Consider the following 102,500-nt stretch of genomic DNA (forward strand, 5'->3'; position numbering starts at 1 on the left):
TTGACAACAAACACTGACTTGATGAACATTTCAAACCCTAGTAAGCTCATGGTGTAGACGTGAATGAAACACGCCGGACCTCTTCACTGTTCAGTCTGTCTGTCTGTCTGTAGTTTCTGTCTGTATCTCTCAGCGCGCAGCTCCTCGAAGCAGAACTCTGTGACTCCGCTGTAGAGCAGTTCTTTACAGTACATGCTCTGTTCACGAGTCTTTCCCTCCGCCGCCTGCTGCGTGTGCTGCGACAGCATCTTCAGAGGCGTCTCCTGCGCTCTACACGGCTTACGGGCCGACAGCACAGAGTTCACAGCTGGGTTGATTTTACAAGGTGTTCTGTCAGAGGAATAGAGAAATGAAAACATTGTGAGTGTACACTAGCGAATGCATTACAGGTTCAGTGTGAGTTACATCAAACGCTGGGATTTGTTACTCATTTTGGTTAAAAAGAAAACACAAACCAGCAGACCGTTTAAAAGTAGTTGTTCAATTTCAAAAGGAAAGAGATCAAATAATTGAATCACTGAGATGATGAGCACACATCTGATGAAACTCACACAGCGGGCGGCTGGTGGTCTTCCTCTACAAATGGCTGGAAGGTGGGGAGGGGAGGTGGAACGGCCACGCTGAGGCCCGATCTCGACTTCAGGGGCAACTGAAATAAAACCCACAGCAGTTTTACCTTTCATCCTACAGTACAGATTACATCATCATGTAGGTTTTCATTGACTGGCCTATAAAACTGACACTCTCTCTCACTTAAGCAGTTAACACACACCTTCACATTGGTCCATTTTTCAGGTTTCTGTTCGTTCTCTTTGGCTCTGGCTGTAGGTGGTGCCGTCCAGATTTCTAATCGTGGTTCCTGTGGTTCAGTTTCAGGATTTTTGTTCTCATCAAATATCTCCAGACGACTGTTCTGTTTTGGGCCCAGCGGCTGTTTGAAGTGCAGTCCACGTGCATCTGTCCCAACAACATCACACAAACAAGACTTCATTTAACAAAGAAAGCCTGTGATATGAATGCTTCTTGCTTTCATTCATGTTATAGAGGCCAAGATATGTTTCAATGCATCAACACATGTTTAATCTGTGAAAGGGGGTTTGATCTCTTGAATTTGAAGATTTATATGAATTGAAAACATTTGAAGTTACTCACAGCTGACAGATGCGCTCGCTCTGTTGATGGGAACAACTGCTTTTTTCTTTCCTTTGGCTTTTAATTCAGCCAGTGAGGATCTCTGAGGCTCTTCAGATCCTTCATCACCATCATCATCGTCGTCGTCGTGGTCTTTCTTCTGGTCAGTCATGGATGACATCATCTGTCTGCAAACACGTGCCTGGAGAGCTCTGGAGATCAACACATTTCATTATTCCAAAACACTATCAGCAGGGCCGTTGTTCCTGACGTCAAGAGCACGATTGAGTGGACAGACCTGTGAAACGCGTGGAGTTTCTCTGAAGGTTGTGCGCCACACTTGACACCGTTTTGAAATATGCTGTCAGCCATCTTTAAATTGCCCCTCTTCTCGTTCTCCTCAGACCAAGCGATGTACAGAGCGGCCTGCATGGTACCAATTCCCTGAGCTTGCATGAAGCGGTAGATGTCCATTGGGTCAGAACAGCTCTCTGCCTACAAAAACAGAAACAAAGTCATTTTCACGGCTCTGACGGGACATTCAGGAATATCAGGTTTATGACTTACAAATTCAATCCAGAGTTCAACGTAACGGATGTCATCCTGATATTTCTTGTCGTCTGTGAAGCGTCTCACAGCTCTTTGAAGCAGTACAGATAAATTGCTCTCCTTCCCTCCTTGAGGATACGTCTGTTTCGTCCATTTTATGTATCTATAGAGAAAATGCTCAGATTACAACAAAAACCTTTACAGTAACACCAGACACATCTAATCATGGGTCAAAAAACACAAAGGGTTTAAGCTTAAAAACATTGTAATACTGCTTCTACATTGTTGTTGTTCATAAATAAAATGTAATGTTTTATTTCATTGCATTTTTGTTTTTCAGAGCAAAAAATAAATCTAAAATGGTTTTTTCCCTGATTTACACAAGTCATACTAACATGTCATTTAGTGCAACAATCTTGTCAAGCATATTGACAACAAAAATCTATTGACAATTAATTAAAAGACTAATTACTTTCACCCTAAATGCGAATTGGTTGTAATTTTTTTTAAACATTTGCGATCCACCCATCCTAGATTTTGCCCTTTTGAAAATACGATTTTTCCCCTCATTTAAAGCACAATAAAATGTAACGTGCTCCCTCATTCTTTTATAGATTTTAATCTTCCGATTTTAATCATAGAAGTATGAATAAGTCAGAGAACGCATGTTGTTTGAATTTGTATATAAATATTGTGTTACACTGAATGATAATGTCACATTATTTCAACCACATTTTGACATTTTATTTTGATCATCAAGTGGACAATTAATGTGCTTTCTATGGACATAAATCACTTCTGTACATGTCATTTAATGGGAACATCTCAACATCTTTGAGCCTCATGTGGTAAATGTAGTGTTTTGATTTCATGCTGAATGATGGTGATAAACCTCACCTGACCCAAACATCGAGAGGATCATCGCCCTCATACAGACGCAGCTCAGATTCATAGGATCTGAAACCGAACAGAGAACATGAATGAATGTGTCGGATGATGTCATCGGTGTGTTTTGTTGGGTGTGGAACAGCACTCACTGTTTCTTCTGGTTGAGGGCTGCGTTGTTCCCCTCGTGTTGCTGACACAGAGCCTGATGCAGAGCAGAAATGGTGCGACCGTGTCTGAGGGGCTGAATGTTTTCTTTGCACAATTCCCACTCAGCATCACACTCCGCCATGACTGATGATCCGATCTTTAAACAGAGTCACATGTTTAGCTTTTCTCTGGCCAGAATCTCAGTGAAGCAAGTCAGTCGATTGTGATCAAACATTTGAAAAACTAACTGCATTATAAACAATCTGCTACAAAACACGACACTAAAAGTTGTGAGAATAAAACATTTCAACTTACGTGTTCCAGACGAATGTTGTCCTTATGTGCCTCTCTTTCAATGCCGTGTCTGAATCCCGTAAAAATGAACAATGTTGAGATCTTTATTCAAATGTATCGTAGATCTGATCCTCTTGTCTGTTGATCGTGTTGCTGCCTGAGACATTTGAACATAAACCGGAAGCGCGGCAAAGGATCCCTATTGGATGAGCCGCTCACGTGATCCATCATCAGCGTCTCGGGAGTTCGCAGAAAAAAATCCTTATTGCTTGTAAGAAATTTAACGCACTAATATTTGTACGCCTGTTAAACGTGTCAAGATTAATGAATTTTACGTTTGAATGCTTTATAAATATTTTGTAACAAAATGAGCACGTCACATTTACGCTTGCCTTCCGTGATGCATGCCGGGAAACTGATTTTTTTCCAATGACGTTTCAACCCTTTACAATTGATGTACACCGTTTGTTTTCAATTCATAATTCCGCAGTGCGTTTATTTACGTTTAATTAATACCCTTAATGACATATTATACAGCTTGCATTGATCGATTCAAACTTCGTTTTTTAAAATGCGGGCAAAACGACTACATTTCCCAGAGATCCACTCCTCACCGTGTTTCCTGTATTTTGGTTGTGATCCCTGATTCCAAAGCGCAAAGAGAAAAGTGTGTTTGAAAGGTCAGTGTGTCATGATATGAATGAAACAGTGGATATAAACCGAATGTTACTCTTGTATGATGTCAGGAGATGAGCATTCCATCTTAAAGCGACAAGCGTGTGTGTTTTCTGAGGAACATCAACATGGATAATCGCTGTCACTGCTGTGCATCTAAATTTACTCTCTTCAGGAAAGAGGTTTGCACTTATGAGAAGATATTTTATTGTATTACATTCACCTGGATGTTTGCATCATTATATAATGTGATGATTTGTGCAGGTGGGTTGTAAAAACTGTGGCCATTCTTTTTGCGCTGGGTGTCTGACATACACCACTTCTGTGCCAAAATGTGGAAGCAGTCTCCAGAAAGTCTGCAAACAGTGTTATGGAAACTTAACCAGGTCTGAAAGCCAAACACAGCTTATACATCAGCACAAAAACTCTTCGTATGGTCACAGCTGAATGATTGTTTGGTTCTTCTAGCACTGGGAACCAGAGTGATGCTGGCCGATGGTCTCCACCAGAAAACTACAAAAAGTAAGAACCTGTATCTACGAGATGAGAAGCACACATGTGTGAGTGTATACTGATATAACATGTTGTGATTTACAGACGTGTTGCTGCTCTGGAAGCCAAATCGACTCAACAGAAGCAGCCGTCCAGACCTGGAGGTCCTGTGGGTCTCATCCCAACCAAAGGTCTCTGTAAAGAGGACCAGCTCATCGCACAAAGACTGCAGAAGCTGAAAGAGGAAACCAAGCCTAGTAAAAGTGCCTTTGTTAGCAAACATTGTGTATGTTAATAAAAATGGTGTTAAAATATGTGATGTTTTATTTTTGGTCTTTTGCCTTTATTGCTGTGGTGACAGAATCCATACCATCAGAGAAAGAGCTGGAGTCTCGTCTCACTGCATTGAAAGTCCCGCTACAGCCCGTGGCGTCTGTTAAAGAGATGGAGGAGCGTCTGGCTGCCCTACAGGGACAACCGGCACCTTCTCAAACCCCCCGACCTGTAACTCAACAATCACCTTCACATGAAATATTCCTTCCTATGGTTTGTCCTTCATTTCACTCAAGACGTTGTGGATGTCTGTAGGTTCATCAGCCGCCTGACAGCCGGACACAGACGGAACGGACCAATGATTTACTCGCACAGATGACAGAAGAAGTTGCTATTGACAACCAGCATCAGCCTTCAGAGGGTGAGTCTTCATAACTCCAGCTGCTCGTAATACTCGTTCAGATTTGAAAGAATGATTTTCATAAACGTTGACAGTCAGACGTGTCAGTGGTCTGGCGAAGGTTAAGCCTCACAATGTTCTCCGCTGAACTCAGGAAGCACAGACGAACCCTTAAATGACCTCAATAAACAAGAGGGCTGGAACATCAATGAGAATATGGAGGACACAGAGCTGTCAATCAAACAGCTGGAGGCGGAGAAAAGCAGAATGCTGGATGAAGCTGTAAAGGAACTACAGAAAGACAAAACCAACCAGGAAGAGATGCTTGAGATGGCTAAAAGACTGGCTGTTCTGCAGGGACGAGACCCCGAGCAGGGTACCATATCACCTCTGAACACATTCACATTCATCACATGTGCACGGCTCCGATCGTCTAGGACTTTATCTCCACATTTATAGAAATGATAGTCATTCCAAGTGTAGGAAAGTATTCTACAGTGTCACCTTTAATATTTTGCTTCTGCTCTTTTTGTTCACAATTCTTCAGTTTTTCATAAACTTGATTCGTATGACTTTCTCCGCTGCTGAAACAATCTTCTGCTCGAGTAATAAAAGGAAAATAAGATTATGCTAGAATAATGTGTCCGTGTTTCACAATCCAGTGGAATCAAACCCTACATCATTTTCCACTGAACATCGGCTTTCATACGACATCATGTGACTTAATAACTTTGTCTTTCCAGAGTTGGCATTTTGCAGGATTGATAACATGAAATATGATCTAATGTTTGTGTGTGTATTTGCAGTCCATCTGTCAGATGTCCAGCAGGTGGACAGTGGTGAAGAGAGCGAGGAGGACGCCATCAACAGGGTCCTGAAAAGAGTATGTGGACTGAAAACATCATACAGACACTTGAGACAAACACTGCATTCATGTTTCCTCTTTTTTTTGATGGGTTGAAATACATACGGTTTGTTTTGAAAGTGTGAAAAGATTGCTTTTAGTCTTATGGATTTGACTGCAGAATAACGACAGCGCGTCCATTTTGATCGGGTGTAATTCTCCCACTGACCACACGAGGCTGCTGTCTGTCTGCCTGTGTCTCTACAGCATGTGTGTGCTTTGTGTGTCACATGTTCAGCTGTCAGAAGAAGCGGCTCTAGACGAGGCCTGCGGTTACAACATCCCACCCGAATTGAGCGGCCCGACAAACACAGAAGAGAAGACACGCAGCAGAAAAGCGGTAACACTTCTGCAGACGTGCAGAACACGCATGTGTCTGACTGCAGAGCTTCAGCCGTGTGTCTGATGTTTACTCTTATCTGTTGAAGAGTTCAGAGCGCTCGTCTCAACCCAAACCACACGCTGCCGTCTCACGCCCTCAGCTGTTCAATGATGAAGACGAGGAGGATGAGGAGTTGCCGTGGTGCAGCATCTGTAACCATGACGCCAGCGTCCGATGTCACACGTGTGATGGAGATCTGTACTGCAGCCGCTGCTTCAGGTACGTCTTTATTCTCTTATTGTAACTTAAGTCATGCTTTCACTGATGTCATTGAGTCATTTGACAGTTTTTGGTTATTTTGTGTATTATGTTTATTTAATGCTTTACTTTAGTTGAGTTGTTGGCCTTATTGATTGGAAACAGTTGATCACTGCAAGTCCTCCAAATGTTTATCATACCAAAGGATTGCAATTTTTTTCATTGTACCACAGGGAAGGTCATGACAAATATGAGAGAAAAGATCATCACACATCTACATACACTGCACCTAAGAAGGCCAAGAGGAAAACATGATTCTCTACGATGGTATTACATATAAATGAAACCCTACTACTATTTAAAACTCCATCTCTAATAGCAAAGTGAAATGACCACGTTACCCTCTGTAGTTTAAAGAGAAATCAGTGTCCAACACAAAGTGCTCTTTATGATTTAGTGATAATGAATAAAAGTGTATTTTGAACAGAAATGTGTCATAATACAGTTAGTGAATGTTTAGTTTGGACTCTCAGTGGTCTGTCATGATAAACTGCATCATTGTGTTTAAAACTGTAATAAAGTGTTTAACTGAAGTCAGTCATGTGATTCATCATGTGGTGTCTCACCTGAACACACAAGACACGCTGGGACATCACATAAGAAAGAAACATCTCCTTATTATCGCTATTATTTATCCCAGAAATACATGATATTATATAAAAAGCAAATGGAAAATGGAGTTCTCTGAGGAGAAAAAGAGTCAGAAATGTGACAGATGTGTGTGTCATGAGAAGAGATGTTAACAGTGTGTGAGCTCAGATTTGTCTCGACTGCTATCAAAGATCAATATTACTAAAGATCTCAATATCAACTCAAACATTACAGCAAATCCTCTACAAGACATTCATTTTTACAACACGTCCAACTAGACTCAGTTGTGTCTGTGAGCAATTTTAGGAGGAACATCTGAGACTGAGAAATGTCCAGAGCTATGAAAGAGAACATTCTCCTGTGGGATGATTTATCTGATCTTAATCTGATCGATCATAAATGTCAAGAATGGTGATCTTTTTATTGTGTTTATTTGACCTTTGAATATTAAAGTCTTAGTTTCGCTTTTGAAACAAAATCTCATTTGAATTAGATTTTTACAGAAAACAGTTTGTGTTCTCATTGGTTTCTAAGAATGTTTGTGGTTCTTTTTAAGTGGTTGGGTCATGTACGTTATGTTTATATTTCGCCGGTGTTTCTTGCTGTCGTAAATAATTCAATGGACAGAATTGTGTGTATTAGACATTAGGCTTCAGGTTGTCACAGCTCATTTAAAATGTGTTAAAGTGCCATTAATGAGAATTCTTTTCAACCATTTCTTCATGTCATTGTAAACTTGTATGAGTTTCTTTCTTCATCAGAACACAAAAGAAGATATTTTGAAGAATGTTGATAATCAAACAACACTGAACTCCATTGACCTCTGTTGTAGGTGAACATTTCTCTAAATATCATCTTGTGTGTTCCACTCGCGTACAGATTTACAACCACACCCTTTAAGAAATGATTCATTTTGTCAAAGCAATCTTTTGGGGAATATATCAGCCAGTCCACATGAAACTCAAACATCGTTTAAACAGTAAAGAAAACGTCATTCCTCTGGTCATTCAAGCAGCAAGGTTTTGTTTAAACCCACGAAAGGGTCGGCCGGTTCTTATCCGGTGGAAAACATGACTAACTCACGTCTGGTTAACCTGATCTTGTGCTTCACACCTTCAGTAACATGATGATAGTCAACTGAAGCAGTTAATCACTAAACCAGAAGACACAAGTTAACCATCAATGACTGCATATAGTTTCCTTTCCCTCGTACGTTCAGCTTTCTGTTGGTTTCCTGCTGCACGATTTGTTTAGATTATAACATTCATTAGCATGAAATACTTCACTGAATTATTCTCACAAATGTTGTTTTTGAACAAACCACAACCTGAAGAACACCAGAAGAAAGAACCTCTTGATGTATTTTCAGTCTCTGAAAATGTCTGAATCTTGAATTTCGAAAAGTACCTGTTTATTGTTATAACACTTGTCAGAACAAAAACATATAAATAGACAAACGAATGTACATATCACAAAAAAAATGTTTGATGTGTGACGTGACCCTGTGTCTGCCGGGAGAACTATACAAACTGTTCACTCTTACGCTTTCATCACGTGTGCGCTGAGACCCCCACAGACATTACACACAGGGACATTCAGAGGCGGATCTAGAGGCGGGACCAGGGTGGGTGGAGTCTAAGGGAGAGGGCTGAGCAGACTAATTCACATTATCTTCAAAATTCCAGACATTGACTGAATCCTATTTCTTCATAGATCCGGACATCTTGCGCAGTCCCTTCATCCGATAAAGCAGTCCATTGATAAAGTCCTGTGCTCACAATATAAAGACATCTCCATTAGAGGTTCAGAAATGTAATGAAAACATACTGACTTTGATACTGAAAAAACACACATTTGAGATATATTACAAGAATGTAACGATATCTACAGTTCTAACCTTGGATCACTAAACCAGTCTTAAGTAGCACGGGAACACTTTTAGTAAAAGCCAAAAATAAATTGTAAGGGTCAAAATGATACATTTTTCTTTTATGCCAAAAATCATTAGGATTTGAAGTAAAGATCATGTTCCATGAAGATATTTCGTAAATTCCCTACTGTTAATATATAAAACTTTATTTTTGTCAGTAATATGCTATGCTAAGGACTTCATTTGGACAACTTTAAATGTCATTTTCTCAATATTTAGATTTTTTGCACCCTCAGATTCCAGACAATAAATAGTTGTACCTCAGCCAAATATTGTCCATTCCTAACAAAGCAAACATCAATGGAAACCTTATTATTATTATAAATCTAAATTTAGACTTAAGACTGGTTTTGTTATCCAGGGTCATGTGTGATATAATGTCTATAAATGTTTACACATTTGCCTAGTATTTGAAAAAGAAAGAGGTGAAGCGGAGACTTCTGAAAGGGCCATTTATTGTATTTTAAGTATTTATGGGCGAATTTCTACTTGAACCATAATTCTAACTATACTGTATTTTGCTCAGTACATGCCGTTGAGTTTATATACTTTTCACTTTTGTTGTAATGCAGCTTTATAGATGAATGGATTAAAGCAATAAGCCGTGTGAAGCAGTGGGTTACAGTGCATTTTATAACAGATAAATCGTGCCTAAAACCCCCTCAGCTGTTATATAATGCACTGCAATAGTAGCTGAAATTGAGACGTGCAGACAGGCAGAGAGGCCATATATTGATGATGAAAACGTATATTTTCCACAGATGATTATCTATTACATTACGCAAATTTACATTAAAATGATATAATTATTATTTTGTGTGTGTAGCTCAGGGAGGGCGGCGCCCTAAAAGATATTTCTGGGCAAGTTACGTTCATTTAAGACAGGTCACACGTTCATTTTAGTCTGGGACTAGTCTTATACCTTGTCTGTGAAACCGGGCTTAAGTGTTTCTGTTTGTGTACACTGCAGATAATCACCACCATACTCATCATGACACGGGCCTCAGATATAAATAAGGAAGTGAATAAGAAATAAGACTTTGTATCTACAGATAATGTGTTATGTTTATGATGTTGACATGAGCTTTACCTCCTTTGGCTTTCCACATTCTTGCAAAAGCTCCTGTGAAAAGAGTATCATCTGTTAACACCTGCTTATCTCTTGTGGTCAAGATCAAGTATTTTAATTCTTATTCAGGTTTCAAAAGCGATGACTTCTGCATGTGGTGACAGAATGGAGTCTAAATCTTTCTCATTGATTTCTGAAGAAAGCAGAAGATGAACGTACTTGCAGTCTAGATCTCTGCTCCTCATCTGTGAGCTCCAGAAGTTCATCGATGTCGATCTCCAGCTCGGGAATGTCGTCCTCCTGACATCCAGAAGAAAGAAAAGTGTCTGGTTATTGAAGATCTCAATATGAACTCAAACATTTCTCATCAAACCTCTCCAATCTACATTCATTTTACACCTCCGTACTCTTCATTTAGTTCAATTTGTATTTCTTCAACAATAAGCAATTTTAGGAGCAACATCTGGGACTAAGTTGATATTTCAATAAAACAAGCAAGAAATCATTTTCCTCTGTGGAGCTGAAGGACGTTCTCATTATGTGGTACATTATTTGAATATGTCAATAGTTACAGTCACTTTAATCGCAAAAACAAATCGACAAATAATTATGAACATCATTGATGCACTGCTTATGTCATCATCCACTCGTCCAATTAAAAATGAGCACGCTGGAACTCTTATAGGATTAAAAATGTCATGCATGATCCAGCTTCTGATTGTCCTTTAAAAAGATCTGTGAGGTTTAAACTCAAAGGGTGTGAAGCATAGATCTCTGCAGGATGCTTCTAATGATATCCGCTCTTAAAAACATCACATATGAGGCGGATGAGAGAGATCCTCACGAGTGACAGCAGGTTTAAAAGCACACGCTATTGACTTGAAACTCACAGCACACATGAATATTAGAGGAGCTCAGAGATGCTGTGGCAGGAGGGATCGAATGTGATGATGCCATTAACACTGCTGAAGGGTCCTCACGCATCCTGTATCGTCTGCACTTTACAATATGATGTTAAAAAAAGTTCTTAGAAGGTTTGATGAACAGTGCCAGCAGGTGAAGAAAGCATTGCACTCCCAGTCAGAGTAAATCCTGATTTATTTTGCTTTGAGATGATAACATCATGAGAGCTTATCCTGCTCCGTGTGTCATGTTTGAATGAGATTATATGAGATGTCTGAACCACTAATCTGATTTTCTTCCAATGTTTTTCCTGCTGCATCTCTCAGTGTGTTCTCCAGTATAAAGCCCTGTGCGCTGTTGAAGCTCTTTTATCTCCTGAGACAGAAAACACTGCAATGTGAAAAACAAATGAAGGCCACTTCCTACACACATTTACCACACTAATCCTGTTTTATTTCATATAATTGCACGCCTCTTTAGAATGCTTGATTCTGATTGGCCAGTCGCGACATTTGCAGGTCGGTTATTCCCAGAAAACAAGCTCTCATTAATAATAACACACTGTAACTTGTTTTTTTTACTCATTTAATATAAATATGTATTTTGTTAACATATATGACATTATATTATTATATTGACAAATGGTTTAACCTAATTGCTTGCTCGTGACCTTCGAACGTCGTCCTTAAAACCGACAGTAAACGGAAAGATCTGCATTCGTTAAAAATGAGCTTCCAAAATATTTCAAATTCACATTTTATTTCCAGTTTTTTCCTCATGTGGCAAGTAGACGTGTAATAAGCATAAAGTAGACATAATGCCGTCTCCGCTTCCTGTCGGGTCCTGATCACACTGTCTGTGATTATTTCTGCCATAACAACCGGTGGCCTGTACATTATCGCCTGGTTTGAGCAACCGCTGTCATCAAAACTGAGATCCAGAATGCATCAAAAAGTAAAGTTGGAATGTTGTTATTGTAATGAAGGGGAAAGATACTTTTGCTTTATGAAGAATATTTTTGATATGATGTTGGGCTCCAGGATCAGCGAGTTCAGATGTTCATGAATAATTCATGTGTTGATGGAGTGGGAGTGGCTTTTAGTGGCTTCTAAGGGTAACGTCACAGATCCACAGTGAAACACTTCTGCCTGGGCATATAAAATGAATCACCTAAGTGAATATGACAAACTCACAGCCACTCTTAAACTACAGTGACTGCACTTCCAGCTCCTGTTCAAAGCAAGACAGTGTTTCTCAAATGATATTGTGCAATATTGTATACACTATGTCTATATTAAAAAATAATGCAACACATTTAACTGTATATTATCTCAAAGAACAATAAACTTAAGAAGAAAACACAGACACAGATGAATGCAGTGAAACGTTAAATAACTTTTTTTTAAATAGCCTGAAGCTCTAAGAGTGTTTTTAATAAAACAGCATTGAGTGCAAAAAAGAAGAACACTTGAAATATTTGACTCAGAAATAGATCTGAATAACTGAAGGTTTGCTCTTTAAATAGAACGCTTGAATAAACCGTGTATTTAGGACACAACAATCTTCATTTCAAATCCCCATCTATTTAAAACCCCCTGAATTCCTGGAAGAGAAAGATATGAGAGAAAATTGTTTCCGTGAACATAAATCACTTGAGTTATCTCCTCTGTGTCATATCAAACACACTTATGTTATGACTTTCTCTTTCTCTCTCTTGTCTTTGTACGGTCATAATCTGACTAGGGACCTAAAGTGATCTCTGGCACATTTTGATGTTGTGTTGATTTGAAATGTTATCAAACAGGCAACGGCTGACAAGCACACACACAGTTCTGTTGATTTGTTTGGTTGAGATTGGTATCACATGACCTGCCCGTGCCAGCGCATTATAATCAGCACATGTCAGGGAGAATGAGAAAGAATGTGGGAAATAAACACAGCAGATTTCTCCAGAAATGTCATCAACTGTCTCTCTCTCTCTCTCCGTCTCTCTCTCTCTCTCTCTCTCTGTCTCTCTCTCTGTCTCTCTCTCTCTCTCTGTCTCTCTCTCTCTCTCAAGATTCAAGATTCAAGATTCAAAGGAGCTTTATTGGCATGATAAAAGAAAATTTACATTGCCAAAGCACAAGATTAAATATAAACATGCAGAAATACAGATTAAGATCAAAAATAAGATAGAATAAAATTAAAAGTCTATAAGTAAAAATCTATATATATATACATCTCAATATAAACAGAAAAAGAGTTTTAATTAAAGTTCTCAATGAGGGTGACAGTGTCAGTTTGTGTGTGTTGTCCTGTCAGTGTTGTGTTGTGTTGTGTTGTGTTGTGCTGGTTGTTCTTTGGTCGTGGCAGGACTTGACATATCTTGCAGCAGGTTTGAGCTTCTTGACTTTTCTCCCAGTATGTATGAGATCTTGTCCTTTTGTTGAAACTGGTCAAAGTCTTTGTGTAAGTTTGTAAACTGGGGGAAGAATGTTTCTCTGATGTGTGTGTAGTTGGGACAGGAGAGGAGAAAGTGCAGCTCTGTTTCCACTTGATTGTGTGTGCAGTGTGGACACAGTCGCTCTTCTCTCGGTGTCCATGTGTGTCTGTGTCTGCCCGTCTCTACAGTGAGCTGGTGATCACTGAGTCTGTACATGCTCAACACTTTTCTTACTTTAGGGTCTGATACGCTTGTGAGCTATTCTGACACTTTATATTCTCTCTTTAGTGACAGATAGCATTCCACTTTACTTTGCTGAGCTGTTGCTTCTGTCCAGTGTTTGAGATATTTCTCTTTTTGTCTTTTCATCATTTGGTTTAGTCTGGCTGGGGTTTGGGGTTGACTTGGGCATGTTTGGGGTTGTAGAGTTAGTTGTGAGATCAGTTGGATGAAGGGGTTTCTCTCTGGGCTCAGCTCTTGATGACTTAAGGCTTTGTGATGGAGTGTGTCTGTGTCGCTGTTCTTAAGGTGTGTGTAGAATTTTAAAGCTCTTTTTTGTATTTTAATGATTAGAGGATACAGTCCTAATTCTGCTCTGCAGGCGTTGTTTGGAGTTTTTCTCTGTACCCGTAGAATGTTTTTACACATTTCTGTTTGCAGAATCTCTATTGGGTATTTGTCCCATCTGCTGAACTCTTGGTGGGCGAGAGGACCCCAAACCTCACTTCCATACAGCGCGATTGGTTCTATAATTGATTGTGTTATTTTCAGTCAGATTACGGTTGGGATGTCAATTTTGATATTCTTTTTGATTGTGTAAAAGGCTCTTCGTGCCTTGTCTCTCATGTCATTCACAGCCTTGTTTAAGTTTCCGGTGTTACTAATGTTTATAGCGAGATATGTGTAGTTCTTGGTGTGTTCTAGGGGCACGTTGTTTAGTTTGAAACGGTTATGTTGGTTTTGGCTACTGGGCTTTTTTTGGAATATCATGACTCGAGTCTTCTTAAGGTTAACCGATAGGGCCCATGTTTGGCAGAAAGTGTGCAGGGTGTCCAGATGTTGCTGTAGACCCTCTTTTGTGGGTGACAGCAGCACCAGATCGTCTGCAAACAGGAGACATTTCACTTGGGTGTCTTGTAAGGTCGGGCCGGGTGCTGGTGACTGTTCTAGAGCTCCAGCTAGTTCATTCATGTAAATGTTAAATAGTGTAGGACTTAGACTACAGCCCTGTCTCACTCCACGACTCTGGGAGAGAAAGTCTGTGTGCTTGTTGCCAATTTTAACTGCAAATGTGTTATTGGTGTGCATTGATTTGATGATGTCGTAGGTTTTTCCTCCGATGCCGCATTGAATCAACTGAAGAAAAAGTCCCTCATGCCAGATTGAGTCAAAAGCTTTTTTGAAGTCAACAAAGCATGAGTAGAGCTTTCTTTTCTTTTGGTTTGTTTCTTTGTCAATTAAGGTATGAAGAGTGTATATATGATCGGATGTGCAGTATTTGGGTTGGAAACCAATTTGGCATTTTCTCAGGATGTTTTGGTTGTTTAGATATTTGAGAAGTCTTCTGTTAAGAATGTTACAGAGGAGTTTACCTCTATACCTCTGAGTTTACCCAGCAGCCACCACCAGTGTGTCCTTGAGCAAGACACTTTACTCCATGTTGCTCCAGGGGGATTGTCCCTGTAATAAGTGCACTGTAAGTCGCTTTGGATAAAAGCGTCTGCTAAATGACTAAATGTAGAAATGTAAATGATATTAAACAGTTTGAGGATGGCGAGTGTAAGTTTTTGGTCTGCGTGTTTAATCATCTCGTTCAGGATACCGTCGATACCACTTGCTTTTTGGGATTTAAGTTTTGGTATATTTTGGCCCAGTTCAGCGAGTGTAATTGGATAGTCTAAAGGGTTTTGGTAATCTTTAATTGTTGACTCCAGAGTGCATAGTTTGTTGTGTAGGTTTGTTTATCTCTCTCAATCTCTCTCTCTCTCTCTCTCTCTCTCTCTCTCTCTCTCTCTCTCTCTCTCTCTGTCTCTCTCTCTCTCTGTCTCTCTCTCTCTCTCTGTCTCTCTCTCTGTCTCTCTCTCTCTCTCTCTCTCTCTCTCTCTCTCTCTCTCTCTCTCTCTCTCTCTCTCTCTCTCTCTCTCTCTCTCTCTCTCTCTCTGTCTCTCTCTCTCTCTCTCTGTCTCTCTCTCTGTCTCTCTGTCTCTCTCCCTCTCTCTCCCTCTCTCTCTCTCTCTCTCTCTCTCTCTCTCTCTCTCTCTCTCTCTCTCTCTCTCTCTGTCTCTCTCTCTGTCTCTCTCTCTCTCTCTCTCTGTCTCTCTCTCTCTCTCTCTCTCTCTCTCTGTCTCTCTCTGACGGCAGGAGGAGATAAATATCACAGTCACATCATGTGTAATCACACACACTCAGCTCATGCCTCCTGAACCAACCAGAATCCTGTTGTCATGGTTACTCAGGATGCAGCAGAGTGCCTGCACACAGCCTCTATGATGTAACGTAGCAGATGTTGTGATATCCCGAGATGTCCTGACAGAAGAACCCGTCATTGTGTTGAAAACATGACATCAACAGATAATAACTTTGACGTGTTCATAAAATATGACTTTTTTATACATAAATAAAATGTGCTGTGTATTGACAAGAGCCTAAAGGTTTTCTATTTGATTCAAAAACAGAAATTATATGAAAAGGGCTGTCAAGGTTAACACATTAACGCATGCGTTTCATTTTTTTCAGAATAACATGTTAAATTATTTAGCCGTTTAGTTGGTCATTCTTTATCTAGCGTCACATTATATAATCACGCTCTTATTCATGTAAAGGCCTTTAAACCATTTAAGGGCGATTTGAAACAGTCTGGTGTGTAAAGTCACATTTACTCATTTAGCAGACGATTTTATCTAAAGCCACTTACAGAGAGTTCAGGGAGCAATAAAGCGACATGTCATACACGGCTAAATACTTTTCAAGTTCAATTCAATTTCATTTGTACTTGAAAAAACAAATGTCTCCCTCCCTATCTTTTGTATGGTGTATAAACATTTCCTTTTCATTTCCTTTTTTAATGAAATTAACCAATTAAACACAAGTAAAGGTCCTTATGAATTCAGAAAACTGCAAAGTAAAATAATCATTTAGTAATACAAATAATAAAAAAATATATCTGTCCTTTGATTTTATGTCATTGGTGTTATTGGTGACACAAACTATTATTTTGAAAGAGTAAAAATATGCAAGTAAGTAGTGACAAGGTCAACAAAGAATTCTCTCTGTTCAGGCACACAGATGGTGAGTGTCCCTTACTCAATATATAAATTAGAACCTTCATTTAAAATATCAGGTTTTGATGTGTTTTTTTAAAAGCGTCATTGGTGTTGCTTTGGTTTGTGTCAGTATGACGTATTTTTATTGGAAAAAAACATGTATAGATTTTAGTGTGCCTCATCTTGCTAGTTTTGAGGTGACTTGGCCATCTTTTTGGAAAATTTGCATTTGTTGGGAAATTTGTCACTGGTGTTACACCAACACCAGCAAATAATAAGTCAAATAATATAATGAAATAAGGAACAAGACTTGAGTTGCCTATTATTATTAGTAACAATGTGATCATGCCAGTAAATACTAATCATCAAATTTTAGTCATGAAAACTGAATTTGAAAAATACTGGGGAAAAAAATAAAGTCAGTAAGTCACTGTTTTTTGAGAATGACCCAAGAGAGCGTCATCTCTTAAAGGGGCCGTGCTCTTTAACCTGCTGCTGTAACTCCTGTCACTCATGTTGATCAAAGAACAAAAGAAAAGAGCAATTCAATGTGTTTTATAGCCTTAATACTGTATTTCATTAGAAGTTAGCATGAAAGACTGTAAAGTGTTTGAGAACTTCATTCAATTCAGTTAGATGAGAGCTCTCAGTTACACTCTACTACAATGTTGAACCGCTTTTATTAATGTTAAAATAAAGAAAAATAAAATAAATAAATATACATTTATAGAATAAATTATTAGAATGTAAAAGTATATTTTAAAACATTAATGTTACATTCAAAAGTTAATATACATTCAACTGTTTAGAAACATGCAGAGGCTCTGAACGTACATTCAGAGATGATCATACTGTGACAGATGCCGTTCAGAGAGCTTATCTCTTATCTGTGTTGCAGATGGAATATTGTTTTAAACAGAAGCAGACGCTGAGACAGAGTCAGTAAACCTCTCAGACTTTACAGGGACATTTAAAACACTGTTCAGACCTCAACAGCTTTGGCTTCAGTCCAGTAAACTGAATTCAGTCAGCTTTTAAAGGGTTCTAGGTTAAACAATTACAACAATACTAAACATTGTAATGTTTCATAATTCTATTGAGCTATAAACAAAGATCATGTATGAATCTCAAGTCCAGGACGCCAACTTCATCATCTGCACAAAGAATAAATTTAGACGTGACTGTACATCATCAATTAACTGGGTTTATTCATTTGTGTCTGTTTATTTGCTCTATAAGAAAGATCTCTATAATATCTCAGAAATCTGACAAATGAGTTTGAAGGAGCTCCGATTTCTCTCGTCTGCAATCAAAGGTCAATATTATTGAAGATCTCAGTCTCAACTCAAACATATCTCATCACATCCAGATGATTTGACGTCTACAATCTACATTCACCCACGCCTCCAGACTCTTCACGTGTTCACACAATTATACTCTCATTTCATTCCTCGTTTTATTTCTCTCGTGCAGTTTCAGGAGAAACACATTATGAGACCCAACTGAGAACTCCTGATCTATGTAAGAGCAACATCTGAGCATCAATATCATCAACTTCTACACGTGTGTGTATGTGTGCGTCAATGTACAGACATGATGAGAGTGAAGCTGATGTCAGATGTGTCTCACCTCACAGTCGTACAGCAGGTGCAGTTGGCCGTCTATCCATTCCTCGATGTCCAGTCTCCTCTGGAGATCTTTGCGGTTGTATTTGACCGTTAGTTTGCCCAGTTTCCGTTGGGCAGGCTCCACCTCTTTGGTCTGAAACATCACTCTGGACTGAGTGCCCGGTTCCGACGCCATGGCTGGCACAAGCTCGCACGGCCGTCCGTCTCTCTGTCTGTCTGGTTCAGGAAGATGAACACTGAAGTCCTTCAGTCAGCGTCTCTGTTGATGTCTGTCCTTCTCTGGTAGCCCACTTTTCTCTTTATGCTGCTGTGTGTTTCTGACTCATTCTTGTGTTCTTCCTTCAGTCCAACTGTGTCTTCAGCTGCCGTCTTCTCTGTGCGCTCTACTAACACTCTCTCTCTTTCTCTCTCTGCACTCCCTCTCTGCTGTCTTCAGAGAGGTGTAACGAAAGACTCGTGTTACTGCTCTGTGTGTGTGTGTGTGTGTGTGTGTGTGTGTGCGTGCGGGTGTGCCTGTGCGTGAGTGTGTGTGTGAGTGCGTGTGTGAGTGCGTGTGTGTGTTTTCAGGATGAACATAGTTCAACTCAAAACTGATAACACTCTCTGACATCACCTGTACAAAACCCATTCTCTTGAAAAGCACATGTGTGTATTTGTAGATTTACAGTATTAGGGGTCAATGCCTGTAGGGGTTATGGTGACTGCTGCTTCTGTTGGAATTCTTCTTCTTCCCCAATGGCAGTCTCTAGTAAAATTATGAAACTCCACACTGCTAGTGGTTGTCCTCAATAGTCACATGACCAAATATGCGGGCCTTAGCACTCACTGTCTAGCGCCACCAGCAGTTCAAAAATGCACTTCTCAAACGGCTGTGACTTTTCTTCAGGATTTTAAATCTCAGTCGTTTTTACAGCCAGAGGAGGCATAATGTTGTAAAGTATTGAGTGTGTGAATGTTGACCGTTCCAAGCATAGACCACAGTAAAGATTCCAAGATTGAAGACAAGTCGACGTGTTTCGAGAGGTCAAGTGTGTCATCTACATATGAGCCGATCTCTAAAGATCTCAAACTAGACTTAAAATGCTGGAGCATCTTTGTTTGTGTCTATGTGTGTACATGAGGTTTTGGAAGCACAGGAGGCTGTGTAGCTCACTTTGGCCCATCATCTGAGGTAATGGTGCTTTCATCCTCCTGTGCCAGAAGGAAATTGAAAGTGATGGACGCGTCTTACTTCCATCAGCTTCTTTGATCAGCAAGGAGCTCCACGTGTCAGAATCCTCCTCACTCACTGTGATTTATTTCACATGATGACAGTTATGTTACGTTTGTTGAGATGATGCGTTCACCATTATTGCCATCATGATCCTGAGCAGTCGACAGAAATAAACACATCACACAGTCAGTAAAAATGCTTGTTTCCAGGATCTTCTTCATACAGCGTGACGTGAATCCAAATCACATCAATCCACAGCATCTCTGTATATAAAGCTGAAAGTGAGTGTGACTTCTCTAGTGTTAAAGGAGGATCTTATATGATCTATAGACAGCTATGACATCAGGTGATGCAGCAATACTCCTCACATGCACTAGAAGTCAAGCGTGTCTTTTAAAGACGCCGTTATCAGCCCTGTGACAAAACTTGATATGTGGGAAATACATTTCTTGTGCCTGCAGTGCATCCAGTCGTCCTTCCACAGAACGCTGGGGTGAATCCCCACGTCAAACTGCACACGTGGCCACACAGACCACAATCTTCAGCTGTTCTGAAGATCCGATGTCCATCAAACACAATGGCCGCCTCATTTCTCGTTTGTTTTTGCCCGGGCGTATCAGTCAAGTGCAGCGCTGTTGGTTTGCCTGCCGATGTGCCGTCTGTTACAAACTCTAAATTATTCAACAACACGGCAGCTCGCCTTTCACAGCCAACAAATCCATTCAGTCCGGCCAAGAGTGAGAAACACGCCGGCTGATGCTGTAGAGGGGGAGGGGCTGTGGGCGGTTGCCAGGGTGTTGATGTGTGGTTGCTAGGTTGATAAATGGATCACCCTGAATACATAAACAGACAGATATAGATCAAGTGTGTGTGTGCGTGTGCTTGACCAGTTTTGAGAGTGTCTATAGCACTGAATGAATGTTGTTGTCAGTGTTTTATGTTGTGTGTGACTGCTGCCCCTCTGTGGCGCCTGTCAAGACTGACATTATTGTGATGGGTTTGAATAAAAGACATTTTATTTTCTTCTGTAAAATATTTATCTCTCAACACCTCCTCAACATGATTCTATTCCATAAAATGTATGAGTACATCAATGTTTTTTTACTCAAATAATCAATCATCCAAAACACACAAATAATAATAAATAAAATGGAAAGTGCTTCTTGTAAAACAAACGCTGGGAGAAAATGCGCTTCGAAATAAATTCACTGCAGAATTTCAGAAAGCTGGAGTAATAAATGTCAAATTGTTGATATATAGATATATATATATTTTGCTTTGTTTTGGTAATAAGTTGAGGAAATGAAACTGAACATGTCAATGCGGCGAGATACAAGAGCCTCTTTTTGTACTGTGTGGTAAATGATGCTCTTTCACAACACAATGCAAATGTTTCACTCACACGAACCTGTTGAAGTGAAATTGACGCAGTGAGCTCAATAACTCTTTATGTTTTTAAATGAGTAAGTGAACTGTGTTAAGACGACCGACACAACCACAAGACGTCACGCGCCGGTCTGCGGTCAGTCCTGCACGAGACACGTGTGTTCTCTTGTCCGATAGCCGACAGTGAGCAGACAGAAGAAAACAGAACTGTATTCAGATACTGAGATCTTCAAAGCGAAGCACTTGTGAGAGTCAAATAAAATCCGGAAATAACAACATAATTACAATAAATAAAGAAGTAAAAGACAGAGAATTAGTCCGAAATACAGTCTCAGATATAATTGAGCTGAATGAGCAAGAATGCGATGAGTTTGCGGAGGACGTGACTTGCGTCTAGGGTGGACGTCTAGGGGCGTGGCTTGCGCGGTGACGAATTTTACTTCCTGCTCTCTCAGGTATCGGGACACACCTGCGGATTCCTTTAATAAACAGCGAACGACACCATTCACCGAAACTTTCATTAAACTATTTTAACTTTAATCCAACGAGGAATTACAACAGGAAGCTTTATATGACTGATTGACAGGTAAGAAAAGTCACGGTTTTATATTTTACTGTCGAAAAGAAAAAAATAAACGCTGCGTTTTTTCCCTTCGGCGGCCTGTAATGTTTATTCATCGTTAAGTAAGATCAGTTGTCAAGATGTATTCAACCTTAATGTTGTCAAACGTTTTAACCCCATAAGATATGAATTATGTACTTATAATATATAATCAATCATACATTTTATCTCGTGATGTCTAAATATGAAAAGTTTGGTTCCAAAATGAAATAACTCGGTTTTCAAAGGTAATGTTTATTTATTGTGCATTCCAGTTAATATCAATCAAACTGCAGTTGTTTTGTTTAAAAAAAATACAGCTAACTAACACCAAAAAAAACATAATAACTTAAAAAACATGATTTAAAAAAAATCTCATTTTGGAACCAAGCTTTTCTAACATCAACATATGTATTCTACAAATATGAAGTATTTTGGAGTGTTCATAGTTTTCTTTTCTCTTTCAGGTCTTGACTCTATAAGATTTTATTGCAGGATTTGTTCTTTGGAGAATGACTTTGGTTGGGTTTAGGTTCTTCTGGATCGCACTGGTCCTGGTCCTGTCTCTCCACCTGAATCCATCAGAAGCTCAGGGCGATGAAAATAAAGTGTGTCTGGATAAATTCAGCCTGGGAAAAGAGAATTTTGTGTTACAGACGAATGAATCTGTGAATGAAGGAGCCACATTTCTGGGTTCTCCGCCGGTGTCCCGGCCTGAGGACTGTGTGATGGCCTGCTGTAGAGATCCAGACTGTAATCTGGCCCTCATGGAGGAGGCAAAAGAGCCCAAAACCATCAAGGCATGCTTCATCTTCAACTGTCTGTACAAACAGATGAGAGTCTGTCGCTTTGTGAGGAAGACGGGATTCAAAAACTATGTGTCCACCTCCGTTTTTAAAGACTACCTCGAACAGAAGGTTTTAGGTAAGAATACGTCAATCATCTAATAATGGAAATTAAATCATATGTTTGTTGTGAAAGAAACATGTGCTGTAGGTGTATCGTTCTGTATGTGGTGAGTTGATGGCTGTGTTTTGACATCTGTTTTTTAAATGACCTTGAGCAACAGGTGCCAGGTAATGAAAATGATCTTAAAACATGTTCTAGAGAGCCTGTGTGTTTTTACAGTAATAAATGAGGACGGACGGAGAGTTTGAAACTATGTGACTCATGCGGATGAAATATGAATGCGTGTCAAGACCTGCTAAAACCTTCAAAAGTGTCATTGTTTGACATCTTCGCAGGTCGTGTAGTCAGAGAAACACTTTAAAGACCCAATGAAACCGTGCCGTTTATCTTCTGGAGATGCCATTTTAATCATGCCAGATCGATACTTTGGATACTGATGCTATACTCACATAACGTCTTGAATGTGTTTGGTGCTAGACAGGCTTCTTTGTAATGATGCTACAGAAGAACCTATTTTGGTTCCCCACAGAACTCTCAACTTAAAAGAATCACATCTTTCTTTCTTTTTACAGTCTTTTTATAAAGAAGCCTTTGTGAATCTTAAAGGTTCTGTGGATGGTTAAACTTCAACCATACAGCCCGAGAAAGAAGGATTCTATATGTCGAAATGTGAACATTTATGTATGTGGTTTAACTTTAAAGTCAATGTTAAATGTCTGTCCACAGAAACCACAAACACTTTCCATGCAGTCGTCTGTATTTGATGTTAGATTGGACTGAAAAGACTGTGAATGTGTGTGTGTGTGTGTGTGTTAACTGTGCTCCACACAATTTACAGCCCCTCACGTTAGATGAAAGAGTGTAATGAGCAGGTATATGGCACAGAATTGAGAAACACAACAGGGTTTAGGTATTTATCTGACAAAAAACAGAGACTCTGGGTTTCATTTTAAAATCCAAAACTTTGATCCACATCCTGGTTTTATAAAGTCATGCATGAATGTCGACGCTTCAGTAAAATGCTGCCGTCAACATCGTAGAAGCAGAAATCCTGTCGACTATGGCTTTCAGTTCTTCTGCATGAAATGATTTGTCAGTAGATCTCTTCAGCTCATTGTATCAGCTGACCTTCAGAAAACATTCTTGTGCTCTCTGCTTCACTTTATCACTTCATCGCTGTTTGCGGTTATGATTTTATATGACATCAGTGCTGTGTTCATGTTGTTCCAGGTGAAGAGGATAAACCTCCTGTGGCAATCACCGGACAGGACCGAGTCGTCCAACCTCACGAAGATGTGACGCTCAACGGCGTGGAGAGCAGAGATGATAAGAAGATCGTGAAGTACGATTGGACCATTGTGTCTGGAGACCCTTCAGTTGTCATGGCGGTGTGTGATGTTTGGATGATTCTTGGGTCAATGAATTATACCCGCATAGCTTCTTCACTTCCACACGGTGTATTTTAGTTTCTGACTGTTGTCATAATACACTATACACACATGAGCTTCTTATGAACGTCTCCACTAAACTGAAAAGTTCACATTTATGGTGAAGGACCAGCAGACGTCCAGCGCACGTGTGATTGTAGTTTACGTGCAGATCTGGTAATAATGCTGTTCGGCTTTCCTTCTTTCTCTTCTCAGAAATCCCCAAACTTTGTGGACGCGGTGACCATCTCAAATCTTTCTCCTGGCATGTTTAAGTTCCAACTGACCGTGACGGATGACGCCGGGCAGACGGACTCGGCTGAGGTTTCTGTGTTAGTACTGACCCCAGAGCAGTCACTCCGTGAGTACACCTCTTTAATTTCAGCATGCATTCAGACCTCCTACTTTCAGCCTTTCAGGCATTCGCTATGACTACTACGTAAGCCGGAAAGTAACATGGAAGCATAAACCAAACAAAATACAGAGAATGTAACAAAGCCGGTTTTCCTGTGGACTTCATGTATAATTCATTTTTTATGACACATTAGTTTACACATCTGTAAAGTCACCAGACGGGTCGTGAGAGTTCTGGGTCATTGGAATGAAGAGGTTAAATGAGAGCCTGCACTCTTTGTTCCTTTGAGCATTTCTCACCTTTGACCTCAACATACATCAGTTCACATGATCCATTTCATTTAGAGGAATTTCTTTAAGTTTTGTTTTTATACGAGACATTAAAGTAATGCGTGATTAGTAAATGAAGGACACTGGGTGAAATGTTTTCTAAATGCAAGTGCTAAATTGTGCTAACAGGCTTTCAGAGACTTAAAATGACTAGAAAGAAAACAACGATGAACCATTAACTAGGATTTGTCAGTCTTTTCTTAACCCTTTCTTTTAATGGCTGCAATGTTTTCACAATCAAATATTCATTTTCTCTTTATATTTAAAGTAACATGATGTCATAGTTTAATCTTTGAGGCCGGCGTGTGAGTAAAGTGTGATATAAGCAGCCGCGAGTCTTCAGTAGTTCGTGCTTGAGGCAGATTTGTGTCTTCATAGTTTCAGCAGAAACAGGAAGTGGCTGTAAGTTTGTCTTCCGAGTGATTCTGAAACTGGTGTGTCTGGTTTTCAATTTTTACTGAGAATTCCTGTCACTGAGACTTTGTGAAGAGATCTTCAGATGTGACTGGCCAAAGTCTGAATATGTAAATATAATAACCTGTGAGCTCACAATTCAAATAAATAAACAAATGAACCGTTTTAAAACATTTATCATGTTTACAGAAACTTTATTCATGTGACGGATGAATTGAGTTTGTTTTGGTCTTTAGTTCGTCCCCAGCTGTTTTCCAACTCATTTACAATGTTGAAAGTGAAGGAAAACAAATGTCTGAATAATAAATGATGTTTGCGGCTCTCTGTCTGTCATGTGTCAGAGTTCTGGCTAAATCTTTCGCCGCTGGTAATTCACTCAGTTCAGTTATATGTTACTTCAATGTTTTCATTCTGTGTAATACATTTGCTAGTTTTAGTGTCTGAATACAAACAATATAGAATATTGTCTGGTTACATAATAGTGCTGAGTGATATGTGACCTGTCTGAAGGTGCTTTAACTTTGATATTGGTTTAGGAAACAGTGATAATAGAAGTCTGCTGTAGACCTTTCATAAGAATCCATATCTGAACCTTTGCTTGAAAACATTGATTCTTATTGATCAAACAGTAATGTTTATTAATTCATCTGTTTCCTTTGAACAACAAATATATTTCACTCTAAATGCATGAGTTCACCCACATGTGTTGTTTCAGCAGTCAACCGAGGGTGTCGTGTGTGAAAAATGTTCTTGTGTTCAGATCACTGTTTGGTGCCCAAGAAGGAAGGACCGTGCCGAGGCTCTTTCACACGCTGGCACTACAACGCCGCTTCTGAGAAGTGTGAGCAGTTTAAATTTGGAGGCTGCAAACACAACCAAAACAACTACCTGACGCTGGAGGAGTGCAACAACGCTTGTGACAAAGTTTCAGGTATATTAGGAGCTTTTACAAATGAACACCTCATGTTATTACATTTACATTTACATTTAGTCATATAGCAGACGCTTTTATCCAAAAGTTATTATGCAAAAGAGTAATATTTGGTATCCAAGGAGACGTGCAAATAGTATTTCAGTAAAATAATGGTGATGTGCAAGCTGATGATGAAATGCAGAAGTATAAGATGTTGAGCAAAAGAATGGTCAGAAGTCTGGAGGAAAAGAGAAGAGAAGCTAAGCGCTCATTCACTGGTTTTCAGACCTATGCACATTCTCTGCTTGTTTCACACTAAATGTCTTTTTACGTTGGCAGTAAACCGCCTGTCACCATCTGGTAGATTAGGTCCAATCCACAATGACCGTAAGTCCTGATCAGATCATTTTCTTCAAGAATACGTTTGCTTGTTGTAATTGCATGAAGAAGTCATGTGTGTGTGTGGTGTCATCGCAGAGGAACAGTGTGGCGTGACCTGTGGTCCGGAGCATTTTAGCTGTTCTAATAACTGCTGCATCAGCGAATCTCTTGAATGTGACGGAGAATCACAGTGCAGCGATGAGTCGGATGAGGCTCAATGCACAAACTGTGAGAAGAAACACAACTTCACACTTTAACATTACATACATTTTACATTTAGTCATTTAGCAGACGCTTTTATCCAAAGCGACTTACATTTAGAAGAATGAAGTTGCTTGTTTCTTAACACATTTAAAAGTAAATGACTGTTTTCTATTATTAGAGACTCATGCAGTCTGGTCATATAAGCAATGTTTATGTTTGAAGACACATATATAATGCTGTTCTATGACAGAAGACGGTCACACATGAAATGTTTTCTTCTCCTCACCCTCTTCAGTAAAGAAGAAGTTCAACAGATTACTGGATATTCCTGTGGATAAATCTAAAGGTGATTATATTTGGTGTTTGTAATGTGTGGGTTATCATCCCTGTTGTCTTTTCTCTGATGATTTAATGAGGTATTTTCTTACCCCTGAAGTTCACTGCATTGACGCTCCAGTAACAGGAGTCTGCCGGGCCAGTTTGACCCTCTGGTACTACAATCCATACGAGCGGCGCTGTCATCGCTTTAATTATGGTGGTTGTGATGGAAATGGAAATCGCTTTGAAACAGAGGAAACGTGCATGTTGTTTTGCAGCTCAGTGTCGGGTGAGTTTTACTATGTGTGTGTGTGTGATGTTTTAGTGATGTGTGTGTGTGATGTATGTGTGATGTGTCCACAAGGATTTCAGAAGTCTGATCCACCTACTGTACATCGTAACATCAGCCATCATTATTAAACAGTTATCAGATTATTAAACAAACTAACAGATGTTTATTTGAAAATGGAACTATGCAGAAAAGGTTTGTCGGAGGGTTTGTTGTAGTTAGAATCCATGTTCCAATGTTCAAATATTTTTGTGTATTGTAAAATGTTTGGTCACACAAATTAGATGGTCATTAAAGGGGTCTTATGACACGGCTAAAGCTAATGTCATGGTTTGTTTTAGATAAAATGCAATGCGTATACAGGTTGAAAATCACTGTATTTTCCACACACTGTACATGTTTGTATCTCCTCTTTGCTCCGCCTCTCATGGCTCTGAAAACCGATGTGTGCTGTGATTGGTCAGTTCACTAGTGTGTAGTGATTGGTGGAATACTGCAAGCAACAGTCATGTAACACCTTTGACCATATTTGGAACATCAGGTTCCTCTTCAATTGTACTGACAGGTACACCACCTTACTTGAGTATACATTTGGGTGGTCTTAGTCAAATCAGACCACCAACTGATGTAGATTTGTGGGGGTGTGGTTACACCAGGTGTTTCAGACAGATCTGAGGGAGCGTTCGCTTTTACATAGAACGCATCTTCTGTTCCCACACTTTCATTTCTGCAATTTCACGTGTTTAAAACATGCATGAGCAACTAATAACACACCAAAGACACAGAACAACACCTGTTCACGCCATATGACCCCTTTAAAACATAAGGTTGTAAATTTGAGTTGCTCTTTTCTATATTTTCTGTAAAAATCTTTGTGTAATTGCAGAATTTGATGTTTTTGAGAGAAAGGCAGCGTTTGAGAGACTGGAAAACAAAGATGATACAGGTAACACAAAACAAAATCTTAAAGCTCAAATGAGCTCTTCACAAGGGTAAAACTAATTCAAACTAATAATTTCATGTCAACAACACAAGTGTTTTCAAATAACAATGTAAAATGAAATCATGAAACCCATTTCAGTGTAAACTAAACACCAAACCGAATAAAAAACTACTTTTCACACATCACAGCAACCAGAGAATTTTTATTTTTTTGTAATTGATTGGACATTATCTATTTACATTTTTTGATAAAATAATAGCCAATAACAACAGATCTAAGGCTTAGGGCATAGGGAGATGATGTGGCCTAAATGCACTTTTAAACTAGATTCTGGTGATAATGAGGATTAAGCACAACCACTTTCTTCTTCCAATATCAACGTTCACATCTTGAAATGTGTCTCATATTTTTCAATGGCATATCATGTTTACTTTATACTGTAGTTGGACAGATGTAAATGTGTTTTGTCGTCTTGTCTGTACCCAGTTCGCATTGCCATTGCGGTCTTACTGGGCATCGGCATAGCCATCCTGCTCATTGTTCTTGCCTGTTGCCTACTGAAGGGCAAGAAGAAGCGTCGCAACAAACATCAGCAGGTCGCTGTTAACGGCGGACACGTTCACATGTATGAGGATTCTGAGAAACTGGTGTACAACAGCACCACTAAACCCATCTGAATTCAGCTCCGCGTCTGCTGATGTATGATGTGAAAATCCATGTGCATATGCTATCATTTTGTTTGGATTAAGTTGTTTTTAGCAGACAGGCTGGTCACTGTGCAGCACAGTAGTTTCATTTTCTTTCTTCTTGAAAACGACTTTTATAACCAGCTTTTCAGAATACTATGAACTCTTTCTTTGCTTTAGTTTATATATTAGCCTGATGGATTGTGCTCCGGGGTAGGCTATATGTTTTGCAATAGCGAGTATTTTTTATCGTAGTTATCAAAATCAAAAGCGTGACCATGAAAATAACTCAAAGCGTTTGCTTCGGTTAACATGCGTTTGAAGGATGAATTATTTGAGTTTTTGTCTTTTGTAGATGAACAGAATGTGTTTTAGATATAATGCTGCCTGTCAAAGTTCAAGCTTACAGATATGTAAACGGCATTAGACAAATTCTACTTTCTATCTTGCTGATTTTAAACTTTATTCTGTTTTGTTGTGTTTTTGTGAATTGGCGTTTTGAATGCATCAGTAATGCTTATCAGAAATCATTTTGTGTCTGCAATGCAAATTTGTACATAGTTTTTATTTTTGTTCTGAAACGTTCCTGATTGCTTGAGACTACTGATGACTTAATAAACTAAAGTGTACAGATATGTGCAGTGTGCTAATGCTTTAATCTCAGGTAGATGCTTTATGAAGTTGTACTGTATTATAACCCACAGATGGCGCTATTGACTCAAAATAAGAAGTTAAACATCTATTCAAGTTTGTTATCATATAGTCAGACTTTTTGTCTACACCAATGTCCTCCATACAACATTTACATATAACATATATAACCATAAAACTGCAGACACCGGTCAAGTAATCACATGAATAAGATATAACAACAACAAAAAATACACATCTAGAAAAATTATCACGTTTTTTTTAAATTAAATTTATATACAAACGTGCATATACTCATAAACTTCACAACATGATTAAACATAAATGTCTACAAACCACTGATCGGTCCATCACACCAGCGCTGAAAAAGGATCAGGTTAGAAGAACAACGTAATAAGAGCTAAACAGCAGAATTATAGAATAAAAATGGTGACAAACCTTCGTTAAAGTAAAATAGTAAAAAATACTTTAAAAAATAACTGTCGTGGGTGGAACTAGCGCTGTCAACGACAATTTCCTGGCCATAGTCCCCGCCCACTAAATCATTTTGCTCTTTCCTGGCCATAGTCCCCGCCCACTAAATCATTTTGTTCTTTCCGGGCCATAGTCCCCGCCCACTAAATCATTTTGTTCTTTCCGGGCCATAGTCCCCGCCCACTAAATCATTTTGTTCTTTCCTGGCCATAGTCCCCGCCCACTAAATCATTTTGCTCTTTCCGGGCCATAGTCCCCGCCCACTAAATCATTTTGCTCTTTCCGGGCCATAGTCCCCGCCCACTAAATCATTTTGTTCTTTCCGGGCCATAGTCCCCGCCCACTAAATCATTTTGTTCTTTCCGGGCCATAGTCCCCGCCCACTAAATCATTTTGTTCTTTCCTGGCCATAGTCCCCGCCCACTAAATCATTTTGCTCTTTCCGGGCCATAGTCCCCGCCCACTAAATCATTTTGCTCTTTCCGGGCCATAGTCCCCGCCCACTAAATCATTTTGCTCTTTCCGGGCCATAGTCCCCGCCCACTAAATCATTTTGTTCTTTCCGGGCCATAGTCCCCGCCCACTAAATCATTTTGCTCTTTCCGGGCCATAGTCCCCGCCCACTAAATCATTTTGCTCTTTCCTGGCCATAGTCCCCGCCCACTAAATCATTTTGCTCTTGTAAGTTTTTCTCCTCGCGCATGTGATTTCTGTGCGCTCGTGCAGCGGTCTTCAGTCAGTGTGAAGGATTTTTCCTCAGTCGGACTCGCAGATGCTGAAAACAAATGTTTCGACTTTAAACGGCTTAAATTAAGCACAAAGTCCGACACCGGTAAGTGTTTCTGTGTTGATCTTTGTAAAAGCGACCGGACGACTTTTGTGTGTGATTTTGTGTGTTTGATGATGTCCAGACTTACTAAAGTAGCTCAAACAGAATAAAAGTGTTTAACTGTCCGCAAAATGTGCGCAGTTGATGGTGGAGCTTCGCGATTGTTTTAATATTCATGTGTCATTTGTGTCTAAGCAAATATCTTGCGCAAATAACCTTAACTTGTGTTTGTGTAACTAGGATTCGTGTTTTAATGAGGATTGTGAATGTGTCAAATGCAAACAGAGAACACAACTGATTCACTGGTCGATATAAATATCACTGACTGACTGAATTGATCGATTAATATTAATGCTCGATGATCTTAATGTGAGAGAAAATACTGATATGCTGTCAGATTCCACAGAAATGAGTTTTTACTTTAAAAGAGTTTATTCATCAACTGTTTATTTTTTAAAACTGTTTAAGTTAGAGCACTTTGCCAACTTTAAAGAACCGTTTACCTGATTTTCTACTTGACAAAAATAACCACGATGTGGATGTTATGAAGGTTCTGCAATGACGTTCTAAAGACTTTATTGTAGCAAGTGTTGACTTTTGTGTTGAATGTGTGTAGAAATACACTGAAATATGCTCCTGACATGTTCTGGATTCAAGAGTAATTTCTCTCTCATGTGACGTCACTGACCTACTGAAAGTTGTGTGTCTGATAAGTTTGTGTACTCTGTGAAGGGGAATATTTGTCCAAGGCCTCTGAACTTTGATCAGTTTTGGACTTAAACTGCCATTGAACGAATGTGAATGTAGTGAACGAGAGATTTGATGAATATTTGGATCTATCATTGATCACAGATCTCATTCAGCAAACATATACTGTATAAAGTTTATTTAAGAAAATGAGAAGTTGACGCTCTATAAACATGATTGTTTGCAGGGTTCCCACAGTCATGAAAAACCTGAAAATATCAGAGGAACTTTTGACCAAACCTGGAGAAGTCTTGGAGATGTCTGCAGTAAATGTTTAGTGTTGTAACTGTGCTGTATTGTCCAATATTGAATGAGATGCTTCTTTTGTGTGACTTAAAAAATTAAGTTTTGTAAGTGATTTTATTGGGGGCTTGGTTTGAATTTTAATACTTTTGATGAAATGACAAAGGAAAACTCTCATATAAATGTAAAGAGAAGCATTTACAGGGACCATTGAGAGAAGCAGATCTCTCTATCACTTATCATTTGTTGCTGCAGCATAAGTTGCCGATATTTGTGTTTTTGTGAATGTGGTTACGGTCATTCACTCTCATTCGTTCCGTTTCTGAGCAGTTCAAAATGTTTACGCCCTGCTCCGGTGTGAGACACTGTGGATGTGTTTAGACGGGTCACTGCTTTACTTTGCCCTTGTCTGGGTCAGAGGTCATGAGTTTGTGAGGCGGCGTTCACCTCTGCGGTTATTTGTTGAAGTTTAACAACTAAACCTGAACTGAGAGATTTATGGTGAAGAGGAGTGAAACTGAACCTGTTGGGTTGAAGTCTGAGATTTAATGAAATTAATAAAAAGGCGTTTTGAAAACACAGGGTTGGTTGCCATTTTGTCCAGAGTGTGCCAAAAGTATGATGGTACTACAAGATTATTTGGAATAAAATAATAGTTGCATACATAGCAGAATGTGCCGCGCTGGGCGTCTTCAGGAGCAGAATTACAGTGACAGTTCACCCAAAAATAAAACTTCTGTCATGGTTTACTAACCCTTTTGTCTTTTCAAACCTGTATGACTGACTTTCCTCCGCAGAACACAAAATAAGACATTTTGAAAAATGTTGGTAACTGGCCCCCAATCACTTCCATTGGTTTTGTGTCCATACAATAGACTGGGTGTCTGCGGGGTCATAGAAAGTTAGTTGACAAATAAATTTACAGAAAATGAAGACCCTTAAGAAGTATCAAAAAGCCATTTTCTAAGGTATGAAATTGTGACATGTTTTCATATTGGTCCAAAGAGGTCATATGCTAAAGTTTGCCTGGATATAACCATTGTGTGGATGAGAAGTGTGCGGTTCATTTACAGCCGGTTGTTAAACATCATCATTGACTGATGGAGAAATGCAAGTGTTGGTCTAAATGTTTGGAGGTTAAAGAGTTGTTAGCGTGTCTGAGTGCGTCTCTGGGAATAACTGTGAGGTTTTTCTGCTCTGTGTGTTGCGTTGGGTTTGTCACTCAATTCATTCTCTGAGGCTTCGTTCTAACCCTTCTGAATGATGTTGATTTAATAAGGAGTTATCACGGACTAACACTGTTTAGATGTGCTGTCTTACACTCAGTGTACAGTCGATGTAAGTTAAAGTGTCGCTTATGTACGATTAAAACTTGGTTTGTTGCGAAAAGTGGCAATGAGGTCTTTAAATGTGTGGAAAGAGTTTTAAAAAAGGGCTTAAAAACTATTTAATTTCGCTCAATGATTCCTGTATATTCCCTGAATAGAAGTGAATTGGGTCCAGTGCTGTTCGGTTTACAACATTCTTCAAAATATCTTCTTTTGTGTTCTGCAGAAGAAAGAAACTCATAAAGGTTTGAAATGACAAGAGGGTGAGTAAATAGGAACAGCATCTTCATTTTTGGGTGAACTGTCACTTTAAAGAGTGTCTAATGTTTGGTGTTTTGAGAGAAGTTAAACAGCGCTGCTTGTGTTTCTGCTTTTTTCTTCAGGAAGTTGTTCTTGATCAATGACAGAACACAATTGTCTGCAGAACGCATGTGTACGCTTTATTTCTAAAGTATATTATTGGGTGTTCAGAATGATGTCTAAAGTTCTCAAGCCATTTCTGAACATCACTTGTATATTATGAGCTCTTCAAGAAAATACAGTTGAAAGGAATTCTGGGAAAGATGACTGTAAATTGTGTTTGTGTTGTCTTGATTCTGATTGGTTGAGCCGAGTTCTAAGTAGGGGTGGGCGATCTAGAAAAAAAATCAAATCACGATTTTTTCCAGATAGATCACGATTCACGATTTTATCGCGGTTCTTCTTCAAGTTGGTTTTAAGACTATTTTGCAAATTAAAGGGGCTTCAATACAGCCAAACTAAGTCCCCATATAAAAATATACTCTTTACCATATATAATTTGAAGAATATTTTAATCAAGTTAATATTTAATGCAAGTGCAAGACCATAAATCAGCTGTTAGCAAAAAACTTTACATTTTGAATTTTGTTTTTCATCTTGTTGTGGCACTCGGAGTAAAGCTGTGGAATGGACGTGGAGGATAAATATTTTTGGCTGGGTATTTCGTAACGTGGATCTACGACTTTGAGCAGTTTTTTAAAGCCTTCATTTTCCACAGTCTTTATGGGAATCATGTCTTTGGCCAGGTAAAATGCGACCGCGTCAGTGACATCTTTCCAGCGCTTGTTCATTCTGTCATACGGATACGGAGTTCCTTTCTCAAATGGTTCTTTCGCTAAAGTCGTTGTTTAAGCCCTTTAGTTTCCGTATGCTTGGTTGTACCTGATTTACTCACGTGGGATCCCTTTATAATTTGACTGTCGGCATACTCTTTCAGTCCCTTTTATTTTGAGGTGGTTAAAAAGGTTCGTTGTGTTGCCTTACGACGCTCGAATCTTATCATTGCCACATTTGCAAATAACTGTTGTTTGGGCCGTGTCAGTTGGGGAAAACCCAAACCATTTCAATATTACTGATGTAGAATTTTTTTTAGGGACCAAGTCCTCCGTGTTTCCCTCCATCTTCACTGACCGCGTCACTTAATCTTACTGAATTCACAAGCAACGTATATGAGCTTGTTAACATGGCGCAATCTATCGCAAGTATGTGGACGAATTCTATAGAACACTACTATATAGGACGATTTAACGATTTTCCCGAAAAAGTGGATCGTGCATTCATTTTAATCGTTCGCGATCTAATATCGTCATATCGCACACCCCTAGTTCTAAGCCATAACAAAATTCCCCCATTTATGACAACTGACTGCATTACATAGCCTAAATATCATTTTATTTACTTTATTTGATGAAACCTTGCTACACGGATGGAATAACTGTGTTATAAAAGCAATTTGCCCCGCAAAGCAGTGGGTTACAGTGCATTATATAACAGCTGAGGGGGTTTTAGGCACATTGGTTATATTATGTGCCTAAAACTGTAACCCACTGCTTGACACGGCTTATTGCTTTAATATCAGAATGACTGTGATAAGGCCAGAGCACCATCACACGATGGTTTTCTCTCTCTCTCTCTCTCTCTCTCTCTCTCTCTCTTTCTTTCTCTGTGTGTGTTTCTCTCACTCACTCCCTCTCTCTCTCCCCCCTTTTCTTTCTCTCTCTCTCCCCCCCTTTCTTTCTCTCTCTCTCTTTTAAATTGGCGAGTGTTTGATTAGCAAGACTCTGAAGGAGGTCAGCCAAGATAAACAGAGACCTGACTGCTGAAATAATAAAGAGTCTGTCTGTCTGCAGACTAGAGTAAGGTACGGCAGTGTCCTTTCAATGAAGCATTGGCTCTTTAGTTCCAGCGCTGTGTTTGTGTGCTGTGGTAGACCGGTCACAGCTCTGCTTCTCCCACGGGTTTAGTTAGACATCAGTTTGCGGCCGCGAGGTCAGAGAGGAGGAAAACTGTCAGCGGGTGTGTTAAGGGTTGTTGGAGCGCAGTATTGGGCTGTCGGAAGTGCTTTCATTGAGGAAGTCATTGTGACCTTGTGTGCTTTACAGTGTGAGGGAGACATTTCTGTACGCTTGATAAACACATACTGTAGATAATCACATAGTGTGTGTTTTGTTTTTGTAGTGTGGATCATGTCAGTCCGTTGGGCCTCAGAAGTTTATCAATGAGATTCCAATGAGAATTCAGGGGTTTCCAAAGAAAACAGTCATAAAGTGATTTAGATTTCTGTTACATTTCTTCTGACAGCAGATCAACCGCAGAGAAAGATTTCTTTCAGATAACTTGTTCCTAGCTCATTTTTAAGTCTTGTTCATCATTTATTCTCGTTCCAGAGACTGTGATTGACAGTAATTCTCCATGTCATGATCTAAAAACATTCACTTTATAATGGATGAAGGTCCCCTACAGTGAATTTTTGATCTATGTTTTTCTTGGTCTTTGCATATTAAGAGAGACAGATTATTTTATAAAGGTCAGCTGCACAATGAATGATAAACTCGTGTGGATTACAATTACAGGTGAAACAATCCCATCATCGCCAGAAGCCTCAATGACTGACAGCTGTCCGTTTGTGATCATCTCTGTGTTTCTCAGTGTGTTTGAGCACCAGATACAGTGACCAATCAGAGAAGAGAAACAGTGACGTGTCCTTTAGCTCTTCCTTTCAGATTTTTAATTGACAACATCATTATTAGTTTTTTTTCACATTATATGATTTTGTTTTGGATGTTTATAGAAGGAATATGGCATGCAGCTGCGTCTAAGAACGTGATGAAACATTATGAATGAATCAACTAACAAATCTGTTAATTAACAGTAATAATCTCAGTTACAATATTGAGGTGAATAATCCACAGTTATGATTTTTGTCATAATCGTGCAGGCCTAATATTGACATCAATGTGTTGTTTAGTTTGTAATCAAATGTTAATGAGTATTCTCAAATCATGTGTGGATTAGCACAGCCGTGAAAGTCATGTCCGTGTCACACGGCTCCATCTGTTCTCTGCTACAGGACACTTCACAGACCTGCGATTGAGGGTCAGATACGCTTTTATCAGCTGTGAGAACAAAAGTTTCCCATATGGGTTTGACTCTTTCTCCAGCAAATGGGCATTAACATGCTAGCAGCAAACACGTGTCAGCTTCGACATGCATTACTTGTATTTACAAAACAGTCCATGTAGACTGTATGAACATGAGATTAGAAGGATTATTATGGGAAATCACAGTGTACTTTTCTTATGTTTAGGACCTAACAGAGGTTTCATATCACATTACATTATCAGTATGTGTTCTTAGTAATTGTACCAACAGCCTTTGTGCTGCCAAAAAAGTTTTGTTTTATGTCACACAAAGAATGTTAAAAAGAACACACAATAGGAGTCTCTGCCGTTATAATGTCACACCCTGAACGCTTATCTTTAAAGGGTACAGTGCTTATCAGGTAAAATGTAGTAAATCGGTTCATGTGAGATCATTGCTGTTAATCTCAGGACTGTGATCTTGACTCTGTCTCCTCGGGGCGTCTGTCTGTGTCTGTTTGACACAGATCTTAATCTTTTCTCTGATCTCTGATCCTGTTTTCTGAAAGATAGAATCGGCGGAATCAGGTAAATCAGATCCAGTCAGGATTAATGAATTGATTCCTTGTTTCAAGTCGCTGCTGTTCACGTGAGGAACAAAGAGATGAAGTCCTAACATACTTACTGTACGAAGGGAGTAGATGACAAAACATTTCGAGCAGAACTTGACATTATTCTTGTGGAATTGATCGACAGGTGAAACGTCTTTTAAAGAACAGGTAGAGTTTGGAGGGCTGATGTCGTTCTTTAACATTTGCAATTGAAAATGTGAAAAGCTTCAATGGGTTTATATACTAGATGGGTTTAAAGTTTGCCTTGACTCACTGCTCCAGGTCTACATCCCCTCCCGTCATCTTCGGTCTGAACATGAGCGACACCTGGTTGTTTATATGCTCTCCTACGAGTAAGTCGCTTGAATAAAAGCGTCTGCCAAACAAATAAATGTAAATGTAAAGTCTCCGGTTGTCCAGTAAAGATGGACCGATGTTATGTTGGCGAGTGACTGATTCTAACACTGAACTCTCACTGTCCAATGGAATGGCTGGAATGTCCCTCCACTGGTCTGATAAGAGACTCCGAGGGCAGATCTGGGGGCATATAATGTAATGCTGAAGTCTCGCTCCAGAACCTTTATCAACATGAATGAACTGGAACAGTCAACAGTATAAAACTGTCTCAACACAATATTTGTCTAAGGCACAGTGACAGGGTGTTATGCAAATGTGTGTTTGATTTATATCAGTATACAGATACCTGTACAGTCCTGTCAGGGTTTTGGACATATTTACTTCATTCATTTCTCATGAACTAAAAACCTGTGTACCTGAAAGACGTGCATGGTTGAACTTGGTTTGACTGGTAAATAAATAAACTAACAAACATTTGAAATGTTGATCTCTCATTGTTTTGCTCACAACATATTATTTCCAAACTTTGAATTTTGTTGTTGTGTTGATCAACCTAATGTTGTTCTTGCAAATGCAAAAATGACCATCATTTAAAAGGAGGTGCCCAAATGTTTGACTTGCAATTAGGGCTGCACGATAATTAATCGCAATACCGCTTAATCCTATTGTAATTGTGCTGGCTGCAATATGTAATGTGTCAATGTTTTTTTAATGCGTAGCTTGTCCGTGAAGCACGGCTCTGGGATCAGTAGGAAATGCTGCTCGATCTAAAAGAAGTGCGAGTTTGAGTCGCTTATAATGTGCATTTGAAAAAGCAACACTTGTCATCATGATCATTATAAATATACTTTATGTTTATGCCAATCTTGATGTTAAGCGGGTATTCCTATCGCTCGTCGGTTGACGTGTGGATGGGCTATTTCTTTCTCCTTGCCGTGGGCGTGCTTTTCCTGGAGAATCACTCACTCAGGCACTAAGAAAAGTCGTTACGTACAGGTTTTTCATGTTTAAAAAATCTTTCCAAAGCCCATATGAACCTTGGGGTGTGTATCGAGCACAGACCTACTACCTAATACGTACAAATCGTTTTTGACAAGTTGACCATGTCAAGCATGAGAAGACACCGGCAAATTTAACAGTGTAAAGGAGTCAGAATGCATGAAACACAGTTTGATCACCCCTTTATGATTCTTAAACAAAACTCTGATTAAACTGTAAACTGTTGGACAGATGCAGCTTTATAACTAATTTGATAAACATCGCCCAACACTATTAAGCGCATCATTTTGCTTTCACAATGCGTATAACTGTAAATAATGTAGAAGCGCATGCATTAAGCGCACAACTCTGTGTCCAGGATGTTCAGGAGTGCTTTTTTGCCACTCTGACTTTGATACGGTCACAGTTTTGTGCAATAAATAGATAGAACAAGTAGTTATATCACTTTTACTACATTTTTTAAGTATCTGTACTTAATGAGACTGTTTTTACTGATGAAAACATTACCTCACTTCATTGTCAAGCATATGTCATACTTAAGTATTTCCTAAACACATTTTAAAATGTTTTTTTACCTTTAATAGAGTATTTTTAACGACTGGATTTTAAACTACTTTAGGATTAAATAAACATTTATTTATGAAATGTAGTTGACTTAAAAGTATGATATACTTTATAATGTAGAGAAGGATTTTTTTCCAAAGTAAAAACTGGAAAGGTACTTAAGGTCAAATTGGTTAAGTACTAGTGATGGGTCAAGGTTTTTTCCAACCCGTGGGTCCCGCTTTTATGTAGATATTTGGCCCGCCCCGCACCACTGTATCTATTTTTAAAACCTGCCCCGTCCGCAACCATTAAATAGACACACTATGCATTGTAATGTAACTGAAAACAGCCTAAAAGTGCTTTGAAACCGCCATTAGATTACATCGCCCTTGTTGTCTCCTGCTGCCACTCCCAAACATCCCATTTAGCAGCTTGACCTTCCTATCATTTAACAATGTAAATTCCCGACCTTGATTTCTCCCACAAATTCTATCTTCACTGTTATTTCTCAAAGCATCGGCTAATTCTCAGAATCTCGGTATCGGAATGGCATCGGTAGAGGAAATAGTGTAAGTAAAGCTGTTTGTCAGTATAACATTTTTCAAATATTAAATGTGTGTGTGTGTGTGTGTTTTCAGTGTGTGAAGGGGATGAGAGAAGACTCCAGCTGTGGTCACAACAGAAGTCTGATGGGAGAAGGTAAGAACGTCTCTCAGAGACCAGTTGAACTATTGTCATGGTGCATTGAGCGATCTACAGGTCTCTGTTGCTGTGGTTGGTTGTCAGGTTGTTGCTATGCAGTGTCTCTGTGGTTGGCACGGTCTATCTTCCATCAGGTAAGATCATAATTATGATCAGTTGGAAAATAAAAGCAGACTTCAGCTAGACGGGTCCACAGTATGGAGTACACTAGACTCCAGCGCTCGCAGGGCTGATTTACATCAGATCTGTTTCCGTTCGGGCAGTGAGCTCATATTTGGCCGCCGCACGTCCTCTGCAGTGCAGGAATGTGTGTGAATCGAGTGATCCGTCGGGTTTGCTGTGGCGTGGAAACCTTGTGTAATGGAGAGATGTAGTTTTGATGTGAGGGACTTTTGTGTTGTTCTGGCACCTCCACGAACAAGAACCCGGCAGAGAAACCCCATCATCTCTCTTTCATTTCCCTAAACAAATCCAGCGAGCGGATGGCATTCACTCATGACCTATTTTGGAAGTTTTGGAGAGTGATGATTTGCATCTGTTTGAAGAGGTGATGCTCCAGATGAAGAACTCTCACTCATCAGTGTCTTAGAGAAAGTGAAAAGTCAGATCTTGTGTGATTATGTGATGGTGATTTAATATGTGTGCTGGGTTAGGGTTAGGGTTTTCACATTTACATTTACGCATTTGGCAGACGCTTTTATCCAAAACACCTTACATTGCATTATCCTATACATTTATACATAGGTATGTGCTATCCCCTGGGATCGAACCAACAACCTTATGTTGTTAACACATTGCTCTTATCACTGAGCTTCAGGAAAGTCTCTGGATCAACTTTCTGCTTTAACTGCTACAGTAACTCTTTTGTTTTGAAGAAAGACATTTCTTAGAAAGTTACCTATGTTTTGGTTTGTTTAGATTCTGTCTTCATTTGGTGAAATTACTGACGTTTGGCGAGTATTTTTTGTGGGAGTGTGTGGCACAGAAACATTCCTGAGTGGATCTTACCCAAATAAAAATGGCTGATTTTGACCTTTAAAGTAATTCTGCTATGTCTGCGGGGATGTTCGTGAAATCAAGTTTTATCCAGTGAGGAGCATCAGGACTGTAAAGCCCAATTCACATGTTCGCGTCTAAAACTGCTAGTTTGGTCTATATGGGCTAGTTGGTTCTTGTCACATGACCTGCGGTGCGCTGGCGCCTTTCTGAAAAGTAATCTCGATGCGGCGCCGACGCTCATGAAAAAAAGAGTCGCCCGCTATTTCCCCGCGGCTGGCGCACGTCTACATTTAAAATAACAAATATGCGTGGAGAAAAGACGCGAAATGTGAGTCGGGCCTAAGAATGTACTGGCTCGTGGCTAAGGTGTTGTGAGTGATGGTCGGTACGCTGCTGTGTGGTTGCTAAGGTGCTCTGTGTGGATGTCAGCATGTTGCTAGCATGTTGTGGGTAGCATCAGATGATTTGAGGTTTGTGTGTGTGTGTCTGTGTGTGTGTGTGTGTGTGTGTGTAGTGTGTTTGTTTAAATCACAGAAGTTTGAGCCGTAGTGATTGTTGAAGAGAGGCCGGTCCTCATCATCCATTCAGACCCAGCCAGCAAAGCATTTCTCACGCATGAATACATTTGAGCGTGAGGACAGAGCGGCTTTAACTTGAGAGAATTTACTGTGCTTTTATTCTTTTGTAGCAAATTACACCCCATTTAGGAAAACTCATTATTTCCGCAGCGATTTTTTTTTTATTGCTTTTCACAATGGCTTTGGATTAGAACGATCCATCCGTCTTTTGTGGGAATTCTTCAGTTGTTGCACGGCCACAGAGTAATTGATAATCTGTCTGAGGAGAGAGAGAGAGAGAGAGAGAGAGAGATTAGTTTAATGAGCCGTTCTGAGTCGACATGGAGATCCGTCTTCTGTTCTGGCTGCTCTCGGATAACTGGAGAAAACTGTCCTGTGTAGATAAATAGTTGACACCACCTCGGGCAACCTGGAATTTGTCCTGTGAAATCACAGTGAAATTCCTCTCACACACACACACACAGATCCCAACACACACACACAGATCCCAACACACACACACAGATCCCAACACACAGACACACATCCCAGCACACACACACACTCACACACTTGTCCCAACACACACAAACACATCCCAACACACACACACACACATACCAACACACAGACACACACACATTGACTCTGTGATCTAAATGAGACGCTGCCATTGACATGAAGTTAAGCTAATTATAAACACAAAAGACTTCCTCACAAACTGACCCTTAAATCAACCTATTGGCCTTTGTTATGGTAAATACAGACATCATTCTCGTGAATAACAGGCTTTTTAAATGATTACATCAGAATATCTAACTCTCCTGGCAAGAACATCCTTATTTATTTATTATGCTTAACTACCAGCAATATTTCTACCAAATTTCAAACCAAAATATTGTGTCTATTTGCATTTATTTTTTGAGAAATTAAAACTGGAGAAACATCTGAAGATAACAGACAAGATGATTCATTTCTAGATGTATTCAGGAAAATTCAGGAGCATCGCACATCTCTCAGGTCTGCTGAGAGAAAGTGGCGCAAATCTAAAGAACCCACTGACCTCTCTCTCTACCAGTCTATTCTCTCTTCCTTCTCTGCGGATGTCTCCTCTGCGAAAACCCAATACTACCATACTAAAATCAACAACTCTCCTGACCCTCGTACTCTCTTTAAAACCTTTTCTGCTCTCCTCTGCCCGCCTTCCCCCTCACCTCCATCAGACTTAACAGCTGACGATTTCGCATCGTTCTTTGTAAAGAAAACGAGCACCATCAGCAATCAATTCTCTGCGCCACCGCCTCTTGACCACAGTCAATCCCCTGACACATGCTTGTTCCCCTCGTTCTCTCGCCTATCTGAAGAGGCAGTTTCCAAGGTAATTTCTTCAAAACACCCGACTACCTGCCCTCTAGATCCCATCCCCACCCATCTCCTCCAGGCCATCTCTCCATCGGTTGTTCCCTCTCTGACTCACATTATCAACTCGTCTCTCACCACTGGCACATTTCCTACACTCTTCAAAGAGGCCCGTATTACCCCACTACTAAAGAAGCCTAATCTTAATCCTGCACTGTTAGAAAACTATAGACCGGTATCCCTACTCCCCTTCGCTGCTAAAACTCTAGAACGTGTTGTTTGTAACCAGCTCTCATCTTTCCTCACCCAGAACAACCTCCTGGACAGCAACCAGTCTGGGTTCAAGAGCGGTCATTCCACTGAGACTGCGCTGCTCTCTGTTATTGAAGCCCTGAGACTGGAAAGAGCCTCCTCTGACTCATCTGTTCTTATCCTACTAGATCTATCTGCCGCCTTTGACACAGTTAACCATCACATCCTCCTGTCCACCCTCAAGGCAATGGGGGTCTCTGGAATGGTGCTACAATGGTTCAGGTCTTACCTCTCGGATAGGTCCTTTAGAGTATCTTGGAGAGGTGAGGTGTCGGAGTCCCATCATCTCGACACAGGTGTGCCTCAGGGCTCAGTGCTTGGTCAGTTGCTATTCTCTGTATACATGACATCCCTTGGCTCTGTCATTAGGAAACATGGCTTTTCCTATCACTGCTATGCGGATGATACTCAACTCTACATGTCTTTTCGCCCTGACGACCCGACTGTCTCTGCACGCATCTCAGCTTGCCAAGCCGACATCTCGCTCTGGATGAACGCCCATCACCTGCAGCTGAACCTTCCAAAAACAGAACTGCTTGTAATCCCGGCTGACACGAAGACTCATCACAACCTTTCCATTCAACTGGGCTCATCAACCATCACACCTTCCAGAAAAGCAAGAAACCTGGGAGTGGTGATCGATGATCAGCTCAACTTCACGGATCAAGTTGCCACCACCGCCCGGTCCTGTAGATTCATCCTCTACAATATCAGGAAAATTAGACCCTTCCTATCAGAGCATGCTACACAAATCCTTGTCCAGGCTCTTGTCCTGGCCAGGCTGGACTACTGCAATGCACTACTGGCTGGACTTCCAGCTTGCACAACCAAACCTCTACAGATGATCCAGAATGCTGCAGCAAGAGTTATCTTTAATGAACCAAAGAGAGCACACGTCACTCCTCTACTCATTAAGCTACATTGGCTTCCCGTAGTCGCTCGCATCAAATTCAAGACTCTGCTCCTGGCCTACAAGACTACTGCTGGTTCGGCACCACCTTATCTTAAATCGTTAATGCAGACATATGTACCTGCCAGATCCCTACGCTCTGCAAACGAACGACGTCTTGTGGTGCCATCCCATAAAGGTAGAAAATCTCTCTCGCGCACCTTCTCCGGATCTGTTCCAGCTATGTGGAATGATCTGCCCACTGCTACAAGATCTGCAGATTCTGTAGCCATCTTTAAGAAACGCCTGAAAACACATCTCTTCCGCCAACATCTGACTGATCTGTTCTGACTCTTTTCTTCTCTACTCTTAAAAAAAAAAAAAATGTATGAATGGTTCCGTATACTGTGTTAGGCTATATGAGACTAGTCTTCTTTTTGATTGCACTTATGCTTTTGTTGTACTTATGCTGTCCTAATTGCTTCCATTATCTACCCCACTTGTAAGTCGCTTTGGATAAAAGCGTCTGCTAAATGACTAAATGTAAATGTAAATGTAAAAGCTCCAGTTATTTTTTTATGTGATATTCTGAATTTTTCTCTCAGTTTTCATGTGTCTTGTGTCTCAGTCTTTCAAGTGGCTGTTGGATGACTTCATGTCACTCCTGAGGAAATTACATTTTGGTTCAAATTCACAAACGCTGGACTGAAATGACCACAATACATATAGACATGATGATTACATGAACATTTGGAAAGATCTCTTCATTTTGTCCGCAGCTGGTTATAAATTCTAAACAACATCAAGACCAAAATCTTCAACATTACAAATCATGGTCAAGAAATGTATTACACTGGTTTCTTTAACAAGAACATTGTTAACACCATTGTGATGCTAAAAAGTGAAGGTGGGGAAAGAGTTGAGAAGTGCTCCCACACACACACACACATGTTCTGCAGGGGTCTTGTGGACATCATGAGGGGTGTTTCTGTGCTAAACTTCACAAAAGACTCACACTATTGAAATCCCGGCGCACAGATGGCGTCAGTTGTTCAGAGGAAATGGCTTTCAATGGGCCGCTGTGGGGGTTTGTGTGCTGTTTGAGGGTTAATTGGTGTTTTATGCCCCTCAGTGTTTCTGTAGAGGAAAATCTCTGACCTCAGATCAGTCATGAATCCCAACAGAAACCTTTCAACCTCAGACTTGATACATGAACTGACCTGTGTGTGTTTTCAGATCAACCAGCTGTTGTTCTGACCTTTTTCTCATCATAATGGCTTTTAATGATTTTTTAGGTGGTTGTCTGCACTAAAAGTGTGTGTATTGCTGGTAAAGGTGCACTATCAATTATCGGCCATATGGGTAACAGCCGAAAAATGCTGCTCTTTAATGATGATAAAATCCTGAATTATTTCTCTGGTTAAACCACTTCAGGTGCACACTGCTCACCAGCGTTCTGTCGTGATCATTCATTTTCTGCTATCAGCAAAACATGTTGATGTAGGGACAGTATACATTTAGGGATGTGTAAACTATAGGAAGAGAAGCATACTGTTGGAAGCAGATCGCTGTCTGGATGCATTCTGTCTTGAGACCTTTAAGACTTGTGGCTATATTGGCAACACTTTTCTGGGTTGCTCTGGAAGAACATCTATCTTTATATTTATAGAAAAATATACATAAAACAGTTTAAAAGTGAAAAGATCTAATTTCTGCAGTCAATAAGTGTGTTTACATGCACAGTCTTATACCAATTTCGCTTAATAAGCTGATATATGTAAAGTCATGTAAACGTGTAAAATGTTTTTTCTTTTATCGGGAAAGGTCACAAACTGTTTAAGTAAAAGACGCATGTCAGAGGTCATTATTTGCCCATCACTCAGATTTGGTGCTGCATGTTAATGTTCTTTACTGGTTTTCTCTCAGTTTTGTTTGTGTGCGCATGTCTGACGGAAAATAACCATAAAAGTCTGCTTTGGAAACATCCAGCTGATGAAGAAACGTCCAAATGAAGAACTATTGTTATACATGCAGGTACTGCAGACATGAGAAGAGATTTAAAAAAACAGCTTCTGACTGTTTTCCCGCTGCATTTTTAATGACTAAACAGACTATCGATGATGACGTCACTGTACGCCAGAAACCGGCAGGTCTCAAACTTCCATGTAAACGCGTTTTCTGCGTAGCCGCTTTATTACCATGCATGTACACACGTGAACACAGGTTTCTTTTTAAGCTGATTTTTGTTAGAACCCTTTATCTGGTCCTTTTAAACGCACTCAAGGTTTTAAATGAAAGCAGTTGTCCACTTTTTGCCTTTTGTTTCAGTCTCAGAAAATGTGATGTGGATGTTTAGAGAATTCTTTGACATTGGAAGACAATACACACAATCGGTTATCCATATCGGCCAAAAGTTGCATATCGGTGCATCCCGAACTGTGTGTGTTTATCTGCAGATGTGACCTGTTAGAGAAGCTGTTATCATGTCAGATGAGAGCGCTGGATGCAGAGAGATGCACAGGTAGAGTAAACACTCAGAGCCAACACAAAGCTCTTCTGTTTTTCTCAGTATCATGACGCAACTGGAGAGTAAATATAGAAAAAAATGCTGTTGAGCGCGACGGAGGTCTGAGTGTTTTAGACACTTGTATGTGGACAAGTAGTAGTTTGGGTCACATTCCTTTGGATTTGTGATGTGAATAACCTGTGAAGCCCACCCCAGGTGACACCAATCTGATCATTTTCATAACTAAAACATTGTGAATGTCTGTAAATTCTGTGCTATAGTCTGGGAAATAAAGTGTCACAGTGATGGTTTTAGATGCATATAACAATCCAGTGGTCATGTTTAAGTGTTTGAAAGAACCTCTGAAGTTAAATGTGCTACCAAGTGTTGCAGATGGTGTGAACGGATCAGACAGTTGAATATTTCTGCTTTAGATTTCTTTGAGACTGTGATGTGTTTGACGTGTGTGTCCATACTTTGTGAGCCTTTTGTATTTGGTGCGTCAGACATTGTGTGATATGAGGTTGTCTGACCTGTAGTGGTGTGAGATATCTGGAAACCTCAAAGGAAGATCAGGCTTGTGTTGATTTATCTCTCCTCAGGTGAGGAAGATTTCTAGACATTTGAAAAACACCAGGGGATTCTCTGTAAATGTATATAACCCTTTTTCATTGCTCGTTTATGTGACAGTTTCCTCGTAGTGTGTTATGAAATGTAAATGTGTTGCATGTGTTGTGTGGTGATTTGCATCGGTCAGACTGTATCAGTATATGTCTGTCGGGTCAGATGATTTGACCGAAAAAGAACACATGAGGACGCTTTCATGTTCTGTGTGAAAATTTGCATCAGATGTTCTCATAACTCAACCAAAGTCTGTTTATACTGTACATGGGCTAATGACATCACTGAAAATAAAGCCAGTTAGGATATTAGAAACATGTATTTAAGGCTGCAAAATAATTAATTCCGGTAAATCGAATCAAAAATGTAAGTTTTATACATAAATGTTTTTTTTCGTTTTCATTTTTTATATCTTATATTTTTCATACATGTGTATGTGTTTATAAATACAAAATGAATATGTACAGTACACAGACTTGTATTATGTAAACACAAACTTTTATTTTGGAAGTGATTAATACTTTGACGGCCCTAAATGAATTTAAGAACAACTGGTTTGTGTGAACAGGTGGACCTGATCAGTGTTGAGTTAAAAGGCGTTTGGAGACAATTTTGTTCTTAATTTGCAAACCTGAAGAGAAAAGCCTAACTCGACCTTTGACCCTTTCCCATGCTCTGGTGAAACTCAATGGTGGTTGGGTCTTTCTGACAGGTTGTATGAAGACTGTTGGAGTGAATCCACAGAAGTTAAAGGAGTGGTTTGTGTTTAGAGGTGAGCCGTCGGCCATTGTTGTATCATTTGCTTAATTTTGCTCTATTAGATGATCAGCTGAACGGGACCTGGTGTGAGTGGAGGTGTGCACATGCATGTTAATATATATCTTTACAAGTTATTTATGAGGATTCAGGAATTCAAGGCATGAAAATCAAAGGTTTACGCTCAAGCATCTGTGGAATCTGAAGTATTCTGCCGACAGACGTTGAGTTTAGGAAATGTTTGTTCATCCAGACAGAAAGAGATTTAATGTGATGAAATCTGTGGAGGAAGCACACATACCTTCTGCTTTTTGTAGGTTCATCTGGAGATGTTTTTATCTTTGAATGTGTTTATTTTACGAAGTCAAATACTACACTCACCTTGACTGGAGATCATCAATATTATAAGGGACCGTGTTAAAACAGTCACGTGTGTGAGTCTGTGCTTTTATGTAGAGCGGCTCTTTGTTTAGAAACATGTTGATAAGAGTTGAAATGTTTTATAATATCTCGTCTTCTTGATTTATAAGTGTGTTCTGTTTTGAATCTCACTAGTTGTATGTCAAACAGACAGGTAGACATTGTCTTTAAACTCAATATCTGTCATTTTGCAGGAAAGTGGTTTTGGCACATTTCTAGAAAGTTGCAGTCGATTTCTCTTTTCATCTGTTCTGTCAACAAGAATACAAACATGACAAGTAATGCGAGTAATATCTGAACAAGCTTAGCAAAAACCGTGTGTTAAATATAGATATCTATATACAGTAGTGTAGATGTCTTCAGGATTCACCATCAATCATCTCCACATGTTTGAGGAAGTCACGTGTGAGCTGTAGGAATGTAAAGGGCTCTTGTGTCAGGTGTTTTGGTCAAAGTGTGCAGGAATGTGTGTGTGGAGGTCAGCGTTTAAACATCACTCTCAACATTATGTTGAGTTCATGTTGCTTCTGTCTTTTCCGTCTGAACACACAGTTTCTGACATTCTCACCAGATTAGAACGGGACAAGAGTTTTTGTGGAGGTGAAAAGGTGTCTCGTGATATCAGCATGATGGAGTTTGATGGTGAAGTCAGTATTGAAGAAGTGCCTGTCACTTATAAAACCTGTTTGATCAAATAGATGTAAAGTGACATTTATTCAAAAGGCACCTGTGACTGTTCATGTATTTCATCATTGAGGATTTTTCTTCCCGGAGTGATCTGGTGTCTTGTCTAGTGTGTCTTATCACACCCTACTGTACAGCCATGTGAGGTTTATACTGATGCTTTCCCAGAAGCCCACATGTGAGAACATGACTGTTACTATGTGTGATTGTGAGATGTTTTAGGTCAGACGTGAACACTGATGATGCAGAGGACTCTTGCTACACACAGGAAGGAAATAAGAAAGAACACTTGCTGAAGTGTAGAAAACCAGATGATTTCATCATTAACGTCGGAGCGGTACATCGCCTGTTAAAATAACACTGATGGGTGCTTATAAAACCTACTGATTGAATCTGTGCAGATCAAACTATTTATTGAACAACCTGATCATTTAGATTATAGTTTTATTTAGGGTTAAAAAACATAAAGAACCTTTTACATTTGATGAACCTTTGTATTTCAGATGATTAAAAGTAAGTAAGAGATGCGTCTTTAAAAACCTTTGACTGAACTGGTTCTTCTGTGGCATCTCTGTGAAGTGTGAAGAACCTTAAGCTCCTTTATTTAGTGATTGAATGAGTTTGACATGTAGACATTGACTATGTGTAATGTAAAACATGATATAAAGTTGTCTTGTGGGAAATGAAACGGTGGGATCGCTCTGTCCTGACCTGCATCTCTCGCTGTGGACATGTTTGGAGATTTGATGAAGAGGTGTTTATGTGATGTCATCTGTGAGTCATGAAGCGCTGAAGGAAAGATGAGATTCATGTGGAGGCTTGGGTTTGGATTTCATCATGATCAAGAATCTACAAGTCTCTCTGAGAGGTGTAAGAGATGGAAAGACTAAGTTTTCTCAGACCATCACGTTGACTTTACTCATCGTTTCTATCATGTGAGTGATGGGATGATGATGTCAAGAGCTTGTAGAGATTTGTCAGGATTCAGATTCCCTTTAAACTGTAGCGTAACTTCTTATGATTCATGAAAGCAAACCAACGTGAGCATCACTTAACCATAACCTGTACAACATTTCTGATGAATAAGACTTTTCTTGGATTTTATTATTATTCACACTTTTTCCTTTATTGTATGTTTTTTGTATTTTTGATTGTCTTGTGCCCTTATACCCGATAGAAACGAACAAAATGACAGTTTCATTGTAACAAACATGATCTTAACTTGATCACTTTTTTCCATAAGTTGCTAAGTTTTGTTGTGTTTAGGATGACGAAAACCATGTGACCTGGAAATAGTTCCTTATCAAGCTTTATTTCCTACCTTTCCAGACTCACACTCCCTGCCCATATAATAATAAAAGAAGTGTTCTTGTCTGTTTGTCTCCAGCAGAATGTCATCGTTCATCTGTGGGCAGTCATGACACGCGCTCCATTGCTGAGCGTTCTGAGGACGGCCGGACGGTCAGCGTGGTGTCCTCCGTCTCCTCCTGCTCGTCTCTAGAGGGAAACATCACGCCGTCAGCATTTGCAGGTGATATTAACCTGGAGCTCATCCCTCCGAAGGCTCCCACAGATCCTCCAGAACCAGACTGGACCGTATCAGAACCTGTGATTACATCATCAGAGCGCAGAAAAGACCCTCCCTCGCCGATTGCCTCCGTCGCCATGGCGCCCAACCCCCATCTCACGTATGTGGATCGAGTGGTGATGGAGATCATTGAGACGGAGAGGACGTACGTCAGGGATCTGCGCAGTATCGTTGAGGTGAGCAACTGCCTTGTGCATCATTATTATAGTGTTATTTATGCATGAATCTTTGCTCTCTTCACTCGCTGCTTATCGCAGAACGTTTCCTTCTCCATTCACAGCCCAGATCTTTGAAATAATCAACCCAAATGAGTAAATGAACACATGAGCTGCTAAAACAATCTATTCTAACAGACAGCTGGTGGTTGATACACTCCTACAGAACACACGTGTGGGTTTTAAACACAAACGGCACGTGAGCGCTTCCACCAGCGACTGTTATTCTAGTTTAGATTCACTGGGAGAGAAGTGTGATGTCAGCAGGCGCTCACTGATGCAGAGTTTGGGGGTTTCCACAGGTATCCCTCCCATGACAGGAATGTCCTCACGCCTTCAAATTTATATTTCCATCCAGGAATATTGCTTCCCACCCAGAATCTAAAAGCCCTTTCTCATGCCATGGTTTGACACATGAGCGACACAAAGCCAGAAGGAATGAGCGTAATGATGACAGTCTGACAGGTCAGGATTGAAGGGTCTTGAACACAGGATCTCAACGGGCTCTGGTGTGAAATTCCCACAGTTGTGTTGTATACAGCGAGTCATATCTCACACAGACTGTCTGGGAGTTTGAATGTGGGATCTGTAGTTTTATCTCTAGTTTATATTTGAGTTATATTCGGCTTCATTCTCCTGGTTTGCTCGATGTTGTTGTGGGTGATGCTTGAAGTTTGTCTGACACTCCCAAAGCATTCTGGGTCTCCCGACAGTGCCAACTTTCGCCCTCCACACCCGCTTTCCACTTTATTTGACTGTAAATTTGTTATTTGACGGAGATGTTTTACATTTAAAGGTTAGTGTGTTCAATTGGACGGGTTGACAAATGTCATTGGTTGAGTCAGAGCTGTGTTCCAGGAACACAATGATAACTTGCAGTTCTTCTGAACATTTCTACTGAGATAGAAGACATCGTTTTAACATCCAAACACACAGTTTATGCAGTCGCTTCTAACGCTCTGAACTTCAGTGCGTGTGAAGGACTTGAGGTCCACCCATGAGCTGCAGCGCTCCAAACTAAACTCAGTCATTTCCTAATAAGAGCATCGACGCTTGCTCGTGTGTGTGTGGCCTTGTTTTTATATCCCGGTGGGGACCTAAGCCTGAATACACACCGTCACATGGAGATTTATGTGTGTGTACGGGTGGGTGGGTGCGTGTCTGTCTGTGTGTGCTGTTATGTGATGTAGTCGGTAAGAATCCAGGCCGCCTCAGAACAGGGTTTGGTTCATGTAACGCAGAGTGATCTGAGACTCTTGTGTGTAAATCTTGAATGAATAAATTTGCTCAAAGTCATCATACATGTGCTTCTATTTCATTGTATAAATCTACATTAATAGTATCAGATAAAAAACGGTAATTATTATATTTATATACTACCATGTTTGCTTGAAGGTCCATCTTTTCTGTACTTTATTAGTGTAGTAGATACTAAAGTGAGAATCACAGAGAAAATAACTGTGATGTCACACAACGTCAGACAGAATTTGTTCAGGATCTTAACACGCTACATGATGTTTTGATTGTTTACGTATGGTTATTCAAGAGTGCGTTCAGAAGATTCTGTTCATTTATAAACAAAACATTTCCTGTATTCAAATGCTGAATGTTGTAATGTAAATGTGGAGTTTATAAGAGAGCTGTGGACATGTTGAGACATTCAGCCTTGCTTTGTTTTGAATCGCAGGACTCGTACATGAACATTTGTCTGAATTCAATAAAGCAGGGTACCATTTTTATTTATTATAAAAACATGAGCGAATGAAAGTCTGAGGATCAATGTACATAACTGTAGCGCCATCTCTTGACCTGTAAATGCATTACATGTGAGAGGTGGTGAAGGAAGATCATATTTTGACAGTGTTGATCTTTTTGTTGCCAATGTTTCAGGACTATCTTGTACACATTATAGACAGCAGAGATCTGCCCATCAAGCCGGAGCAAGTGTGCTCTTTATTTGGGAACATTGAACAGATCTACGAGTTCAACAGGTAAGATTCAATACGCCTCATTTTTGGACATTTCATTGCAAAATACCAGAATCTTTGTTTGATGAAAGAAGACCTTTCGGACACAAACCGTAAACCATCTGCCCCTTGAACACCTTATAAAGCTGTTTTAGCTGATGCGTAAAGTCTCTGTTGATTTAAATCAGTTGAATCATTCTTCTTATCTGTCATGAAGCATCAGAGTCTAGATCTCATCTTTCATCATGGAAGACTCAAATCAGATGAGATCAGACGCTCATCAGCTCTCAATCTCTCTGACGTCTTTTGTTTGCATGAAGAAAGAATTGAAAGAAACCAGCGCTGTTAATTTACACCATGTAGTCCAGAGGACCTTAAATAATGTGTGGAGATGGTGGTCTAGTGGGTTAAACCACTGAACCGGTAAATCAAAGGTTGCTGGTTCGATCCCAGCAGACACCACCAGTGTGTCCTTGAGCAAGACACTTTACTCCATGTTGCTCCAGGAGGATTGTCCCTGTAATAAGTGCACTGTAAGTCGCTTTGGATAAAAGCGACTGCTAAATGACTAAATGTAAATGTCAAATATGTAACACGCTTCACTAAAGCGGCTTGTTGACACGGGTCAGAGACGTGAGTCATGGAGCTTGACTCTGAGGATGAGCGTTCTTCTGGGCCACACAGTGTCAAAAAAAAGATGAAAGTAGTAAAGTGATTCCACACATGTGATGTGAATGTGTAGTGGCATATGTTTGTGTCAGGACAGAATTTGTGGTTGTTTCCTCTTCGGCAGCTGTAGAGAGACAGTGTGATGAAATATTAGTCTTTGTGTGTGATGTTTGTGTTGAGGGCGTGTGGTATGTCTGTACGGTGTGTGTGATACTGTATGTGACTGCAGGTCACAGTAAACACACTTAAATGTGACCCGGGAGCACAAAACCAGTCTTAAGTAGCACAGGAACAGTTTAAGCAATAGCCAAACATACATTCAAAGATGATGCATTTCTCTTTTATGCCAAAAATCATTAGGATATAAAGTCAAGATCATGTTCCATGAAGATATTTTCAACCATCGAAACTTCATTTTTGTCAGTATGAAGCAATGCTGGGGGCTTAATTTGGACTATTTTAAATGGGACTCTCGGACAAATATCGTACCAACAAGCCATAAATCAAAGGGACGCTCATTTATTCAGCTTTCAGATTAGGTTTTCATTCAAAAAATGGCCCTTCAGACTGGTTTTGTTGTCCAGGGTCACAAATGTTTGTGGTGTGAATTATTTACAGAACTTCTTTGGTGGAACATAAGCATTTTCAACATTAAATCATAAATTGTGTGTTTATATCAGGTTTCGTGTGCTTGTTCTATATGAATATTCTATATGAAAGTCAAGTCATTGCTTTGCCTTCAGTAAGATAAAGAACTACATTAGAGAGAAGTGTTTTTATTCTTTATTTGGATGTAATTATGGATTGATGTGGTCTTTTATAAAATGTGGCGATGGCAATATAAGAAAGCAGTAAGCTGCTTAAGGTCTTGTGATTTGACCACAGTGAAATGAGATGTTGGTACTCTGTTTACTTGGAGTGGTGTTGGTAGAATCAGTGTAATCTCTCTAATCACAGCTAGGCACGGGCCCAATACCGGTTTCAAGGTATACCGAGGTTTATAAGACCATGACATTTTCTGTAAAAAACGTTTCTGAGGGATGAGCTGTGTTTACACAAAAATACATCATTCAATGTTTGATGTTTATGTCTGATATATGACAAAAATAATGTTTTTTAAAGAATATTATCATTTTACGGGGCTGTGTCCACTGAGGCATTTACGCCTGCGGCCACATGTTTTTTTAATTGTTTTCAACTGAAAAATCTCATACCAGCCCATATCACACCGCTGATGATCTATTTCAATAACTAAACAACATGATGATGATGATGGGATTGAATCAATGCATTGTTGCAAAGCAGCTTCATAAACAATCAGACAGTAGTTACAGTAATGAGAAATCTCACATCTAGAACAATCTCATTTATGGCCATAGTTGAGTGGTTTTATCTGAGTTAGTGTTTTAATGCAGATCAGATCTGTTTACTCTGACGCACGGTGTTGTTTTTCCATCATCAACTCAAGTGTAAGTGAAATATTAACTTTGATCTGTTTTGTGTTTTTCTTGTAAGCGAGTTGTTTCACACTTTGGACGCGTGCGCCTGTGATCCTGTGGCTATCGCCCGCTGCTTTGTGGACAAGGTATCAAACACCTGATACAGTATATAAATAATACATTAAAACATCAGTAAGAAAAACTTCTGGCATATTAACATGATCATGAATAAGAGACGACTTCATCAGACGCACGTGTCTGGCTCAAATTAATATGTATGAATGTAAATGTATATCAGTATTTGATATATTCAATTTAAAATACTCAACATTGATTGTTTGGTGGAAATGAAGTTTGGGCCACTTAAGGTTTGTGTTGTTGCTGCTGAAATACACATCTAATGAAGAACAATGTGAATACTAGAGTAGAGAGATGCTGTGGTCACCATAGGAACCTTTTGTTTCTATTATCTGCTGATAGCAAATGTTTTGTTTCTTTATTTTCAGAGCGAGTATTTTGAGATCTACACGCAGTACTGTACAAACTACCCTAAGTAAGTCGAGCCTGTATTTTGGTGGCTGGTGCGAGTGGACGCATGTGTCAGATTGTTCCTTTGAGTCAATATTGACCTTCATGAACAACACCAGACAGACAGTTTGAGTGACATGAGCCTGCTGAGAGACGCCATCTGTGGTCTGCATTGGTCTCGCTGGACTCAGACACGCGCATCACGCCACACTCCTTTAGGACAGTTATTAAACCCTGTCAATGAAAGATGTCATTGCATTATGATGGAAATGAGGAAGAGGATATTTAGTTTGGAAGTAAAGTGAAAAGAAAGCTTCTGTCTGGGGTTAAGAACATTTCTCTCTCTCTGTCTCTCCTGTGTAGTTCAGTGGCAGTTCTCACAGAGTGTCTGAGGAATAAAAGTCTGGCCAAGTTTTTAAGGGATCGTCAGGCGTCTCTCAGACATTCTCTTCCTCTGGGTTCATACCTGCTTAAACCTGTTCAGAGGATTCTGAAATATCACCTGCTGCTTCAGGTACCTTCTTCAGATCTTCTAGAGATGCTCACAGGGACATCAGTCACACGTCAGGCGGTTGTGTTCTGGACTGTATTCTCTCAGACTCGTGCTTATTATCTTTCAGGAAATAGCCAAACACTTTGACTCTGAGGAAGACGGGTACGATGTGGTGATAGATGCCATCGACACCATGACAGGAGTGGCCTGGTACATCAACGACATGAAGAGAAAACACGAGCATGCTGTGAGACTTCAGGTGTGCAGTGCTGGTTGGCTCTCCACAGAACTCTGTGTTGTTGTGACATCATTCCTAAATCAAGTTTTACCCATCGCTACGGTGCTTTCTGTTTCATTAAACACGTGAACTCCAGTTTGCGTACTTAAGCAGTTTGATAGGTTAATGGTGGTATTTCATGTAGTAAAACTAAACTATGGTAGTGTGCTAAGAACAACAGTTATATCACTTTTACTAGACTAGACTCATGGGTCATATTCTTCAAGAGAGTTTCCTCCAGCAACAAGTCAAATGATGTTAAGGTTCCTTTAAATGTGCAAACAAACTGCCTTTGTGTAATGGTGTAAGATTTGAGGAGTGATGCGGTACTAATAGAGTAAATGATTAGAGAGGATTATTACTCTCTGTTGTGGTTCAATTATGTTATGACCGTATGTAGTTAGCAATGTTAATGAGCTTTCTGTCAACACATCATCATAGCTGTGATTCATTAGAAGAAGTCATTCATGTAACTGGCTCATCATCTGCTCACAGGAGATCCAGTCTCTGCTTATCAACTGGAAGGGTCTGGATCTCACCAGCTATGGTGAACTGGTTCTGGACGGAACCTTTCACGTCCACCGGGCCAAGAACGAGAGAACCCTGTTTCTGTTCCATAAGATGCTGCTTATTACCAAGAAACGAGGAGAACATTACGTCTACAAGACTCACATCTCGGTAAACCATATTTACATTCACGGTCACACCAAAAACAGTCTGACTCTCGTCACATTTAAAAATGTCATTGCATCAGAAGGGAAAGATCAAAGCATGGCGTCTTGGAATAAACAATGATTCTTAGACAATGTTGCAAATAAGAAAAATATATTCTATAAAAACTGAAAAATATCAAATATGTGGTGTTATTGCTAAAGATGATGAATATAAGCACTGATGACAAAATCATTGAAGAGTTTGGTTCCAAAATGAGAAAAACTTTTTTTTTTCTTTTTTTTTCTTTTTCATTCCAATTAATATCAATCAAACTGCAGTTGGTTTGTTTTGCTTTATCCCCTAATAGCTCAAAAATGACTGCTTACGAACACAATAGAAACCATAATAAAAAAAACATTGTGGAACCAAACTCTTGAATTGTCTTAATTGAATTGTCTTTTTAGAACCATCATGAAATGAACTCGTGTATTTTCACCTTTTATTTGAATCCTTTCCAATGAAATCTGTATCTATCTTCATGACATTGGTACGTGTTGTCATTATAGAAAACTGTCTCCCTTGTGGTTTATAGATATTACACAACTTTTGGTCAATTGATTAAAAAATGAAGGATTTTGAAGGGGAGAATGTCAATATTTGTCCTGATCTTCTGTTGGTCTTCAGTGTTCTACACTCATGCTGATTGAAAGTGCCAAAGACCTCCTGTGCTTTAGCGTGACCCATTACAAACACCCCAAACAGCCGCACACGGTTCAGGTGAGTGTGATGTCACAGCTCACGTGACTTTGATTCAGAAATGATCACAGATCTCACACATCTCTCTTCCTCAGGCCAGAACTGTGGAGGAGAAGAAACTCTGGGCTCATCACATAAAGAGACTCATTTTGGAGAATCATCATGTCGTTATTCCACAGAAAGTAGGTAAAACATCCAGATGCACATCATCCGTTGAGTTGCGACTCATAATCTCTTTAACATGTGCTGCAATCTGTTTTATAGGCCAAAGACGCCCTATTAGACATGGATTCCTCATGTGAGTTGAGTTTGACCCTATTGAGCTGCTGTCTTCATAGACGCCTCACTGAAGCACACGCGACACCGATCAGAAATCTTTCACATATAGTTAATAAAAGAATTCAAATGATGTGAACATTTCTAGCTATTCTTGTTAAGTAACTCATTTTGTTAAGATCGTTGTCTGTGTATTTCATTGTGTCTCCGTCAGGTCTGGTGAAGCATCGCTACAGTCCGGACCGGATGAAGAAAGCCACATCTTGTCGTGTTGATGATTTCTCTGCGTGTGCTTTAAAGGAGCGGAGAAGATCAGGTGTGTGCTTGTGCTTCTTCATCTTCTGTTTCCACGCCACAACACTTTTAGTTCTCATGGTGTTCTCTGATTGGTTTGACAGAACCGGGAAAGCAGATCACACGGAGCTCAAGAGGTAAACGGTTTGAACCCATCGGGTCAGTCTACAAAACCAGTTTGTGTTACACACATGTGTGGGAAAAACCCAAAGAACTGATGTGTGCTTTAATAAAAATCCACTTCAGGTTTAAATCTTTCAAACACAAATATGAAAACAAAAGCAAACGTTTGAGTTGAACAATAGAAATGATTGTTTAACGTCAGATTGAGCTAGTTAATGTCCAAACAAATGTGACCCTGGATAACAAAACCAGTCTTTAGTAGCATGGGACCATTTTAGTAAAAGACAAAAATACATTGTTTGGGTCCAAATTATAGATTTTTCTTTTATGCTAAAAATGACTAAGATGTTAAGTAAAGATCATATCTTCCATGAAGATATTTTGTAAATTTCCATCCTTAAATATATCAAAACTTTATTTTTGTGAGTGAATGACCTGCCACAGTGCTCCTGATTCACAACTTAAAAGGGAATTTTCTCAATATTACCATTTTTTTTCACTCTCAGATTTCATAATTTTAAACGGTTGTATCTCACCCAGATATTGTCCTCTCCTTACAACTCATACATTAATAGAAATCTTACAGATTGTGTTAAAATCTCAATTTCGAAAAGTTGACCCATAAGACTGGTTTTGTTGTCCAGGGTCACATATGTCAACATTTCTTTGAACTTCATGATATGTGATCACAATCAAACTTGCGGCTGTTAAACCAAAGATCACAGATGCGGTTTGTAAAGAAAGAAAGTTTGGGATGATAGGATGTTTGTGCAGGTGCGTCATGTTTGTGTTTGTGTTGATGTGGGTGACACGTGCCCTCCACCCGCTTTAGCATCAAAGCTCTCTGAGCCTGAAGCGTGTCCTCCTGTGTCAGATCAAAGGCCGTAGCCCTCATTCTCCTTCCGCACACATAATGATGTTATTTATGGAGTCTATCAGCCAGACCCTTTGTTATGTGCCCGCTCTTTTCAGCCCACAAATCTGTGTTTGGCTGCCGTCCGCTCCATTATGCATTTGAATTAGCAAAAATTGAAAGGCTAACCCAAGCAGTTGAATCTCCTTCACTTCCTTCCTTCTGTCGTTCTGCCATTTTATCACCTATCCAGTTAAGCTCACGTCCAGCCTCTGTCTCTCTGCTGGTGAGTGTCCGAGTTCTCAGAACTGATGTGGAAATCTGTGCGTAGCTCTGACAGAACACCCGTTAGCGTTTAAAAGACACATTGTAGACATGCAGAGCCGATGACTATGTTTAGTTCACAATACGCCGTCTCATTTTAATCAAACCTTGATTTGTTTTTCTGTCTTGGCATGATGGTACTCGTCTTTGGACATGGATCAGGAAGTCTCAAGGTAAGACGTCGTAAGGCACGCTCTTCACATCTCACAAAAACAATAGAACTTCGGATGGTTTTCATGACAAACAGGTCTATAAACCATCAGCTGTTCATCATTTAAACCAGAACTCTATTCCTGCACGGGGTGTGTTTTGAGTCTTATTCCAGTAGGATCTATTGGTTCCATCAATACCCATTAAAGTTTCCATTGAAACCAGAACCATTCCCATTATAGCCATTTCGTGTGATGAGTTTTATTGGAATAGAAGCGTTAAAAAGAAAAGGATTAAATGTGGAGTTGCTATGATGGTTTGCTCAGCAGGGGGTCTAGTGTTTGGAGAAGCGTCATACCAGTTAAGAGTCATGAGATGATGCTTTCCTTTGTCTGGAGTGCATCTGACATTCATGTTTATATCGAGACAGAACACATTTATTTCCATGAGAGTTTTGATATCACTCGTGTGGATGTTGTTTGTTTATTTGTGTTAACAAAAGAATGGTTTTGACACATAGGTGTGAATGATCACTTCATTTGTGTAACGTGCTCTTATATCCTCCTTGAACGGATGTTTGTGTTTGAGACATGTTGAGTGTTCATGCCATTTCAGTCCCAGTTTCATTCTCTTTCCTTCCAACAAAGATCTGTCAATGTTTAGAAATGAATCCAGACTTTCTGATCTGGTCCGGCACTCTGGATCACACTTGTGATTTTAAACTCAGGATTAATTCAGTCGTACCCTCACGTCTCCAGTCTTGGAGATCTCTCACCCCACAACTGTGTGTGTGTCACGCAGCACGCCGACAGTGAAGGCGCTCTGTTAGTGGTGAAACAGAGGCGTTCACTACCGCCCGCCGCAGACGTCTCGGCCCTGAGCGCTGAAATCCGACAGAACCATCAAGACCTGGAGTCCAGTACAGGCTCGCTGTACCACCCCGATGAAAGCAGACCTCACGGAGAGCAGGAGGACGAACAGAAGAGCGCTGATGACAGAGGAGAGGATGAGCAGGTAGCTGACTTCACCACTTCGGTTCTGGCCGCTCTCTCCTGTCTGCAGTACAGGGCCAGAGCTTTGCTTTCACATCCGATCACAACGGTGAGATTCGCTGTCACTGGGCCTTTCTGATTCCTTCTGTGAGCAAACACCTTCCCTTCGCTTCACGCTGACACTAAACGCTGCATGTGCATGACCTAACCTGTGGACACATCTTCACGCGTGACCACTGAAACCCTTTGAAGTGTGCACTACACCAGCAGATGCATGCTTGAGCCTGCTGAGATACTCATTCAGATTAAAAAAACATTTCAAACATCAATCTTTGTGACATTTCTCAGGAATCATCTTTAAAGGAGCAATGTGGGATTTTTAGGAGGATCTATTGACAGAAATGCAATATAATATACAAAACTATGTCTTCAGTAAGTGATCATGTACAGGCAGCCGGTTGTTATGGCAGAATAATCCCCGACAGTGTGATGAACATGAAGCGGAGGGTCTTATATTACACTGAAGGGGCTTATTTGGTGATAACAGGAGGCTGTTTGTACATTATCTCGCCTATTACGCGACTATTTGCCACATGAGAAAAACACTGGATATAAAATGAGAATTTGAAATATTTTGTTAGCTCATTTTTAATGAATGCAGACCTTCCGCGAGGAAAAGCGGTTTACTTTCGACGTTTAAAAATCACAAACAGACAATTTGGTTAATTAATTTGTAAATATAATGTCATATGTGTTATTTTTATATTCATCCGGGTGACCGTGTTATATTGGTTTTGAGAGGTTGTTATCTGTGAATAACCAACCTGCAAACGTAGCATTCTAAAGAGCCGTGTAATAAGAGGTGTGTAAAGACCTTTTGTGATGATCCGTTATGATTGTGTTACCTCAGAATAAACTCATTGAATTCACAATGTTTTGTCCAGTAGGTCTTAAAGCGTGTCTCCTCTACCCTGCGGTCATAGTCTGGTTGTCCGTGACTTTGCAAAGGGGTAGAAATGTCTACTCACTTACTCCTCACTGCTATCTCGCCGTCTCATCAAACGCCTTTAAAAGCGTTGCTATTTAGCGTTCATGTAATAAATTAGACATACAGTGGCTCTTTCTACAGTCTTTCTAATGCCTGCATGATCTATTTCCCGCGTCAACATGAGAGACTTCTTTTTGTACTGCGACAGCCACCGTGGTGTTTGGAAAGGGAGGGGTGAGCGGAGGACTGAGAGATCGGTTGCAATTCTCAAACTCGCAACTAGTGGCCACTATAAATCCCACTCTAGACCTTTAAGGTTTATGTACCAAAAATGTGTTGACTAAAACTTGGATATTATGTAGGTTGCATGATAAAATGTGTATTTCTGGAGTGAATTATATTGTTAACTTCTTCATGTAGAGTATGATTAATTGAGTTCATCATTTGGAATGTTAAGGCCCGTTCACACGATTTCTGTTAATTCGGAGGTCAGATGCTGTGGTTTGACAATTTAAATGCAAGTGGCCTTTAAATGTAAATGGATTTTGATAAGCCGTCAATGTAAGCCACTTTGAATAAAAGCATCTGATAAATAAATATGACATCATCAGCTGTAAAGAAGATCCTTCTGAAAGAGATCCCAGAGATGTCAGTTCTACAGCTGAATGTGATTCTTTTAAAGTGTTAAAGCTTTAGATCTAGCGTTCTTGCTGTAATCGAGCCTCTGTTGCCCATCTGTTGCAGGGGACATTGTTCTTGTTTTTTTTGTGATATGTGATACAGATTTTACACTTTCTGGCTAAATCATTCTTTTTCTGTGAATGAATGGCTGTTGTAAAAAGAGGAAAGTAAGAGCATCATGCTTGGTCAGATCACATGCATAGGAAAACAGGATGCCGTGCGTCTCAAAGTGTTTCTTCACTCGGAGGCACATTGAGATTTTTTGATTGAAGTTCAACTTCAAAGGGAAATTTAACTGTCAAATTTGGGGGGTGGAGGTCGGATGGCTTACCGTCCGTGATCACATTAAACAAAGGTTGCCGTTTTATTGTTTGATGGCGCACAAAAGCAATTTCAGAAGGTCAGTTGTCTGTGGAGAAACATTGAAATGCATTGATGCTTTAAATAAATCTGCTGAAATATTATTTGGCAGCTGAAGAACAAGTGACGCTCTGTAAACAGCCGTTGAGTGGTTTCTGTATGTGATGTTTCAGGACACAGATGGATGCTGCATTACTGCAGAGAACTGGTCCATGAGCAAGAGCCGTCCAGCATCTCATGAGCAGAAGTGTCAGCAGATGTCTGATGGTTTGACCTTTGTTGAGCAGGTAATGTCAAGTGTTGAATATCTGCTTCATGAGATTCATGTTTTAATGCACGTTTGAGCCCAAACCAATGACTGAAATGTTGACAAATTTACTGGTTTACATTTTTACATTCTTGCTCGTTTGTTTTTTAACTATTCTTCAACAGTCGAGCCACAGACTGAATTGTTACTTTTCTTGACATCCGACAGCCTTTCTGTCCTTTTTTTTGGAAATGATTTTTATTACGTTGTCTTCTGATAATGCATATCTTAAGTTCATCTTGTGTCTCCATAATTCTATCTATCTGGACATCAACTAGCCTCCAAGCACAGAGATCGTCAGATAAGCTCTTCTCAAATGACATTTCCTTAAGTCATCAGGCGCTGGCAGATCTCACATGGCAAAACGTGTTTCTTCCTAAAATTGTTGTTGATTTCTTTACAGAAATAAATGTCTATCCCTTCTAGTTAATTGTGAGAATTACAAAAGAGTGTGATTCACTTAGAAATCTGATGTTTTGTGAACTACACCCGTTGTGTTGTTCATACTGGACACTTACAGGACACTGATAGGAAATGTGGACTATTGAATTACATTATCGTCGCATCCTCTTCGTTATAATTTGATAAGTTACTGTAGCAACAGAAATAACTCTTTGCACTCTGTCCCCTTTCTAGAGCTCATCTGAGCTACACGGTTCACAGAAGATCTCATGTCCGCTCGGAGACGCTGTGGAGGATGTGATGAGCCCATCACACAGTTATACACAGACAGGTGGGACAGTCGTCCACAGATACAACACAGATCCAGCGATAAGAGATCTCTGCAATGGAGGGGGAGCAGAGGAAGAGGATTTGGAGGATAGTGTGTGTTTCTCATCCCCAGAAGTGCAGGACAAGAAAGAGATATCTCAACTCATGGGAAATATGGATGACATGGAGATAGACGAGGAAGTTGCAGCACACGGTGGCCTCTTGCCTTCATCTGTTCTGGACAAGGCCAGTGATTTCTCCGAGCTGTTTCCCGGCAGCCCGTCCCGCGGGATCAGTCTAGGAGCAGATGGTTCATGTGACATGGGCTGCCCATCTTCTCGCTCAGAAAGCCGAAGGAGCAGTTTGTTGAGCTGTAGTACAGAAATCCGTGAGAAAGAGTTCAGAAGGTCCACTCCAGAACCAGTCCACCAGACCGCTGCCGACCGCTCGTTCAGACCAGACCAGAGACCTCAAAAGAAAAATGACACGCTCTCCAACAATGACCGAATGCTCATACATAAGATCAGACGATACTACGAACACGCCGAAGACCAGGATGCCAGCTTTGCCATTAAACGTAGAGAAAGCCTCTCGTACATTCCCGCAGGCCTCGTCCGTAATCTGAGTCGACAGCTCAATGACCATATGTCAGATGAAGACATGGCGTTACACAAGAGGGCGTCTTCCATCATGCGGCCAACATCGTGGGCTGTCTTCAATCTGCCAGCCTTAGAAAGTGAGAGCAGGTACAAAGAGTGCATCTATGACTCCAAGACTTCTGATGGAGATGAGATGTGTAGTAAAGATGAGGAATTTCGCCCCGCGTCTGATATGGTTAAGGTGTGGCAAGAGATGGAGGTCAAGAGGTCATCTGAAGAACCTCCAGACTCTTTGGAGATCACTGAGAGTTCCTGTACTACGACACCTGATCAAGAAAAGAGAGCGGAAATCAGCAAGATTAGCTCTGATAGTGGACTTGGTGAACCTTTGCTAATACTGGAAGAGTCGGATGAAGGTTCGACCCCTTCCAGAGTCAACACCCGCTTGGAAAAGGATGAGAATCATGAGTTTCAGAGCTATCCAAACCAGGAACACAAGGTCCAGGAGCGACACGAAGTCAACCACAGTCCTCTTCCCAAAATAATCTCTTTAAAATCTGCCAACGAAGAAGACCTCATCCTGCAAGACATGGAGAAGATGAAAAATAAAGTCTTCCAGCTGGCCAGACAATACAGTCAGCGAATCAAGAACAGCAGACCAGTAGTAAGACAGAGACACAAGGTCACAGAAAGCCATTTGATGGCCAATTCTTTGTCTTCTGTCATAGAGGAGAAACCTTTGGCACAAGAGAAAGGTGGGTGTAGTGTCTGAATAGAATTCTTCTTCATGAGTTCCAGAATAATAATTCTTTCTTAAGGGTCATTAAGGCAATTTGAGATTGCTGAGGTGTTTCTCAAGTGTAAAGACTTGGGTCATTGCTTATTTCTGCATGTGTTGTATTCTATAGTGTCTCACTGCCTTTATCTGTCAAAAGCAGACTTTAAATAAGTATTCTTTGTGCGTAGGCTTGCCCGACAGGACACTGTCTCTGGACTTGAATGAGCAGGACCTTGTTCAGGACTCTGAGAACACTAGTCCATCCTCCAGCATCTGTTCTCCTGGAAGTCCTCAGTTCCCCTACTTCTGTAGATTAAACATCCAGAGACCGCAAAGCCCAGTGCAGGTGGAAAGCTTCCACTGGCCAGATGTGAAGGAGCTGTGCTCCAAATATAGCAACCAAGGTCAGAAGAGCATCTCTCATCGTTACCCGATGGGTCGTGGTGTCTCTTTTCCAGAGAGGATGCTGGACCATGAGCGTGAGGTGTCTTGCTCTTCCTTGTGTAATTTCACGACGCAAAGAGCTACGAACACTGATCTAGAGGCTGTTCCTTCACTTTGTCGAGTTAACTCTCTTGATCACGATCTTGAAACGCAACACACACGTCAACAACCAGATAACTGTTGTGTTACAGGTCACAGAACTCTGTCAAGTGAGATAATGGTTGAGAATGTCTGTAGGGTCAAGCAGAGCCTGGAAACAGAGGACAGAAGTGAGGGGCGGGGAAGATGGGATGCCGTTGCACAATCTGAACTTGCATTGATAGAGTGCACAGAGCAGGACGTGAGGTTTGGCGTGTGGGTGCGTGGAGGTCAACAACCCTGCTTGACGGAGGAAACCCAGAACAGTCAACACAACTTGGTTAAAAACCTGCGGGAGAAATTTCAGAACCAGAGTTCTTACACATGAGGTTTTATGTGTTATATTGAAGTACAAACTCAGACAGTTCACATTTAACGTTGTGCTGCAGAACATATGACTTGTGTTCGATCTTAAACAGGTTGTCAACAAACATACTCCACAGTTCAAACCCTCTAGAAAAGGGAAACATGTGGACTACATAGAGTTTCTATTCATAGAACGACATTCTACATGTGATCTACATTCATGTTTATTGGATTTTTTTCTAAATGCAAGCATTAGTTCAAGAAATTAACAGATGACCCCGGTGGTGCAGCTGTTTTGTGTTTCTTAGTTCACTCTTTGGAAATGAAAAGCCACAAGAATGACAGTCATTGAGTTTACAGTAAGGCTTCCAAATGACCTCACCAAGCAAGAAAAGAAAGCGCCCTGTAATATGACATTCATATGATGTTGAGAGACACTGGTCATCTGCACTGACCACAGGAAAGAACTTAATCTTATCAAGTCATTTCACGCTAATGAACAGAAAACTGGAGTTTATAATCGGATCAAACCAGATCTGTGCTAAACAATCAGAAGATTGATGTCATCTTTGGTATGAAATATGTTGACTGAATGTCTGCTGTATGTTGAATGAATTGACTGTTGTTTAAGGTTCAGGTGATTCACACTCAGTCTACATGTTGGGATTGAACTGATGTATGTTACAGAACGGCCACAAACTGTGTCGCTGTGTTTGGGTGAATGTTCTTTATCATTGGGAGTTGATGTTATAAGCTAGCTATATTTCTGCATAGTGGTACGGGGTAGATCCTTAGATCCTCTGTTCTCTTTCTTATTTATTTGAAATGCTGTAAATATCTGTCAGCTGTGACCGTTTGTAAAAATCACCCCATTGTTTATTTCAGTTTTAGTTTTCTCTGTTGTAAGACAGATGTACAATTAAAAACCCTTTCAACACTGTTACCATAAGGATTTCTTCTTGTCTTTCATCGTGGGTCATTTGATTCACAGTGATGATTCTGTGTGTGTGTGTGTGTGTCTTTGTGTGTGTCTGTGTGTGGGTTAGGGTTTATCTGTGTGTGATCTCAGACGACCAGAGCAAGACTCTTTATTCTGTTGATCAGATTTTTTCACAGAGTTTGTATGAGATGGTGAATGAGATGATCGTTCATACAATGTTCATGTGACGGGGTTGAAAAGAAGCTTTTATCTCATCCTGAGTGATATGCCATTTCTAAATGCCGAGTAGTTTGGTCCTGAAAAATATGGACAATTAAAATTATTTCATTTAAAATGTCTATTTCTTTTCTACTCTTTCTTTTTATAAATAACCATAGCTCTATACTGTGATAGGCTATATGAGACCTGTGCTTCTATTTGTCCTTATGTTGTTCCAATTGGTTCTATTGTTTAAAACAATGGAAGTTAAAACAAAAGCATGTGTTGCATGTAAGATAAGTTATAGTAAACTAAAAAACAGACTAAACTTTTGTCAAATGTCAAGATAATGATGTATTCTTGAAGTCTTAAAGTCTGTTCTATAGTGAAATATACTCCAGTTTTTATAGTGTTACCTTCTGCAGTGATTAACAGAATCAGGTTGCTTTTCCTTGTTCATCTACAGCTCCATTTAAAGTTAATAATGCTTTAAAAGCGCGAAAAGAAAACATGTAGATGAGTTTGTTTATTGTAGTGTAAAGCACGTGTGTTGTGCAGTGGCTGTGTGATGATGATGATGATGATGATGATGATGATGATGGGCTCCTCCCCTCTGATGAGCTTCTGAAGGTCTCATGGAGACGGACATGGAGAAACAGAGCTGCAGTGTGCACACATACAACTGAAGGTCCAGACTCGAAGCATCAGTGTGAGAACAAACTCGAGAGCTGCTGTGAGTGAGGATGGGCTGCGCGATCTCTGGATCCGATCTGACGGCAGCATCAGGACCGCACGAGAGGAGACACGCAGATGAGCATCATCAGACTCCAGCGCAACTCACACAACATCAGATTCACATCATCAAAGAGTCCTGGAAAGTTATCCAAGAGGACATCGCCAAAGTGGGAATCATCATGTTTGTCCGGTAAGAAAAAACTCCCGCAGCTCCATATGTCACTTTCATTATTCACCTGTTTAATGTGTTGCTGCTTGATATCGAGGGGTTTATATCTCTGTGTGTTTCAGATGAATATGTAACTTAATCATTCAGCATCGGATTCTTCAAACTATGAAAAGCTTTGTAGAAGAGATCGGGGCTAGTTGTCACGTTTTTTCTCCCGATAAACATTTACAGGGGCATGTTGTCACAGTGTTCAGCTGTTTACTGGCACTGATAAAAGAATACAGATGTTTAAAAAAACACATATGCGACTGTTTAAGGTTTATGAGACAGTGGAAGTGTTTTATAAGCTACTTAATGAGTTTCACGTCACAGCCCACATGAACTAAATTACAGTACAATTAAGTATTTACTGTAGTAAACTGTAGTAACATTTCTAGATACTTGAACCTCATAGTAAACATAAAAAGCAGTATTTACTGCATATCAATTCTATTTGTATATTATATTATTTTGTCTACTATAGTATTGTCCAGTGGCGTTGCTAGGTCATTTTTAGAGGAGCTAAAGCCCCCTAAAGTTCTATTTTAGCCCCCCATAAAATATTGTTAGTAATAATGTAATATGTACAAGAATAAAAGCTCGCTTATGAAAGCACTTCACGCCCGTGACGTCATACTGTCGAACACGATCATCATGATGTTGTAGCGCACAGAAATGTGTCGTTCATGATGATGTGCTGTTAGATTCTCTTCAGCTCAGATACAGAGAGATGAGACGGACACACACAGTGACTGTAGTTCAGCTGCTGCGGTGGTGTGTGTTCTGACTTCAGAGGACCTAGAAGCTCTTTGTCGTTTTTCAGACGCTTCAGTATTTGTATTATTCATTGAAACATATTGTGGATGTAATAGAGGAACACGCAGTCATGCACATGAGTGACAGCACTCCTGCTAATCAGAATGAATGTCAGGGAAACATATCAAGTTATTGCTTCTAAACAATGATTCAGCTGTTGATTGAGACATTTATTTTGTGATTTGTTGCTGTTGTTGTCACTTTGAATTATAATGTTGCAGATTGACTGATTCATGTGATATTCATTTAAATAACAATAACTTATCTTTATGATGTTCTGCATATTCTTTCTTAGATATTTATTTGAGTAATGTTAACAGTATGTGGTGCTTACAGTGTGGCTCTATAAATATATTTATATATCTCCTCATTGGAATTAGAATCGCCCCTGGTGTTCTCTATTATACATTAACACTAAAGTATGATACAATTTGCTACGGTAAATTCTTAAGTATATTATAGTATTTTTCATGTGGGAGTAAATGTGAAAACAATTTATGAGACTTTGTTTGGTTATTGTAAAAAGAAACTACTTTTCAGGCCAAAACATAGTGTGATTAAAGAATCTCTTACAATTACACCCCTAACTTCTGTTAAAGTCAAATGAGGTCTATTACTTGAATTTAAAATTGAATTTTATCTCATTTGAGTTTTTGCTCTTAAATTATAAAGCCTTGATATCTTTGTCTTCGTAATCCGGTATTAAAATGCATCAATTTGCTTTAAACTATGAAATTAATTTATATTCACTTATTTTTCCAGTTTGTCATATGAGAGATGTTATCATCTGTTATCAATCTGTTACTGCAGGATTACAGTTTTTCTCCATCACTTAAACACATTTCTTGAAACGATGCCTTCTATTCTGGAAACTCCAAACCCAATCCATAACTTCTCAACCATTTCCCTCAACAGTCTATTGTCTGGTCAAACTGAAGCTCTCTTCTGAAAACCATTCACACTTACAGGACGCACAAGTGCTCAGAAACACTCACAATACAACACAGTCTTAAACACTGATGAGATCGACTCAAAACACTGAAACTCTTAGTGACTCTTAAGTGTTTATACAATATACACAACATAAAACTATATGTATATAGCGCTTTTACAGTTTTCATTGTTACAAACCAGCTGTACATGAGACATATTGACTAAAAGCTAAACATTGAAAGTTATGTAAGTAAAAACAAAAAATGTGAAAACATTGAAAACTCACAATTCCACACACACAAAATACACACATACTTACACATACAGACACACACACAGAGAAGCACACATTTAAGATAAAAGAGAGAGAAACAGGTCAAAAAAGAAAAAGAAACACTCTGTTTAACATAAAAGAGAGCAGATTTATATTCTGGCGTTTTTATCCAAAGAGACTTACAGAGAAGATCAAGGAAACAAAACATTAAAGCCATTTGTCTATAAGAAATCAAAGATATGGCATCCAATTTAGTAAAAGTCAACTATAGCAGATTGTCTTTAAGTCATTCATCATCTCTGCACAAATATGGAACGGGTGAAAAAGGCTACAAACACAAAAGTGTAAACTTGACAATCCCAGATGTGAGTGTGTACACGTGCTTCAGCTCACTGAACACACAACAGTGACATGTGTCTGATATGACTTGTGTAGTGTCATGATTCTGAGATCAGCTCCGGTTGATGTGATCTTGACATTCTGATTGTGTGTCATCACTTTTGCTTCTGAATGTTTATTGATCTATAAATGTGTCTCACATGTTGTGTTTGTACACCTTGACACAAATAAAGATGAGACACCGGTGGACTGTATTTCTCCTTTTTTACTGAACAAGTCTACAGTGCGTTACAGGTTTCCCCTACCAAAACAATACAAAGATTACTCTCTTAGAATGGACATTCTTAACAATCCCGGAGTTTCTTAACACTCCATGCACTACAATTCCTCCACTCTAGATAAGAAGGTGGTCAACAAAGAAATTGTCTTCAGAACATGACACAAATTGTTTTCAACAAAATAATGTTACCAATTGCATATTAATAATGTCCGGCTTCATTACTTTATTTTCGCTCTATTTCATTCTTACAAATCAAGACGATTTGGAGGTTTCCCGAAACGTGTTGGATAACATCCTTGACCGCATGATGGAGTTGGAGTCTGTGGTGTTTCACTGATAGGGTCAATAACATCTTATAATGTTGTTGTAATGTTACCGTTGGTATCAGGCCCAGAAGGTGACACATGTTCCCCACATTTTCTTGAGAACCATTTGATGCCCTCAGCTGATCGATATGCCGTCTCCAAGTGGTGTCTGAAGCAACCTCTACTGTATAAGAGAGTGGTCCAGTTCGTTCTTTAACCTTTGCAGGCGTCCACTTGTGGAGGTCTTCCCATGAACACCATGGCAGGTGTTCGGTTAGTAGTGGCATCTGTTGCGTTTCTGTACACAGACAAGAAATTGTGCAGCTTTTGGCTTAAGCGTGATCCTTTCGTCTGTCATGGCTCGTAGTGCATTTTTCAAACTTTGCACGAAACGTTCAGCCAACCCATTTGTGGCGGGAGTAATGGCGCTCATGTCACATGACTGACGCCGTTGTTCCTCAGAAACATCTGGAACTCCTCAGCCACAAACTGGGGCCCATTGTCACTTACCAATTGTTCTGGAACACCAGTCCGTACAAAAAGATCTCTCAGTACTGCAATGGGTTGACTAGCTGTTGTAGTGGTCATATTAAAAACTTAGAGCATGCATCAACAGCAACCAAAAAGTCAACATGTGTTCGCTCTCATGGCGATGCAGGCCATTCCCAACGATGCAACGGAGCAGTCTTTGGCATATTTTGAACATGCTGACATCCCGAGCGACACATGGCAAGCTGTTCTATTTGCTGATCAATTCCCGTCCACCAAATTAAACTTCTTGCGAACAACTTCATCTTCTCCGCTCCTAAATGGCCAGTATGCAGCTCTTCCAAAACTCGAGTGCGCAATTTTGTTGGCACCAAGCCTCTTAACCCCCACATGATGCATCTTCCATCTAAAGACAGTTCATCACGTCACTGATAGAACTGCGGATCAAAGAGAAAAAAACATCCAGGGCTGTGATTTCCATTGTTGACTCTAGGCCGTGACCATTTAGGGGTAAACATGACAGTCCGTTTGCATTTGCATGTCTGAGTGTTCTTTTGAACTCTTCACTTCATTATATTGTGTGTTTGTGTTTTCTGAATGAGAACTTGCTTCAACCGTCAGGAAATGATGATTTTTTTTGTGTGGGGATTGTACAAGTTGGTGTGTTGTTCTGAGAATGTGTTTATAGTTGTGAGAAAACGATGAATTGTTTCATGACTTGTGTGTTAGCAATGGAGACAGACTGTAAATGACTACACAATAAATATCTGGTTCCTCTCAGGAATAAAATCACTTCAGATGTTACACACACTATTGTCTGTAATGTTGTGATGCATGAGATCAGCTCATGTGTGTGAATGATGTTTGGAGAAAATGGACATTTTCTGCGGTCACACCTACGGTCACTGCTAAACACACAGCACATGTATACACACACCGCTCAGATCACACACACATCCAAACACATTCTTCTTTTAGCTGCATTTCTCATGTTTATGTGAGATCTGAAGGGCTTTCTTACTTCAGATGGAGGTGATGTCACACGACAGACCCGAGGCACTGTGACATTGATTCTTCTCTTGATTTAGATCTAAGGATCCTCAAGATGTAATGATCCGTCTCCGTTCTGTTATGGGCTGTTGCTCACAGTATGATTCAGAAGGGTCACAGCAGCATCATCGGCACACGAAACACGCCCTGTCATACTTACACTCAATCAATATACCCAGTGAAAATCATTTCTTACCCCTCAGACATACAACAAAACAACAAATGTGTGACATTGATATGTGCGTACACAACACTGAATGCTTTTGCAGATCTTTGTAATTTCAATCTTGTCGCTTTTGGACTAAATCTGTTGGTTTGAATGGACAAATCAAAAGCAGTTCCATTAAACACACATTGAAATAGAAATATATCACGTTAGGACTGTTCATCTGTCAGAAAGAAATGGACTTTAACTTTAACTTTATATTGTGTCCAGTAACAATAACATCAGCTTTGTCACACACATTTGTCTTAATGTTAATCATCTGAAAGTTTGTTTCATTATGTCAGATGGATGTTAATCTGTGTGTGTTTGTGTCTCAGTACTCCAGACAGATAAACACACACTTGATGTTGTGCATCCAGCTCTCTGGACCTAATTATAACACGCATGACATTCTGATCACATGAAATACAGTTGACTGTAACCATGGTGATTAGAAAGCATCTTCAGATGTAGATGTACGTGTGCGTGCGTGCGTGTGTGTGTGTGTGTGTGCGTGTGTGTCAGATTGTATTCCTGCAGGGTCCTGCGCCGGCACACACAGCTGTCACACACACCATAGAGACTCATTAGACCTTCACAGGAGAAGGTCCTTCAACACTTTGACAGATATGTCTGCTCTTATCTCTGCTGTGCTCTGCTTGTTCTTTGTGATGCTCAGTTGAATCTGGTCAAATGGAGACCGTAAATACCATCACTTTATTTGACAAGAGGCACATTTGAAAATGTCTCTCCATTAGATAATAAAAGATATGAATCAAGTTCTCCATGTAAACACATCACAGAGGTTTGTGTGAAGAAAAGCTCAGCGACAGCAGAAATTCTCTCTGGACACAAAGTCACAACAATCTGCTTAATCTTCAACAATCAGTCTGAGAAGCTCTGGTGAAATCTGTCTCCCTGTGAGTCTCCTGAACACTGCGGACACGTGTCGGTGCAGTCCAGCACTGACCTTTCTGTCTGATTAAAGCTCAAGTATGCAAACAATCAACATTCTCTCATCATTTCTGCATCATCATGTCAAGTCAAACCTGTGTGACTTTCTTTCTTCATCAGAACACAAAAGAAGATATTTTGAAGAATGTCGATAATCCTCTGAACTCCATTGACTTCCATTGTAGGAACACAAAACCACTGAGACATTTCTCCAAAGATCTCCTTTTGTCTTCCACTGAAGAACGCCTCACATACAGATTTTGGGGAATGATGATGACAGAATTGAAGTTTTTGCGTGAACTGTCTGCACCGACTCCTGATTCTCTCTGTGACCTGTGATGTGAGACAAGCAGTTGTCATGTTTCAGTGTATCAAAAGCAAACGAGTTTCCTTGACAACCGACAGCCAATCACTGATGAGACTGGAACGGTATAATTTACTGTTGATGAAGTGTGTACGCTGAACAATCAGAAGATCCGTCTCTCTCTCCCTCATGAGCCTCTTCATCTCTCGTTCCAGATCCAGTTTGATGTGACTGTGTCGGTTCAGCTCGCCAAAATACTATAACACTCATTTAACATTTAAATTATTCATTTTTAAGTTGTGTTTCTCTACCATTTTTACTATTTATTTATAAAGTTTGTCGTGCTGAATACCAAAATCAACTTTTTTACCATCGACGGTACTGGCAAAACACTAAAAAGTATTTTCAAACATTTATATATTTGGTTATTATTATTGGAAGGCAGAAATGACAAGGTACTGGCATAACACTGAGGTCATAACACCAGTTTAACATCACAGTCACTAAACATGACTCATCCTAAACTTCACAAGTGGATATTTGATGTTTTTTGTCTTTTATGACTAACCCTGTCCTCAACAACCTAACATGTTCATCAATTCATCTCACCTGCTACAATTTTCTGACAGTGATAATTGGAAAATCTTTTTTAAGATATGTGAACATTTGTACAGTTTTTGTTTATTTGTAATATACTGATATAATCAAAATAAATACACACAGCAAGGAAATACATTTCACCACAATAATCATCAGCACAGTTGTATACAAGAATAAAAAGGGTTGTGCGACACAACAATTTGTTGTACTAAACATAATATAAACACACGTTTTTTTGTAAATACAAATGAACTAAATTACTTTAATTGTAAATAAATCAACTATTTCAACCTAAAAGCTTTAGTTCAAATGATAAATGTCAAAGGTCACAAGGTGCTGAGGTCATGAGTTTGAATGTTTAATATATTGTGATGTAAGAGCTTTGGTGTCTGTCATACGCATGAATGTAAATGAACTGAAATGAGATTAGACTGAAGTTAAAATTACTTATGAAGCCAATTTGATTTAACTCCAAAATTGAAGGCAGCTTCAATAAGTCAAATACCAAATATGAATTTGAGATTCTGTCTCAGAGAACAAATCTTTGAAAGAGGTTTCTTTGGAAAAACAGAAGTTGGGGTTCGTCTGACTGAAAGAGGATTAATGATGTGTGACTTGATGTTTTCTCTGTTGTCTTGTGGACAGGTTGTTTGAGACTCATCCGGAGTGTAAGGATGTGTTTTTCCTCTTTCGTGATGTGGAGGATCTGGAGAGATTACGCACCAGCAGAGAACTCCGAGCTCACGGCCTCCGGTCAGTGTTCAATCCATCAACACAATCCATCACAGTTTATTCCACAACAAAACACAAACCAACCAGAGAACCTCACGGCAACACCATAGAGCTGCATGTTGAGAATCATCATCACCACCGTTGTGTTTATTTCTATCTGATACACACCCACACTTCAGACTCAAGGTGTTTGTTATGTGTTGTGTTGACGTGGCCTTTAAGAGCCTCTACATCAGAAATGCCCACAACATCAATTCATGTGGAGGACTCGACACAACCAGACGTGTTACTGTCACATTCACCAGCAGGACTCCAGCAGCTCGCCGTCGCTTCTGTCCTCTCCGTCTGACAAGTGTCGCTCTCAAGCGGTCGCAAAAGGCCAAGTGGCTGTTGAGCGTCACTCACGGACATCACATGCTCTGTGTGTGTGTGTGTGAACGTGATGATGTTGTGTTTCAGTGTGTGTGTGTGTGTGTGTGTGTGTGTGTGTGAACGTGATGATGTTGTGTTTCAGTGTGTGTGTGTGTGTGTGTGTGTGTGTGTGTGAACGTGATGATGTTGTGTTTCAGTGTGTGTGTGTGTTTGTGTGTGTGAACGTGATGATGTTGTGTTTCAGTGTGTGTGTGTGTGTGTGTGTGTGTGTGTGTGTGTGTGTGTGTGTGTGTGTGTGTGTGTGAACGTGATGATGTTGTGTTTCATTGGGAGTATGTGTGTGTGTGTGTGTGTGTGTGTGAACGTGATGATGTTGTGTTTCAGTGTGTGTGTGTGTGTTTGTGTGTGTGAACGTGATGATGTTGTGTTTCATTGGGAGTATGTGTGTGTGCGTGTGTGTGTGTGTGTGAACGTGATGATGTTGTGTTTCAGTGTGTGTGTGTGTGTGTTTGTGTGTGTGAACGTGATGATGTTGTGTTTCAGTGTGTGTGTGTGTGTGTGTGTGTGTGGGAAGGTGATGATATTGTGTTTTATTGGGTGTGTGTGTGTGTGTGTGTGATGATGTTGTGTTTCAGTGGGTGTGTGTGCGGATGTGTGCTTTTGTGTGTGTGCCCATGTGTGCGTTAGTGTGTGTGCGGGTGTGTGTGTGTGTGTGATGATGTTGTGTTTCAGTGGGTGTGTGTGTGTTTGTGTGTGTGTACGTGATGATATTGTGTTTTATTGGGAGTGTGTGTGTGATGATGTTGTGTTTCAGTGGGTGTGTGTGCGGGTGTGTGCTTTTGTGTGTGTGCCCATGTGTGCGTTAGTGTGTGTGCGGGTGTATGTTTGTGTGTGTGTGTGTGTGTGTGTGATGATGTTGTGTTTCAGTGGGTGTGTGTGCGGGTGTGTGCTTTTGTGTGTGTGCCCATGTGTGCGTTAGTGTGTGTGCGGGTGTGTGTGTGTGTGATGATGTTGTGTTTCAGTGGGTGTGTGTGTGTTTGTGTGTACGTGATGATATTGTGTTTTATTGGGAGTGTGTGTGTGTGTGTGTGATGATGTTGTGTTTCAGTGGGTGTGTGTGTGTACGTGATGATATTGTGTTTTATTGGGAGTGTGTGTGTGTGTGATGATGTTGTGTTTCAGTGGGTGTGTGTGCGGGTGTGTGCTTTTGTGTGTGTGCCCATGTGTGCGTTAGTGTGTGTGCGGGTGTGTGTGTGTGTGATGATGTTGTGTTTCAGTGGGTGTGTGTGTGTTTGTGTGTGTGTACGTGATGATATTGTGTTTTATTGGGAGTGTGTGTGTGTGTGTGTGTGTGATGATGTTGTGTTTCAGTGGGTGTGTGTGTGTACGTGATGATATTGTGTTTTATTGGGAGTGTGTGTGTGTGTGATGATGTTGTGTTTCAGTGGGTGTGTGTGCGGGTGTGTGCTTTTGTGTGTGTGCCCATGTGTGCGTTAGTGTGTGTGCGGGTGTGTGTGTGTGTGTGTGATGATGTTGTGTTTCAGTGGGTGTGTGTGTGTTTGTGTGTGTGTACGTGATGATATTGTGTTTTATTGGGAGTGTGTGTGTGTGTGATGATGTTGTGTTTCAGTGGGTGTGTGTGTGTACGTGATGATATTGTGTTTTATTGGGAGTGTGTGTGTGTGTGTGTGTGTGTGTGTGTGTGTGATGATGATGTTGTGTTTCAGTGGGTGTGTGTGCGGGTGTGTGCTTTTGTGTGTGTGCCCATGTGTGCGTTAGTGTGTGTGCGGGTGTATGTGTGTGTGTGTGTGTGTGTGTGTGTGATGATGTTGTGTTTCAGTGGGTGTGTATGTGTTTGTGTGTGTGTACGTGATGATATTGTGTTTTATTGGGAGTGTGTGTGTGTGTGTGTGTGTGATGATGTTGTGTTTCAGTGGGTGTGTGTGCGGGTGTGTGCTTTTGTGTGTGTGCCCATGTGTGCGTTAGTGTGTGTGCGGGTGTGTATGTGTGTGTGTGTGTGATGATGTTGTGTTTCAGTGGGTGTGTGTGCGGGTGTGTGCTTTTGTGTGTGTGCCCATGTGTGCGTTAGTGTGTGTGCGGGTGTGTATGTGTGTGTGTGTGTGATGATGTTGTGTTTCAGTGGGTGTGTGTGTGTTTGTGTGTGTGTACGTGATGATATTGTGTTTTATTGGGAGTGTGTGTGTGTATGTGTGTGTGATGATGTTGTGTTTCAGTGGGTGTGTGTGTGTGTTTGTGTGTGTGTGTGTACGTGATGATATTGTGTTTTATTTGGAGTGTGTGTGTGTGTGTGTGTGTGATGATGTTGTGTTTCAGTGCGTGTGTGTTTGTGTTTGTGTGTGTGTACGTGATGATATTGTGTTTTATTGGGAGTGTGTGTGTGTGTGTGTGTGTGATGATGTTGTGTTTCAGTGGGTGTGTGTGTGGGTGTGTGCTTTTGTGTGTGTGCCCATGTGTGCGTTAGTGTGTGTGCGGGTGTGTATGTGTGTGTGTGTGTGTGATGATGTTGTGTTTCAGTGGGTGTGTGTGTGTTTGTGTGTGTGTACGTGATGATATTGTGTTTGGTGTGTGTGTGTGTGATGTTGTGTTTCAGTGGGTGTGTGTGTGTTTGTGTGTGTGTACGTGATGATATTGTGTTTTATTGGGAGTGTGTGTGTGTGTGTGTGTGTGATGATGTTGTGTTTCAGTGGGTGTGTGTGTGTGTTTGTGTGTGTGTTTGTGTGTGTGTGTGTGTACGTGATGATATCGTGTTTTATCTGGAGTGTGTGTGTGTGTGTGTGTGTGTGATGATGTTGTGTTTCAGTGGGTGTGTGTGTGTTTGTGTGTGTGTACGTGATGATATTGTGTTTTATTGGGAGTGTGTGTGTGTGTGATGATGATGTTGTGTTTCAGTGGATGTGTGTGCGGGTGTGTGCTTTTGTGTGTGTGCCCATGTGTGCGTTAGTGTGTGTGTGTGTGTGTGTGTATGTGTGTGTGTGCTGATGTTGTGTTTCAGTGGGTGGGTGTCTGTTTGTGTGTGTGTACGTGATGATATTGTGTTTTATTGGGAGTGTGTGTGATGATGATGTTGTGTTTCAGTGGGTGTGTGTGCGGATGTGTGCTTTTGTGTGGGTGCCCATGTGTGTGTTAGTGTGTGTGCGGGTGTGTATGTGTGTGTGATGATGTTGTGTTTCAGTGGGTGTGTGTGTGTTTGTGTGCTTTTGTGTGTGTGCCCATGTGTGCGTTAGTGTGTGTGCGGGTGTGTGTGTGTGTGTGTGATGATGTTGTGTTTCAGTGGGTGTGTGTGTGTTTGTGTGTGTGTACGTGATGATATTGTGTTTTATTGGGAGTATGTGTGTGTGTGCTCATGTGTGCGTTAGTGTGTGAGTTTCGTGGTGTGTGAGTATCGTGGTGTGATGTGTGAGTGTTGTGTGTGTTTTTACTGCAATATATGTTTCATGTTTTTGTGTTTTATGTTTTTTGTGTAAAAATATTACACAATGTGTGCGTGTGTGTTGAGCACGTCTTAAGTGTTTAATGTGTTGATTGTGTTGTCTGGGTTGAGTTAGGGTTGGGTTTGTGTGTGTTTTGATTGTATTTGAAATATGTATAATGTGTTGTTTGGGTTTGATGTGTAATGTGTTGCTTTAATTGTTGTTGAATGGGTTTGTTGTGTTTAACAGGGTGATGTCGTTCATCGAGAAGAGTGTGGCCAGACTCGATCAGTCTGATCTCTTACAGACGCTGGCGCTGGAGTTGGGCAGAAGTCATTATCGGTATAACGCCCCTCCAAAGTATTACGGGGTAAAATCACACATCACTCATTTGTGTTTCTGTCTACCGTCATGTGTCTTCTGGTGTTGTTGTGTGCTTTATCTCTAGGTTATATCTATTTGTGTTCTAGTCATCTTAATACTTCGTAAATATGGACGACAGTAAATTGACCAAATTTTATCCTGAGGGTTTTCTTTCAAACTGAGTTCCATGTAACAATGCAAACTTTAGTTACACACGTTTGATGTCTTTGTTTATGGCACTTCTGTCACACTCTAGTGGCTAATAATGACAACATTTACAGCACATTTATGACAATTTATAGAGATAGCAATTTTTATTTATCTTTCTGAAATACAAATCTTTTGCTTTGCTTATAGTGCAAATGAAGTTGTTTATGAACATGAAGTGATTTCTCGTCAGATAATAAGTGTTTGTTTCAGTATGTCGGGACAGAGTTTATTTGTGCTGTGCAGCCCATTCTGAAGGAGAAATGGACGCCTGAACTGGAACAGGCCTGGAAGGTAAAAGACACCAATGGAATGATTCCATTAAAAGTTGAAATTATAAAGTTTTTCTAAATTTAGGACAGCTCAATATTTCTCTTGCGTTTCTAATTTCCCAACACAATACTTGTCCAACATTAACAGAATGCATAGAAGAGAGATTTTCACCATTTTCCCTCAATGAATATTTCTGAGTAATTTGCTTTTAAACAAACCTTTAAAGCTTACTTTGTGTATACAATGAGTGATTGTATTAAAGGTTTTCAACATTCTCCACATGACATCAAAACAAACTAAAAGTGACAAAAGTCAGACTGTGTTTTTCTCTTTTGGTTCTTTATTAGGGATGCAACAATACAGCTCACCAACGGTTCAATACGGACCTCGGTTTATGGTCCACGGTTTTCCGTTAGGTTCGGTCCTGATGACATTAAAGTGTTTTTTTGATTGTTTTATGCATGTGACAGGAACGGTAAAAACTTAAGACAAAAAATATTTAACTTTATCTTTAAGCAAAAAGTAATCGAAGTAAACGTGCGCGTTATGGGAAAGGCCAAAGATAATATATTAACAAGGTCCACTGCCGAGTGGCGCGACTTATTGACTTTGGATGTGCTGCTCTCGTATGAGTGTAAAATACATCTTCATCAGCCAAATAAAGACTTTATCACTTCAGTACAACGGGCACACAATGAAGCCATCTCGCGTCTGTTCGTCCGCATTATACTCGACAACAGCACATGTGTTGCAGGTAGTGTCGCTATATTGGGGATGAGTTCATCTATCTCAGACAAACACGGACAGAGTCACTTCAGTGTCATTTAGCGCACGGAAAAATAAACGCAAACCGGAAAACCGTAATTCACTTGTCCGTATTGAGACGTAGAGGTCGTACCGAACGGTTTAATTTTATATCGAGTATTGTGGCATCCCTAGGCTTTATGGTTAATAACTGGAATCCATGAACTGTTTTCAAACGAGTAACTTGTATGTTTTTTTTCTTCTCGAGACACTGTTCCAGTACGTCACACACATCATGAAGGACGGTTATCTGGAAGAAGAGAAAAACAAACGCAACCATGCGGTGACATCCACCAAAGAAAGACCAGACAAGAGACAGACGGCCATCTGAAGCCCTCACACATTCTCACTTGTGTATATAGTGTACTTATTTCTTTAAACTCTCCATTTTTGTTTTTTTATTCATCAGATTTGCTAGTCATTTTAAGATGTGATTTGAAAGTGTGTGTCATTGATGTAAAGCAAAAGTGTTGTCAGAGAACAGACATCCATCATCATGACCGAACTGAATTTAATTCTGACCTCCTGACATTTCAATCAAAAGTAGTTGGACTCATTACAAAACCAATGTCATGTGATGCTGAATGCAATAAATGGAACATTGTGAGAAAAAGGTGTCCCATCACCTGTCCTCATCAATAAAACAACTTTATATAGACTCCGCTGTACATCTTCAAACCAGACTGATGCCAACATTCAGATCCAGCAGCACAGCAATAATCTTCAATAAAGGGGGAAATGAAATCTAACAAATACACACAAACTTAAGATATCGTCAAAAATAAAGCAGGAGAAACACTTCACCTACTACAAAACAAAACATTTCTGCGATCAAAACATGGCTTGTATTTTAAATGATGAATAACAGAACTTGGCTCAATGAAATCCTCGGCATCTTAAGAAGTGAAATCTCTCAGCAGAGATGCAGTAAATCTAATATTCTGTAGTAAACAAAACCTTTCCATCAGTCCAGTAAAAGACAAATTAAATCTGGTTTGGAAGGGCAGACGTCAAACATTGGCAGGATTTAAGGTTCCTCCTGATGGAGCGTCCACAGAGAAGCACCACACACAAGATGAATATCAGGTTTCCCATCAGATCCGGAGCAGATGTTTCATGGGGGCGTCTGATTGAGATGCTGCAGGGGCTGATGGGAAGGTGGAGTGGCACCGGTGAGTGTTTGATGTCCTGAAGAGGTTGAATTAACAGCACACCTCTCTCTCTCTCGCTCGCTCTTTTTTTATTTGATTTTGTCAATCACTGTGTGGCTTTAGACTTCTTGCTTTTACTCTTTTTATCTTTCTTCTTCAGTCCGTCCATGTGTGCTCTCAACAAGTTAGAATATGCCTATAATCAAAGAAATAAAAACACATCTGAATACACTGCCTCTTTTACATTTACCACATCAACATAGCAAAAAATAAAACTTACCATCTGAAATTTTATGACTTCTTTGGAGCTGACCTAAAAAAGACACAGCATATTTAACACGGCTCTTTTCTAAAACCTGCCACGGTTTAGTTGAAGATCACATGTATGCGAGTGATTGAATGAACTGTTCTCACCACTGTGCTGATTTTCCTCTTGCCGTCTGACGCTCTGAACAGACATTTGTTGTCGGCTGGTTCAAAAGTCTCTGGATGTCCTTTTCTGGGGACCGGTTTTGTTCTCCCGTCATCTAAAGATCATAGAGCATCAAGATAAATCTCAACAAAACAACTTTCTGGACTACAAATCATTCTTGTTTTGTGCTTTTGTATGTTTCATCAAACGTAAAAGCATTAAACAAACATCGTATGGGAGTAATTTGTACGCTGAATCATATGAACCTACATTTTTTTAAAGTGATGACCACACTTCCACTTGTCCTGCATTTCTGGAACAGGCGAGTGAGTTCAGTAAGAAACTTCAGGAGGAGAGAGAGACATCAGTGACATCACTTTCCATTACTTTTAGGGCATTTTAATAATCTCAACTTTTCACAACTCTAAGTACAATCAGCTCCATTTAGTAAAGTGTAATGCATCACATAAAAGTAATATAAAAAGCAGCACAATATTGCATTGCATTTATGCGAAACCTCTAGAAGTCTACATGAGTTTATCACCTAATGATAACCAACAATACCATTAGGGTTCGTGATTAATGAGTTGTTAATCAATGTAATTCTCTAGTCTAGTTATTTCAATACACTGCATCATCATTCCAATCAGAAACATCTGTGTGTGTTTATCACGTTTAACACAACACAGCTGAAGAACAACTACTTGATTACTTGCATCTGTTCTGCTGTAAAAACTTTGAAATTTATTCAACGAATTTATTCAGTCGGTTAATGGGCAGAAATGTGTGTGAAGTGGTTGTGAGCTTTAGCTTGCTAACATGTCTTTACTCCACGACGCGGTCTAAAACATCAACAAATTCATTTTTGTAAATGTTAATTTTTTTAACAGTTAGACATTGTTAATATAAAATAAATCAGTCTTACCGCGTCGTTTTCTAATAACACCATGACTTTATCGATGAATGAGCCGCTAGCACATTGAGCAAAAGAACACGTCGCTCTCTCAGCTGCGCTGTAGCTCCGCCCCTCCCGCACTTCTTCAAGTGAGACACAACAGCGTCACATAATGTCATTACTGCCCTCTAGCGGTTTGTCACAGCGTTGCATATTTCCGTTCTTTCACGGAGAAAACCGCGTAAACTATATAAATGACTGAAAGCGTTAAAAACGAAAATTAACTAAACATCCATCCATCCATCCATTTTCTACCGCTTATCCGAACTACCTCGGGTCACGGGGAGCCTGCGCCTATCTCAGGAGTCATCGGGCATCAAGGCAGGATACACCCTGGATGGAGTGCCAACCCATCGCAGGGCACACACACTCACTCATTCACTTTAACTAAACATTTAAAATTAAATATAAATGACAAAAGTTAAATAATTCTGTTTGATGGATTCGTGTTTTAACATGATATTGTAAAACAGTTTACAATATCAGTGGTTTTGACAGAAAGTACAAACTGACGGATTTGAGGATTAAAAGAGACAAAACAGAAGGATAAGAAAATAAATACACAAAACCATTGGTTGATTAATTTATTTATACATATTCAGGCTACACAAAAATTCAAATATATATTTTTAAACAAAATACAATACACAAAAACTCTGTATTTTTTAAAAATGGATGCATTACAAACTGGTTTTGCCATAAACATACACGTAAATGTTAAAATGTAAAATGATACTGGCTCTGGATTTAATGCAAGAAAAGAATCTCTCTGAATAAAACATATATTGGAAATCTGCCATAGGGTCTGTCAGAACTGTTTACAGTGAAAACCTTTAAAAACAAGAAAAAAATGCAACATCACAGCAAATCGTTTGTTTTAAAGGATCTTTATGTCTGGAGAAGTCAAATAATCCCAAATTCATTAAAATCACGTTAAACTGATGATTCTGACATTTATTTTTTAATTACATTTGATTAACATCAGGACAATTGAACAAATTAAATGTATATTAAATATATCCATACTTATTTTATATATATCAATACTTTAATGAAATGTGAAAGAAATGTTTTGGTGTTCAGGATCTAAAAGCACGGAAATGATTCATGTTGTGTATTAATACCGCGCATCAGAAATATTCACACTTATTATGTCAAATTGCTTTTTAAAAGAACTTTAAAACTATGAACATGTAACGTCCATCTATCCCGTAGATTTGAAGAAGACACAGTCGTGGTTTTGGTTCAGTTCAGCGAGTGGAATAGCAAACTGTGAATTCCAGTCTCTGTGGAACACTAGACTCAGCTGCTTCTGGAACAGGTTTCCACGCAAAGCATCCTGGGAAACCACCAAACCCACGCCAGCAGTCGTGTTGAAGTAGTCAGCTGACCAGTTAGAAGTCCCTGTGACACACAAAGGATTTATTTGACCAATTGGCTGGATGTTAAAATGAAACATGAATGATTTTCTAATCTGTAACTCACCGATGTAAGCCACTTTATCTGTCACCATATATTTATTGTGGTTGACTTTAGCGTAGGGGATGTGTGACCGATTCCCCACTGGAATAACATACAACTTCTGCCAATCAAACACACCAAACAACATCTGCATAAGAAAGATGATCTGAATAGGATCGATATGATGGTTTGGTGTGAATTACCAGTTGAATGTTGAGGCCATCTGATGGAGAACGAAGGGCGTCCAGTGATCTGAGGAAGGGCAACACAGAGGGGTCGGTATCAAGGCCACAGCTGAACAACAGACACACAGAGATGTTCTTCTCGAAGGCCGAATGCTTCAGAGCGTTTTCAATGTCCGGCCAATATCTGAAAAACATCGCACAATCCCTTCAACACTCTCATCAACTTCAACCCAACTGAGATTTGGTCCTCCTGAGATATTCACCCGTGCCGATGAGCGAACTTGGAAGCAGGGTAATATTCCATGACAGACACGTGTATGAACTCTCGTGCGTCTCTGATGGCTGACAGAATGGCGTGGAGGTCTGGTGTGCGGGAGTCTGGACAGAACGCAGGTGGAGAGGCCTGAGGAGCACAAGAGACGTCACAAACTGAGAATCGACACACATTTCACTCATCTGTCTTTGTTGTGAAGTCAAATCACCGTGATGTAAACTTTACTGGGTACACCGCTGAGACTGACCACCAGCGGACGCTCTTCATTGATCAGGGTGTCGTACCTGGACGGCCACGGCTCGGGGATGGAAGCGTTGCTTCGACCCATCACCCAGTACGACTGGAAGACTTTGTGCAGGTCAGAAGCCAGACTGCTGGAGTTATAAATCACCACACCTAGTTCCTTCACCTACACGACAAACATCACACAGTGTTCATCTGCTGCATACGTGAGAGGTTTACGTCTCCCTTCATCATCATCATCATCATCATCACCTGTGTTAAAGATCGCCAGTCCATGTTGGCGCTGCCGATGTAAATGTGTCTCCTGTCCACAATCCAGAATTTAGTGTGAAGAATTCCTTTAGTCAAACGTCCAAAGTTTACTCTTCTAATCTGTATTCCTACGTTAAGACATTTACTGTTTGAGACTTAGGAAAAGTTTTCAAATCACACTGTGGAAGCTGTTTTCTGCCACATTTGTTTTTCTCATTAGAACAAGAAAGTTTCTCTTTTTTCAGTCTTTCTTATGAGAAAAAATGAGTTACGATCTCATAACATTGAGAGAAAATCATCTCAAAATAATGACTTCTTAATACTGACTTAGTATCTCATGTTAATGCAAAATAAATGACATGTCAGCTTACGTTTCTGATAATAAAGAGGGATGTTCTTGAAATATTGACTTATTATCTAATAATTATGAGAAACCTTTATTTAAAAAAAATGTCATAATAAAAAACTTGAAAAACTTTCTAAGTATCTCATATGATTCAGAAACTTTCTCAAAGGTTGCAGTAGTACGTAATAAAGTAATAAACAAAAGCTTTCATTTTGTATCTCATAATAATGAGAAACTCAAAATTTTAATTTAATTTTGCAACATTTTAACCAAATCAGACGGAAAGCAGCTTCCATACAAATCTGACAATTGGTCAATTTAAAAATGAGCAATTTAAAACAAAAATAAAACAAAAACTTGTTGAATATTGTTGAAATAAAGTGAAGGAAAGAACACTTAAAAAAAACTCAATAGCCCAGTAACACTGAAATGTCTGTAGTTCTTGACCGTTTTGCTGCAGGAGTTTCAGATCTGTTGAGTTGAGAACCAGACTGGGAACGCTGGTCACAATCCGCACGGACACATTTCTGGATGGTAAAGCTTTAAACTTCTCTAATATATCTCGACCCTTTGATAGAGACACAACACAAAACCTTTGAGTGTATGTGTAACATGACAACACTGAGCGATCATATAGAGACACAGACAGTAAACATACAGACGCGTCTGTTGATGAGTTGACGTTTATATCTTCACCAGTTAGAGACCAGTAGAAAGATGCCACATCAATCTGATCTCTAGCCACAGACAGAAGATTCTTCCACTCCTCATACAGACTTTTCCCAAAGCTAGCGTTCATCCCATAATCCACATCGAGAGGAATACTCTCCACCAGAACAATCCTGTCAACAGAAACACAACCCGTCACATCTCCATCCGACCACATGTGAGTTCTAATATTACCGTCAATGCACAAACAATCTATCTACAGATACACAGATAAACATTTCAAAGGTCCAGGTCAGAGAATCAAACATCCTGATATTCTCTCAAAGCTCATGAGAAATCTATTTTTTAAGGAACTTTACAAATCATACTGGTCAAGACAAACTGCACATTTAAATACACTTAAAAATGTTTCAGATTTAACCCACAAGTGATGTTGGGGACAAATGTGGGCTAAATTTGTTTCTTTTTTCAAAAAACAATTCTCTTAATCTGATCGGTACAAAAATCAGCTATTGTCCTGGTTTTCCAAATTATTTTTTTCCGACTATATTCGACAATGTTAAATTGGTGAAAATAAAAACTCCTTAATGAGCTGTTAAGGCTCGTTTGTGGGCACCCGTAGGAAATGACTAATTTCATTTTATTTATTTGTCCAATAAACACACAACAAACCCAACATAATGCAGATGATTCATACACATATCAAGGAGTGAGCCTGTAGAACATCCTCAGTGTGGTCGGCACTCACACACAAACATACAATTGAATTGAACAATTGTGTTTTTTTCCGAATGATGTCAAATAAAAAGTGACATTCACACACACACAAAAAACTGTGCAAAAGACACGTGCACGCAGGTACGCACACACAAGCACAGGTGGTGTGATGGCAAAGAAGGTTAGCAGAGACCCTTGATCTTTTTGAAATTTGATGTTTATTTCTACAAAAAAGGGTTACTCTTTCTTATGGGATGGCCAAATTTGGTTTAAAGCATATTTTGGTGTCTTTACTAACGTCAATAGGATTTTATAAATTCTACAATTTAACTGTAACTTGGGATAAAATCTAGAATTTAAGATGTTGAGTTTGTTACAACATTAGTTTATATGCAACCAGTGCAGCTATTGAGATGACATGTACATGCCATGTTTAGATTACATCAGGTCAAAATAAAACTAATGTGAGGGGAACGTTGAGGGTTTTCACTGTGTTTTAATAAGAGGAATTGGGTTTTTATGAAAATAATGTTTTTATGTGGAAAAACCCCCACAAAAAATACAGTATAAAAAATAATTATTCAACATTCAAATGAATGGAGTAAATGAGGCAAATAAGGTAATTAATACCAAAAATAAATAACAATATAAATGCACATCTTGAAAGTTTTGACTATAAACAAACTAACAAAAATGATAGTTTTATGAGATTTATGTAAAATATCAAAAGAATCACAAAGTGGCCAAATTTGTCCACTAACATCACAGCTGTCAAACGATGAACAGCACTTGAGGGCTTCAGACGTGTTTGGTGTGAATCACGTGGGGAAGTGAAATCTAAAAGCAGAAGTTCACCCACCTGCTCTGCTCGTCATGGACACATTGGTTTAAGAAGGTTGCAGTGGGATGAGGATTCAAAGCGTTGTTTATTTCATCTTCATTCTTTAATCTCTCTATCACTGCGATGGCCAATAAAACACCCAACACTATCAAACATCCAGAGGCCGCCAGCGCTGCCGTGGGACACTGCGACCCCTGACATGAGCAAAAGTGGATATTAAACATCAACATCATATATAGAGGGATGAAAGATTCAAACATTTCTTCTCAAAACTCACTCTCTTATTGGACACATAATTGTCTCGTAAGCTCTTGTATGGAGAGGTCAGATCTGGAATGTCTCGTAATGGAGAAGATCTTAAACATCAGAAGGACAAACACACTTGTTATAAGTTGTTTCTGGTCACATATCTGCATTAAAGCACAGATGTTAATACTCACACAGACATGCTGAGGCAGGTGATGATGTGTTTACAGTTCTGTCCTGACAGCAAAGACACAGAGAGAAACTTTCTCAGATATCTGCTCAGAGCTTCCTCTTTTCATTTCTGTTTTTCATGTTGCTATAAACACACATCTGAAGCTTAATGATTATCTGAGAAGCTCAACATGTTAAAGACAAAGTTCACCCAAAAATGAAAATTATTTCATCCTTTAGTCATCCTGACGTCAAATCAAACCTGCATGAGTTTCTTTTTTATCTGCAGAACACACAAGAAGATATTTTGTGGAACGTTGATAACCAAACAGCACTGAAGCACATTGACTTCCATTGTATCAACACAATTTTTTTTTTTCAAAACCACTGAGGCATTTCTCAAAATATCTTCTTTTGTGTTTCAAGCAGTGATGTAATGTGACAGAATTTCATTTCACTGTTTTAAAACCTCTTTAAAATGTATTTCTCTTCACTGGTATTTAATACCGTTCCAGGCTTGTGGACTTTATTTATGCGATTTGTTATACTCGTTCTTCCTCTTTTATTTGTCTTTTTATATTTCTTAGTCTGTTCTATTTACCTCTGTTCAGCACTTTGGTCAGCCTGCGTGATGTTTTTTAATCTGCTTTATAAATAAATTAAACTTTCACCTTTTTTTTTTTTATTCTCAAAGTCTAAATCAAAGGACCCAACAACTGGAATAAATTTGTTGCTTCTGAAGTGTAAAAATCTGAAAAGTAAAAAACTAAAAAGATGGAATAACATGCGACATCAGAATACATGAATTGGCTTATAGTTGGTTCAAGTTGCTTCCGGATGTTTTAAAATGATGAAGAGCACAAAACATACACAAATGCAAAATCCAGACCAAAACATACCAGCGCCCTTTATCTTGAGCACATCAACACTAAACATTTATTGATTCAGTTCCACATGTTTGTAAAGAGCTAATAGAAACAGAATTGTGTCTCACATACCTCATCAGTGTGTTGTTCATCAGAAATGGGGAGAAAAGTTTGAGACATCACTGCAGAAACTCCCTGCAAGATCAGATTTACTGTTTCACTTTCATTTCTCCATAAACACAAACCAGACCTTCAATCACACCAACACTTGATCTCCTAATCCAAGGATTATTAGACTCCGTCATCATCATCATCATCATTATCATTATCATTGAGGTCGACGACATTTATAAATAGTGTCTTCACTTTTTCAAAACATCAAAGCTCATTGGTGAATTCTCTTGTTGTTTGTATATAGAAGAACAGGATGAGTCTTTCACTCATGCACATGTCTAAACCAAGAAACCTCATCACATAAACCATTTCATGACATCAACATCCTCACATTTCAACTGAAGTTTCCTACAGAAAATGCACCAATATCATCTGATAAACATACCAAACATTTTCACATCATCTATTTCACAGTAAAGATATAAAAATGAGCTAAAAATTAGAATTCTGTCATCATTCCTCATCCTCATGTCATTATAAAACTTTATGAGTTTCTTTCTTCTTCAGATGACTAAAGCAGATATTATGAAGAATGTTGATCATCATGAACTCAAAACACATTTCTCAAAATATCTTCTTTTGTGTTTCATTAAGGGCTAACGAAACAAAAAACAAACAGATAACGGTGTCTATTTTTGTCACTATAGATACATTAGTGTTGAGGAAGATGTATAGACTTGTGAATGTGTTGACACACAGTTATGATGACTCCTCCAGAAAATATCATTACGCTTATTTATACACAAACAATATTTAAAGTTCAGAAAAATATAAAATACTGACATCGTTGACATGTTTATATTGTTTGTGTTCTCCTCCCTGCCAGAGCCGGCGTGTCCTCTATAACTGAACTCAGCGGCTGCCACCAGGGGGCGCCAAGACCTCATTCATTACAGCCTTTTAGTGATATATTCACGACACGGTCACACATCCATATTCTCACGAAGGGCGATACCCACTACGTTTTTCTGTGGTGTGTGCGTAAACATTTGTGAAATGACTGACTAAACGCAACATTGCAATATAAAACTAATTAAGGTGACCAATCAAATGAAAGGAGGCGGGAGTTACTGGTTACAGAGCCGAGCAGTGACCAATCAAATCAAAGAAGAAGGAGCTACTGTTCCGTCTTCAGCTGTTCAGCATGACGCTTCAGTTTTTCTGTGCAACACGACAGAGGCCTTCAGTAAGTGACAAAAACATACAATATTTGACAACTGTTTAGTGTTTAACGAAAGAAATGTTGAACATCCGACAGTATTCACTGATGCAAACGAGAAAAGGCTTGTGGTGGCGAGATGAAGCCTGATGAAGCGTTGAATCTTTTCAGTCAAGGCTTTATTTCTCAAAGGCTTCATATGCTCACAGTGCCACCAAGAGTGTAAAAGAAGCAGATTCATTACATTTACATTTATTTCTTTGGCAGACGCTTTTATCCAAAACTAAGAGAGGATATAAACATTGTGTTATCAGGCTAAACAGTAAGGTCATGTTACTAGAGGATTAAAGCTGCAGTTTTGACAGACAGACACACAGAGTTATTGGTTATAAATAAATGCTGTTTTTTTAAACTCGTGAAGGATGCTGCAGTATTAATATTATATTCAGAAAATCACGTTTTTTTGTGATGTTATCATGTTTTTATTGTGTAAGTTAACTGTGTTTTTTGTTATAATGTATCAAATCAAAACAAACCAACTGCAGTTGAAAATTGATTTAGGATTTTTTTTAAACGGAGATATCTTCATTTTTTGGTGGTGTATAGTGTTTAGTGTATAGTGATTGTATAACATATAACTGTGTAATAAATGTAGGCTATTGGCTTGAAATGACTGGAGCTATCAAATGTGTGTAAATCAATTATTTGGTCCTAATAGGCAGAAGGGAAACATAATTATTATTATTAGGGTTGTAGTCGAGACCAAGACAAGACCGATATTATTGTGTTAAACTGTGCAGTGACAGTGAATGTGCTTGTGTAACCGGTTTATATAGTTGTCAAAATGTCGCGTTATGGTTCTCCTTATTTTATGCTTTATTGAACATTTTGTTATAAGAAAACAGTGTAATAACATAAACCCTAACATAACATTTAAGAAACACTTAGATTAATGAAAAGAGGGAAAATAAAACATTACCATGGCTCGAAACAAACAGACACAAAAACAGGAGATTACACAATAGACAATAATAATAATAAAACATTACAAATTAAATAGATTGAAAAATGTATAAGATGAACAAATTTTACAAGTTATTTTCTTCCATATTGGAAGAAAATATAATCGTTTTTAAATACAGTTTTATCTCTTGTTGAAAGACTAAAAAAATTGGTTTGCAATTAGAAAATTTACATTTATATATATATAACATTTACATAGAGAAAGAATTAGGTTGATTATAAAACAAGCATTTTGGTCACCTTCAAAAATCCCAAAACAACAGTTTTTGGGCTCATAAAAAAACATTCAAAATAGTATTTGAAATACACAAACCCACATGTTTCCAAAGTTGCTGAATACAGTTGCACAACCGAAACAAGTGAAAAAGTGATTCAGTTTCATTCTGACAAAACGATTCATTTGCTGTCAAAGTCAGATCCAAACCTTTTCTTTAGAAAAGTTTTGGCAGGGTAAATGTTATGAAGTATTTTAAAGGATATTTCTTTGACTTTGTTTGAGAGAAGATATTTTTGTTGCATGGACCATATCATTTCCAGTTTAGATTATCAAAAAGGCCGTTCCAGTATGAAACAGCACGGGGCACAGGCAAGGCTCTCAATAAGTAAAGCTCTTATCTTAAGATTTCTTTCTTTTTTACTAATAAAACATAACTTACCAGTAGGTGTATCGCTAGGCTCAGGTAAAGAGACTTCAAAAGAAGTGGAGATGGTGGTCTAGTGGGTTAAACCACTGAACCGGTAAATCAAAGGTTGCTGTTTCGATCCCAGCAGACACCACCAGTGTGTCCTTGAGCAAGACACTTTACTCCATGTTGCTCCAGGGGGATTGTCCCTGTAATAAGTGCACTGTAAGTCGCTTTGGATAAAAGCGTCTGCCAAATGACTGAATGTAAATGTAAATGTAAAAGAACAATTTCTAAATGCAGGCGTCTGCCAGATGGAATAGCATCCATAACAATGGCCAACTCTTTAGGAGTTACTGGTATATTATATTTAAAGAGAAATTCTGAATACCTAACCCTTCCTTATTGAAGAGCTGGCCAACATGCAATATTCCATCACTGAACCATTGTTTTAAGAACAAAGACCTATTTTTAAATAGAATGTTTTTATTGTTCCAAATGTAACATCGATGGGTGGAAAAGTTATGTTTGTACATAAGAGTCCAAGCCAAAAGAGCCTGTTTGTGAAAATTAGATAGCTTGAGGGGCACTGAACCACTCAGGCGGAAGCGAGGCTTCAGGTGTCATCTATGACGTCATTGGTCTAAAGCGAAACAAGCCTCGACATGCGCTTCACCCAAAGTTTCCAGGATTTCTCGACACACGCACAGAACGTACAAAACTACAAAATGCTGATTTAAGTGATTCATGTCATTTATAATTATTCAGTGTTTTATCTTGTGATAAGGTTAAGAATAATTGTGTAGCCTAAATAAACTACATAAATTAATAAATAAATAATAAAATATTAAATCATCCTCAAGGGCTGTGTGAGTTTAAAGGGTGTTTATAGTTTGTGGTTAAAATAAAATAAAAACGCAAATATTTAAATGCATTGAACACTAAATTCCACAACCTTTGTATGTTCTCTGCTGAAAGTGTAATGGGACAGTTCACCTAAAATTGGAAGTGATGAAATGATGAAACGATATGACAATCACAATACACTTATAATGAAAGGTTTATGTGTTTTTCTGACATTCCTACATCCCAAGCACAGCTACAACTAAAAACATTGTGTTGGTTAGATTTAAAGTGTGCGAGCAAATGACCTAACATTGACAATAGGTTTGGGTAAAGGCTTGGGGCTGCTCCCTGCACGGAACTGAAGACCTTTGAACACTGAATGAACTCTACTGAGACATCTTATTAAACTCCTTTAATGTAAGTAATGAGAGCAATATGAGAACAGAGAGCTGAATCAGAAAAAAATATTAATTTAAATGTTCAGATCAGTAACATGCTTCTTTATTTCTTTGTTAGTATCTCACATGCTTTATTTTTGTTGGCCAATTCCATCCCTCTCTTTTGTTTTGTCATGTGATATCTGCTCATGAGCTGATCAGACTGATGATTGTGTGCAGATGAACAAACTCAAACCACACCGCTTTCAATAGAATATTGGAGCTTTCATTTATGCTATGTGTAAATATATATATATCATGTTAGACAATTATGTCTCATAGACCACACAGCATTATAGTCTTTTGTCTGTAACTGAAGAATTACTGTTACTCTTCTTCCAAACAGAAACATGAGAGGCGACATGACTAATATCCTCTTTTACTGTAAATTCTCTTTGCTGGTAAATGCAGGTTTTCCTGAACTCAATGACATGCATTCGTCATGTGTTAAATATGCCAGGAGATGTTTGTGTCCTCGGGGGTCTCACAATCAGCTTTTGATAGAGAAAGCAGAAAATCTCTTTTTTTATGGCATGATTATTGTGAGTTTGTCCTCATTTGATCTCTCTGCATACATCACTACATTATCTTCTGTTTCCATGACTGCAGACAGTCTCGCTGCACAAGAGAGAGAGAGAGACAATAAACACACACACTGTTGCATAAGCGAAATATGATGAAGTTTAATGAAAATGATGAGATTTTATCTCCCATAGCAACGGATATGTGAAAAACCATCAGCAGAAAAGAAACGTTCGTCAGAAAGTGAAACTCTGTGCTTTTTATAACTGCAAATTTAATTTTTGTTTCAGTGCTGATGATGTTTGAATGTGTTTAATCCATCATTACTGGACCTCAGTCTGAACAGATTTCATGACTTCCACCTGTAGCTCCTGTCGGTTACCATGACGATACAGCCGGTAGAACAGAATGCGTATCAGAGTCACTTGTGTTTCCTGCAGTGATGATGATGATGATGAAGACCTTTACTGTAGTTCAGCTGAGAATAAAGCTTAAATGATTATAATGAGTCCTTTATTTGTGTGTAGTGTAAACTACCGCTTCATGCAACATTATTCACTATATTCTCCAGGAAACAAAAGGCTTTGATTGTTTTGTGTCGCTTAGAGAATCTGCTCAGAGTTTGAACTTTTGACCATTTAGGACGACAGAGGGAGAGCCTTTAGAGTTTTCATCAGATCCGACACCATCATGAATCAGAACAGATGTTATTGAGATGACCAGTTTTACAATTCAAATATACATAATGATTGATTCAGATCAGTGACCAACAGTGATGTAATGTTTATTGTAGGATTAAAGAGCCTCAGAAGTGTGTTTTCTTCAGAATAAACACCACCGCACATCTGAACTCTTCAGAAAACAGTGAAATGTGTGACGGAAGATAAATATCAACCAATTACAAACTGCTTCTTCAATTTCACTGAGAATTTCTTCTGCTGGGTTGTGTTGTGTCTCTCCATCAGTTCTTCAATCAGAGATGGGTGTGACTGTTGGATTATCAGATGAGCATCAGAAGCTCCGCCGTGACTCGTGGTTGCTGTGAAACGCTCTCTCGCTCGCTCCGGAGAAGAGTGGTTTGTGTGAGTTGAACAAGTGCTGAGGGGGTAATGTCTGTTTATTTAATGTTAGATGAATGATGCTTCTTCAGGATGAGAATGTGGGTGATGATATTGTTAGAGTGTGAAGAGATTCTGGACACGTGCCATCTCAGTTAGCATGCGGAACGCGGCGGGTGAGCGTCCTGACATGAACTCGACCCTGCTGCCAACAATCCTGCACATAGAGAAGGTAACTGGGATACAAGCCAACGCTGTGTACTTCCATCACCAGCAGGCAGAGAGAGTAGAGAAATATTCACAGATATATGACCGCCGTATCTTCCTCATATGACTGACGGGCAATTCTGACAGATCACACAAGAGCTTCTGTTTTCACACATCCCAGAAAACATGTAGAAGTGAAACACTGCGAGAAGACAAAAGTGTTTGATGTGTTTTAAAATCATTTGTTCAGTCAGACATCACAGAAACAAAAGGATCCACATCGCTGTCTAGTGGAACATACTGTCACGTGATCACATCTCAATGATCAATAGAAATCATACTGTATGTGTCGAGCAGAAATGTTGTGATGGACAAACTCCAGCAGTTCGTCTGCTTCCATGGAAAAATCACACGCTCACCGCTTCATATCCAGATTAGAATCAAATATCATTTATTTGTCATCCACAGAAGTCACTTTAGAATCCTACACAGCATCTTTAAACTCACATTCACAGGTTTATTGTTTCTCTGTACGTACAGTGAATTGTATTTAATGATTATCATTTAACATGACAGTATTTTAGTAGATGATTGTAACAAGAATCAAGATATGGAAGGAAGGAGGCGGGAACCGGAAGACAGTTAAAACAGACTTTAATTAAATAAAAACAACATAAATATACAGCCAGCAGCCCCTCACAGACGACTGCTGGCGACACAAACATAAATATAAACTTAACATGTGTCCGGGCCCGGTCCTCTCTCTTCGACGGTCCGGTCGCTCGTTCTCTTATATGCTCCCTATCTCCTACGTGATTCGAGACCGGTGTGCACACAGCTGGCGCTCATTCACAATTACACACCGGTGTCGAACCACGGTCTCGCCCCGCCTACTCTACTACAATGAGATTTTAGACTAGCACACACACGGACACACACACACGTAAACACACACTTGATCATTTCTCTCTTGGTTAATTCATAGTTTTTCTCGATTGCTTAAACACATTTCTTGAAATCGTGGCTCGTATTCTCAAAACAGTAAACACGAATCCATAACATCTCACCCAATTCCCCAAACATCCTATTTTCACGCCAAAATAAAGTTCTTTTCTCAAAACCATTCACACTTGATGAAAAATACACTTTTCCCCAGTTAACACACACGACCTCAAAAACTACCACACACAACATTCAAAACACTGTTACTAAAATCTCTTACTGGGATTCAAGAATAATTTGACAGCTTAGTGTTTATTACAATATACAAAATAATAGTGTGTAGAATGAGCTTTTGGAAAAAATAGTAGTAAAAGATTACAGTATTTTAAAGACGATGTCCTTACAAGACAAGAAAAGTAAAAAAAACAAGGAACAATATGAACTTATTATGCAACACAACACACTACACAACTGCACAAAGAAGATTTACATTTTGGCGTTTAGCAGATGCTTTTATCCACATACAGAGAAGATAAAGGAAACAACACAGTGAAGACATTTACAGTTTTTGCCCATTGCTTACACACTAAAACCAAATGCTTACACCAAAGCCTCAAAACCCTAACTTCTTGTAGCATAATTTAAACACAGTGTAACCATAGCTTAAACACATTGTCAACTTTATACTTTGTTTGCAATTCTGTAACACACTTACTCCTTTATGCAACACACTTGGTCCTGATTACTACACTCTATTTCATACATAAGACACTTCGTTCAAAAATGAAATCTCAGGGTGCCATTTGGAAAACACATATATCCAAAATACAAAACACATCGGGTAATTGCAACCACTCAAATACACACCTGAAGGCATTACTTGCAAAACTGAACACCAATCAGCCAGCTACAAAAAGCCCTCAGTTTAGCCATTTCAAGAACTTTTTAAGCAACGATGGAGGGAGAGGCAGAGGTAGAGGAGGAGGAGGAACATTTCTAGATGCTCTCCATAATATAGTTGTACAGAACAGACCAGATCGGCCCAGGTTTGTGGTGGTTAGGGTTAGGTCCAGGCCTGGTTCACCAACCACAATCAATTTGAAGTGGTATACTTTCCCCCTTACTCGCCATTTTTAAACCCTATAGAGGAATTCTTTTCGGCTTGGAGATGGCGTGTATATGACCACCAACCACATGCGGCATGCCTCTTCTGCAGGCAATGGAACGGGCCAGCTGCAACATTCAGGTGACAGCAATCCATGAATGGTTTCGACATGCAAGGGGATATTTTCCCCGGTGCCTAGCACAATAAGACATTGCTTGTGATGTCGATGAGATCCTTTGGCCAGAGCCCAACAGACGGTGGGATTCATGAGCCCACGTATGCACAATTGCCATGATTTTCTGTGTTTACAGTATAGTGTTTTTTCTATTTTTATTTTTTTGGTTTATCTGAATTCATGTTACTGCAATGTACAATATTGAGTAGGCCTATTTCCTTTTTTGGTTGTTTGAAAATGTGCCTCCTGAATAAACACTGAAAATCAAAGACCACAGTGTTTTATATAAACTAGACTAGTGTGTTCCCCCTGATCTGAATGTGTATGCATATGATGCAAGTATGTGTCATTTTGTCATCAGTGTTACATTTTGACAAAGGAATGTTAGGTTTTGATAGTAGAGTTTCAATTTGACACAGATGTGAATGGTATATTTCCCAGTGTTGTGTCATGTTTACTTGTGTGTAGAGTTTTGGCAAAATGAGCGAAGTTTTGCAAAATGTGTTCAAGCAACGGGCAAAAACTGTATCAAACCTTTGGCCCAATTTTGTAAAAGTATACTATTTTCTACAAAAATATAGAACAGGTAAAAAAGCCTTCAAATACATATTTGTAGACTTGACAATCACAAATTTGAGAGTGTAAGCGTGTTACAGTTTACTGCATACAGAATAGTGACATTTCTCTGTCAAAAAGTGTGTAGTGTGATGATACTGTATGTTTACTGTCTGGAGTATAAAGCCCAGTAGATGATTGTAGGATGAGCTTCTTTTGATGTGATCCTGAGATTATGATGTGTGGGTCATCAGTTTTGTCACTGAATGTTTACTGATGGATAAATGCGTCGCTATCTCAACACTTTAGTTCATTATATTGTGTGTTTTTGTTTTCTGAATGAGAACATGATTAAGGCTTTGCAAAATGAGGCTGTTTGTGTGTTGGGATTGTACTGTGTTGTTCTGAGAATGGATTTATGGTTGTCAGAAAATGGTGAATTGTTTCATGAATTGTGTGTTAGCAATGGAGACAGACTGTAAACTCAATGTTAGTGTTCTTTTGTATAAACCCTAAGGTTTAGCTTTCTACTAACTGTCATTGAAGCTCTGAGACTTTACCAGAGAACAACAATATCCAATTCATATAAGACTTATTTAAACTGATTTACTGTAATATATATATATATATATATATATATATATATATATTACAGTTAATTGATTATATTTAATATATTACTGTAAATATAATATGAATATAATACTGATCATATATTTTTTCTTAAAATATAATTAAGTGAGACCTAACTTACACACAGTCTCTGATTCTTTGACCAAAAAACACTAAATACGCTGAATGAAAAATATTGAACTCATTATTTATTGTTTTAATTTCAGCACATAATATTACTGTTGTACATTTGTATGGCCACATATTTAACATAATTAAGTGTATAAATGATATTGATCAGTTCCACACAGATTCTCCATTGCATTAGAGTCTTCAGGTGAAATCTGAGCCGATCTCCTGTATTGTGTCGCTGGACTCATGAAACTCTGTTTCTCTGCTGAGTTTTCCTCTGAGTGGGCGCGCGTGTGTGTGTGTGTGTTATCCCATCCCACAAACTCAGAAACACATGTAAAGTGTAAGTCGCTTTGGATAGAAGTCTCTGCTAAATGCATATTAATGTGAATGTAAGATGTCTGGTCAACATTCTTTAGGCATTTGCTGGACATCCTTTTATCTTCAGATGATTCACTAGAAGTTTGACTTTCTTTTGATATGAAGCAGTGTTTCTATGTTGTTGAGATGCATTTTTTGTCATTATTGTGTCTCTCCTCTTCATTGCAGCATCAAAGAGAAACAGAATTCACGTTTTTTTTTCACAGAGATGTCCCTGAGAGAGCAGATGTAAATGAGCTATTAGCTAACTCTGGTGCATTTACTTTTAATTGAGCAAAAATAATACTCTAAAAGCAATAATCTTAAGTAAAGATGACTAGACTTTTCGACACTTGATGATTTACAGTTGTGCAGTGATACACACGGCTTGGTGCTGCGATTATTTCTTTAAGGTTTGTGGAATCTGACACAACTCATTATAAGTTATATGTGGCGAGCATGCCAATGGCAAATCAGCGTCGCCAAGGAAACGGCGCCATCAAGCCGCCACACCTGCGGATCATCATCACCTGCGCCCCATTCAGCTCATCCTTTATAATCAGCAGAGGAAGAGGAAAGGGTGAGCTCGTTCTCCTCTGGTAGTTGGTGTGCATGGTTCAGACAACGCTCACGATCCCTCACACGTCACTTCACTCCCCGGGAGGACGCACATTCAGGATTTTCCCCGGAACGGACGGAGCCAATTCCCCACGATTCTCTCACTGGTCCTTTACTGAAGAACCTCAATCACCCTCTGGGGCTTTAAGTGACTTTTTTGACTGTGTCGTCTCTCTACAAGCCACAGTTATTATCAAAGCTTGACTGTTTTTTGTCAATGTTGCTTCTACACAGTAGAGATTGAATGTTATATATGAAGTTATGTGAGTTTCTTCTCAGATCATGAGGTTGTGGTGATGAATGAGGTGTGATGTTGCTCTCTTGTGTGGTTTGTGGTGCGTTTGGAGGCGGAGTGACTGACGGACTGTCATGTTTTCATCATATAAAGGGAAGTTGCTCATCATGTGAAGTGATTCACTCATTCATTCATTCAGTGTTGATGCGTGATTTGATTCATCATGAGCAGTCTGAGAAACGCGCTCGTGTGTTTGATCATTTTGCCTCGTTTTCTGGTCGCGGCGCTCGTGCTGTTGTGTCTCGATTTTCTGTGCGTGAGGAAAAGAGTTTTATTTTATCTCCGAGATCACGACGATGATGATGATGATGATGAAGATCCTCCGCTGTGTATCTCTGATAATAACCGCATGTTTAGCTGGGAATCTCTCAAAGCGGTCTTCCACGGACATAAAGTGGACTGGATGAAATCCGCTCGCGTGGGACGCGACGCGCCGAACACTGAAGTTGTGGAGCTCTCGGACCTGCAGCCCAGACGGATCCTGGACTTCGCCCGTCGGACTCGACCGCTGGTGCTGAATTTCGGAAGCTGCAGCTGACCGCCGTTCATGAAGCGTCTGAAAGCGTTTCGGCGACTCGTCCTGCGATATTCCGATATCGCCGATTCGCTGCTGGTCTACATCGAGGAGGCGCATCCGTCCGACGGCTGGAGGAGTTCAGACGCGCCCTATCAGATCCGCGGGCATCAGAGTCTGGAGAAGAGACGCGACGCCGCGCGCCTGATGGAGCTGGAAGCGCCGGGCTGCGCGGTAGTGGCTGACAGCATGAACAACGCGTCCAACAGCGCGTACGGCGCGTTTTTCCACAGACTTTATATCGTGCAGGACGGTGAGGTGGTGTACCAGGGCGCTCGCGGACCGGAGGGTTATCGGCTGTCGGAGCTCAGACTCTGGCTCGAGCGCTACCGAAAGCGTGTTCACGAGACCCCACGCGCCGCCGCGGCCGTCATCCAAATGTAAAAACTCACTTCTGGTTCACGCGACTAAAGAAGTAGACTTGATGTCGTTGTATTGCTCGATCTCCGGTATTTTTTTGTGAGGGTCGGTTTTTAAAAGGTTAACACGACCAGAAAATCGACGTGATGTCTAAAATGCAGGAGATTATCAAACGCTTTTTGTAATAAAGAATTTCATAACAACAAATGTGTGCAGAATGTAAGAGAAAATGTTCTCTCTTCGGGTGTTGATTTCACTCGTTAGAAATAAAAACAAACAAACTTTTGATATTTTTTTCCTTTCGGTTTTTTTGTTCTAAACATCCAAAAACGGTCGTGTTTCAATAAAGATGAAGCTTGTCTGTGATTGAAATGTAAACGAGTTTTTTTTATTTCTAAATATATTTGTCGTGAATTTCAACATAATGAAACGTTAAGTGATGATCTGCACATTTTTTTCTTTTCATAGAAAAATAGTTTCAGGGCTGGAGGGAAATATTAACATAGGTTTAATTTATTCACTGTTATTTATTGTGAATGTTTGACCCTTTTGTAAACTCTGGTTGTGAATTTATTACATTTTAAACCTTTTTTATTTTCAAAAAATCTTTTAATAGTTTTAACATTATACCATATTCCTCATATCATTATTAATAATTACTATAGTTGTATTATTATTAGGCCTATTATTATTATTATTATGTGCCAATACGTTTTTATAGGCTAATGAAACCTCAAAGGTTTTTAATCTTTCAGTGATTTGAAAAAAGTGAGCAGTTAATCCTTGATACATCACCTCTCCACAGATATATTTGATATCTGTAAGGAGTTTAATTTATGAATCATTCTGACCAAATAAAGAGTTTCTTCAATTGCTTCTAAGATCAATCAGAACAATATTAACAGCCCGGTTTCATAGACAAAGGTTAGCACTAGTCCAGACTAAAATGAATATTTGAGCAATCTTATATTAGAATTTAACCTGACGTATTTTTCAATAGACTGCATGCGCGCGCGCGTGTTTGTGTTTATATATGTACATAATCATTAAGCCAGTGTTTGTGTTTTTTGTTTTATTCGATATTCATATTTAACACATGCTGACACACTAAGTCAATCGCAGAATGCATCAAATGTTCCAGCACAGTTTTTTGTGTGCAAAATCTTTTATGAAGGGCTTTTTTACAGATGTTTTGTGAAATAAATTCATTTTCTTAAACATGAAGAGTAAACTGTATTGTTGTAGGGTTATTAATCTTTGCTTCCAGATGAGAAGATGGGTTTATGTCTATAAAGAGGGTTTTAGAACTCAGATTATATTCAGGGTTTGTGGATGGATGTGATGAGCGCTGCAGGGAACCAGTTCACCATTTCAACATATTACCCATCATGCACTTCTGCGGAATGGTTACTATGGTTTCATACCATAGTAGGAAAAAATACTTTATCTTTTTTTGTTTTTGTTGAACACAACAAAAGATATTTTGAAGAATGCAGGACAGCAAGAATTCTGGGGCACTTTTGAGATCTGTTTGGTTATGAGCATTCTCCAAATATCTTTCTCTGTGTTCATCAGAACAAAGACACTTATACAGATTTGGAACAACAAAGGTTAGGAAATGATGACTGAATTTTCATTTTTGTCAATACAACTGTCGTCAAATATTTAACAA

General features: G+C 39.5%; 9 protein-coding genes across 16 annotated transcripts in view; 5 read left to right on the plus strand and 4 right to left on the minus strand.

The window, feature by feature from the left end:
• Positions 1 to 3,174, minus strand: part of bub1bb (BUB1 mitotic checkpoint serine/threonine kinase Bb) — a 3,441-nt gene extending 267 nt beyond the window's left edge. The window contains exons 1-9 of the mRNA XM_056768097.1: positions 3,031 to 3,174; positions 2,718 to 2,872; positions 2,578 to 2,637; positions 1,699 to 1,843; positions 1,430 to 1,626; positions 1,153 to 1,343; positions 773 to 957; positions 552 to 649; positions 1 to 330 (exon numbers count right to left, since the gene is read on the minus strand). The exon at positions 1 to 330 is cut by the window's left edge and continues 267 nt beyond it. Coding sequence (XP_056624075.1) covers positions 84 to 330; positions 552 to 649; positions 773 to 957; positions 1,153 to 1,343; positions 1,430 to 1,626; positions 1,699 to 1,843; positions 2,578 to 2,637; positions 2,718 to 2,857 — 1,263 coding nt within the window. The 5' untranslated portion in view covers positions 2,858 to 2,872; positions 3,031 to 3,174 and the 3' untranslated portion in view covers positions 1 to 83. The remainder of the gene's footprint in view (positions 331 to 551; positions 650 to 772; positions 958 to 1,152; positions 1,344 to 1,429; positions 1,627 to 1,698; positions 1,844 to 2,577; positions 2,638 to 2,717; positions 2,873 to 3,030) is intronic.
• Positions 3,175 to 3,433: 259 nt separating this feature from the next.
• On the plus strand, positions 3,434 to 6,926 carry zfyve19 (zinc finger, FYVE domain containing 19). Of its 2 annotated transcripts, none has more exons than XM_056767872.1 (11): positions 3,434 to 3,866; positions 3,949 to 4,070; positions 4,153 to 4,206; positions 4,282 to 4,439; positions 4,538 to 4,680; positions 4,765 to 4,870; positions 5,004 to 5,225; positions 5,656 to 5,732; positions 5,992 to 6,093; positions 6,182 to 6,354; positions 6,567 to 6,926. In XM_056767872.1, exons 1-11 carry the CDS (start codon positions 3,813 to 3,815, stop codon positions 6,646 to 6,648), a joined length of 1,293 nt encoding a protein of 430 aa, XP_056623850.1. In that variant the 5' UTR covers positions 3,434 to 3,812; the 3' UTR covers positions 6,649 to 6,926. The 2 variants fall into 2 exon arrangements, with proteins under 2 accessions (XP_056623850.1, XP_056623851.1); XM_056767873.1 differs by having other exon boundaries at positions 3,435 to 3,866; positions 4,282 to 4,433.
• A 1,473-nt stretch (positions 6,927 to 8,399) lies between these two features.
• Positions 8,400 to 18,659, minus strand: ppp1r14d (protein phosphatase 1 regulatory inhibitor subunit 14D). The gene is made up of 4 exons (XM_056768488.1): positions 18,204 to 18,659; positions 10,203 to 10,283; positions 10,005 to 10,037; positions 8,400 to 8,752 (listed from the first exon to the last, which is right to left on the minus strand). Exons 1-4 carry the CDS (start codon positions 18,375 to 18,377, stop codon positions 8,684 to 8,686), a joined length of 357 nt encoding a protein of 118 aa, XP_056624466.1. The 5' UTR covers positions 18,378 to 18,659; the 3' UTR covers positions 8,400 to 8,683.
• Positions 18,660 to 21,142: 2,483 nt separating this feature from the next.
• Positions 21,143 to 29,205, plus strand: spint1a (serine peptidase inhibitor, Kunitz type 1 a). The gene is made up of 11 exons (XM_056768486.1): positions 21,143 to 21,387; positions 21,870 to 22,326; positions 23,542 to 23,699; positions 23,955 to 24,099; positions 25,597 to 25,767; positions 26,089 to 26,136; positions 26,227 to 26,358; positions 26,630 to 26,680; positions 26,771 to 26,941; positions 27,828 to 27,887; positions 28,371 to 29,205. Exons 2-11 carry the CDS (start codon positions 21,915 to 21,917, stop codon positions 28,559 to 28,561), a joined length of 1,539 nt encoding a protein of 512 aa, XP_056624464.1. The 5' UTR covers positions 21,143 to 21,387; positions 21,870 to 21,914; the 3' UTR covers positions 28,562 to 29,205.
• Positions 29,206 to 30,389: 1,184 nt separating this feature from the next.
• Positions 30,390 to 66,393, plus strand: LOC130436659 (pleckstrin homology domain-containing family G member 3). Of its 4 annotated transcripts, none has more exons than XM_056767512.1 (19): positions 30,390 to 30,527; positions 39,374 to 39,434; positions 49,928 to 50,304; positions 52,234 to 52,334; positions 54,495 to 54,564; positions 54,925 to 54,971; positions 55,310 to 55,460; positions 55,567 to 55,698; positions 56,212 to 56,394; positions 57,055 to 57,147; positions 57,222 to 57,308; positions 57,391 to 57,424; positions 57,617 to 57,718; positions 57,801 to 57,833; positions 59,159 to 59,169; positions 59,948 to 60,247; positions 62,341 to 62,454; positions 63,111 to 64,539; positions 64,751 to 66,393. In XM_056767512.1, the coding sequence occupies exons 2-19, from the start codon at positions 39,386 to 39,388 to the stop codon at positions 65,470 to 65,472; spliced, it is 4,035 nt and encodes a 1,344-aa protein (XP_056623490.1). In that variant the 5' UTR covers positions 30,390 to 30,527; positions 39,374 to 39,385; the 3' UTR covers positions 65,473 to 66,393. The 4 variants fall into 4 exon arrangements, with proteins under 4 accessions (XP_056623490.1, XP_056623491.1, XP_056623489.1 ...); XM_056767513.1 differs by having other exon boundaries at positions 49,931 to 50,304; XM_056767511.1 differs by lacking the exons at positions 30,390 to 30,527; positions 39,374 to 39,434 and adding exons at positions 45,547 to 45,587; positions 46,010 to 46,074 and having other exon boundaries at positions 49,931 to 50,304.
• A 938-nt stretch (positions 66,394 to 67,331) lies between these two features.
• xgb (x globin) lies at positions 67,332 to 80,613 on the plus strand. Its single transcript, XM_056767858.1, has 5 exons — positions 67,332 to 67,513; positions 74,726 to 74,833; positions 78,865 to 78,985; positions 79,399 to 79,479; positions 80,471 to 80,613. Exons 1-5 carry the CDS (start codon positions 67,332 to 67,334, stop codon positions 80,591 to 80,593), a joined length of 615 nt encoding a protein of 204 aa, XP_056623836.1. The 3' UTR covers positions 80,594 to 80,613.
• Positions 80,614 to 80,753: 140 nt separating this feature from the next.
• srp14 (signal recognition particle 14) lies at positions 80,754 to 82,868 on the minus strand. Its single transcript, XM_056767859.1, has 5 exons — positions 82,751 to 82,868; positions 82,096 to 82,168; positions 81,828 to 81,940; positions 81,694 to 81,726; positions 80,754 to 81,609 (listed from the first exon to the last, which is right to left on the minus strand). The coding sequence occupies exons 1-5, from the start codon at positions 82,772 to 82,774 to the stop codon at positions 81,520 to 81,522; spliced, it is 333 nt and encodes a 110-aa protein (XP_056623837.1). The 5' UTR covers positions 82,775 to 82,868; the 3' UTR covers positions 80,754 to 81,519.
• Positions 82,869 to 83,351: 483 nt separating this feature from the next.
• LOC130436415 (5'-3' exonuclease PLD4) lies at positions 83,352 to 92,078 on the minus strand. Of its 4 annotated transcripts, none has more exons than XM_056767047.1 (13): positions 92,064 to 92,078; positions 89,184 to 89,246; positions 88,209 to 88,251; positions 88,046 to 88,124; positions 87,787 to 87,962; positions 86,200 to 86,383; positions 85,989 to 86,109; positions 85,196 to 85,323; positions 84,909 to 85,109; positions 84,690 to 84,829; positions 84,445 to 84,610; positions 84,266 to 84,362; positions 83,352 to 84,184 (listed from the first exon to the last, which is right to left on the minus strand). In XM_056767047.1, the coding sequence occupies exons 3-13, from the start codon at positions 88,214 to 88,216 to the stop codon at positions 83,985 to 83,987; spliced, it is 1,500 nt and encodes a 499-aa protein (XP_056623025.1). In that variant the 5' UTR covers positions 88,217 to 88,251; positions 89,184 to 89,246; positions 92,064 to 92,078; the 3' UTR covers positions 83,352 to 83,984. The 4 variants fall into 4 exon arrangements, with proteins under 4 accessions (XP_056623025.1, XP_056623023.1, XP_056623024.1 ...); XM_056767045.1 differs by lacking the exon at positions 92,064 to 92,078 and adding an exon at positions 90,009 to 90,167; XM_056767046.1 differs by lacking the exon at positions 92,064 to 92,078 and having other exon boundaries at positions 89,184 to 89,295.
• A 6,709-nt stretch (positions 92,079 to 98,787) lies between these two features.
• dio3a (iodothyronine deiodinase 3a) lies at positions 98,788 to 101,995 on the plus strand. The gene has a single exon (XM_056767830.1). It carries the CDS (start codon positions 100,058 to 100,060, stop codon positions 100,850 to 100,852), a length of 795 nt encoding a protein of 264 aa, XP_056623808.1. The 5' UTR covers positions 98,788 to 100,057; the 3' UTR covers positions 100,853 to 101,995.
• Positions 101,996 to 102,500: the final 505 nt, after the last annotated feature.

This window comes from Triplophysa dalaica, chromosome 15 (assembly GCF_015846415.1).
Source record: "Triplophysa dalaica isolate WHDGS20190420 chromosome 15, ASM1584641v1, whole genome shotgun sequence".
In the NCBI taxonomy this organism is placed as follows: Eukaryota; Metazoa; Chordata; class Actinopteri; order Cypriniformes; family Nemacheilidae; genus Triplophysa; species Triplophysa dalaica.

Bases quoted from the DNA above. Each gene is read 5' to 3' on its own strand.
- ppp1r14d (XM_056768488.1), bottom strand. From the start codon at position 18,377: ATGGCGTCGGAACCGGGCACTCAGTCCAGAGTGATGTTTCAGACCAAA. The intron at 10,284-18,203 runs GTGAGACACATC...TCTGGATGTCAG, and splicing joins ACCTGCTGTACGACTGTGAG to GAGGACGACATTCCCGAGCT. The intron at 8,753-10,004 runs GTAAAGCTCATG...TTGTGAGCACAG, and splicing joins AATGTGGAAAGCCAAAGGAG to GACTTTATCAATGGACTGCT.
- spint1a (XM_056768486.1), top strand. From the start codon at position 21,915: ATGACTTTGGTTGGGTTTAGGTTCTTCTGGATCGCACTGGTCCTGGTC. The intron at 22,327-23,541 runs GTAAGAATACGT...ATGTTGTTCCAG, and splicing joins CCTCGAACAGAAGGTTTTAG to GTGAAGAGGATAAACCTCCT. The intron at 26,681-26,770 runs GTGATTATATTT...TTACCCCTGAAG, and splicing joins TCCTGTGGATAAATCTAAAG to TTCACTGCATTGACGCTCCA.
- srp14 (XM_056767859.1), bottom strand. From the start codon at position 82,774: ATGGTGTTATTAGAAAACGACGCG. The intron at 81,727-81,827 runs GTGAGAACAGTT...TGTCTTTTTTAG, and splicing joins AGAGGAAAATCAGCACAGTG to GTCAGCTCCAAAGAAGTCAT. The intron at 81,610-81,693 runs GTAAGTTTTATT...CTTTGATTATAG, and splicing joins AAGTCATAAAATTTCAGATG to GCATATTCTAACTTGTTGAG.
- LOC130436415 (XM_056767047.1), bottom strand. The intron at 85,324-85,988 runs GTCAAGAACTAC...GTCTTAACGTAG, and splicing joins GAAACTCCTGCAGCAAAACG to GAATACAGATTAGAAGAGTA. The intron at 84,185-84,265 runs GTGAGTTACAGA...TGTGTGTCACAG, and splicing joins AGATAAAGTGGCTTACATCG to GGACTTCTAACTGGTCAGCT.
- LOC130436659 (XM_056767511.1), top strand. From the start codon at position 45,562: ATGAAGAACTATTGTTATACATGCAG. The intron at 52,335-54,494 runs GTAAGATTCAAT...TTTTCTTGTAAG, and splicing joins CAGATCTACGAGTTCAACAG to CGAGTTGTTTCACACTTTGG. The intron at 64,540-64,750 runs GTGGGTGTAGTG...CTTTGTGCGTAG, and splicing joins ACCTTTGGCACAAGAGAAAG to GCTTGCCCGACAGGACACTG.
- zfyve19 (XM_056767872.1), top strand. From the start codon at position 3,813: ATGGATAATCGCTGTCACTGCTGTGCATCTAAATTTACTCTCTTCAGG. The intron at 5,733-5,991 runs GTATGTGGACTG...TCACATGTTCAG, and splicing joins TCAACAGGGTCCTGAAAAGA to CTGTCAGAAGAAGCGGCTCT. The intron at 6,094-6,181 runs GTAACACTTCTG...TATCTGTTGAAG, and splicing joins AGACACGCAGCAGAAAAGCG to AGTTCAGAGCGCTCGTCTCA.
- xgb (XM_056767858.1), top strand. From the start codon at position 67,332: ATGGGCTGCGCGATCTCTGGATCCGATCTGACGGCAGCATCAGGACCG. The intron at 74,834-78,864 runs GTCAGTGTTCAA...TGTGTTTAACAG, and splicing joins CTCCGAGCTCACGGCCTCCG to GGTGATGTCGTTCATCGAGA. The intron at 79,480-80,470 runs GTAAAAGACACC...TTTCTTCTCGAG, and splicing joins AACTGGAACAGGCCTGGAAG to ACACTGTTCCAGTACGTCAC.